The sequence below is a fragment of the Rhipicephalus microplus genome, chromosome 8 (assembly GCF_043290135.1).
Source record: "Rhipicephalus microplus isolate Deutch F79 chromosome 8, USDA_Rmic, whole genome shotgun sequence".
NCBI lineage: Eukaryota > Metazoa > Arthropoda > Arachnida > Ixodida > Ixodidae > Rhipicephalus > Rhipicephalus microplus.
In genome coordinates, this window is record NC_134707.1 from 51,156,680 (window position 1) to 51,299,085 (window position 142,406).

General features: G+C 45.5%; 5 protein-coding genes across 12 annotated transcripts; all 5 read right to left on the reverse strand.

The window, feature by feature from the left end:
* Positions 1-1,555: 1,555 nt before the first annotated feature.
* Positions 1,556-35,999, reverse strand: LOC119164465 (uncharacterized). Of its 2 annotated transcripts, XM_037416658.2 has the most exons (8): positions 35,540-35,997; positions 33,518-33,628; positions 30,466-30,573; positions 28,682-28,786; positions 22,159-22,230; positions 19,552-19,647; positions 19,292-19,466; positions 1,556-10,922 (listed from the first exon to the last, which is right to left on the reverse strand). In XM_037416658.2, exons 1-8 carry the CDS (start codon positions 35,628-35,630, stop codon positions 10,349-10,351), a joined length of 1,332 nt encoding a protein of 443 aa, XP_037272555.2. In that variant the 5' UTR covers positions 35,631-35,997; the 3' UTR covers positions 1,556-10,348. The 2 variants fall into 2 exon arrangements, with proteins under 2 accessions (XP_037272555.2, XP_075727900.1); XM_075871785.1 differs by lacking the exon at positions 22,159-22,230 and having other exon boundaries at positions 35,540-35,999.
* Positions 36,000-39,485: 3,486 nt separating this feature from the next.
* LOC119164466 (uncharacterized) lies at positions 39,486-68,047 on the reverse strand. Of its 3 annotated transcripts, XR_012885602.1 has the most exons (7): positions 67,368-68,047; positions 57,936-58,157; positions 56,562-57,066; positions 49,149-49,292; positions 47,507-47,671; positions 43,307-43,411; positions 39,486-41,885 (listed from the first exon to the last, which is right to left on the reverse strand). XR_012885602.1 is itself a non-coding variant. In XM_075871787.1 (6 exons), the coding sequence occupies exons 2-5, from the start codon at positions 58,149-58,151 to the stop codon at positions 43,314-43,316; spliced, it is 963 nt and encodes a 320-aa protein (XP_075727902.1). In that variant the 5' UTR covers positions 58,152-58,157; positions 67,368-67,674; the 3' UTR covers positions 39,486-41,874; positions 43,307-43,313. The 3 variants fall into 3 exon arrangements, 2 of the variants coding, with proteins under 2 accessions (XP_075727902.1, XP_075727901.1); XM_075871787.1 differs by lacking the exon at positions 47,507-47,671 and having other exon boundaries at positions 39,486-41,874; positions 67,368-67,674; XM_075871786.1 differs by lacking the exon at positions 47,507-47,671 and having other exon boundaries at positions 67,368-67,670.
* A 14,424-nt stretch (positions 68,048-82,471) lies between these two features.
* LOC119164467 (uncharacterized) lies at positions 82,472-95,014 on the reverse strand. Of its 3 annotated transcripts, XM_075871788.1 has the most exons (8): positions 94,281-95,014; positions 90,666-90,773; positions 90,389-90,406; positions 90,108-90,215; positions 89,500-89,607; positions 86,824-86,966; positions 86,075-86,179; positions 82,472-82,984 (listed from the first exon to the last, which is right to left on the reverse strand). In XM_075871788.1, the coding sequence occupies exons 1-7, from the start codon at positions 94,924-94,926 to the stop codon at positions 86,159-86,161; spliced, it is 1,152 nt and encodes a 383-aa protein (XP_075727903.1). In that variant the 5' UTR covers positions 94,927-95,014; the 3' UTR covers positions 82,472-82,984; positions 86,075-86,158. The 3 variants fall into 3 exon arrangements, with proteins under 3 accessions (XP_075727903.1, XP_075727904.1, XP_075727905.1); XM_075871789.1 differs by lacking the exon at positions 90,389-90,406 and having other exon boundaries at positions 94,281-95,010; XM_075871790.1 differs by lacking the exon at positions 86,824-86,966 and having other exon boundaries at positions 94,281-95,009.
* Positions 95,015-99,843: 4,829 nt separating this feature from the next.
* On the reverse strand, positions 99,844-109,476 carry LOC142769018 (uncharacterized). Its single transcript, XM_075871796.1, has 5 exons — positions 108,470-109,476; positions 105,170-105,280; positions 104,687-104,794; positions 103,155-103,259; positions 99,844-100,331 (listed from the first exon to the last, which is right to left on the reverse strand). Exons 1-5 carry the CDS (start codon positions 108,942-108,944, stop codon positions 100,306-100,308), a joined length of 825 nt encoding a protein of 274 aa, XP_075727911.1. The 5' UTR covers positions 108,945-109,476; the 3' UTR covers positions 99,844-100,305.
* Positions 109,477-118,740: 9,264 nt separating this feature from the next.
* On the reverse strand, positions 118,741-139,829 carry LOC119164468 (zinc finger Y-chromosomal protein). Of its 3 annotated transcripts, XR_012885603.1 has the most exons (7): positions 139,397-139,829; positions 137,065-137,114; positions 132,696-132,786; positions 131,016-131,157; positions 124,543-124,602; positions 119,684-120,306; positions 118,741-119,300 (listed from the first exon to the last, which is right to left on the reverse strand). XR_012885603.1 is itself a non-coding variant. In XM_075871795.1 (6 exons), the coding sequence occupies exons 1-6, from the start codon at positions 139,446-139,448 to the stop codon at positions 119,811-119,813; spliced, it is 891 nt and encodes a 296-aa protein (XP_075727910.1). In that variant the 5' UTR covers positions 139,449-139,828; the 3' UTR covers positions 118,741-119,810. The 3 variants fall into 3 exon arrangements, 2 of the variants coding, with proteins under 2 accessions (XP_075727910.1, XP_037272560.2); XM_075871795.1 differs by having other exon boundaries at positions 118,741-120,306; positions 139,397-139,828; XM_037416663.2 differs by lacking the exon at positions 124,543-124,602 and having other exon boundaries at positions 118,741-120,306; positions 139,397-139,575.
* Positions 139,830-142,406: the final 2,577 nt, after the last annotated feature.

The following is a 142,406-nucleotide window of genomic DNA, read 5'->3' on the forward strand; positions in this document are numbered from 1 at the left end:
AATGGCTTAACATACATTTTTTACTTTCAAAGGCTTGCCTTCCATAATTGCAAAATGTCAGATGGCCTGCCCCGACGTCACTGAAAGCACCGTGTTGGAGCACCAACATGTGTGGACGTTAAGTTTCTGACCTCACATTAATGTTATCGAAACATCACATGCAGATTATTTCATTATTCACGCACAGAGACATTCCTGACACGTCCTTTTCACGTGGATGCAACTTGTTTGTCAACAAAGCTGCCATGTTAACTCCCACTTCTCTTCAGAAGCTGCGTCCATGACGTCATGTGCAAGCCATCTATACAGTTGAACATATACAGTAAGTGTCAAGGTGAGTTCACTTACCAACGTGCTTGCCAAGGCTCACTGCATGACATCATGAATGCACAACGAGAAAGAATACAAGGAAAGCGCTTGACCTCCATGGTTGCAGCATTACTTGGGAATAGAGAGGACAGTCAAGACAAGGTTGTCGCTCTCATTCGCCCAGGGTACACCCACCAAGTCCTGTGTTTTCGCCATTCTAGTAAGACCTCAGGTCACCAATCAAATTGCCCAATCCAAAAAACTTAAAATAGATTACCATTGTTTAGCTAAAAGATGGACATCAACGATTAATTGTTTGAGGAGACAGTCTGCACTAGAATGTCGCTCTTACTCTCCCAGGATGCACTCCCCCCATCACGTTTTCACACCATTCTATCAGGACACCAGCTTACCAATCAAATAGCCCAATTGGAAAGACAATAGATTAACCATTGAATAACTGAAAAGTATACATCAACAATGATTAATTGTCTGAAGGTACAGTCAACACTCAAAAGTCACTCTTATTTGTCCAGGGTGCATTCACCATGTCATGTGTTTGCATCATTCTAATAGAACTTCGATATAGCTTTAGTAGGACTTCAGATTACCAATAGATCAAATGGACTAATTGAAAAGATTTAATTAACCATGCCATGGTATAATTGAAAGGTGTAGGTCAATACCGAATAATTGTTTTGCAGGTCACTTTTCACCAATGAATCGTTCGTTGATGTCATCATCCCCACAGCTGACGCTGCATCCCTCCCACAGCGCACACAACCTGGTGCTTTTTGCCGAGGATGTATTCTATAGATCCCCATTGGTCATCGTCAAACTTCAACATATTTCTAAATTCTGTAATGGCAACATATTGAGCCAGACAGGCAGCTTATAGAAGTTTCATAGGCCAATAAGAGTTGACAAGATAGCGAATGCAACGTGTCCAAAGCAGCACTCCTCGACTGGAATGAAACAAGCAGAGTTGTCATGAAGAGCGACCCAAGCACGACACATGATTATTCTCGCGGGACGACAAAGATACAGCCCAAATGACGCAATTTCATTTTCAGCACGAGATGGCAGATAAGGGGAGATCAAAACGTGAAGACATCGACGCACTTCCAGCTTCTACAACATTGTGCGTTTACTGCAGACACAATGCACGCCATTCAAGATCAGAATTCGTTGCTCCAAGAAGGCAGTGTTATATTAAGGAAAAACTCACAAAACAACACAAAGAACATCGATGTCGATGATCACTTCTTTAATATGTGTTCGGACCTTGAGTAAATGTAGACACCAATTCATCTTGTTCAGAATATGACAAGCAGTTACTGGCCTTGCGAAGTGGACATCAACAATATAGCGGAATTCGTACAATGCTGCTGAAAGAAATTCTTCACAGTAAAGAAGTAAAGTTTTGTATGAGATAGTATGACGTGTCTCACGATTTTGTACAAGAGAAGAGGAAAGGGGACTAACTTTCAAAAGGATTAACTAAATGAAGATGATGGCAGAAATAATAACAACTCTGAGACATTCCTCTACTTCTGCTTCTGGAATTGGGCTGTGTACATCACCAATCTCAGAGGCACACAACAGTATCGTCCCAATCATGGTACTTAATGCATTGCTGGAACTTCAGGCTTGGAGTTAATGCATAGGCTTCCCATAGACATACTAATCGGGATTTTTCACTCCATATCACAAGACAAGGAAGCTTCCAAGTCTATAATGCAAAATAATAAAGTGAACCTTAACATGTTGAAGTCAGTTTGCAACTAAATCGGTTGACCCTGAATATTCCCAATATATATACATGTTAGGTTGCCGACAACAATCAAAGTGGTAGACAAAGAACTACTGTCTTCAAGTCTGTCTGACTTTTACTACCTAAAGCATTGGCAGATTGGACATCATTTGCACAGCACTGGTGTTTGGAGTCATGCCAAGCATTTGCCTGGTGTAGTAACACAGCCAGTTATATCGGCGTGCGCGGGCGCGACCATTGTTACAGGTAACACGGCACACGTGGCCGCGCTCCTCGGATCACGAAGCGGGCGCCGCGCAAAGTATTATGGCACAATCGCAATCAGTGCTGCAAGCGGAGTTAGCTGCACATTGTTTCCTGCAGTTACTCCCTCTAGGCCGCCCCCGCTCAGGTAAAACCACATGTGCAGTGTGAATTTCGCAGCTCACGGCAAAGTGGGAGCTGCCAAACCTAAGCCAATTACGTACAGCTAACGCCACCTCGTACACTTGTTGCGCTTGCGCCGCAATACTACATGTGGCGCCCGTTGTGGCACTCCGCTAAGCACGGCTACACGCTCCGCGTTACCTGTAACAGTGGCCGCACCTTTACTTTAATGCTCTACACCCAATAGATGCTTAGAAAGAGCAAGACATGCTGCCCTCCTGCTACGTGTCCGGTTTCTGCCACCGTTTCATTACAGTAGCCTCACTTCTGCCTCTCACGCAAAAAACCTAAGCTGCTGCTTAAAAATTGCAGGACCCTGCAGTTTCGCCTTCGAGAGTTGAATGTGATAGCGATATCGTCTCGCAAGTGTGTACTTTAACCACCTATTTCATATTTTTAATTGTATGATGTTACTAAAGGAGTTTAAAAATCGTGGATTACTACAACGTAATCAATAAAGTTCAAAGTGGCTTGTGTCAGTGAAGCTTTCACAAACAGCTGCATTTTGTGTAATGGGTAAAATGCTTTAAACTGCACGCAACAATGTGCGTGAAATGTTTTCAAACATGCCATGCCCAACCAACATGGTCTCAAAGGGACACTAAAGAGGAATAATGCCTTGGTTTAGATTGACAAACTGCCTTTCGACAACTCTTACGCCACGCCACATTTTTCACTGTCGTAATGCAACGTTCCTTTCCTCAAGTTTTGTTATTACCCCGCTACACTACGTTCAACGCAAACCACGCCTACTATGTTCGAGAAGCTTCGAGGCTATATTGGATCGTTTTGTTAAGATTATGCCCACTTCGTGAACAAAGCAGATTATTCGTGAACCTATGTTGCCGCTAGCGATCACGCTAGAATATTCGATGGAAAAGGTAAAAATGCCGACACGCTTCGCCGCTTGTCAGCTGATCGATGGCCGACGCTCTGCTCCCCCCTACCAGTGCAGTGTCTTGCTGTAATCCAACTTTCCTTTTACGTGGCCACAAGTTCGGTCCGAATAAACAGTTTATTTTTTACCTGCAGTCTGCTCCCTTCATCCACGTCCCGACCCCATGACATCTGGTGGAAGTGCTTCCCGTCCATGTATGAACGCCCCCCTCCAGTCGCGAGCCAAGCGCCAACCGTGGACCAAACATCCCCACCGACCTCGACCTGCGAGCAAGCCACCGGCAACAAGGGCTACCTCCAAAGTACAGGGCTCTACCCGATAACCGTCACAAGCCGATAACCGTCACAAGCCCATGGGCTGTCATAGTTGATGCAGTAGAGGACTACTGCATCAACTGTGACAGCCAATGTACCAACGCCCGCCATGGTCGGAATGCACCCATCTTCCATGGATCTTCATTTGAAGAACCGGAGACCTGGCTCAAGATGTACGACCGAGTAGCACCCTCGAACCAGTGGGACCCGAACGAAAAGCTGCGCTGCGTCCACTTCTGCCTGAAAGATGTGGAGAGGACCTGGTTCGAGAATTGGGAGTGTGCACTTCGCTCCTGGGATCTCTGTCGCGGCGCATTCTTGGAAAATTTCAAGAGCGTCGCCCGCAAAGAAAGCAGTGTGAATTGTTTGACAGCTGCTGCTTTGCTGGAGGCTCGCGTACAGCTGCCAAACAAAAATGTTACCGTCTTCACGGAAGAGATGACAAATCTGTTTCTGTACGCCGGTCATGCCATGACTGAGGACAAGCAGCTCCGTTTCCACAAGCGGAATTTGAAGCAAGAGTTGTTTGCGGGACTTGTTCGCAACCCGCCCAAGACTGTTGACGAATTCCTCACCGAGGCCACAATAGAGAAGGCGCTTCAGATCGCACAAGGCAGTGTGACTTTTGCTCTTCAACAGCCAACTACGGCGAAGCTCATGCCCTCAGCACGGACCACCTGCATGAGACGAAGAAGGAGCTGCGGAGCCTGTTGCCTTCATTGCAGCCCCAAGTGTATTGGATTGCAGACACTGTTCACAAAAAGGTTTGTTGGCAATCGCTTGGAGTTTCCGAAGCTCCGCAGCCTCAGCCGCAAGTGACGAGTTACGCTGCTTCAACACAATGCTACGCTTCCTCTTCACGACCACGTCAAGAGGCAGCGCCATCCCAGTTCCGCCGCCAGCCACCGCTGCCGTCGATGCCACACCGTCCAACCGCCAGCCAGCGCATTGCTGTGAAGAAAACAGACGTGTGGCGTGCCCCTGACGACCGACCTCTCTGCTACCACTGCGGAGAAGCAGGCCGCACCTACCGTCGCTGCCAGTGCCGTCAGATGGGACTGCGTGATTTCACTGTAGATGTGCCGCGTCCACAGCGGAGGGAAAGACCCCGCGACATCGCCAACTACCTCGCAGCAGCGCAGTGGACACTCCGAGGAACTTCCCGTTCGCCGTCACCCGGCCGCTATATGTTTCACCGCCAGCCATACACTGACCCAACCCGGAGCCGGTCTTCTAGCCTTTATCCGGGAAACTAAAGGCAGCAACCGCTGGAATACAGTTGCTGTGCGACGAACTACCAATGATTTGCCGACGACGACGAGGCGACGGTACTCTCCGAACACCACGCGAACCAAGCAAAGCCCTGACGATGAAACCCCATGTACTGATGATGACCTAACGACGCAACATGGAAGCAGCGGACAAAGACGACGAAGCCGTGACCCGACGCCACGACCTAACTGCAACGCAAGACGATGAACTGGCGACCTCGATCTTCTTATCGACGACCACAGTGTAACAGCTCTCGTCGACACCGGAGCTGACTATTTGGACATCAGTGGAGAATTCACTACGAAGTTAAAGAAAGTCAAGCACGCCTGGAAAGGCCCTGAATTAAGAACAGCTGGAGGCCACTTAGTAACACTGGAGGGAATCTGCACTGCGAGAGTCTGCATTAACAACCGGATTTACCCCGCAAGCTTCGTAGTACTACACCGGTGCTCGAGAGATGTGATCTTTGGTATGGACTTCTTAGGCCTTCATGGTACAGTCATCGATCTGAGATCCAAGTCCATAACGCTATCAACAGGACAAGCCCTACCGCCGCACACGCCACCCTGGAAGCAGGCCTTGAATGTACTGGAAGATCAGATCACCTTTCCCCCTCGATCCAGCATCAACATTTGCGTTGGCTCTCATAAATAAGCATGCATACAAGGCGTCGTTGAAAGTGACCAGCAGCCGTTGATCAACTGCGATATTTTCGCCGCAAGAGGAATAGCCGAGCTGAGAGGGGGGAAAGCAATGGTGATGCTCACGAACTTCAGCAACGAGTACAAACACGTGAGCAAAGGCACGACAGTTGCCTATTCTGAAGAAATTGTCGAAGCCAGCAACGCTGTTGCCCTCGCTGAGTCTACTGAACCTGCTTTGACGAATCAAGGTCTCCATGGGACTTTCGATGTCAATCTGACTCTTCCGATGCATAAGCAAAAATGGCTAAAAAACCTGCTCCAGCAACACGAGGACTGCTTTTTATCATCGTCGAAAATTCGGCAGACACCAGTAGTTAAACATCGCATCCTAACAGAGGAGAGCACCAGACTACTCTGTCAAAGCTCGTACAGAGTTTCCACGCGAGAGCAGGAAGCAATAAAAAAACAAGTCGATGAAATGCTAAGCGACAACATCATACAACCTTCCAAGAGTCCGTGGGCGTCACCTGTGGTGCTGGTGAAAAAGAAGGACGGCACTCTACGCTTCTGCGTCAATTATCGTAGCCTGAACAAAATCACGAAGGAGGATGATCCTCTCCCACGGATAGACGACACTTGATCGACTCCACAATGCGAGGTATTTTTCGTCAATGGACCTCAAGACCGGTTATCGGCAAATTGAAGTTGACGAGAGAGACCAAGAAAAGACGGCCTTTATAATACTATACGGCCTCTTCGAATTCAAGGTGATGCCGTTTGGTCGTTGCTCGGCCCCTGCAACTTTCCAACGCGTTATGGATACCGTACTTGCTGGACTGAAGTGGCAGACTTGCCTCGTGTACTTGGACAATGTCGTCGTGTTTTCGTCAAGCTTCAGCAAGCATCTCCGGCACCTTGAAGCTGTACTTCAAGCAATAAAGACCTCCAGACTCGCCCTCAAGCCAGAGAAGTGCTGTTTCGCGTACGAGGAACTCATGTTCTTGGGCCATGTGATAAGCAAGTGCGGTGTACGGCCCCACCCGCAGAAGCGCCATCACTGCATTCCCTCCACCCACCAACAAGAAAGCCGTCCGTCGATTTCTCGGCCTCTACGCCTATTACAGGCGCGTCATCGAGAACTTAGCCCAGATCGCTGAGCCACTCACTAACTACTAGGTCCATTGTGAAATTCAAGTGGGAAACCCCGCAGCAGGAAGCATTTAAAGAACTAAAACGACGCCTGCAGACGCCTCCCTTGCTTACGCACTTCGACGAATTCGCCAAAACAGAAATACATACCGATGCAAGCAGTGTAGGACTCTGAGCCATTCCTGTGCAGAGGACTGACGGACAGAAAACGGTCGTCAGTTATGCTAGCCGGTCGCTATCAAAGGGGAGGCCAACTATTCTACCACAAAAAAGGAGTGCCTTGAACTTATCTGGGCTACCTCAAAATTTCACTCTTATCTTTATGGCAGGCCCTTCAAAGTAGTAAGCGACCACCACGCCTTGTGTTGGCTGGCAAACTTGAAAAACCGTTCGTGTCTCGCAAGATGGAGCCTGAGACTGCAAGAATTCGACATTTTCGTCGTTCAAAAAGTCCGGAAGAAAGTACTCTGACGCCGACTGCCTGTCTCGTGCCCCCGTCGGCACACCACCGCAGGATGACCGAGATGATGACTGCTTTTTAGGAACCGTAAGTGCTGACGACTTCGCTGAACAGCAACGAGTCGATCCGGAACTCAGGGGCCTTATGGAGTACCTCGAGTGCAGTGCTACCGTTGTCCCAAAGGTATTCAAGTGAGCAGCGACGTCGTTTATCATACGAAACTGTGTTCTAAAAAAAAAAAAAAAACTTCCCGGCGCGTCGAGCCAAGTACCTTCTCGTCGTGCCTTTCGCATTGTGACCAGAAGTACTCCAAGCCCTGCAAGACGCTCCCACAAGCGGACACCTGGGTGTTTCCCGCACGCTCGCCACAATACAGGAAAAGTATTACTGGTCTCGACTTGCTGCCGACGTTGCTCGTTACATGAAGACTTGCCGAGATTGTCAGCGACGAAGACACCACCAATTAGGCCAGCTGGACTTCTACATTCCATCGAGCCATCACGCCCACCATTCCAGCAAATTGGCATGGACCTACTAGGGTCATTTCCTGCCTCGACTTCAGGAAACAAATGGATCATTGTCACTACCGACTACCTCACAGGCTATGCCAAGACAGGGGCCCTGCTTAGGGGCAGTGCATCTGAGGTAGCCAAGTTCTTTTTTGAAAACATTGTTCCACGTCACAGCGCGCTGGAGGCCCTTATCACCGACAGAGCTACGGACTTTATGGCAGACCTAACGCAGCCAATTCCGAGGTACAGACAGACAAATCATCGCCGCACCACCACCTACCATCCACAGACCAATGGCCTCACTGAGCGGCTAAACAAGACCATTGCCAACATGCTGGCCATGTACGCCGACGTTGAACACAAAACGTGAGACGCCATCCTTCCGTACGTGAACTTCGCATACGATACTGCACTACAAGAGATGACGCAGATGCCGCCATACAAGTTGGTCAGTGGAAGAAACCAGACAACGATGCTCGACGCCATGCTGCCAAACGTCGCTGATAAAAAAAAACTCGACGTCACCGTCTACCTTCAGCTCGCGGAAGAAGCTCGTCAACTCACCCGCCTGCGCATCCAAGAATCAGCAGGCGGCCGACAGCCGCCACTACAATCTTCGACGAAGCTTCGTGGAGTACCAGCACGGTGACCCTGTCTGGGTATGGACGCCGATACGCTGACGAGGACTGAGTGAAAAACTTCTGCTACGGTACTTCGGATCGTACACAGTAGTTCGACGTCTCGGCCCACTTGACTACAAGGTTGTTCCTGATGGCATTACAAGCTCTCAACGGCGTCGTGCTCGACCTGAAGTCATCCATGTCGTGCGCCTCAAGCCATTACATGCGCAAACTTGAGAACTGTAATTTGTTGCTGTTGTGTGAGTTTATTGTTTTTATTATCATACATTCGTCTTTTGTTAAAGCATCGGGACGATGACTTTTTCAGAGTGGGGCAATGCCCATTCCTTTCATCAGGCTTTGTTATCACCCCCTTACACTACGTTCAGTGCAAACCGCGCCTACGATGTTCAAGAGGCTTCGAGGCTGTAGTGGATCGTTTTGTCAAGATTATGCTCATTTCATGAACAATACAGATTATTCGAGAACCTATGTCGCCACTAGCGATAACGCTAGAATATTCGATGGAAAGAGTAAAAATGCCGACACTCTTCGCTGCTTGTCAGTTGATCAATGGCTGATGCTCTGCTCGCTGCTACCAGTGCAGTGTGTCTCGCTGTAACCTAACTTTCCTTTTACGTGGCCACGAGTTCGGTCCAAATAAACATTATATTATTCGACCTGCAGTCTGCTCCCTTCACCCACGTCACGACCCCGTGACAATAAGTTCATTAGTAGCGGTGAAAATCAAAGTTAAGGCTTCATTCATAAATTTTGCGCCGAGACCTTCACATGTGACATAAGAAATTTCAAGATGTATTAGCAGTATTTTCGTAGCACTGACTCGATGAAATTTTTTTTAACCTTCGTATGCTAAGTCTATGACACCCACAAATTACAATCTACTTCATTTTTATTGATTGCAGGCTACAGTAGACTCTCCTTAAACATAACCCAAAGGGACCAGAGAAATATGTTCTATTTAACAGGAGTTCCATTTACCGAGAGATGAACATGGGTGCAGAATACAACTACAAAGCCCATAATATCAGAGATAGTTGCTCTATTTAACAGATTTCCGTTTACTGAGTCTACTGTATGTAGGACCTAGTAGACGCCTTTAAAATTTCTTGAGTCACGGTGTTTGATGCGGGAATCTCAACATAGCGTTGCCACTTACATTTTTTCTTTTGTGTGCCTTCTAGCTTAGTAAATGTCAAATTGCGGTAATAGTGGTGTTTTCGGGGTTGAGATATCGTATTTCACTAATATGCAAAAAATCGTTTTGCTCTTTAGTGTCCCTTTGAAAGAACACGTGTGGTAACTTTTAGTAATGTGTGGACAGCTTTAAACCACACAACTGATATGATAATCACATGTTCTGACGGCCAATGGCAATCTACGCTTGTACCACACAATATTACTACAAAAGTACATGCATTGGGAAGAGCACACATGTTAGTAAAGCATGAAAGATATTTTCACTGCATTTCCAAGCAAAAGAAGTTGTTATTCCTGCATTTCCAAGCAAAGGTGCGGCTGTGTAGTAGAACACCTACTGGACACGCAAACAACCTAGGTTTGATTCTCACTCAAGCTCGGAAATTTTCAATATGTATTTTATTTGCATCTTTCCTAATTTTTCTGTCATTGACAAGATGCTGAATTGTCCCTTACAACGAACGATGCCGACAACTTTGCCTCCAGTGAAATGTTTGCGAAACGAGCTCTCAAACCCTATCGCGTTAAAATTTCGGGCACACTTTTAGCAAAAAATTTTAAAAAGACCAAGCAGGATGAGTACGCCGAGTATGAAACTTCTCTGACACCACTTCGCCTGACAGCTGTCGGCAACCAAATTTGGAGCTATTAGTCACTAGTTTGGTGTTTTACAAGACAAGCACACTATCACATTCTCATGCACACTCTCTCTGCCACTACTCCCACTTCCTTTTTCAGGGAGAACAACGTCAAGGTTTGCTTAGCGTATGCAAGATGTCTGAGTGTGGCGTTTCCACAACACCAGCGACACCAAGAATGTTCGATGACGCACCTTCATACAACGCGGAGGAGCGATCTCCCCGACCTTCATTCAAAGCACCGTAGCGCGGCACATCCTCCAACGGGTTCCCCACCGGCGTTGTGTAAATGTCTCCACCGGAATCCGGGTGCTTCCGCCGCAAATGAGTCTTGGCGTTGTCTAGCCGCGAGAACGTCCTGCCACACACCGAACAGACGTGCGGCTTCTCCGCTTCGTGCGAAAGCATGTGCCGGCCGAGCACGGCACGCCGCACAAAGCCGCGGCCGCATTGCGGGCACACGTGAGACTTTTCCGCGTTGCCGTGCACGTTGTTCCGGTGGTAGTCGAGGTGCGAGAGAAGCACGAACCGCTTGCCGCACTCCATGCACTCATGCGGCCTCTCGCCACTGTGGCTCTTGAGGTGCACGTGAAGCTGAGAACGCTGGACAAACCCTTTGTGGCACAGGTGGCACACGAACGGCTTCACGCCGTTGTGAGTGCGCTCGTGCGCGTCCACGTCGTGCCTGCATATAGAGTCGTTCGACTGATGCACGAACCGTCGCTCAGACTGCCGTTGAAGTTCACCACAAGAAAGTCACATTTGACACAAACATAGAAACGCCACGTCCAACATTTGTTAAAGGGCCAGCAAACATCTACAAGGTCCAAAACTTATTGTGAAAAAATGACTATGCATTTGTACGGCGTGCATGTGCCACTGCGAGGATTAATTAATATGTGGGGTTTAACGTCCCACAACCGCCATATGATTATGAGAGACGCCGTAGTGGAGGGCTCCCGAAATTTCAACCACCTGTTGTTCTTCGACGTGCACCCAAATCTGAGCACACGGGCCTACAACATTTCCGCCTCCATCGGAAATGCAGCCGCCGCAGCCGGGACTCGATCCCGCGACCTGCGGGTCAGCAGCCGAGTACCTTAGCCACTAGACCACCGTGGCGGGGTGCCCCCTGGCATGAAACACTACGGTGTTACTTACATAGCAGTGACAATTTGCACTTTTTCTCTTTTTTAGTATCTGACCTCGACGAATAATTAGATTTCACTAGAAAGACCCCGTAATGCTTTTATGTGGGACCCTTTGATTTGGATGCAGTCAAGAGCACAGTAAATTAACACGGCACTGATATTGCCATTGTGATACTAAAACATCATCAAAATTCAGATGACGATAAAAGAGACAATAACAACTCAGGCATTTTCACTGCGAAAGATGTGGAGAGTGAACGATGGTTGGCTAGTCGAAGCCCTTATTCCGGCAAAATTACTTCTCACGTACCTTATTTTATCGACATGACCAGGGAACTCGGTTATCTAGAGCGTAACTGCACATGGGATGATCACCTAATAAATATCAATACTCCATAAAATAGTAAAATTATGAGTCAGCTTAGTAGAGCTATACGATTTAACAACAATATTTAGCCTAGTTTTCCCCCATACAAGTGTCCTGAAAGAAGGATTGCTTGAATGCCTCTATATTTCTCCAATCGAGGTATTTAGCACTGAGACGAAACAAACTATAAAATAAAAAAAGTGATATTCCCACAGACGAATCGATACCTCCTTACAGTTATCGATCTGGCAAATGCAGCAGTTGCCACGCGTTTTCTCGTAAATTGGAAAAAAAACTAATGCAGGAACAGAAAAAAAAACTTTCCTACAGTTCAGACAGAAGATGCTGGCAATAATTCTTGCTCGTACGCAAAAAAAAAAAAAATATGCGCAAGCTCCGATCCCATGCGCTCTGCTATCACCCGAGGTTTCCTCAGCTACCGGGATCCGCGCCCCTCTTGCGGTAGACGGGCGTGCGAGGCGATACTCGTTCATTTTGCTGGGAAGCATGGTTTCATAACTAGGAGCAACTCAGGCACAAAGACGAAGTTGAGAGAAGAGTGGAAAAGACTCGAGGACGCGTACTGTAGAGTGAAGGCCAAGGCGCATGACTCCAGCTGTGATAGGTGCGCAAGCTGGCATTGTCGACGTGGACTGGGTAGAAGGTCGCATTGCCAGCAAGCACACTGGCAACAGGAGCGTCAGGACAGAGACTCTGCAACTTGTGACGCGGGCATCCAGAGAAGCAAACAGAGACCTCTCCCTGCTTCGAAGAAGGCTCCTCGGAATGCAGCAACCGCGCCCAGCAACCGCTAACTTTCCTAGCACAAAGCCCCTTTAAAGCAAGTTGGTGGAAACAGACCCCGAGAAGCGACGTCACCGTTTAGCACCGGATATCACCTTCAAGCGATAGGCCCAACCACTGAGACATGACCACATCGCCGACATTAGGCGACGACGTCGACAGCGGCTGAAGCGCCGACGTTCGCACAAAGCATCGAGATCCTTGACAGGTACTCAACACGACCAATCACCAGGTTCGTGTCAAGATCATCCGAGAAGACAAGTAACATATAACTTAACTATGACGATAGACATGCCCGACGTTGACAAGAACGTTTAGTTTTTTTAGTGCGGCTGGCGTATAAGCTTAGAGGCGCTTAGTTAGAATTTGAAGTTACTAATATTGGGTTTGAAATGTTGTATATGAAAGGTGTGACTTGTGTGTCTGCTTATTAAATGGGTTTTCTTCCTAAATGAGTCATGTCTCAGTCCGTCACACGCAAAAGCAGCCCGTAGTCCGTGACGATTGAGGAAACCTGGCAGGATCCAATCCGACCCAGTCATTCATTATCGGTTGTTGCGGTGATGAATTGAGACAAAATATTAACAGTTGTATGAGAGCAAAACTCAATAAAGAGGAGGATGTAAGGTTTATTGACGAGGAAAGATAATATAAACGGGAAAAGTGTCAGTTAATGAGGAAGGAGCACAATGCCAAACTTGAGGCGAAACGCGCAGAAGTGCAAGAAATCTATGCGAGAGAAAAGCAGGCACTAGAGCGGCAACTGCGATCGGCACAAGCCACAGGTAAACCGAAAGAAGAAACGCACACAGAGGAGTTATCAACAGAAATTATTATGTGTGGTGTTCCCTGTTGTGCTTCAGTTGAGCGTAAGGTTAGCGAGCAGGAGTTTAATACAGCTCGAAAGGTCATGTGACCGATGAGTTGCAGGAAAAAGGATCAGATGTTGCATGCAGTTGCACTAAGCCAATGGTTAAAGTAGAGGACGTGAATACAGTAGAACAGCGCATGGCGGAAGCGAATGCAAGCGACAGAGGTAGTACAAGTCGGAATAAAACAAAATGAGATGCATCATCTGTGTCAAGCGTTTCAGACCATTGGGCGTGAGTAGATGTAGGAGGAAACTAAAAAAGTCGCAGAACGTGAAAAAACACAGACTGAACAGTGTTGTCTAAAACTCAGGAGTGCTTTTATAGAAAAAGAAAGACCAGTGGAATGTGTTTGAACTAGGTCGGTGATTGAGTTAATAGGAAGCTGAATTCCATACACAACGAGTTAGTCAACATTTTGAACAGTGAGCGCTGATTTCTTCTGCTAAATAAAATTTAGAATCTAGGAAAAAGTGCTACGGACGATAATATAGTGGACTTGCCGAATAGTCCAGTTTTGGATGAGATGCTGGCGAAAGTGCTTTTTGATGACCGGTGTAATGTCAAAGTAATTTTAATGGGAACACTTGAAGTGCGAATGCAAGTACAAGACCAGGAGAGAGAAGTAAGCAGTTTTTTTAGAAAAAACTCGTGGAAGAGGAGGCAAGTGTTATGAGTAGGAGCCCCTCGAAGACAAAGACAACGACAAAGTTCAGAGAAGATTAGAAAAGGCGCGGCACATACACCGTACATTGAAGCCCGAGGCACGTGACCAAAGCTGCGATCAACCCGAGAGACGAGACAAGCTGGTATTGTCTGCGCGAACTTGGTAAAAGAAGGTTGCATCGCCAGGAAGCACTTGGGGGACGGGAGCGCCGGAACAGAGACTCAGGAACATATGACGAGGGCGTCCAGAAAAGTAGACGGAGAGCTTGACCTGCTTAGAGGAAGGCTGCTTCAGATGCAGCAGCCGCGCACAGAAACTGCCGAAGTTCCTAGCTGAAGCCCTCTTTGAAGCAAGTCGACAAAGAATGTTCCCAGGTGGCCACGTCAAGGTGCAGCACCGGGTGTCGCCTTCGAACACTACGCCCAATCACCGAGATATCACCATGTCAGTGACATCAGGCGACGATGACGACGGGCGACCACCTCGGCAGCGGCAGGAACGGCAACGCTCAGTTCCTGCCGCTGCCGTGCTTTTATAGAAAAAGAAAGACCAGTGGAATGTGTTTGAACTAGGTCGGTGATTGACTTAATAGGAAGCTGAATTCCGTACACAACGAGTTAGTCAACATTTTGAACGGTGAGCGCTGAACTCTTGTGCCAGTTAAAATTTAGAATCTAGGAAAGAGTGCTACGGACGATAATATAGTGGACTTGCCGAATAGTGCAGTTTTGGATAAGATGCTGGCGAAAGTACTTTTTGATGACCAGTGTAAAGTGAAAGTAAGTTTAATGGGAACGCTTGAAGTGCGAATGCAAGTTCAAGACCAAGAGAGAGAGAGGTAAGCAGTTTTCTTAGAAAAAACTCTTAGAAGAGGGGGCAAGTGTCATAAGTAGGAGCCCCAAAGACGACGACAAAGTTCAAAGAAGATTCGATAAGGCGTGGCCATATACACCATACATTGAGGCCAGAGGAGCGCCACCCAAGCTGCGATCAGTGCAAAAGACGCGACAAGCTGGTATTCTTTACGCAGACTAGGTAGAAAAAGTTTGCACCGCCAGCAAGCGCACTGGCAGCAGGAACGTCGGAACAGAAACTCCGGAATTTATGACATGAGCGTCCCGAAAAGTACACAGGGACCTCGTCCTGCTTTGAGGGAGGCTGCTTGGGATACAGCAGCCGCACACAGCAACCGCCAAAGTTCCTAGCTGAAGCCCTCTTCGAAGCAAGTCGGCAAAGACGGTTCCTGGGTGGCCATGTCAAGGTGCAGCACTGGGTGTCACCTTCGGCTGCTACGCCCAACCACCGAGACATCGCCATGTCACCGACATTAGGCGACGACAACGACGAGCGACCAAGCGGCAGGAACCGCAATCTTCGTAGCGAATGTCGAGATCCCCGAGAAGTACCAGGCACGACCAATCAAGACATTGGTGTCAAGACTATTAGAGCTGACAAGTAAGATCGGACCGAATCTTGAGCGGAACTCTGACAATAGAGATGCCCGACATCGACTGGAATGGTTTAATTTATAGTGCTTTTGACGTGTAAGCTAAGTGGGGCTTAGATTGAATTTGAAGTTGTTATTATTATTATTGGTATATATAGAGAGTGTGTCGAGTTTGTGAGCTTAATAAATGGGTTTTGTTGCTGAACGAGACACGACTCAGTCCATTCCCCGCAGAAGGAGCGCGTAGTCCGTGACAATTCGCGAGCCTGCCAAAACATTGTCACGGACTAAAGGCTCCTTTTGTGGGCGATGGACTAAGACATGACTCATTTAGTAACAATCGTTTATTAAGCACAAACACGACACACCCTATATTTACAAAGATACAAACCCACTGCTAATAACTTCAAATTGAAACTAAGCCCCACCAAGCTTTTGCGCCAACCCCACTACAAACCAAACCGCTCTAGTCAACTTCGATCAGCTCTGTTCTCATGGTTCCGCTCAAGATTCGGTCAACTTTAAGTTATTAATATTTGTATATATAGAAGTTGTGTTCTGTGTGTGTGAGAAAATAAATGGGTTTTGTTGCTAAACGAGACATCTCTCAGTCGATCACCAACACGAGAAGCCTGTAGTCCGAGACAATTCGCGAGCCTGCCAGAAAATTGTCACAAACTACGGGCTACTTTAGCGGGCGATGGACTGAGAGAAGACTCATTTAATAACAAAACCCATTTAATAAGCACACGCACAACGACACACCTTCCATATACAAAGATAAAAACCCAATACTAAAATTCGAATTGAAACTAAGCCCCACCAAGCTTTTGCGCCAACCACACTATAAACCAAACCGCTATAGTAACTTCGAGCATCTCTATAGTCATAGTTCCGCTCAAGATTTGGCGAGTTAGAATTAATATTGGTACATATAGAGGGTGTGTTCTGTGTGTGAGAAAATAAATGGGTTTTGTTGCTAAACGGCACATGTCTCAGTCCATCACCTGCAGGAGGAGCCTGTAGTCTGTGACAATTCGCGAGCCTGCCAGAAAATTGTCACAAACTACGGGCTGCTTTTGCGGGCGATGGACTGAGAGATGACTCATTTAGTAACAAAACCCATTTAATAAGCACACACACAACAACACACCCTCTATATACAAAGATACAAACCCAATACTAATAACTTGAAATTCAAACTAAGCTCCACTAAGCTTTTACACCAACCGCACTATAAACCAAACCGTTGTAGTAACTTCGAGCATCTCTATAGTCATAGTTCCGCTCAAGATTTGGTGAATTTGAATTAATATTGGTACATATAGAGGGTGTGTTCTGTGTGTGAGAAAATAAATGGGTTTTGTTGCTAAACGGCACATGTCTCAGTCCATCACCTGCAGGAGGAGCCTGTAGTCTGTGACAATTCGCGAACCTGCCAGAAGATTGTCACAAACTACGGGCTACTTTAGCGGGCGATGGACTGAGAGAAGACTCATTTAGTAACAAAACCTATTGAATAAGCACACACACGACACACCCTCTATATACAAAGATACAAACCCAATACTAATAACTTGAAATTCAAACTAAGCCCCACTAAGTTTTTGCACCAACCACACTATATACCAAAGCGTTCCTGCCAGAAAATTGTCACAAACTACGGGCTACTTTAGCGGGCGATAGGCTGAGAGAAGACTCGTTTAGTAACGAAACCCATTTAATAAGCACACACAACGACACACCCTCCATATACAAAGATAAAAACCCAATACTAAACTTTGAATTGAAACTAAGCCCCACCAAGCTTTTGCGCCAACCACACTATAAACCAAAGCGTTCTAGTCAACTTCAGGCATCTCTATCGTCATAGTTCCACTCAAGATTCGGTGAGTTTGAATTAATATTGGTACATATAGAGGGTGTGTTTTGCGTGTGAGAAAATAAATGGGTTTTGTTGCTAAACGAGACATGGCTCAGTCCATCGCCCGCAGAAGGAGACCATATTCCATGATGATTCGCGAGCCTGCCAGAAAATTGTCACATACTACGGGCTGCGTTTGTGGGCGATGGACTGAGACATGACTCATTTAGTAACAAAACCCATTTAGTAAGCACAAACACAACAACACACCCTCTATATGCAAAGATACAAACCCAATACTAATTACTCCAAGTTCAAACTAATCCCCACCAAGCTTACGCGCCAACCGCACTATAAACCAAACCGTTGTGAGTGAATTTCGGGCATCTCTATCGTCATAGTTCCGCTCAAGATTCAGTCCGATCTTGCTTGTCATTTCTAATGATCTTGACGTCAATGTCGTGATTGGTCATGTGCGGTACTTCTCAGGGATTATACAGTCTCTAGGAACGTCGACATTCCTGCCGACCTGGTCCCCGTCGTCGTTGTCTCCTAATGTCGGTGTCTCGGTGGTTGGGTCTAGTGGCCAAAGGGAATACCCGGTGCTGCACGCTGATGTGGACAGCCGGCGACAGTCTTTGTCAGCTTGCTTCAAAGGGGGCTTGAGCTAAATCGTGAGCACCTAGTGCATGCATTTTCTTGCCTGATCCAAATGCTCAAACTTGGCGAGGGGCTCGTAATGTGTTCACAGACAGACGAGAAATTGACCCTGTGTGATTAGACCCACTTAATATGGGGCTAAAGGCCCTTATTGGTTATAACCTATTAGGGATCAGGCTATTTACTCTTCTGCAGCTTCTGCAGTCTTCCTCTGCCATGCCGAAATGAAAGATACCCAGGAGCATGTTTTTTGACGCTGGACAGTCAAGTCACCGTGTTGGACAATAAAACGAGAGACCACGTTCTGCAAACCCTGCAGGAAAAAAATTCATGGCTATGCTAAACCATTGGTTCTTTTCTAGCACCATAAACTGAATCATTTATTTTTGCTTTCCTGTAGTAGACAAAGATCCGGCACGTATTTTCTCGAAGTTGAGAACTTTGGAAACATTTACTGTGCCTATATTTACAACTTTCGGGGCCAAAGCTGTGCCTTGCCTGTCTAATTTAGGCACCTAAACCCGATCTTTAGTGCCTATAAATCCGGCCTCTAGTATCGACCATGCTCGCTCCAGTAACGCAGCACGACATCAGCAATTATATCTTTCGTGTGAAGCCAACGATTTAGCAAGACTTAAGTCAGAGTGGCGCAGTAAGTGACGAAGCATGGTTCGAGACACTACCAAGATAAGCAAATATGCGGCATGTACAAACGCACAGTCAAAGCCGTACCACCGCAGAGGCCACGGCACCATGTCGGAAAACAGAGGACCGATGGACGAAGTTTGTGCCGTGCGAAGTTGCCCATGAGCAAGATTGTGTTAATTCGTGGACGAAGAGGACTGGCGAGGAGTGTGGAAATTGCTTCTTCACGGCGTCTGTGCAGTGCCCAGCACTGCATTACTCCCAAAATGTGATCGTCGTGGCCTACTGTACGAATTTGCAAGCTTGTGTGTGAGATGTAAATAAGAAAGTCGGAAGCCCGTTTACTGGCCCTTAAAATGGGAGTCTGTTACACCTTGACAACAAGGAGACAATCTCTCACTCAGTTCTAATTTGCTACAATATCGAACAGCTCGTAAAACTATATCTACGGCATGCCTCGTCCTTCATTAAGCATGACAATTTATCATACCTGCGTTAGTTATACCAAGGTCAGAACATGTGTACAAAAAAAATTCCCGCAGGTCTACCTTACTCAACTAAATAACTTCTTACAGCTTACCTTCTATTACTAGAGTATGGACACAGAGCGCACTGGTGCCTGCCTTGGGGTCTCGCCGTGTGCGTCGACAGCCTGTGCCTGTTTAGGTGCTCTACGGACGCAAAGCAATCACCACACATCTCGCAACAGAAGACTGGCACAGGCACTGAAGCGCTCTTGGCTTTATCTTTAGCCTCTGGAATGCAAAGAACATCTTGGTTCTTTTCGTGCCTCACAGCTAAGTTCTCACGAGTAAAAATATAAATGGAATCGCAACGCACTGTTCACGATAGATGGATCCCACCAGCAACGCAGGGACCCCGAAGAATTTGGTTCGGGCGCGTTACCCGGGAGTGGTCCCGTCACGGGCACGTTACCTGTAAAAGGTAGTGGTGTTGCAATTTAGTGAGACGGCAAATGAGATAATTTCACATGTACTTCATATGAATGTGTAACGGTTGTCGAGTCTTGAAGGGCCACTCACCAGGCCCCATAACAAATTTTAGTTATACCGCGGAAGTTGTTGTGTGTCCGATGAGGAGCATTATGCCACAAAAATTTTTTCGATCGGTTCATTACGAGCCGAGAAAACTGGTTTTCTCAAGCGACGTGAAAGGAAGATGCGAGCAGGCGAGCTCGAAACCCTTGCCGCTCCCCCGCGTAACCTTCACAAGCCAAATCTCTTTCCTACCCCCCCCCCCCCCCCCCCGGCATTTGACCAAGAGGTCACGTGCGTATGACGTGCCCGAACAAGCCCTACCCCCAATCACGCGAACGGCATAGTTTTGTTTACCAGCGTTTTTTTTGTGCTCTACTGCCTGCTTCTGTGGGATGGTTCGGAAACACTGGCTGAAGCGCGGTAGAATAGATGAGCGCAATGAGTGCTAGAACGGATAGGACCATTAATTTCTTCTCCACGACTAGGCGTCTGCTCGATCCACTAACTGTGCGGACACGAATACATGCAAAACGCAGGCGCATTCACCTTGCATCTCGGAGTTCAAGGCGGAAAATGGAAAATATGCGCACATTCCCTTATTGCATCTGATCATTTATCTCAAGTTTTATCCATCTATTCAAGCAACAAATTACATAAACTACACATGTCGTGTGAAATAATTTTCGCCGTGTCGCGTGCTACTGTTGGCAATGTCAGAGCACAGTCGTCTACATAGCGGACCAGCGTCACAGCACTGCGCGAATTCATACGTGCATGTCATGCCCTCATTTTCTGGGCGCACGCCTGCGAAAAAAAGGGGGAGCAGCGTTCATCTTGAAATTTGACTCATTTTCGCGGCTCGTCGCGTTGCAAATTTTTGCAGACGTCACCATAAACGCACCATCTACGCATTGTGCTTGTCAGCTCAAAATTGTTAAGCCCGGTGAGTGGCCCTTTAATTATGTACGTGTAAGCGATCACTTGTAGCCTTGAAAAAACATAGTTGAAGGGAGCTTGTTACTTTTTCGTTGTTCGTATTTTAGTTTTCCCTTTATATTAACATAGGAGGTCCCGCCTGCAGTCTGTTACCTTGGGACCTCCTCCTGCATAATTACTTGCCATGTATTACATTTCTGATGCCAATAAAGAAAGATAAATTGTTTAATTGCTTGACTGATTGATTGATTGTCCGCCTTTCCTCAATGGCCAATCGGTGCATACTGAAAGCAACATTCTAGTGATATATCCAAAGTTCTTTGTCTCATAATACGGCCACAACCAGCTTATACCCACATGCGCAAGGCATGTCCGGGCAACTAGCGCATGCAGAGATGATGGCAGACAACACAACTCGTGGCATATGTGGCTGTTGGTTGCTTATATAGACAACAAGCTAACTTCAATGTCGCGAGGTGCTCCATAATGTGTGAAATGGTGCGACATACTTTAAATATGTTCAAAGCGATGCAGTTAAAGCTCAATCCGATAAAGCTCGATTTACAAATTTCTCTATCTAAAAACAGAATCTCAATTCCCCTGCCGGTGATCGAGGGGTTGAATCAACCCAAATTAACATAGCTACTATGACAAGAAACCAAATTTAACAAAGTTCTGTGAGGAATAATTGTGTGCAAAATTCAGGAATTTTTTTTCTAAACTTGACACAAAGGCATTTTTTTTTCTTTAGCACGCACTATAACCCTATCTTTTTGAAATACATAGCCACACTAGTAACGGCTTATTTTGTCGAAGCTGCACGCCGCGCCTGAGCACAAACGAATGGGCTGGACAGTCTGTAGCGCTTTTACGTACCAAATGGCAATAAGGGCCGCAGTGGCTTGTTGTCCCTAAATGCAACCACACAAATGCTGATGTTGCTTTCGTTATCAATGGCTTGTGCAACACATGCAGCGATCGCCTCCCTGCAACTTTTGTACTCTGTTTGCTCGTGCAGCCACTGCCTTTTTTCTTCTCATCTTAACATACCGGCAGCCTGTCATATCTGCAAGTGACCCAATACATATTCTGTCTCTGAAATCTGGACATGGGGAGCTCCACGCCAAAACCTGCTTTTGGAAGCTTTTCATATGTGTAGACATGTGTTATTGGTAAAGAAAGTGCCATGGTAGCGTAATAGTGTCGATACATCACAATTTAGATTACTAAGGATCGAAATTTCTCGTTTTAACTAAACGATTCAGGTGCACTCATCATGTTAAATCGAGTTTAACTTGAAAAGTCACTGATATCTTCCAGATGACAGATGTGTGTCTACACATCTGTCTCAAGTTATTGCGCCTTCAGAATTTGCCCCCACTACGGAAACACAGCATATTAACATATTAACTGCTTTACTTACAATGTGCCTATGGACAAATTCTGGGACCTGTACAGATGGATTTATAGGTGTAAACAGCAAACGCAGTGACACAAAATAAACACAACGCACTGTTCGTCCCAGATGAATCCCACCAACAGTTCACGAACCCGGAAGAATTGGGTCCAGTCGTGGCAACGTTGCCTGTAAAAAAAAGAAGCAGGAACAGGATCAGCCTGCCGACGAAAGTAACTGAATCGAGTTGAATGCCGGGGCGACGCTTTACCGATAACATGTGAGATGGAGTTGCAAGAGTCAGTATGAGGGGGCGGTTGAATTGTTGACAGGGAGTGGGCACAAGTAATGACATCATCAAATCACCTCAGTGGATTAGCGATGCATTCGAAGTTCCCTGGTAATACATTCGAAGACCACACTATGATTATGAAGCATGCCGCAACGGAAAGCTCCGAACAAATTTTGACCACCAACAGTTCTCCGAACACGCACCCAAACCAAAGCCCAAATGTGTAAGATCCAAAGCAATTTATGGCAGAGTTCATAGCGGTGTGCAGCGTGACCACCCTTACCGCGCATGCGCAACAGTTAGCCCAAGCACTGCCAAAACACGCTCATGCCCTGGCACTTTCCGGCCCATGTAAGGGGCTGGGTAAGGTGACGTGGCCTCTCCCCCTTACACTCTCGCAGCAATCATGTGATGGGGTCAGGAAACGAGACTAGAGATGCGCGATAAACGCACCTACTCCGGCATGGTATGATTTAAACAAGAGTTCAAGATTAGTAACAGCGACAGAAACTACAGTGAATTCATGGTGTGCTTTACTTGAAAGAACAAGTTAACATCGGGCAAAGTGCCCATGATGAATGAAACTTTCGGTCGACCAATGCGCTACTTCATATGCTACTCATTGTTGCCTTTACTAGAGAGATGACGTAATTTTACACCAAAACTTTCACGAGATCACTACAACAGAATATTTGGTGCCATGATTGCCCACCGTCGCCACTGTTTGTAACCACTGTCACACAAAATGATAAAAATATATCGAGAATCGAGTCCCATTCAAACTCGGCTCCACTGAGTGACTGGTAAGAATCCTACCGAAGATGGAAGTGGTGCAGAAAACTTATTTAAAAAAAAAAACAGCATATCTAAATCTAAGGAGTGAATTATGATAAGCGGGGCGAAGCATTCGTCTGTCCGTCCCTCTCTCATCTGTCCATCTGTCTGTCTGTGGATATGCTGTGCTCGGTATGCCGGAAGGATGGATTGCTTTTGACCACAAGAAGCTTTGCTCCTAAAAAGACCCTATACAGGTGTCACATACAGCAAGAAACTGCACAAACAGATGCGGCATAGCGTGGCAGATGAGTAATACAGTAAAAGCTCGTAATTCGAATTTCACGGGACCGGAAAAACTGTCCAAATTAACCGAATTAACGAATGAACAGGGAAAACAACATTTAAAATCAAGTTGCAGAAGCATACCTTTATTTGTTGAAATATTTTGAAATTGTCGTCTGCGTTTTCGCGTAGATTCCAACTGTTTCAAATGGCCAACAGCACGCAAGCTGTCGGGAGTGTTCGGGCAAGCGTCCTCTAATATTAACAGCACCTCCGAGACTTCCCGTGAGGTGCGATGAGGTCGCGGCTGTATCTCCTCGCATGATTCTTCGTCGGAATCGTGGTCTTCATGGGCGCCCGTAACATCATTAATAATCTCTTGATCGGTCAGGAGACCACTCGTGGCGACACCATGATCAATCGCGATGTAGTCCTGAAAGGTCACATCTGTGGGAAGGACAGCATCGAAAGCCGGGCAGTCATCGTCGGTGGACTCGGCTGACACTTCCTCGATGCTATCGTCAGCTACTGCTGCATGCTCGGGCCTTACAAAACCGCTGTGCCGAAAACAGTTGGCGATGACTTGCGGCGGAGTGTTTTTCCACAGTGGGCGATGATGTGCACTGCGCCGAGTAAGTCCACTTGATATAACTTTCCAGCTTCTGAGCATAGGATCATTCGCTCTAGCAGGTGCTTGCAGTACTTCGACTTCACGTAGTAAATGATACCCTGGTCATCGGCTGAAGAGCAGATGTAGTGTTGGGAGGCAAAAAAACTACTTTGATGCTCTTCAGTTCGACTGTACAGTTATGGGCACTGCAGTTGTCAACAACCATAATTATCTTGCGGTCCTTCGACGTGAAGTGCCGGTCTAACTGCTGCAGCCAGCCGCGAAAAATGTTCGGTGTCATCCATGCCTTCCTGTTCGCTGTGTACTCGACAGGAAGGCTTTTGACGTTCTTAAAACAATGTGGCTTAAGCGCCTACCCGACGACATGTAGTGGCAAGCGCTCCGTGCCAGTCATATTGGCGGCACGAAGCACAGTTATCCTTTGCTTGCACTTCTTGCCACCAATGCACGCGTCCCCTTTGAAAGTCACCGTCTTGTCGGGCAGAGCTCTGAAAAATAGAGCAGTTTCATCTGCATTGAACACGTCACGTGGTTCATATCCGGCGATGTGCTCCAGCAGCTTCACATTTCTCCACTCGGTGGTCACGCTTTCGTCAACACTGGCCTTTTCGGCGCACACACTCCTGAAGACAAGTTCGTGTCTCTCTTGAAACCTCGCAAACCACCCTTCTGACGCTTTGAACGATTCAATGTTCATCACTGCAGCGTACTTCTTACCTTGCGCCATGATGAGAGGTCCGCTCAAAGGCAGATGCGCGTTGCGACAGTCAGTAATCCACCGGAGCAAAGCTTCTTTGAGGTGGGTATGAGCTGCGGTTCGCAACCACTTTCTAGAGGCGTGAAACTTCTCACTTTCAAAGGCTTGTCGAATCTGTTGTTCATTTTTCACGTACGTTCGCAATGTGCTCCGCTTCACGTTGTACTTGGTCATAACCTGCTGTCGCGATTCGCTGTTCTTCAGTGCTTCCAAAATTTCCACTTTAGTCGCCAAGTTCTTCGCGTCGTAGTTCTGCCGCTTTTTTGGCGTTGCCATCACTGTAGCGCACAATGATGGTGGCATGCAAATACGCTCACAATGGAAGAAAAAGAGAACTACGCAAGAAAGAGATGGTTCCGACACGACAACACAAGGGAAAATGGCGTTGGAGGCGCTGAGTGGAGAAGAAAAAAGACGCCGACGTTTGGTGACGCTGCGATCGCCCCCACTCGATGATGATGGCGATGCCACTCAGGTTTCGGTTTCACTCCAGTGGTGCCAGCGCTGCTTTATCACACTTTTGTGTAGCAGCAGCGGTCAGCATTTGTCCGAATTAAGCGGTGCGGAGCCGAGTTCCGACAAAATAACGAAGGTTTGTTCCCATAGATTAACATGCACTTTGGCCGGGACCAATAGAGCCGTCCGAATCATCCGAATTTCTGAATTAACGGGTGTCGAATTAACGAGCTTTTACTGTATCACACAATGCAAGCTGTGTCACAAGCATCCAGCCCCCACTTCCGTGGCCTTGAGACATTCAATGCAAGCCTGTAGCCCGATTGTTGATACGGAAGCATTCTAGCCCCTTTACAATTCTTGTGCCTTCTCCAAACTTGGCCATAAAACCGTGGACGTTGTGGGAATCGAGAGCGCCCTCCTACCTGGCGCCTCGTTCCCAGCTGCCGCCCGCGCACCGACAGCGTAGCCCGGGCGCGCATAAGCACCGGCATCCGCCAAGATGGCTGCCAGGGCGCCTCTTGGTCTGGGCCAGTCAACCGTCGGCTTCTTCCCGCGCTGGCAATTCCGGGCACGCTACGCTGGTGCGCTGCGCGGGCCTACGTCACAATGCAGCGCCATTTCCCATTGGGCACGCGTGACATCCTCCTCTCCTACGAGCTGTGTTGCGCCCGACGATTCGCTCGTCGCGGTAGATGCTCTCAGGCCTCCACGAGAGGTTGACGCGCTGCTTAGCAGGCGGCTTCTCGTTCGAGCGTTCGACTTTGGCCCTTGTGCAGGAGTCGTAGCGCCCTAGGCAAGCGTACTTGCTTGGTCTTGCGGAGTTCCCTATACGGCCTGCAAGCCCCTGAGTGTCGCACTGTGCTGCATCTTGGGTTAATAAACCCGTTGTTATCCTGCCACGTGCGTGGTTTCTGCGCCGTGCCGGAGAAAACGACGAACCCAGCCGCAATGTCTTCGCACGCAGCGGCAGTGGAGGACGTCGCATCCTTACACGGTTGCGCATAGTAGGTAAGCCTTGTGCAAACCTATCTCCACGTGTCTGCACCCGTGGCAGCAGTTGGGATGCGAGTGTGTTTCTGGCAAGAGGAGGAGAACCTCACACATGACAGGCTAACAAACCTTTAGAACTGCATGCACTACCCTTTTTTTTTTATGCGTCATGCAAATAAGTTCATGTTGCCCCGGTAACCGCTGTTTTACTAGTCGTTTTGTGATCGATTTGATACAGTTTACTGAAAAATTTATGGTCGCAGTTGTACAAATGACGAGATTAGTAAGGAATCTAGAATCCCGCGGCAAATCGGGGGAGCTGGAAGGTATGCAAAAGGAATCGGAAGTGAAGTTCAAAACACAAAATGACCCTGCACATATGACAAGGCAAAGATAACATGATATCGTCCACACTTTGAATAAACGACAAAATAAAACACATGACAGTGAACGTATGACACGCACACATGACAAGAATAACCTCAAAATAAATGGCACGACATGAATAACTTGCCGGTGATACCAAATAGTTGAGTTGAATAAACTTTCCCACCGGATTAAAAAAAAATAGTTATCCCTGTGATGATAAAATTGAATGAAGAGGCCAAAGGTGCAGCCTCACCGGTGACCTCCGCCGCTCCTGCACTCCCTCACCAGAGAAGGATTGGCCACCCTAGCTGGTGCAGTATCTGGCCACTACCTACCACATAGATACGCCAATTAACCCTTGGCCCTCAGACCTCAGCGCCTGCAAAGCAACTGACCATGACAGTGGTCAGATCTGCGACGCAGCAGAGGGTGCTAAGAATCCCTGGGCCACCATTAGAAGCTCAACTTGGCAACGTTCAACGCTAGAACCTTATCTAGTGAAGCAAGTCTACCTGTGCTATTCGAGGTGCTAGAGGGTGTTAAATGGAATGTAATAGGGCTCAGTGAGGTTAGAAGTACAGATGAGGCATATACAGTGCTATAGAATGGGCACATTTTTTGCTATCGTGGCTTTGCTGACAGACGAGAAGTGGAGGTGGGGTTCCTTACCCACAGAAATATAGCTGGTAACATAGTAGAAGACCATAGCATAAATGAAAGGGTGGCAGGCATTGTAACTAATATACAAGCTATTCATGAAGGTAATTGCTAAAAGAAATTAAGACAACAATAGAATTCAATCAACCAAAGGAACAAGCAGGATTTCGAACAGGCTACTCAATAATTGACCACATTCATACTATCAATCAGGTGATGAATAAATGCTCAGAATACACCCAATCCCTATACATAGGTTTCATATGTTACAAGAAGGCATTTAATTCAGTAGAGATATCAGGAGTCATTCAGACACTGCCGAATCAGAGCGCCGACATGGCATATATAAACATCCTGGAGAAAATCTACAGCGGATCAACTACCACCATAATGCTCCATAAAGAAAGCGATAGAATACCAATCAAGAAGGATGTAAGACAAGGGTACAGAATCTCCCCAATGCTATTTACCACATGCTTACAGGAGGCCTGGAATGGGAAGAGTTAGTGATACAAGTTACTAGAGATTACCTTAGTAACCTGCGCTTCGCAGATGACATTGCATTGCTGAGCAACTTCGGGGACGAATTGCAATTCATGATAACTGAATTGGACAAGGACAGCAGAAAGGTAGGTCTTAATATTAATCTGCAGAAAACGAAAGTAATGTACAAAAACCTCAGAAGAGAGCAGCACTTCGAGATAGGTAGCAGTGCACTTGAATAAGTAAAGAAGTATGTGAACTTAGAAACAAGTAGTAACCGCAGAGGTGAACAACGAGATTGAAGTGACTAGAATTAGAATAGGGCGGAGCTCTTTCGGCAAGCATTTTCAAATCATGATTGGTTGATTGTCACTATCCCTCAAGATATAACTGCTGCATCTTACTGGTACTTGCCAGCGGAGCAGAAACCTGGAGGCTTACAAAGAGGGTTCAACTTAAGTTGAGGACAACGCAGCGAGCAATGGAAAGGAAAATCATAGGTGTAACCATAAGAGACTAGAAGAGAGCAGAATGGGTCAGGGAAGAAATTTGGGTTAACGATACCATAGTTGAAATCAAGAAGAAGAAGTGGACATGGGCCGGGCATGTAGCGCGTAGGCAGGACAGCTACGGGTAATTAATGGTAACTGACTGGATTCCAAGAGAAAGCAAGTGGGTGAATGGGAGACCAAAGGTTAGGTGTGCAAAGATTAGAAAGTTTGCAGGTATAAAGTGGCAGCCGCAACACAGGATTGAGTTCACTGGCTGAACATGGAAGAGGCGTTTGTCCTGCAGTGGGTGTAGTCAGGCTGATGATTAATAAACTTTATTTGCCCAACGGTTGTGCCTGAGGCTAGCCTGCCAGGAATCCACCCCATACCAGAGAGCATGCGACATAATTTCGCTACGATGCTTGAGCAACTCATATCGAATAGGTACTTACCGGGATGGCCAAACAGTGGAGGGCCATAGGGGCCTTCGGTTCTAATGCCAGGCTCCTCCATCTCACTCTTGGGAGAGTAGGGTTCCACATTACTGTCACTCGAATCTGCATGTACAAATCAAGCAAACATGTAGACATAAAGAGATATGTTACTGGAGCAGTTGGCGTGTGACAAAAAAAAAATGTGGGCACCTTGCAGTGGTGGTACAAGAATGGACTAACCTAGAGGTAAGCATTAGACAGAAGCGTAGCCAACCGAGCCAACCTTGGTTAACCTCTCTGCTGTTCCTATTTCTCTCTCTCTCTCTCTCTGTGCGGTTGAGATGGTAAACTAAGAAAAACCTTTGCATTGACTAACTACTACAAAGTGTTTATCACCGAAATGCACCAAGTGTCTGTGTCTGTCTAGACAGCCGTCGATGCTACTGTGATACGCTGTTGCTCACAAAAGCATGCCTTTTTTTTTATTAGCTCACGACGTTATAAAATGAAGCTGTGCTATACAAAGAAATTTCATCTTGTCCTTCTTGGCAAGGATACAAAGCGTTCTGCTTGAAGTATGCTGCCATCTTTGGTTACGAATTGAAACATACTTTGTCGCAAGGCTTCCTCAACAAAAGTCACTATTGACAAAACACAACTCCGGAATAGCTGGCCCTCCTTCATTTCTAGATATTATTATCCATACAAATTCACTCTTATTCTATGTGTTCTCAGTGAAAATTTGTCACAGAATTCCTTGTGAGCAAGCAACGGTTAGCACGCAGCCAGTTTACTGTACAATTTTAATGTCTACAGGGCCAATAAAAATAGAACATAAAGGCTGGCTAAAAGCCTACTGACTATTGTCTTGCAAACACACGTTTTCATGCAGCATAACACTTTAAATGTCAAGCAATGATACTCTCTGACCCACCAAAAAATCTCATGTCCCGATTATCTTAGCTAACGAGCTTTCATGCTTCTTTGGGCGCCACATAGAAAGTAGCATTGACAGATTTTTTCCCTTAGTGCAAATTCATATGCAGGGGTCTATAAAAGTAGAAGAATATCATTATCATGACCAATTTTCACTGTCTTTCTCCAAACATTTTTTTTAGCATCTGCCCCTTTTTTTTTTCTTTCTCACAGCTTGCATTGTGACTTCAGCTTAATTCAGCCCTCCCAAACTTGGTGTCTACTGTTAGTGACAACACATTGCAACAATTTGTTCCAATCACCCGAAGCTTTTTATCAATGAACCATTCTTTTCATAACAACATTTTCTGAAAAGAAGCACCGTGTCAGCTGAAAGGTATTACATATGTAAATCTTCCATCATAGTAGTGTGATGGGCGACATTTCCACACTAGGTGCTGATTGATTGATTGATTGATATGTGGGGTTTAACGTCCCAAAACCAACATATGATTATGAGAGACACCGTAGTGGAGGGCTCCGAGAAATTTTGACCCCCTGGAATACTTGAGCGTGCACCCAAATCTGAGCACACGGGGCCCACAGCAATTTCTCCTCCATAGAAAATGCAGCCGCCGCAGCTGGGATTCGATCCCGCGACCTGCGGGTCAGCAGCCGAGTACCTTAGCCACTAGACCACCGCGGCGGGGCCACGCTAGGTGCTTCTGATATGATATGAACAGATATAATTCAGCAGTTAATGAGCCTCAGAGAATGCATGCGGTCTGCAACACAATTCCAGCAATCAACAGAACGACATTCATAAAGACAAAGAGCTCTCCAAAATAGACAAATTTCAGGCAACACAAATGAGCGACCCTACTCACCAATGTGGGTCGGGAAATAGCCGTCTGTGCAATCCACTGCACAGACGATTTCTTCAGGCTCGCGCTTTGGCAACAAGAGGCCAATCTCATCGTTAACTGGGGTAGGGCCTGCAAAAAAGGAGAAATTTGCAGTTTCGCAGCATCAGCAGTGAAATCCTCGCTTTCGTGCGCATGAGAGTAGTTTCTTTGGATGCCGGCTGGTATAAACTCTCAGACTACAGTAAAAACCCGAGCAAGCACTCCCCTCACACTTTCGGGAAATTCCAAATATGCGGCCCCTTCTCCCCTCCCGTCGTTTGCACTGTTTCTTCCATCGTTTTTATTTGCCCAACAAAAGCTAATAGAAACACTGAATGCATGCCTATTCAACAAAGTAATTCGCACAATCCTTCCCTATAGGGATTTACGCTACGCACACACTATCACGGAGATAGGTGTGCAGCAGCACAGGTTCCCACACTTGCTTTACGTGATGCACTTTGGATCAGGCATTGTACCGGGTATATATGCAAGGTATTTCAATTAAATTTCGACAGCTTCTTTGCGGACACAAGGATTAACCCAGAAAGCACAGATTATGGCGGAGAATGGGGTGTCCAACGCAGCACCACCCAGGAATTTCGTACATCAACTCTGAAACAACTCATACAGCTAATACTCCTGCCACACTGGACAGTTTAATGTCATTGGGATGGAGTGACATTCGCACCTAATGACATTACACAGCTGCTAAACAGTGATCTATAATGTCATTAGAATCTAACAACTTAAGCAATCCAATGATTTCAATTGTGTAAGTCATTCAAGAATGCTTAAGTTATCCGAGTGAATTAGAGAAACGCATTCACCGTTGCAGTGGCACTGATTGTATACTCGCCACTTCCAAAACTGCTTAAATGGTGGCACACGGTACAGTACTCTACGGTATGGTCACAACGAACTTGAAGTGTAAGAGTGGGTGCTCTTCCACAGCACCGGAACTGTCACAGCAGCAAAGGTCGACGTGCGCGCGTGGTTAATAAAAAACCGGCTTTGCTATGGCGCTCACTTTTCGGGAGATTCGATGTGGCATTCGAACAATTGAGAAACTAGGTCGAATTTCAAGAGCCTCCTGGACAATTTGGGAGAATTGGCAGGTATGTGTATGTGTGCACATATATATATAAAAGGTGCAAAAAAAATCTGAAGAACAAAATTCCAAGGCACCCTGATGCATCGTCATTTGCACACGTCACTGCCACTGCGTACGTTGTGTGCGCATACCCTTCAGAGGATATAAAAAGCCTCGCTCCCAATAAACGTTGTTCACTGTTGTACACTCGTGTCTGTACGCTTCACACCCCACTGGAGATGTGAACCAGCGATGCCTCGTTACTCAGCGTGCTGCGTTAACCAACTAGGCTGTGTCGCTCATGCTATCCATATCACTAACGGCGAGCTATATATGTACATGATTAACAACAGGTTTACTTTCAATGGACCTAAAAGAAGCATTCTTGAACAAAACTCGTATGTCTCGCATATAGTTATGCACTTACACATTAACTGCCGGTTTCATGGCCAATCCCCGGCTGCTTCCAGCATCGACGCCCACACTGCAATGTCTAGGACAATCCAAGGTGGACGTTTCAGTCAAGTGCATTAGAACTGTACTTTTTGCTACCGTCACCGGTATTATTGATGTCGACTGACGCCAAGGAAAGATATGCCTGAGAAATGGCGGCAAAAATTCTGCATGTATTTCGGCCTTTTTGACGCCACCACGTGTTGTACGAACACCTGCGGAACAGCTCCAACTGAATGCAAGTCATACTGGAGCAAGGCGGACTCTCATACCTGCCCATACACAGGAAGAACGTGCTGCTGCGCGTGCAAGAAATGCTGCAGCTCAACACACATTCGACAGTGTTCACTACATTTGGTTCCTAACTATCCCAATCTTCCTGCGTATAACAGTGTGATGTGTTGCTATCGCATTCATTGCTTAGGTCTTGTGCCGAAACTGGGACCTTTTTTTTAAGGCATCTAACATTTTAACGAAGACAGGAGTACAGAAGGCTGTCATAAAATGTCGTTACTCTCCACTTCAGTGGCATTTGGCCACCGGCGCTGTCATGATGTAAACAAGCAGACGGCTCTGTGCCTGTGTATGCCAGTATCTGCAGTGATGGCATCAGCTGCACGAGCGCAATGAGCACAGGCGGAGACGGTTGCTTTCATAAGGCTATGACAGTTCCGCTGCAAGCTATTTGTTTACATAGACGCATTCAAGACCGTGTTTTAAAGTGAACAAACGCGGAACGCTGTGGGTTTTCAAGTGTGCAGTTGCACCACAAACTATACCTCTTGTGCATGTTACTTCTTTTTTTTTATCCTCACGCCACACATGTCAACGTGCTTGTGTTCATTTAATCGGCTGTGGCCACTCGTTAAACAGATAATCTTGGTTTATGGTGGCCATATATTCTGCGATATACAATTTCTACACGCAACTATTTAGCCAAAAAACTTCCCGCATGTTTTTAAAAATGAATAGCTTCACTTTTCTGTCACTATACATGTACCTACCTCAACTGTCCGGCCATTTTTTTTTCTGAACTATCAACATCGATACCATGAAAGAATTACATTACTTTTTCGTGCGTAGCAACACCACGGATCAAATGGCATTCGTTGCTCTGAATGACATTTGAACAAAATGACATTGATATGTGGGGTTTGAAGTCGCAAAACCACCATATGATCATGAGACGCCGTAGTGGAGGCTCCGGAAATTTCGACCGCCTGGGGTTCTTTAACATGCACCCAAATCTGAGCGCACGAGCCCACAACATTTCCGCCTCCATCGGAAATGCAGCCTATATTCGATGCTGCGACCTGCGGTTCAGCAGCCGAATACCGTAGCCACTAGACCACCACGGTAGGGCAACCTAATGACATTAGCAACTCCAGTGTGACAGGGGTATAAGTATAGTACTGAAATGTGATGACACTATGACAGAAGAGGCATGTTTATTCAATTTACAACAGCTTGAATGCAGCAGGGACTTACAGGAGGATTCCGGAGGTGAAGCAACATTAAAGCTGTCGACTTCACAGATGACCTCTTCACTCTGGATCTCTTGTGTGCGAGCTCCATCGTTGTCATCCCTTCGGTCAGCCTCTGCAAAAAAAAAAAAGAAAATTTTCAGACGACTTATATGTACCAAAAAGATCTGAGAGCGGCTAGAGCTGGAACGCCTTTCCCAGAGAGGAAAACACCGATGTTTTTCGAAAGAGAGAGCAAATTGTGGTGAACTATCACTTCCTTTCCTACCCTTCCTGAAAAGGTCTACCAGAGCCAGCAATCGAAGCCACGACTTTGAACGCAGCAATGCAACACCATATCCAGACATATCTACACACAAGTAATCTAACTCGAACTCACCCCCCCCCCCCCCAACATTTCCAGATGGCACCACCAAGTGACTGCATAACGAGAATGGATGTGAGCATAGTCATGTTCCATTAAAGGGCCAGTAAACAAGCTCGAAGTCCAAAAATTGTTACAAAGAGAAGGATGCGCACTTTTGCTTTGTGAACATGCTGCCGCAAGGATTCTGTGAATACGTGCTATATTAAAGAAGTTACAGGGGCAAGGACATCGGTTTTACCTAGTTTCAAATTTTTGCGTGGCCTCGCTCACTTCACCCTCTCAGGGAGGAGGGAGGAGAAGGCATAGCCTGTCGCCGTGACTGGTTTAGACTAATGGACGAGCTGCGTGCTACGTCAAGCCACCGATCGGCGCCACTGCACGCGAAAGGAAGATTGGTCAAGTGTAGGAAAAGAATGTTTTATGTCGCGTGAGCAAGCAGTCATGTACTCCACACCACTCTTACGCAGCAAGTACTATGTCGGACAAACAGGCAGGTGCCTCAATGTCCGTCTCGGAGAGCACTAGCAGAAACTGTCAGCAGGCGCCTGCAGTCATTTAGCGATGCACTGCCGAGACTGTGGCCACTCTCCCCCATTTTGAGAGTAGCACTGTTTTCGCCAGTTATGGCGAGCAAATCCTTCGGAAAATTTTAAGAGGCTGCAGAAATTCAGAGGGTGAATGACAAATGTGTCAGCAGGCCGATGTATACCGCACAGTAGGGACCGCAAGCGACAAGCAAACAAGGACAGGACAGACTATCAGCTGCAAGCTTATTTGTCACGTACCACATACATGTGACAAACAGGGAAAAAAATTAAAAAGCTGGCCCTCCCTCTCTGTCTCAAATAAGCTACCTACAGCGCATGCCTTTTTTTAATGGTATGTTACCCCGCGTTTTATATATTTCTTGTAACTTTTCAACGTTCTGGATTATGTTCATCTTGTGTGGTTGCATTCGCTTCTGTGGCTTCAAAGTTGGGTGTTTGCCGGTTAGTTTTAGGATCTACTGTCCTGTTCACTTCTTTCGTAGACCGACGCGAACAGCGGTAAAAGCATGAGTGTCTCGCACCTCCGTCATTGCCAGCCACGACAGCCGATCCTATGCACATTAACCAGACTCGCCTCATACCCCGCGAAACATCGCACGAGCACCACCATGTGGAACTGGTTTAATCATGCACTCGGCTTCGCACGAACCGCGTTTGCCACCTCGCATTTTTCGAGCGAAGCCGACAGATAGAACATCGACGTCAATAAACAAAGCACAACTTCAACACTTCCTCGGTGAAATATCAGTCTTGCAGTGCTTACAAGCACAACGGACTTAGCAAACACGAGCACAAAGATTACTATGACGGTCCGCGTGTATGCACTGGTGGGAGGCGACTCTAAAGCCAGGCGTCGTTAGCGCCGACAAAAAGCTCAAACAGCACCAGCTTTCGTTATTGCATATCACCTGCCTGAACGCGCCCCTAGGCGAGCGTATTATCCTTTGCAAAGAAAGCTAGTTAAACAGCGACCACAAGAACGCTACGACGGCGGCGGCACACGGCTTCACGTAGCACGCGTCCACACTAATTACCGAGAGCGGGCAAGTCCGCGTGACAAGTTATTACTGTGAGACATGCAAAGTCGGTCACACGGCAGAAAACAACTTACCGCCAGCGTCATTTCTTTTCTCGCTACCTCTGTCATGTTCTGCTTCGTCCATGAGCATCGATAAAAGCATAATAATCAAAGGCGCTGCCATAACTGATGTTTACGACGACTGGCTGCCGAGAAATGAAGTTTCGGTTCCGGTTTCCGCCGCGTTGTTTTTGTTTTGATGCAGGATTTTGTGGGAAGGTTTGACTACTATGGTATCCTTGCCTTTGTTGAACATGTGGGCCTGAACATATGGGCTTGAACGCGCGCGTATGTCCCGAACTCTTAGGGGCGGTCCAGCGGTTATGGTAGTGTAGTTGGGGTGCTTGAATGCCGAGGTCGCGGGATCGCATACGGGCTGCGGTGGCCGCTTTTCGGAAAAGGCCCGAGGCCAGAGGGCCGTGTATTTACGTCTTAACAGAGAGCTACAAGTTGGGCTAGTTGAACCATTACGAAATGCACGTTAACGAACACCGGATGATCAAATTGGAGCCCTTCTATAGTATATAATTATCATAATTTTGCGACGTAAACACCAACAAGTTTGTTTGTTTTCGTTTCAACAAGCCACTTACCTACGGAGGAGAAACCTGGAGGCTTACATAGAGGATTTAGCTTGAATTGACGCAGCGAGCGGTGGAAAGGAAAATGATAGGCGTAACCTTAAGAGACAAGAAGAGAGCAGTGTGGGTCAGAAAACAAACCGGGGCTAAGGATATTATAGTTGAAATCAAGAAGAAGAAATGGACATGGGCCGGGCACGTAGCCATGCCCTGCATGGGCAGTGGGGGCGAGGGCCCCTGCATGGGAGAGGCCTTCGCCCTGCAGTGGGCGTAGTCACGCTGATGATGATGATGTCATCAGGCAAAACAACCGCTTGGTTATGTTTCGTCAGCCGCGGACACCAAGCGTAACATTCCTCGGAACTTTCTCCCGAGGGGCTCACAATACATGCACACTCGGCTCCCACCCAGTGAAGATTACATATCATTATGAAAAAAAAAAAAGGAGGAGGAATAAATGAGGAAGGACAGGGAGGTTCTTCCTCATTTATTCCTCCTCCTCCTTTTTTTTCCCTGTGAGTAGCATAGGCTAGAGCGAACTAGCTCAGGCCGACTTCTCAGCCGTCTAATAAATTTTCACTCTCTCCCCCTAAAATGTAGATCCCACTTATTGAAAAGTTTGCAGAATATTCCCACTAAAAAATTAATTGGTGATGCTCAAGCTTTAACGAGGCAATTTGACAATGATGTTATCAGATCACTTGCAGAAAATTATTTCGAATAAAGATAGGGCGAACAAAAGTAAAGGTATCTTTAACTTTGCAACGCAGTTGAAGATACCACTGTATCAATCCAGTTTCTGGCTACATTACCTGTGCACCAAATGGTGACAACAAATACTAATAACCATTAGGTACCGCACTCGCAAGTTGAATAAAAATTATGGGCTCCACTCTAATGCCATTTATTTCTCCACACTTAATGGCTAATATATATGGTGCAGTACCTATATTAAGCAGAGTGAGCAATATATGATAAGAACAAAATATAACCATGCAGAAGGAATAATTAAGTATTATAACAGCCAACACTAAAATGCCCTTATGGCTTGCACAATGATGAAAATTAGCATAATTCCTCATACCTTGTGTGTGGAACTTTAGAGACATGCTCTGCCTTGTGCAACGAATACTTTTACAAATTCGAAGACTTGATTTTCTTTCAAAATCAAACTGCAAGTGAATTGTGTTTTGCCGATGGGGACTAGATTGAATGCGTAAACGGTTATATGCATTTTTTTTTAGAGTACAGCAAACCACAAGGTAACATTAAGCATATAGTGTAGGTTAATGCGATTAGTATTACTATATACTGTCTTCACACAACTTCTTGCCATTGTCTTGAATTGACGGCAGTATAAACAAAAAAATGGCTTAAAACTTAAAGAACACTTGACTTTCGCCAACCCTGCCGCAAAGAAAGGAGCTTTTGTTGCGTAACATTGACCCTTTCAAAGTATTCTTGCACATCTACTCATTGCACAGTTGCAAAGCACCCACTACGCTACGGTTCTTTTTTTTGCTAATTACTACTCATCCAGACGGAGCCCCGCGCACTTGCGCAGCTGCACGCTTTTTGCTGGGGTGGGCAGCTTAAAGCCTCCCACTTTTTGCACAGTTCACTTGTTTCGACGCCTGGTGCAATTCTAGGATTCTGCCACGCAATATTACATGCGCTATGAAGGCTTCTTCCTCCTTGATTTTGATAACTCTAACCTCGTTGTAACAAAGTTGCATATTACATGAAAATTAAGTTATGTATATCCAAAAATTCATTATAAAGATATATACCTAACAATATATTTACTGCAAGACTGTTTTTTATTTCCTTCGTTATAACTGATGCTTCATTATATCTGGGTTAATTTTTATATCAAGGTTTAAAGCAGTTTCAAGCAATGACAAAAACACCATACAGGCTCATGATTATAATTTCGAACCAAAACTTTCTATTGAAAATTTATTTGCATCTTTCTCGATATCTCAGTTATGGACAAGATAATTTTTTGCTCAAAAAATAATGACAGCGACATTTCTGCAAAATCAGTTTCTTAACACTGCCACATTGAACAGTACAACACAGAGCGGAAATTCGAAGAACACTCCGAGTAGCCGAGCAGTTGCTAGAAGCACCACCGCCCGTAATTTTCATTCCGCGTCGTCTTTTTCACACCTTTCATGTCACAAGTTGCCATTCACTGGAAACGCGTCATCCTGCAGTTTCTACAGTGGCATCTTTCTGGTGCCTCTTCGTGTTACCGAGTGAAAGCTCGGTCGCCTAACTTTCCATTGCGCTGTGTTGGCAGCATTGCAAACAAACACATAAACAAGACGCATCATGTTGACAAGATATGATTACACAGAAGGGTTCCTCGCTCGGATGAGAAATTTCTCTTGTTTCTTGCAAAATCTGTCTTTTTTTTTTTTTACACGACATCGACATATCGCCACACACACTGCTTCTTCTATTTTCATGCAAATGCCCGTTAAACGTGTAACCACTGTCTAGCACACGCTGCACTGAAATGTCAAGCATTCGCATTTATTTATTTATTTATTTATTTATTTATTTATTTATTTATTTATTTATTTATACAATACTGCAGACCCTCTTTGGGTCCAAGCAGGAGGGCAAGTACATGAATATATATATATATATATATATATATATATATATATATATATATATATATATATATATATATATATATATATATATATATATATATATATATATATATATATATATATGCATGAACAGCAATCACAAAAAAATGAAAGGAGAAAGTCACGACTAAGTAAGATGTACACTGAAGAAATACGAAAAACATAATCAATGAAAACAACGTCAGAAAGAAATAACAGAAGTAAGAACACATTGCATGCGCATAAACATTTGCCTATACCCCCGCAAGACACTTGAAATACAAAAAAAAAGAATTGAAATACAAAAAAAGGAACACTAAAAATAAGAAATGAAAGATTAATCAACATGACAATGGCAAAACATCAAGTAGACATATGTTCAATGGAATCTGTGCTTATTAGTTGTGATAAATGTAGATTATTCCAATCGTTTATAGAGCGCAGAAAGAAAGAATATTTGAAAAGCTTAGTTCTGGTCTTATATGGTGTTAAAGAAAATTCGTGACGATGCCGTGTTCGACATGCTGCAAGTGGTGTCACATACGCGTGTGGGTTCAGAGAGAAAGAGTTGTTTTTCAGTTCGTAGAGAAATTTTAGCCTGTGTATTTTCCTTCGAAGCTGAAGTGTCTGGATATTATGTTGTTTCATTAGGCTAGTGGGAGAGTCAGTTATTCTATATTTAGAAAAAATGAACCTAACTGCTCTGCGTTGAATCATCTCTAGAGTGTTTATGTTAGTTTTTGTGTAGGGATCCCATACGATGCTTGCATATTCTAGTTTCGGGCGAATGAGTGAAGTGTAGGCTAGCATTTTAGTATAATGAGGAGTGTGGTTTAGTTTGTGCCTGAGGATACACAGTTTTTTGAAGGAGGAGTTACATATGTTGGAAATGTGGTTATTCCAACTTAGGTCACTAGTTATGATGATTCCAAATTACTTTGGTGAGCGGTGTAGATCCTAGGTTATAAGCAAACAACATCATATTCATTTTTTTTTGTTATAGACATGTAGACTGTTTTTTCCTTGTTCAATTCCATACCCCATCGCCCGCACCACGACAAGATGTTTTGAAGGCTAGAATTAAGCATTAATTAATCATTAAGAGAACAAACTTTGTTAAACCCTATACAATCGTCTGCGAATAGCCTAATTTGAATAGGGGGAAAAATTTCGTTAACGATGTCATTTATATATATTAGAAATAGTAAAGGTCCCAAAACACTACCCTACGTTAGTTGTTCTGATAAGTTCAAGCGCACAATAAAACCAGTGCTTTTCATTCTTGAACGAATGCGACCACCAATAATGAGTCTGGAATTATTGATGAGGCACCTATAAATGCCAATGCCCCTTTGCCCTGACCAGCCTATTCACGGCCAACACTGTGATCACTGTTATCAGTGTACAGAGCGTATCGCTTGTACTTTCGCTTTTTGTTTCCTGGGCTTAGCCAAAGTTCACCCAATAAAGTTTCCTGTCTATCAGCTCAAGTGCCGTTTTCTTCACCGTCATGACCACATGAAAACATCAAAGCGACAACGGCATTGATTCATTCAGCCCTTGAATTGCTTTGGTGGGTGAAAGGTTATACCCATGTCACATGGGTGCACAATTGGCCTTCCGGCTAATAGTGTATTGACTCATTGATCATACGCAAACTGCCACAGGGGACGTTTCAAAGGCCATTGAGTCAATAGTCTTGGAGCACCACACAACTCTGCCAAACTTCAATAGCCATTGAGCAAAGAAAGCAGTAACTGTAAAAGTGTCCTCGCATTAACAATGTGCTTGTGCTTACGACCAGAAAAAGGAAGCTAACCAGGATTCTTTGAAATAAGTACATGCGAGCATTGTAAACTATTTAACAAAGTATTTTCGCCAATTTAAATGTGCAAACTGCATATTATTCTTGACAACAGCAATGTGCTCGACTTCATCATAGCATCCTTCCATGTATCGTGTTGTATTGCCAGAAGTGCAGCACGCCCCACGGCAAACTGACGGAAAGGCCTAGCAACAGGAGGGCGTTGTGAGACGACATGAAACAGAACATTCGGCGAGACTAGAGTGTGTCCTCAGTTTACTGCATGAAGTTTTTAAGGAGAGGAAAAAGGGGTGTTGGGCCAGCGTGACACAAGTCACGTGACTTAGGTCGCCACGTCATTTCAGTTACAAAATTAAAAAGCAGACACCCGCTAAGACGGGACTCCATCCTGCAGTACTGATCGGAAGCACAACATGCTTATACAATGGCGTGACACCAGAGGTCGCATGACACAACATACCGCTCACCACAGTTTCGCAGCTCTAAAGCTTAAGAACTAAATATGTGTTCATGCCAAATGAACAGTTCATTGTAATGTTTAAACAAAAACAGACATGTTTTAAAGTAGATTTACCTTTCAGTGACACGAATACGAAAACGCAGACCCTCAGAACTCTTGCGAAAAATACCTGAACCATTCAACATCTCAACCATTCAAGATCTGATCGGTCATGCCATGTAGCAGTGTGACACCTCCATTGTGTCGATCGAGTATATAAGGAATTTCAACGGCCATTGACTGAATAGCCTTTCAGAAGTGCCCATGTAACACAGGTATTACTCGAAGACTGAAGACGCAACTACCTCATTTTTCTTGTAAAAAGCAAACACACACCATTTATTGTAAAAAAATAAATAAATAAAAAATAAATAAAAAATAAAAAAGGGCGAGTACCCGCACTGCTAACCGCACTACTGACCTTTTGCGGTGCGAGCAGCAGTGCAGGTACTTGCCCGCAGGTACCGCACACCAGTGCATCTTGACACGGCTGAGATCGGTGAAGTGGTCAATGCACCAGATTCACTGGAACGGCCGCTTGCCCCTGTGGCTTCAGAGATGCGATTTCTAGTTGAAAGACAGGCCACAGTCGGGGCAAGCGTACAGCGCCCCCAATAGCAGATTCCAGTGGCACTTCATGCTCTGACTAGATTTGGAAGCACCGGTCGCATCATGCCACACTCGGGCAGTTTCACTGGGGAGTGCACGTGTTTGTGCATCTCATCTCATGGTATTGGTCACTGCTGACGTGTCCACCACATATGCCACAGCCCCCACAATGGTCCCTGTGGGTCACTTCATACGGCGCTAGACTAGCCCTGCACACAATCTCGAAGAGATATGAAAAAATTTGTTAGAACATGAATTTGTAAAAGAATTGGTCAAGACACAATCAATGAAATCAACAGACAATTAGAAGAAACAGAGAATGGCAACGTCATTTGTTGTTTAGTAACTGTTGAGTTATATGATATTGATTATAACATTATTGACCGATTATGAACAAGGGTGAGCAGGTGGCGTAACGAGTATGAATCCAACACTTGGTTGCTTTCTTTCTGAGCCAGAGGAGCCAGAGTCAAGCACGAATCTACCATCTTGCAATCTGATATTGTGCAGTAAAATAATTTGACAGGTGCCACTTTCAAGACAGTTTAAGCAAGAGTCGGGACAGCACAATTGACAAGCTGTAGATAATGTGAGTGACAATGCGAGTGTTCAATGAATGATGAAATGTGGATTGCATAACAGCACACAAATGACATGTAAAGATGACATGAATTACATGCAAGTAGCATAAAATGAATGCCATGCCACTGCCAAATATATAAAAAAAACAGTTCCTGGTGCCATTAGAGAGATGCTGAAGGCACAAATGAAATTTCATGTCATAGTGAAAGGTAAATGCTCGAGAATGTCTAAAACAGTGGTTCTCAAATGGCAGTCCGCGGACCCTAAGGGGTCCACGATGCCATTTCTATGATTCGTGAAACCCTCACCCACATTTTCCTTTAAGCAGTACCGTGCCACGCATTGATGAACTGTCCAAAATAAAGTGATGTAGCGTGTTTGTTTGATGTTTTTGGAAGCAATAAAAGGCACCTGTTTCACGCTTCAGTTGTGTTAATTTATCTACGTACGCCCTATTCCCTCCCCTCCGCTGCAAGGGGTCCCCCATCACTTCCACCAGTCCATGACTGAGAACCACTGGTCTAAAACATCAGTATTATGCACAACGGTGCTTTCATGATCGAGAAATTAGGGAAAATGTAGAGCACGATTTGCACCACCAATGGGACATCCTGGTACGTTATCCCAATGATGCAGTAGGGCCTCAGTACAATTTATCAAAAGTTCTCAAACTAACCATGATGAAAAAAAACATGTCAGCATTTTACAAGAGCTAGATTAAAGTGTAACTTCCACATTCCAGTTTGCTTCACGGCAAAAAAAAGGGCTTGACGTCAACCTCGAGAATGCTGCAGTTGGTCAAAAAAAGCCACTCGAATGCTGCATCACAAGCCTTATTGGAGGTGGGTGGTTTGAGACATGCTGACGGTATGCGAACCACTAAAACAAGACTTTCTTTTGCACTATAGATTTCCCTAGCCCGAGACAAGCATTACCATGTTTTTGGAACACTTTTGCAACAACCCTTGATGACTTAATGCCTTTAGTGTCCTTTAATCGATCCCAGAAGACACATGACATATATGATCCCTCCATGGCATGGATAAAACAACTACTTACAAGGTGACTAAAGCAGTGAAGGGACGTTGGGGCCCTCGACTGTAATGCCACACTCCTCCTCTATACTTTGAGGAGAGCAGAGTTCCACATCACCAGTCTCCGAATCTGCACCATGAAATACAACAAAAATGCAGGCGCCTGAAGAGATCATATCACTGGAACAGTTTTGCATATAGCTGAGAACAAGCATTCTAATGCACAGCCGTCCACTGCAAATGCACATACACAGATTCAATGGTCCCACTTATGCATGCATGTACAGTCGAGCCCGCTTGTAATGAACCTGAGCCTGACATGACATCTGTTCGCTGTATCCCAAAGTTCGTTTTAAATACAGCTTTTAAAACGTTGCGAGTCAAAACACAAAATTTTTGGTCCAAAAAAGTCTGTGATAAGACTATGATAAGACTATGAAAAAAGTCTGTGATAAGAGCAGAAGCGATAAGGCTGGTTTCGACTTTATTTCAAACAGCAGCGTGCTCTTTGCCGAGGCCCATGGCATAAGCTGTATGAGGCACTGGCTCCAAAGTTTCATCGTTCTCGCAATCCGATATCTCCAAATCGCTCTTGCCGCGTACTTCATTCACAATGCCCTAATCTATGCGCGGTTCCGCTGTGTCAGTACCATCATCGGCTTTAATCAGATGTCTCACCCGCCCTCCCATGTCGGAGTCGACGACGCACTGCCACAAATCGCCGCCGCAGTGGTCCTGTTCGGAAGCTTCAGTCTCGGCATCGGGCCCGACGTCGATAAAGTCGGCCTCGCAAAAGCACTTTTGCGCGCATGTAGCTGTCACCGCCGACCACGAAATATTCATTATCTCCACAGATGAATACCGGGAAGCCCGAAGCGGCAAGTTGGCTGCCGGGTTGTCAACAGCTATGAGCAAGCACTCCGCAACACGGCACACAATGCGTGGATGCCAAGCGGTCGCACTTTCGACGTCTTGTTGAACAGCAGGAAGAAGCATGCAAGGCCTCCCGTGCGTCATCCTGACCACACACGCACACCAAAAGTGAGCAAGATGCGCATACGCGACCACTAGCCAGAACGCGTGGTACAGCTCTGGGTCCGTTTCTAGTCACAAAACGAAACTTCTAAATTCAAGTCATGGCATTGCAGAGCGGTGGAGACGGACAAAGGAGTTTCAATCAAGAGAAGAGAGCCGATCTGCGAGAGATGAGCAAGCAGTTGCGATAGAGTGAAGAGAGGAGAGGATACGGCGGGAAGGCAACCTTGAAAACCAAAACACGCAGGAAAGAGGCAGATCGGGTAGCTTACTTGAAAGGTCCGTGAAACGCGCAACTCGCACGTAGAAAAACTTGAAAGTGTGCCTGCGTGCGCAGAGGTCACAGCACGCCCGCCTGGAATGGCACGTGCGGCGGCGTTCAAAGAATCGTTCTGTCGCACCGGCAGGTGTGCTGGCCTCACCGACTTCGATATTTCGCAATTCGTTCTGCACAAATTAACAGCCATTTTTACACTTTCGTGCACATGCAGGGGCCCGCTGAGCCAAGTGGGAAGTAAGTGAGAACAGGTCCTAAACACCAAAGGAATCGCGAATCATCAGTGACTGTGGGGCAGCATCTACACGTGCGCAAGAGCGATACGATAAGACACGACGTTGACGATCGGATACAGTCGGTGGCCAGCAATGTTGGCAAGTGGTCTGGTCACTCAAGGCCGGCGACCCCAATGACAGTACCAGCGATCAAAAACAAGAGAGATGGCTGACCGGTCTTCGAAAGATCAGTAGCAGTGTGAAGACATCTGCCCCTCATCTGGCGATGCGGGGCGCTCAGAGTAGGGGGGGGGGGGGGGTATAAAGGACGGAGGGGGACGTAACGAAAAATGGTCGGGGAGAGCGACAACTAAAGGGGCGCGAAAGCAGGGCCGGCGTTTTAAGTTCGTTTTAAGTGGGGCCGCTATACGTGGGCTCGACTGTACACCCATATCCTCATAATAACAAACTTGCATCTTACACGAAAATAAGTTCAATATATCGAAAAAGTTTTTATAAAGGTATATTCCTAACCCAATATCTATTGTAATATTATTTTTCATCTACCTCGTTATAACCAATATTTCGTTATATCCGGGTTTCACTATATCGAGGTTCGGGTGAATTCTGATTGTAGTTGTTTGCTGCTGTGGTACAATAGCTCCAGCGACTCGAGGAATAAACGTAAGCCACCGCTTGGAAATCAAGCACACGTTTGAGAAGAAATGAAAAAAAATTAGTGCTACTTTCACGAACTTGGGCAAGACTAGGTCAGACCAAAGCAGGTGGACAGCGAGCTGGTTCTGGCTTATCTACGCTTTTACCATCTCGCCTCTCTTTTTCCCACCTCCTCCTATACTATAAATGGCTATGCTTGTTCTCTTTTGTCTGTTTCTTTCCATGGGCGTCAGCAGGGCACTTGCTCCCCTCAAGCCACAACAGCACTTTCCCTTACCCAAGCTAGACCAACGCTCTCCCTCTCTCTAAGCTGCAATTCAACAATGGTTTGCAACCTCTAAGAGAAAATCCTGCGGACGACCATGTCTACTTCCATTTCACTCTTTCTCTGTCTTTCTATTTTATGCTTTATCCTCTACCCTCCTCCTTTCCCTTGCATCTCTCTTCACCCTCAATTTTCTATTTCATCTTTTTGAGATACTATACAAAGCTGGGCTCTCCTAGTGTGCCTGGACAGTCCAATAGTTAAAACACCAGCCTTGAATCGTGGGTTTGAATCTCGCCACACCAAGCACTTCCCTCATTGTTTCTCTTTCTTCGTACTTGTTCTGACACCCATCAGCGTTATTGCATCTCCTGCCACACAAAACGACACACTTCTTCTGGGAGCGAAGCAGGAGAGTACAAAGAGAGTACTTTTAAAGTACAAAGAGAGTACTTTAACGTGCACCCAAATCTGAGTACACGGGCCTACAACATTTCCGCCTCCATCGGAAATGCAGCCGCCACAGCCGGGATTTGCTCCTGCGACCTGCGGGTCAGCAGCCGAGTACCTTAGCCACTAGACCACCGTGGCGGGGCAAGTCAAAATTTAAGGGTTGGTCTGTCTTTGTTAGACACAGTATTGATCACAACTAACAGACAATGATGGCAAGAAAGCTATGGGGGATGTCATTAGAAGTAAATGTAATGTAAATCTGAAGAAAGGAAAGTGGACGAAGGGGCAACTTTTTGCTGGCAGGGGCCAAACCTGCAACCTTAAGTTAATACGCCCAATGCTCTACCAGCTGAGTTACAGGGGCGATTGCGGTCGCGGCAAGCAGCCACAACAGCAAATGTGAAACGCTTTTTTTGTCTGCCTGTTGGCGTCCTACAGCACGTGATCTTAACATGATCTGGCAGCAGACCAATGGAGTTACACTTTTGCAGCCATGGCTACTTGTGGCACAGATTAACACTCCCAGGTTTAAATGTACAGTGAAATCGCATAAAGTGGACGGAGGGATGACCACCCCGGTAGCTCAAGTTGGTAGAGCATCGGACGCATTATTCGAAAGTCGCAAGTTCGGTCCCCGCCCGCAGCAAGTTATCGCTTCATCTAATTTTCTATCTTCACGTTTCCATCATAATTACAACTAGTAACATCCCCTATACATTTTCTCGGCATATATGTCTGTGCCCTGTCACTAAAGGGGCACCAACACGAAATTTTTCACTCATTTTTTTTTTTTTTTTTTTTTGTGAATGTCAAATAGTAGGTCAAGCACCCAAGAGCATAGAAAACATACCGGTAAGCGTGAGTGCACCCTGAAAAATTTATCACAGCATGCTTTTAAAGGCTACTTTCTGTTCCTACTGTACCGTGACGTCACGACATGGTATGAGCAGCGCCACCAGGCGGTAGTATGTGTACGCGCAAGTTTTCGTGACCTATCCTCGTCAGCACGTCGCTCCTTCGATCGTCTGCTTAGTCTGTTGGGCGCAGCATGTGCGGCAACTGTCGGGGCAGGGACGTTCAACGTTTGGATGGTGCTGGACGCATGGTGCAAAGTTCGGATGCGATTTACCGTATGGCTGCTCGTGCCAACAGCTGTACCCGTGCAGAAGTGTGACAAGAGGCGCCACTGGTGGGCGCCCCGATCGCCCTGGTATTTGTAGATATCACAGTTGCCGGTGGTACAAAAAATATTGGATAAACTGTTTATGATTGAATGAATGAATTAATTAATTAATAACTCACGATTGAATCAAGTGGTGCTTGAAGTGTACTATTTCTGCAAGGCAACGTCCATTTCCGAATCACCACCAAGATATCGAGCCATAATCGCAGGCCATAATCGCAGTCGCACCGACGGTCTCGGCGAACCGGCCCACTTCATTTCCATCTTTGCTCTTCCCACGGAGGCTGTTGAGAAAACCTTTTGCATGTGTAAAAGTGTCATACATATAAATCTACAAGTTTTTAGCATGTTGGCGAAGAGAAGCACTCAACAATGAGCTCACGTTGGAAACCGAGTGGCGCTATTGAGAACGTCAGCCTTGCTAGGCCTACCTACGCTCAGAGTCGAGAATGAATGTGGGCTGTGGCAATGTTTGTCCCTCGCGAAGGCATAGCTTTGTTGGCGATGTTATTAAACAACGAAGCATGGCTGTGTGCGATTGTTTCTTTTGCACTTAATAAAGAGGATATGATGTGGATAAGTCGAGAAGCTGAGGTGCCGTATGTGGGCGGAGACTGAGCACTGATGGCTCGTTCTTCCCGTGTGTCATGAATCGTCGTACGCCGCGTGCGCAGTTGCATGCCTAATCGCACCATGTGTCGAGTGCTTTTTAAGGCTCAGGTTTTTCATTGACAATCCAAAGTCGGTCAGCAACTGCACGTTGTGCGTGTACGCGTCCGGAGCGAACAGGGTAAACTCCGCTTGGTCGGCGTCGTCCAGTCTTTGCCTCGGCCACGGTGCATGAGGTAGGCCCACGCTTGCCTCAGCACTGGATCGCACTGGAATCTGTGGAACTTGCACCTGTTGTCCCCCGTTTCTCTGGCACAAGCCAAATCACAGCGCCAAATATTGGCACCATGACCACTGATTTGAAATCAAATGATTCCTTCGCCCTCTGATAAGCATGTCTATTGTATTTGTGTGCACGTACACTATATTCAAGACTCCACTAGCTCGCTTCACAGGTACGCTGGATAACAGTGACAGCACGGGGCGAGCAGACGATCGAGAAGGCGTAGCGAAAGTGCCATTTTTGTGTTTTGGTGCTTGACCTCATCACAACTTGCCAGACTGCTGCATGAAGTCACCAGGATTAGTACTGTAGCCTGATGTCAAGTTAGTGTAATGTTGGTAGGTGTGGCGTAAGAAATTTGACTTAAATATAAAAATAATGTATCTTATCGGCATTTGCTGAGCGTCACACTTGTTCAGAGCTGTCTCTGTATGCAGGAGATTAGTATAGCAGACTAAACTCGCCTCCAAAGAAAATGTGCCAGTACCCCTTTGATATAGTTTGCAAACTGAATGTTTCCCCAACATCGCTATAATAGATGTTGATAAACATGTGCAGTTTAACGTCCCAAAAACACCATGTGATTATGAGAAATGCCGTAGTGGAGGGCTCCGGAAAGGTTATTTGAAAATATTAGTCCTAGTCATCTTGCGAAAAGCCTGCTTAAATCTGTCACCATAATTCATGACATTTTCACACCCACCAGGACCTAATCACAGGTTCAGGCCGATCGCCAGTCCTTTAATGAATATCAACTTTACATATCATCACTTGGCCTCTAAGGATGTCCATGAAGAAAGAAGCGGCGGTCCAAAATAGGCATATTTCAGGCAGCACAAGAGGAATGAAAATCAAACCCAGAAACTCACCAGTGTGAGTCAGTAAATAGGCGTCCAAGATATTGACCGCAACTACTATCTCTTCAGGCTCGCACATCGGCACCAGGAGGGCAATGTCGTCGCGAATTGCCGCAGGACCTACAAGAGTGGGCTCATTGGCGAGGTTCAGGCCATCTGCAAAGAGGTTCTCGCTTTCGCATGAGTGAGGACAGTTTCTGACATTCTATCTGGCATCAACTCATGGAGGACTATGCACAAACTATGACCAAGACAGAAATATGATACGCATGCGTGAATTTAGGGAGAAAATGTGCTAAATGCCTTCCTTTGAGCCTTCATCTGTTGCACATTGAATAGGGAAAAGCGTGCGACTTACATACAACGGGAACATGTGCATATTCGCTCATTTTAAAATGTTCTGACCCCAAATGTCTTTAACAGGAGTACCTCATGAGGACGTGAAAGCAACAGATAAATGTGCCAACAAATGACCCCCATTGGCTATTTCAATATTGTCCGACAGACACGTAGCGGGTACTTTGCTACCGCGTAAAGTGGTGAAATATGGTGCTGCAGGTGCCCTATAGGAGACAAGGGCCAATTTCAATCACCAACTTCCTGTCATGGCACGGTCAAGGCGTCCAACGAAAAGTACAGCTTTGCAAGGAAATAAAAAATCGATGTGAGGGAGGCCTGATAATGCTATCATGTTTCGCTTTTAAAGGGACACCAAAGGCAGATGATAAGCAGATGTGGATTGTCAAAATAGCACTCCGCAAACCTCAAACTGCTCGTTTCGTGCCAAGGAAGTGCTTAATTTGAAATAAAATTGCCTTTTGGAAACCCTCATATTGTTGACGTGATTGAAAGTGCCCGCCTCCTTGCACGGCCTTCTTACACAGCCACGCTCGTACTCGAAAGACCTGGTTGAAGCGCACCAAAAAGACACAGACAGTAGAGGCTGACAGGGACGGCGCTTACCAAGGACAGGCCGACAAGTAAGCGCTGTCCTTGTCAGCCTCTTCTGTCCATGTTTCAGCTGAAAAACGTGCCTGGAGTGTCACACAGCCGCTAAGGCCATAGTACCCCCACAATTGCATTCACTTCGACAAGAAAGGGAGATTGTGCTATGGAGCTTAACTGCGGTAGAATGCTAGTTTGTTACGATTCTGGGGCATGGGCGATACCTCCAGGTCACATCACAACTGATAATAATTAATGATGCTAGCAATAATAACCGGCTACCTTAGAGCTTTTATAATTCAACATCATGATCACCGTACTAACATATACTCATTAAAGCATAAACTTTATATACAATCATTTGGCTATCAGGGGTCCATTCTAAAAGTTGCAAGTATGTTCATGTGTGGACTGCCTTCACATCCTTGGCTTCTTCTGTTGTTACTCTAAAGCCAACTAGCCCACTGATGAGGAAGCAATTAGCAGCGCAAGATTAGTCACTCACAAAATATCAATAACCCAACAGTCATTCTGAGTGGTGTCTTGGTTTCTTGAATAATGTTGTAGTACACATGTACAAACTTTCCCGATTTGATTGATATGTAGGGTTTAACGTCCCAAAACCACCATCGGGTTATGAGAGACGCCGTAGTGGAGGACTCCGGAAATTTCAACCACCTAGGGTTCTTCAACGTGCATCCAAATCTGAGCACATCGGCCTACAGCAATCCTACCTCCATTGAAAATGCAGCCGCCACAGCCGGGATTTGATCCCGCGACCTGTGGTTCTGCAGCCAAGTACCTTAGCCACTAGGCCCCCGCGGCGAGGCAAACACAAACTTTGACGTCTCCGAGTACTTTTACGATAAGGTGTAGGAGAAGATGAGATGTTATTTTTCTGTACTATGCAGCTCAACTGCACAGACCCCAGAAGCCTTGCCAAGCTCCTTTCAGCTCTTTCTTCTGATGCTCTTCAGGTGGACAATAAAGAGGTTCATCAATTGGTTGGCTCAATGCATGATAAAAAGGAATCCAGAGGTCAATAGCGATTGGACACAACAAGGTAAGGCATTCTAGTGCTATTTTATTGCAGCTATTTGGATGATTATTATGATTAATTGTAGTCGGATCCTCTCGCGTCACCAGGATCATTTCGCAAGTATCCCACTTATGAAGCACGTCGTATGATACACTTTGCTTAATTTCTAGAGAAGTAAAGCACTTTTGTTAATATTGCCCTTTTAGACATTGTAATACACTGAGATTTCACTCTGACAAATTGTCATTTGCCTTTACTGTCCCTGTAAGAAAAACTGAAGTTCTATCACAGAACAGTCACCCCCCCCCCCACCCCAGGGTCTTTCCAATCCCCTCCCACTGAGGTGCTCAGAGTCCGAGGACAATGTTTAGGGAACAAAGGTCAGCTATATGGATGTGTCTACACATGTGAATGAATGCCAGTGCGTGACTGTCAGCAATAATGCATCAATGCTACAGCGGTGTATAGTGAAGTCACCATCTATATGCGTGTATTTTACTAAACATCCGAAGCCTAGTGCCCAAGAGACGGGTTGTGCTCATACTTAGATGATAGTGATGCAGACTGTTAATTCTCCCGAAGACCTGGCTTTATCCTGAATTATCTAACGAAGAGCTGTTACCAGATAAAGACAACTATAGAATATATCGATGTGAACGTGTCGACAGAAGAGGAGGTAGCGTGTAATTAGCGGTAAGAAAACAGTCTCATCATTTCATCTTGATACAAACCCTTCCATAGAGATAACTTGGACTGTATGCATTATATGTCATGCCAAAATACTTATAGGATCATGTTATCGCCCACCGGATTTGCATTTCTCCTTTCCTGAGGTTCTGCGTGATAACATAGAGCGAGCTACAAAACTGTGCTCAGCTGATATAATATATCTTTTTGGTGATTTCCGAGTACCTGCTAATGGATTGGTCTACTATGTCCACCACATGTTGCATCTCATCAAATTTTTTTAGAAGAAACTCTCAACTACTACAACTTGTCACAAGTTGTTCAGGAATTCGCCCGCGGTACCAACATACTGGACCTCGTTCTCACTAATGCACCTCAAACTACCAGAGCGATTTCACGCGTAGAAGGATTTAGTGACCACAAGCTCATTCATTTCCAGATCAATTGACCTGTAATGTTTACAGGTGCAGTGACTAAAACTATCTGTGATTATAACCGTGGTGACAATAAAAACTTTAACACCGACTTAGAATTATTTTATCACGAGCATTTTCTGCCGTCATTTGCCTCGCAGACCATAAACACCAACTGGATTCTTTTTCAAGAAAATATATTGGAGCTAGTTGACCAATACATACCTCTAGTCTCTATATCCAACGATAAGACTAACCCTTGGTTTACAAAGCAGCTTCGAACATTAAGAAATAAAAAGAAACGTTCGTATACTACAGCATAACGCCATGTTTCTGCTTTCTACTGGGAAAAATACAGGGCGTGCTCGCAAGAATACTATATAGCTCAAGGCACAGCAAAGAAGAAATATTATTCGCAGGATTTGCCCTCGCTTATCAAAAACAATCCTAAAAAATTCTGGCAGATAATCTCTCCTCCCAATAAATCTTCTCATTGCGTTACATCAAACTCCGCTTTCTGATTAAGCTTCCACGATTGCCTTCAATGAATATTTCGCCTCAGTTCTTACAAAGAGGATTGTTCCAGTGTGCCATTTATCCCTGATCAGCCCTTCCCTTTTATGACTCCCATAAACATCACTGCAGAAGGTATTGTGAACCTCATCGGGAATTAAAGTCCCTACTCCATCAGGCATTGATAACATCAACTCTAAAATACTAAAGAACACTGGTATTTCCAGTAGCTTTCTGTTTCTTATCTTTAACCAGTCTTTGTCATCTGGTGAACTGCCTACCTAAGGACTGGAAAATTGGCAAGGTAATCCCCGTTTTCAAGTCCGGTGACAGGCACTCGCCCCACAACTATCGACCCATTTCACTAACATGCATATCTTGCAAACTACTTGAACATATTACAGCTTTTCATATCTATGATCACCTTGAATCGAATAACTTTTTTTTTTCTCTAATCAGCATGGCTTCAAGAAAGGCTACTCATGCAACACTCAGTTGTTCAAGTTCACCACTGACCTTCACTTTAATAGGAACAGAAATGATCAAATGGATTGCCTCTTTCTCAATTTCACCAAAGCTTTTGATACTGTCCCTCATTGTCATTTAATCTCTAACTTGCCTTCTATCTGCATTGACTCATTAATGCTTTTCTGGATAAGCAATTTCTGGTCATCCTGTCAGCAATTTACAGTGGTTAACGGCACTTCATGTAACATTTGCGATGTCACGCCTAGTGTTCCCCAAGGTAGTGCGCTGGGTCCATTACTATTTTTCATATACATTACTGACTTGCCCTATTACCTTTCATCCTCAGTTAGGTTGTTCGCAGATGATTGCATCATCTACTGCATTATTCAATCTATTGACGATCATTCCGCTCTCCAAGATGACCTTAATCTAACCTACAGGCGGCGCAAAGCCTGGCAGATGTCCTTTAACGCCTCTAAATGCAAGTTAATCTCGTTCACTAGAAAGCGTAGTAACTCATCTTTTTTCTATACTATAAATAATACCGTTGTTTCAGCCACACAATCATATAAATATCTTGGTGTTCACCTTTTATCAGAGCCCTGCCGCGGTGGTCTAGTGGCTAAGGTACTCGGCTGCTGACCTGCAGGTCGCAAGTTCAAATCCCGGCTGCGGCGGCTGCATTTCCGATGGAGGCAGAAATGTAGACCCGTGTGCTCAGATTTGGGTGCACGTTAAAGAACCCCAGGTGGTCGAAATTTTCGGAGCCCTCCACTATGGCATTTCTCATATTCATATGGTGGTTTTGAAACGTTAAACCCCACATATCAATCAATGAATCAAAACCTTTCATCAGACTTATCTTGGAACAGGCACATAACTGCTGTCTCTTCAAAAGCCTCCCAGTCTCTTGGATATCTGCGCAGAAACTTGCGCAGCGCTCCTTCTAACGTACGTGCATCATCATATCTAACTTATGTTCATCTACAATTAGAGTATGCATCATCCACATGGTCACTGCATCAAGATTACCTAGTCCGTACGATGGAAGCCATTCAGAATAGGGCAGCGAGATTCATAGTAGGTAACTACGACTATCAATTAAGCATCACCCTAATATAACAAGACCTTGACTTAATGTCATTGAATCAACGCTGCCTAATCGCTGTTTTATGTTTATCTCATCGGTACATTTACAGTAACAAATGCCACTGTTTGTCACTTCATGTCCCCTTGTGTGCATCTTGACCCATTCACAATGCACACAGTTTCATGCGCATCCATGGTCACACACTGGCATTTAACTTATCCCCATAACCTCGAGCCATAGCCCATTGGGACAGGCTTTTATATCACATCGTATCCATTTCCAACCATGAATCTTTTCGTGATAACCTAATTTTGTTGCATTTTTATATTGTATAACTTTATTGACCTTGCTGTTTTCACTTGTTTGCTTTTTTTTCCTTTAATTTTTTTACTTTTGTCTATATTGGTTTGTAATGTATTTACTGATGCCCCCTTACTCAATGCCCTTTAATGGGCCTGTAAAGCATTTTGAATAAATAAATAAGTAAGCATTACAAGAGTATGAATCAGAATCTGGACGAGTGCCAAGTATTCGTAAAAAATGCAGCAAAAATACCTGCTTATTCTGGTGACCTAAGTAAAGGAGGAAAACAATCAAGCACTGAGTTTGCACTCGTGTTAGAAATTTATTGGCCTTCAATTGACCATTTGACTCTTTCGTTACTGTATAAAAATTGATTACAAAACAAATGATGCACTTCAATTAATAAAGACGTAGGAAGGCATGCAGGTAGTGAAAGTGGCGTGTGGTGAAACCCTAGAACGACACTGCACAGGGCCATAGTCTTGACGAAAACAATGTGTGTGTATGGGGAGGGGGGTGGAGACTTCTGGAAACGTGGTTCATTCGCTACGACACAACAGCATCCCATGGCCGCCTACCGAATGTTTTCAAGACATGTGTGACTAATAAACTGATTGACCTCCACTTATTTTTATTTTTCTGCTAGCATCTACTGAGGATACCACCTACATAGGAGGGGAAACGTCAATCACTTTGTTAATAATTGTTGTGTCAACTCGAAGTAGAGCTTTCACAATCAGTTACAAACCCGTTTTAAATGCTTCAGGCTTTCAGCAGTTTCATGCTTCTGTTTCCTAGCCACCTGTCAAATGCGACTTGCTGGAAGTCTCAGACAGAGGAATGCTCCACCGGCATACCAAGAAAAGGGATATAAGCTCAAGTGACAAAAAAAGATAGATATATATATATTCCCATTCCCCTCCCCCCGACCCCCCCCCCCCAAATGCCGGGGGGGGGGGGGGGGGGCACTTGAACTTGGCAAGGTATTCAGTGGCAACATTATTGATTTATGACATGTAGTTTTACGAATAAACATACCCTCCAGACACACTTTGCTTCAAACCAGCCAGACAGGTCTTTGTTGAATATGTTTACCTTTAGACATGTAGCACACAAGTGAACTCCGAACTCAAGTCTTCTGCAAGGAAGACATTCCTCTTAGCAACCTGTTCTTTTAAACTGTGAAGGGAGCCGTCAAAAGTCAAAAGGTGGAGGGGATATTGTAAAGAAGAAAGTTCAAAGAAATGAAAATCATGCAACGTCGGCCTTCAACGAGGGTGGCTGTTGGATGGTTTTCTACAAAAATAGAAGTAACTGTATTTTTCCTTACAGTTACTCAATCAAAAAGTAACAGTTTTATAGTTACTCTAAATTAAAGTAACTAGTTACAGTTAGAAGTAACTAAAAAAGGTAACTAGTTACCGGTAATGCATTACTAGCAACTAGTTGCTGCCCAAGACTGCACTAGATGCTTTTGCTACCTCATAGTAGTCGAGCTAAGCAGATCACCATGCGGTGAAAGCTGGCAGGCTAAATACTGCCTAATACCTACAGAAATGTGCACTTGCACAGTAAAATATACATAATCTTGCAGTACTGACAAGCACAGTGCCTTTTACAAATATGTGCAAACTAATTATGACTACAACCGTGCATGCACTGGAAGAGGAGACTTTATTCACTGGCGGTTACAAAAAAAATGTGGGCAGCTGGAACTAGTGACCCAAGACTAGAGAAAAAATTGAAAGGCACTTGCTAACGACTCCGTTCGGGAGATGCTCTGTTAGAATGCCATGGCTCTGTTGTGGGGCCTTGCCAAGATCATTGGCTGACCACAAGCGACCACACACTGAACCCACAGCTCTAAACGGGTTCTGCACAAAATGCTTCTGCGAGTAGCTTGTGGCAGCCGCGTGCGCTACTCAGTGCTTAGTGCTGTTTAGAAGTGTTGCTGGCACTACACGTACTCAGTGTGTTGGCGCAGTCGCTGCTGGGCGTCAGTAGCGGCGACAGCCCCTTTCTTTTTGGATCCTTGACCCTGGCGCTTGGTAACGCATCCGCCACCTGCTGCTGTCTTCTTTCCAGTTCCCTGGCCATGGTGCTCAACAACTTGGCCACTCGCCGCTTCCGCCTTCTTTCTGCCTCCTTGGCCTTAGTGTTCGGTGATGCGGCCGCTCGCTGCTGCCGTATTTTTTCCGCTCGCCTGGCCTTGGTGGTCGGTGACGCGGCCGCTCGCTCTCGTCGCTTTCGTTCCGCCTCCCTGGCCTTGGCAGCTGGTGACGCTGCCGCTCGTTCTCGCCGCTTCCGTTCCGCATCCCTGGCCTTGGCACCCGGTGACATGTTAGCCCGCCACTTGCGCATTCGCTCCCTGTGCTTCTGGCGCTTGATAAGAAGAGAATCCTCGTTCTTGGGGCGATTCTCCGAACCGCTTGCCTTAGAATCACGAGCACGCAACGTGGGAGCCATGGCACCCTGGAAGATTTTGTATATATAGATTGGTTCAGTAGAGTAAGTCCTAAAGGTAATTTGAACTCTCTGCATAAAATGTGCGATTTATTCCAACAGTTCAAAGCTGCAAGTCACTGCAAATCACAGTGGCTCAGCCAAATGCATTTTCAACCACCCCCTTTTAGTACGACGACATCTGGAAGCGCGACGTCACACAGGCTGGTGATCTGATGAGATGTGCAATGTACATCTCTCATCTCATATAATGTTTTTGGTTAAAAATTAGTCACAAATAAAGCAAACTCAATTACAATTTCCAACTAAACCTTAGGCGCAGCGAACATCATTACCGCGTGTGCACACAGCCACATGTGATATCGCGGCATCATCTAGTAAACCAACCTGCAAACGCTCCTTCCCATGCACAATAAATTACACAGATAGCCATTCTATCTTTTGTAAAAGCATTCAAAACAATCACAAAGGAATATCTGCACATTGTCAATTAAAAATAAAGATAGAGAAAAAGTGCTCAAGATCACGAGGCGTGCATAACGTATTTACTTCCTCCATGCCATCCCTCCCTGCTTCGCTTCCAGAGCTTTCAGAGGGATGAGAGAAAGGAGAATGCAATTGTAATGTGCAAAAAATCTTCGTAACTCCACTCATAATGAACAAACACTAAAAAAAAGTTGCAGCGATAGATTTGTGAGCCAATAAGCTCCTTTGATGAATACTTTCCATGGCTACTTGGTAAAGTGTTGCAGGGCCCACTCAAGGTAATGTGATGGCAACAATGCCAGCATTTCAAGATGCCAGCGTTTCTGTGGTTAGTGTTCTTGCGGCCCAGATTTCCCTCTAGAATCAGACGAACAAGCAGCCCAGTGACTGACCTTCGCATCCCTGGCCTTGGCACCCTGTGACGCTGCCGCTCGCTCTCGCCGCTTCCGTTCCGCATCCCTGGCCTTGGCACCCGGTGACATGTTAGCCCGCCGCTTGCGCATTCGCTCCCTCTGCTTCTGGCGCTTGATAAGAAGAGAATCCTCGTTCTTGGGGCGATTCTCCGAACCGCTTGCCTTAGAATCACGAGCACGCAACGTGGGAGCCATGGCACCCTGAAGTAATGTTGAAGATTTTGTATAAATAGATTGGTCCAGTAGAGCAAGTCCTAAAGGTAATTTAAACTCTCTGCATAAAATGTGCGATTTATTCCAACAGTTCAAAGCTGCAAGTCACTGCAAATCACAGTGGCTCAGCCAAATGCATTTTCAACCACCCCCTTTTTGTACCACGACATCTGGAAGCGCAGTGTCACACAGGCTGGTGATCTGATGAGATGTGCAATGTACATCTCTCATCTCATATAATGTTTTTTGGTTAAAAATTAGTCACAAATAAAGCAAACACAATTGCAATTTACAACTAGACCTCAGGCGCAGCGAACGTCGTTACCGCGTGTGCACACAGCCACATGTGATATTGCGGCATCACCTAGTAAACCAACCTGCAAACGCTCCTTTTCATGCACAATAAATTACACAGATAGCCATTCTATCTTTTGTAAAAGCATTCAAAATAATCACAAAGGAATATCTGTACATTGTCAATTAAAAATAAAGAGAGAGAAAAAGTGCTTAAGATCACGAGGCGTGCATAACGTATTTACTTCCTCCATGCCATCCCTCCCTGCTTCAATTCCAGAGCTTTCAGAGGGATGAGAGAAAGGAGAATGCAATTGTAATGTGCAACAAATCTTTGTAACTCCACTCATAATGAACGTACTCTAAAAAATTTGCAGCGATGGATTTGTTAGCCAATAAGCTCCTTTGATGAATACTTTCCATGGCTACTTGGTAAAGTGTTGCAGGGCCCACTCAAGGTAATGTGATGCCAACAATGCCAGCGTTTCTGTGGTTAGTGTTCTTGCGGCCCAGATTTCCCTCTAGAATCAGACGAGCAAGCAGCCCAGTGACTGACCCTACAGTGGCTACTGCGCTGGCTTCAGCTTAGCGGAAATAGACGACACGACCTCACGCAAGCGTCCTTTCACGTGACGCATAGCCCCCTGAAGGCAGAGTTTAGCCCTGAGCGCTCAAAGAAAAAGCTGCGGATGGAAGATGGAGTGGAGGAGGAGAATAGCTATCAGTTATATATAGCTCCGTTAACAGAAGGTTACTCGATCTGAATCATGGCAATATGTTCCAGTAATGGTCTTTGCAAAAAGGAAATGTCAAAACACAGTTTTGGAAATTCTTTAACTCAACTGCTACAATGAGACATCTGACGAAGGAGTGCTGATGCGCTTGCTGCTGTCATCACCTGACTGCTGAGAGAGTGTAAGGGGAAGAGGCCACACTGGACACCGTTCGAGAGCACAAACAGTCGGATGCCGCGATTGTTTGGTCCGGATAAAACGTCTGGCACGTCGCTAACGCTAGAAGGAGCATGTTCGTTGTTAGTAAATGTTGAATTCCAATGGCAGAGTCGGAGCAAGTTTTCTGCTCCTTTTGGGGAAAGTGTGTTCCAATGGCAGCCCCACCGAAATCGGCGGAATGGACGGGAACTCGACGTGACGTAGTCCCGTGACAATGACAGGTCAGGGTGTTTGACCCCTAATACGTTCGCCCGCTTGGTCGTGTGTTTTGGCAGTAATGGTGGACGACATAGCCGACTGGGCAAATCAATTCATCGCAGAAAGACCGCCAACAACCGCGTATAAAAAATTTGACAGCGGAATTAGCGGGATGGAATACCACACGTAAGACATTCTGGACAACTAAAGGACTTCCGCTTCTACCTTGCTAACCATACTTACTCTAGCAGCGTCGATAGTGTTCGAATCGCAGATTTGGAGGAATTGCTCTAGGTCAGAGTTCAGTGCTCGCTCGCAGAGTCTGTCGGCTGCTTCTACTCCGCCATTGGAATTCAATAAAAGATTGACTCTTCTTGGCACCTCACGACTGTTCAGATGCTCCTATCCTTGATCAGCACGAAGCCTTCCCGATAGCCTTCGTTTGGGCGACGTTCGAACCGTACGCCTGTCTGAGTGCCCTGGCTGGATAGAATAATTATGAGTATGAGCCAATGAGGCCCCTGCCGTTGCAAGCCAAGGCATCTGTTCCTTTCTACGTTACAGTCTCGCCTCATAACGCATGCAACAGACAGTCTCGCCTCATAACGCATACAGGACAGTCTTGCTCGGACCCTTTCACCTAGTCCAGAGACTCAGCCCCTCGTCATGACTCCGGTGCACCGATTCAGTCGGCGCCTACTAGGCCTAAGTCCGGAGTCCGCACCTGTTCCACCTCTTACCAGCATGGCAGCTCCTAACACATCTATGGTTACCCTTCCATCGTAGACCACTCTTCCGTCGCAGGTTACTCTTGAATACCCTTGCGTTCCTGAAGTTTTTCGTGGGCAAGAGTACAAGAATGTCGAGGACTGGCTCGAACAGTTCGAACGGGTCGCTGTATCTAACCACTGGAACGAACAGCACAAACTTGGCCATGCATATTTCGCCCTGGAAGATAGCGCTCGCACGTGGAATAGCGAGGCTACTTTCCAATCTTGGGAAGATTTTTGTCGAAAGCTCCTCGCCACATTTTTTAACTCGGACCGACGGGATCGCGCACATCAACTGATTGAGGCTCGCATGCAAAAACCCAACGAAACAGCCCCATGTGCGCAGAGGGTATGATCTGTCTGTTTCGACGAGCTGACCCTGACATGCCCGAGGCGAAGAAGGTGCGTCACCTAATGTCCCTAGGGTGTTAAAGAACCAGTGTTTGCGGGCCTCGTACGAAATCCACCTACAACAGTAGATGAATTTATAAGAGAGAAGACTGCCATCGAGCGCGCACTGCAACAACGATACCGACACTTTGACCGCCTGCCAAACCACAAGGCAGTAGGCGCTGCAGCTCAGAACACTGCCATCTGCGTAAGTTCTTTGCGACAAATGATTAGGGAAATACTGCGCGAGGAACTTCGGGCCCTCTGCGTTCCTCCTACCCAACCACCCGTCGCATCTGCTGCCGAAATCGTCCGCCAGGAGTTGAGGCAAGCCGTTACACCCCCCGCACCAAGTCCTGCGCCACATGACCCGGCCAAAATAGACGCCGTAGCGCAACTTTCTGCACCACATGACAAAAAGGCTTTGAGACGCTTCTTAGGGTTGTGCGCCTATTACTGGCGATTTATCGAGGCCTTTTCATCTATTGCGGTGCCATTGACACGACTCGCACATGAGGACGCCCACTTCTTTTGGGGTGAAGAGGAGCAAATGGCATTCAATCAACTACGACAACACCTGCAAACACCTCCAGTCCTTGCGCACTTCAACTAGGACGCCCCTACAGTACTTCACACTGACGCCAGCAATGTAGGTTTGGGTGCCGTTCTAGTGCAGTGGCAAGACAGCTGTGAAAGAGCAATAGCCTACACCAGCAGAAATCTCTCTCGCACGGAGGAGAACTACTCGACCACCGAGAAGGAGTGTCTCGCCGTGGTGTGAGCAGTCGTCAAATTTCGTACGTATTTGTACAACCGCTCCTTCAAGGTTGTTAGCGACCATCATTCTTTGTGCTGGCTCACCAACCTTACAGATCCATCTGGCCGTTTGGCGCGCTGGAGCCTAAGGCTTCAAGAGTTCAACATGACCATCGTCTATAAATCTGGGAAGAGGCACACCGACTGTCTCTCACGGCCGCCAGTGGAAACGGTGGCTCCTGATGACGAAAACATTGACGCGGCATTCTTGGGAGTTGTCAGCACGGCCACTATTGCACGAGAGCAGCGCAGTGACCCTGAGCTGTTACCACTCATTGAATATATAGAAAGACGACGTAAAGACGTGCCGCGGTTATTTGCTAGAGGACTGCCATCCTTTTGCTTGCGAAACGATGTTCTCTATAAGAAAAACTTCTCGCCAACCGGTAACCCGCACTTGCTCATCGTGCATGCCTCTCTTCGAAAAGAAATTATGGAAGAGTGCCATGATGAAGCAACTTCTGGCCATCTAGGCAACACCCGAACATTGTGGCGACTACGATGCAAGTACTACTGGCCAAAGTTACCTGCTGCTGTTAACCATAATGTGCGAACTTGCACCGACTGCCAAAGACGCAAAGCACCTCCCAGCAAGCCAGCCGGTCTTTTACATCCAGTCGAAGCACCAGAAAAGCCGTTCACCCAGATCGGAATAGATTTCCTGGGTCCCTTTCCAACTTCCACAACAGGGAACAGATGGATTATTGTGGCCACCAATTACCTTTCCCGTTATGCAGAGACTAAAGCTATGCAGCGCGGCACAGCAGCAGAAGCTGCTCAGTACTTCATCGAAAGCATCGTCTTTCGGCATGGCGCTCCGACAGTAGTGATGGCAGACGGAGGACCTGCCTTCACCGCAGAGCTTTTGGAGTCGGTTTTCAGACTCAGCGGTACAGCTCACAGGAAAACAACTGCATACCATCTGCAGACAAACGGACTGACGGAGTGCCTCAATAGGACCCTAACAGACATGATCAGCATGTACATTGACACGGAACATAAAAACTGGGATCAGATATTGCCGTACGTGACCTTTGCCTATAACACCGCTCGACCAGAAACCACTGGAATGACACCGTTCGGTCTGATCTATGGTAGCGAAGTCACAACAACGTTGCACGCCATGTTGCCGCATTAGTGTGACGACATCCATGTAGAGAGCGAAGAATTCACTCAGCGCACCGAAGAAGCCAGACAGCTCACACGCGTGCGCATCTGTCATCAGCAGCATCAAGATGTACAACACTATGACACCAGACACAAGTTTATTAGCTACACACCAGGCGACAAAGTCTGGGTCTGGATTTCGATACGTCGACGTAGACTGTCTGAAAAACTGCTAAGACAGTACTTTGGTCCATACAGCATCACGTGACGCTTGAACGACGTGAACTGCGAAATTGTTTTCGACCCTCATTGCAGTTCTAGGTGCCAAAAGCATTTACCCTAGGTCGTGCATAAGAAACCGTATTTATCTAGTTAATTAGCTCCCGGTTACCGTTTTGGTATGACCACTTCATACACCTGGTAGAGCACCTAAGGTGCGCATCGGGACGATGCCTCTTTCGGAGGTAGGCAAATGTCACGTGCTTGCTCAAGAAAGACGATGGCAGTTGTGCATGTGCCATAAAGGACTACGAAATGGATGAAAAAGAAGAGCTCGCTTGCAGGTTCTAATTAAAAGATCAACCTTTCTACGCGGGATAAGCTCATCAACATTAGCCCTAACTTTTTCGTGTGGCCAGTTTATAATTTCATCGTGGGAAACGTCTGATAATGGGATGAGTAGCGATCACGTACCGATTACCTATGAAATAATGCTACCACAACTCACCTCTGGTATGCGCAAACAACGGTTCACCAACTATAAAATTTATAAAACTGTTTTAAATCCACCCTCTCGTCATTAAGAGGACGTGTAGGACAGCAACGAGCTGCTTCAGTAGTAGCTTGTATAAGTGACTCTGTTGTGCCGGCAGAGTTTTTTGTTAAGTATCTGTTAAATACGGCAGCACGGCGTCAAATTCAGCTTGGTGGAATGAAGATTGTACGCTTGCATATAGGTGACATAAAGCTGTTTGGAAACGTTTATGCCACAATTATACTCAAAAAAATTGGGTTGACTATAAATTCCACGTAGCACTGTCTAAAGCGCACAGTTGCTATAGCTAAAGATAAACACAAACTTGACTTACATTCGCGTTTATCAAAACCTGATAAATAATCTGCCCTGTACAGGTTTCTACGAAATAAAAATCGACGCAGGTACCATCATATTCGCATTCAGTAGTGCTGTCTCCTAAAGAGACAACTGATTTGTTAGAGGGCATCGCGAAAGGACTTGAAGCGCGTTTCTCTTCGTCATACTTGAGACCTATGACATTCAAAAGCTCTACCTCGGACTTTCGGGAAGTCACTATGGCGGAACTGGCAGATGCTATACTAACTGTAAATCAAGCAGCTCCCAGTCCAGATCAGATTACAAACTCTATGATTAAACTGATATTTAATCCCCATCCGGATGAGCTTTTGAATATTGTTAACTGCTCTTTACAGCACACATGGATTCCAAGCGCATGAAAAATTACTGAAGTTGTGTTGCTGCGAAAAAATCAAAGCCTCGGATATGTCCTGGATAACATTCGGCCAATTTCGCTTACTTCAAACTTAGCTAAAATAATTGAAAACATTTTTCATAGAAGGCTCAGTGAATTCATCGCTCGTCAGGACATCCTTTCACCAAAGCAAGTAAGATTTAGACAGGGGTGCTCTGTATGGTCGGCTCATGATTTGGAAAGAGGAATTCGCCTTGCAAAAGTATTTGGTGAGCTTTCTGCATTAGTCACATGAGATATTGCAAAAGCCTACGATAGTGTGGAACACGGTACATTAATTTCAAGATTAGTGGACTGTGAGGTGCCCAAGTACATTATATCTTGGGTTCAGGAGTTTTTCTTTGAGAGACAATTCTTTTGTCGCCACGAGGGAATTACTTCTGCCTCATATAAGCAAACAAGAGGTGTTCCGCAAGGATCAGTTCTGTCAGCTCTTTTATTTAATATCTTATTATCATTCGTTCCCATTCATAAAAATGTTCCTCTTTACGTCTACGCCGATGATATTGCTTTTTTTTCTTGTCATACCGAGATATCAATAGTTTGTATCAAATCTTACAGTCATATCTGAGTGAGCTTGAGGTATGGCTTGGCGGGCTGTCTTTTTCACTTAATGTTAGCAAATGTGCTCTGCTTGTATTCCCTCTATCCATTCCCGTATTTCTTTCACTGCATTATCGAAATCATCCGATTCCACAAGTAACAGCACTAAAATATTTTGGCATTGTGTACGTGGGCAATTTAAATTAGCAGCAACAAATAGAATCAAACACCCATAAAGCAGAAAGCGCCCTAGGATTGCTATGCCGGTTTTGCCATAAGAATTCAGGGATGTGCAGGGATACGTTGCTTATGATATATAAACTTTACGTACACCCAATTCTGGAGTTTGGTTGCGTTCTGTTTTCCGGAAGTGCCGAGTACAAATTAAGACCCCTGACCCCTTATATTGCTAGAAAGGCAAGCTCTGCAGCTGTATCTCGGGCTATCTAAGTGTGTAACGAATAGCGTGCTTTATTTAAAAGCTCAGATCATTCCACTTGATGCTAGATTTCGACAACTTACTGTGCAAACATTTTTACAACTCTACGATGTGCCCCTCTTCTGTTCACAGTTTTCATCAAATATCTAGTTTCTTTCTTTAAGCGCCCGTGGTGTCGTTATCAAAGACTTCAAGTCATTTTCGTAGAGTCCCTGTTATTAAATCTTCGTTTCCCTCCAGCATTTAATACCCCAAAGCCTATGCTCGGTGCCAGTTGACTTAATTTTCGATGACATTTTTCCGAAAAATGTCAAGTTACTTCCAAAGCATGTTCTGGAGGGCCTCCTTCAAGACCATCTCAGTCATTTTCCCAATTACAAAGTAATTTCGGCGGATGCAACGCAAAATTTTCAGAAGGCTGGAGTAGGTATTTTTTCTCATCAGCTTAATTGGTGTTTTTTGCTCAGATTGCCTAACTTCACACCAATTTATCTCACAGAATTCCTAGCTATGACATTGGCTCTTCGAAAGCTAAATCATCAGCAATCAAAAGCTATTATTATTTCGGATGCTTTGTCTGTATGTACACATCTAACGTCCGCAAAGCAGTCTCCTCTTCTCAAGATATTTGGGTCTCTTGTACCGCATAGCCTATCAGAAGTTCGATTTATTTGGGTCCCCGGGCATGCTGTAATTGTACTAAATGAAATTGCTGATTCGCTCGCTTCGGCATGTTTAAATTTCCCGGTGATGCTAGTAGCTCCACAGTTTCCTTTTATTACTGCCAAACGATTCAAACACCTGTTAATCTTAAAAATCAACGAAACATCGCTCTACAATGTGAAGAATTTCGGTACTTGCAATTCACATGGAACAACGCAAAATGCCTTTTCTGTCAATGTGAGGTGACCCTCACAAGCTTTTGCTGTAGAGTCTCCACAAATCAGGATTTTCATTAACGTAAGTGCAGTTTGCAACGAAACGGAAACAATAGATCACTTTCTTCTCACATGCCGCCACTTCGCCTCACTGCGCCGAATAATTCTTGAGAGACCGATTGGTATGCTTGGATTGCCAGTTAATACATCCACCCTATTATCGTTTGGAGCCAGTCAGTTGGGTGCGGGCCGCAGTACTATTCTGTCAGCACTACATAAATTCATTCAGGCAACTGGAAGGATACGCTGCTAGTGGTACTGCCAGATATATCCAATTCTTTGTCCACCTTCTTCATTCTTGTTAATTTGTTTAATATATTCTGGTTTATCGAATTCTTCTGCACTTTTTCACATTTTTTTTTTCAACGGAAAATTATTATTGTTATCTAATTTCTCTCTTTTTTTTTAGCAAGGGTTGTACAAAAATTATCTCTTATAAGGTACAGTGTGGCCTATCCCCCTTGTGGGTATGAGCCAAGACCTTCTAGGCAACAAGACAAGACCCGCTTCTGGTGTCTCAATCTCTGCGACAAGACCTCTGTTTTGACGTCGTGACAATATAATAATGGGGTTTTTGCATCCCAAAACCACGATATGATTATGACAGACGCCGTAGTGGAGGGCGTCGAAAATTTGGACCATCTGGCGTTCTCAAACGCGCACTGGCATCGCTCAATACACGGTACCATTTCGCTTCCATCGAAATGCGACGCCACGGCTGGAATCGAACCCGCGACCTACGGACCAGAGCCAAGCTGATTCACGGAGGCGGGTCATCGCACATGCAGAGCTGGACCATGTGGTTTAACATTTGCCACCCAGAAGTGGCCGAAATAAAGATCACCGCGTGGCGAAAGCCGGCAAATAGAACTTCGCCACTGACAAAACGACCACAACTTTGGCTTTTTTTCCTCGGGAAAAAATATCACTCTTGTCGCGCTCACGAGCACAACGGCGTTCGCAAACGCGCGCAGATTGCGTTCACGAACGTAAACCAGTCTTTGCCGGTGTCGACGAAGACCTCTCGTGTTACAGGCCGCATCAGCTTTCGCTATTCATATCACCTCAGCGTGCACCATTGCACTATCCCTTGCGAAATAGGCTAGACAAAGAGCAACCACAAGAACGTTGTGACAGCGGTTGCAAGCGGCTTTACATAGCAAGCCCGCGCACGAACAACCACTACTGAGAGCCGCGGGCGAGAGCTCACCAGAAAGCAATTGTCAGTGAGACACAACTTACCGCCAATACTTGTTATTTCGCTACCTCTGTCGCGTACTGCTTTGTCCGTGACAATGGAGGCTCCATGTAACACAAACAACGCTGTCAGAATCGCGTGTTCGGCGGGTTTTTGAAACATTTGCCGCGAAATGTATGGGACAGGTTGTCAGATCATCTAAGCGCGCTTCCGGTGTCGTTTCATTCCAAGCAAAATGGCTTCTGCCTGCCGCGTCGCTCGCTTTCCCTGACAGCGGCTGTTCATCTTAGTTCTACAGAAATCTGTAAGGTGTCGCTCGTTGCCTTACCATTTTTTTTTTTTTTTGACGGCAGCGGAAACGCGGGCGTCTGTCAGCATGCCATTGGACGCGAGTTACACCCACGAGTGTTGAAGATTGGGCGAGTTGGTTCATCGTACTTGAACTGGTATAGCGCATTACGGGGAAGAAGAAACGGCCGAGCAGACCGACACAAGAGGACAGAGCGCTAACTTCCAACTGAGCTTTATTGTCAAATTGCATCAAATAAGTAGACCGGCGCAAGCATACAAAACCACCCTAACGCAACGACAAGATAACACACAACACCACACCGTCACATATCACACATTCATAGGCGGATACTCTGATTAAGGAAGGCCACTTCATGTTCAGATAAACCCAAAGAAGGGGCGCTAATACACGTGCTGCCAGCTCTTGCTATACAATGCGCTTCTATAATTTCCCGAGTTAATTGCGACGGGTGCTTTTTTATAACTTCACACTGGTCAAACATGGGGGTACATTCACAATCACGACAGTGAATTCCAATGTGGCCCTGGATTGCTTTGTGAGCATTATAATGGTGCTCTTTCAGCCTTTCATTAAGGCATCGCCCCGTTTGGCCAAAATACCACATACCACATGAGAATGGAATCGCGTAAACAACCCCCACTACACACGGCACAAACCGAGTTTTGTGCTTAGTTGCGCAACCAGTGGTGTGTGATTTGAGAGGGTTGACAGCTTTGCAAAGCCGCTGTAACTTATCCGGCGCTGAAAACACCACTTTGACGCTGCATTTCTCCCCTATCTTTTTTAGCCGGTGGGAAATGTCATGCACGTAGGGTAAAACTACGGGTCTTTTTCGGTCGTTAGATTCCGGCTGGGCCTCGGAGTTGCATCCTTTCTTTATCTGTTTTAATAGCTTTTCAGCTATAGATGCCAGTAGGATAGCTGGGTACCCAGCACTCAAAAGCCTTTCAACTTGAGCAGCAAAGCTGCGATGCATGACATGATGACACGATTTCCTAAGAGGATTGATGAGAGAAAGATTTGTGATGCTGCGCTTAACTAACTTGGAATGGGAAGAGTCATAGGGTAAAAGGGGTTTTCCATTTCTAGGTTCAAATAGCCAGCACACATGGTCAGGTGAAAGAATTAAATTCAAATCTAAAAAGCGTAAGCTATTGTCAACTGGCAACTCATGAGTCAATAAAAGCGGTTTAAAACATTCCTTAAAAGTCATTACAATATCGTCGGTTAGGTGCTGGCAAGCAGCGTCGCTGCAGTCAATGAAAATTAAAAAGTCGTCTACGTAACGACATATTTTGGTGACAAAGTTTTGGTCCAGCATGCTCATCAGCAAGCGGTCATGATAAGCAAGGTATATGTCACTAAGGATTGGGGCGAGGCATGACCCGATGCAGACACCACTATTCTGTATTTACGATCATTAAAAGATACAAACGTCGACTTGATGTAAAAGGACAGAAGCTCTAAGAGGTTACTGTTATGGACACCCGTGAGATTCTGGAAGGCTACACCACCAAATGAGTCAATGGCATTGTCAACACACTGTAACAACTTCTCATGCGGCAAAGAGTAATACAAATCTTTTATATCGACCGAAAAAGCTTTTAAGCCCCTGCCGTTATGTTCCAGAAAGTTGACCAAAATGTCCGAATTCCTAATTAAAAAGGGGTCATCGATGGTGAGCAAATTGAGTTTTTCTTGCAAAAATAATGCCACAGTTTTTTGCCATGTTCCTCTCTCTGTCACAATTACCCGCAGAGGGCAATCGACCTTGTGTGTTTTGGCCGTGAAGAACACATCAAGGCTAAGCTTTTTGCACTTATCCACTGCTTTGGCAAGTTTTTCGAAACCCAAGGTGGCACACAGCTTTTTTGCCTGTGATTTAACTTTGCTGAGGGAAGTGTCATCCTCAGCTCTAAAGACGGAGTGAACAGCTGTGGTCGCTTTCTCAATAAATAAAAGGTTCGGTAGAACGACAAAACCTCCTTCTTTGTCAGAAGGTACCAGAGCAAGTGAATTGTCTTTTAAGTGTCCCACGACTTTCTTAAATGGCAGTTTTTTGGTCGAAGGCACGAAACGCGAAACCACATCAACGCCATCGGCAACACACCTGTCCCTTTCACCCTCAGGAATCTGTCGAGCCACTTGCCTGACGTAGGTGAGCAGATCGTACGGCGAATTGGCTGGTTCCGTGGCGAACTTCGGTCCGCGGCACAACACGCGTCGAACCGCTTCAGGGAGCACAACACCACCCAGAGTGTGTACAGGGTTGCTCATTGCTGTCACCTTCTTGGGGGTCATGGCACGAAGGTGGAAGAGCATATGCTGCCACAGGTACTCCGCTTTTCGGTCAATTGAAGCAGACACTTCTCGCCACTTCATTTTCGCCTTGAAGATACCTTCAGCTGTCTGGAGTTTGAGGCGTAAAGCATCCTTGTAGAAGCGAGCCTGGCGCAACCACTCGGCGCGAAGAATCTTAATCAGAGTATCCGCCTATGAATGTGTGATATGTGATGGTGTGATGTTGTGTGTTATCTTGTCGTTGCGTTAGGGTGGTTTTGTATGCTTGCGCCGGTCTACTTATTTGATGCAATTTGACAATAAAGCTCAGTTGGAAGTTAGCGCTCTGTCCTCTTGTGTCGGTCTGCTCGGCCGTTTCTTCTTCCCCGTAATGCGCTATACCAGTTCAAGTGCGAGTTACACCACTGGAGGTGCGAGCGCTGCAATCGCTGTGACGTGCAGTGCAGTGTTGGATCACGTGATCTTGCCTTGCTCTCGCCAAGGAAAGCTGGCGGTTGGATGCGGCATTTTTGAAAGCGACTGCGCAATGTTTGCACTTTTGAAGAGCGTTGTTCAGCTATGGTGGCTAGAATTGGGAGGTGACGCCAGCGCCCGCATATTCGCCGAGCGCGCGCGATCCTCGTTTTCAAGCGCCGCCGCGACGGCCACCACGGCGCTCCTGTCGGTATAGTGATGCGGGCGAAGCGCGCGCTCCGCGCTCTCTCGTCGACTCGCCGCTGGGTTCGCTGGTTCGCCTCTGGAAGCGTGTCTGGGTGTGTGCAGTTTTCCGCGTTGATGTCTCGCTTATGGCAAAATGTATTTAGTTGCTGACATGACAGTGTGAGTGCCGACCTTAGGATGAACTCCAGCACTACGAAAGCGAGGCAACGCCACTGCTTTGCTCCTGGCTGCACGAGCGGCTATGTGTCATCGAGGGAGCAAGGTCAGCGTGCTTCTCTTTTCTCTGTTCCCAAAGACCCTGCCCTCTTCGAAGCCCGGCAACGAGCCGTACCCCGTGCCGACAAGTCGTTGGACGTGAAGTCGGCGCTATGTGAGCTTCATTTCGACGAGCAGTTTATTGAGCGTTTTTACACGCATGTGATAAACGGCGAAACTGTTCAGATTCCCCGAGGGAAACCGGTGCTGAAATCTGACGCGGTGCCAACCATATTCCCAAATGTTCCTGCGTATCTTTCAAAGAAAGTGCCGAAGAAAAGGACGTCAAGAACATCCACTTGCGGCCTACCATCGAAAATTCGGCGTCAGGAACCAAGCACGTCTGCTTGCGAGGAGACAGCTGGCTCGTACAGCACAGAAAGCGACAGTAACCAAATACCTGTTCCGAATGTGCCCGCAATTCCCGACGTCCGCAAGTGTGGTCTTCCCAGCGCTTACTGGGCTCGACATCTAATTGCTGGAGCCGACAACGCCACGGTGTTTACAGTTTGCGCACTAGATGGTGACAAGTTGACTATTGACAAGTATGTGCTAATGACATCAGATGAAAACAAACTTCAAGCGACAGCTTTTGTGCAAGCCACAAAAATAAAGACCCTTGACATTACCGACATCGAAATGGCAGAAGAGTTGCTTCGCGACGTCGACTCCATGATACCATGCAGAGGGTTTGGTAAAACTGGTGAATTTGGAGTGAATTTAAAGTACAAGGAGAAGACTTTTGATGGCAGAACCTTCAGCCCATCTTGCCGTGGGGTTGCTCCAACGCCAGAAAAAGCCTGCCCACAATGCAAGCACCTCAGAAGACTACTCCTGAATCGTGAGTCCTACAGGCGAAGAAAAGGCAAAAATGTGGCCCAGTCCCAAAAGCTTTCATACAGGCTTAAGCTGCGAACAGCGCAAGCGAAAAGGAGTCGCCTGAGTGTCCTGCAGGCTAAATCACTCATCAAACAAATGAAAGAAAAGAATGCACGGAATGATTCTACAGCATTTGAAGAAGCGGTGAAGGCCCTACCCATTAAGCAGCAGCAACAAGTCAAGGCGTGCTTTGCTGCGGCTAAAAGAAAATCCACGAAAGGGATGAAGTATGAAAGTGAATGGGCTCTAGAGTGCCTTATTATGTCCATGAAAAGCCCACGCCTCTATGAGCATATACGCAAAAACAACATCATGGCGTTGCCTTCTCGAACATCACTACGTCGATATCTCAAGCGTTACAGGAGTGGATTCGGCCTGAGCGAAAAAGTGTTTGCTGCTGTGGCGGAAAAAACAAAATCTATGGACTTGTTCCAGCGCCATGGTGGGCTGTTAATTGATGAGATTAAGCTATCTGAACACTTGAGCTTGGGAACCGATGGCACCATCGAAGGTTTTGTGGACCTTGGGAAGTTCACACCAGAGAGTGAGCGCTCCGTAGCATGTGACCATGGCCTTGTAGTATTGTTCGTGCCTTTTACAGGCACGTGGCACCAGATTATTGGTGTGTTCGCATCACGCAGCAATGTGAAGTCCGAGACGTTAGGCAAAATAATCCTCGAAGCAGTAGTCATGAGCGAAAACGCCGGTCTGCACGTAGACTTTATCACCACTGATGGAGCTGCGTGGAACAGAAGCATGTGGCACTCATTCGGCATACACGGCAGGAAAGAAAACACAGTATGTAGAAGGCAGCACCCTACAGACCCAGAACGTTTTCTGCACTTCATCTCGGACTTCCCACACCTTCTTAAATGTGTGAGGAACACCTTTGTTCGAACGGGCGTGAAACTGCCAGAAGGCCATGCCAGTGTTGACCCTATTGACTGTGCCCGGAAGCTTGATGAACAGCATGACACGACTCTCAAAGCCATGCCTCATATTAGCAAATCGGTTGTGCATCCCAATGGCTTTGAGAAAATGAGGGTAAATTATGCAGTGCGGCTTTACAGTGATGAAGTCCTCAGAGGCCTTTTCTTGTACAATGCAACCATCGAAGAAAAGCATGGGAGCACAGCGGCGACAGTCAGCTTTGTGGAAAGAATGAGAAGGCTCATTGAGGCCATGACTTCAAGGTGCAGTTCGGGTGCACTTAAGCCTGGAGGGATGCACGAGAAGTGCATTCAAAACTTCTTGACTTACCTGGACGATTGGGAAACAGCTGCTGGCTCCGGAGGTTTCCTAAGCCGCAGTACAGCCGAGGGGCTTCGTGTTACCTTATCAAGCACGCTACACCTTCTCCGCTACCTGACGATGAAGTTGAACTTCAGCTATATGATGACATGCCGCTTGAGTCAGGACCCCCTGGAGAGGCTGTTTGGAATCGTCCGACAAATGTCTGGATGCAATGATCATCCGACTGCCTCCCAGTTCCTAATCTCGGTCAACACTTTGAGCTTCCAGAATTTGGCAAAACCACCGAAAGGAAGCAATGTGTCCTCAGGACTGCTGAGAAGTCTGGTGGGAGCTGACAACGGAAAGGACCTCACTCCTCGGAGGAAATTAGACGAGCTTCTTGACGTAGGAAACCTTGCCGAAGCACATGAAGTGCTCAATGAATACGGCCACGGCACCGAGCATGCAAACATGGTCGTGCAAAGCAGCGATGCCAGACTCATATTCTACATGGCTGGATATGTGGCAAGAAAAAGCGTTGCAAGCACCAAATGTGCAGAGTGCAGCCAGCAGCTCCTACAAGGCGAGAACGATCCATCTCCAGCTGCAGCATCCCTCACGGCTGCTGTTGACCGAGGAGGCCTGCTGTACCCATCAGTCAAGCTCAATGAACTCGTGACCACTCTCGAGAACACTTTTACCCACTGCTTCAGTGTTACAGAAGTCAAACCTGACAGCATCATGGACTTGGTTTCCTTCTTGCAGTTAAGAAAGCTTACACTTGTTGGCTGCCCTGACCACAGTATGTCCCTCACAAACAAAATTATCAAGTTTTATGTTCTTACTAGGCTCCACTTTCATGTGAAAGCCCAGAACAGCAAACGAAACGCTAAGCAGGAAAGAATGAAATTGCTGAAGCTTAGACGCGTGCTCTGAGTTTGATATTGTAACTTTAAGCTCTATTGATTTTTTTTTTTTTGCCGAGTGGAAAGTGATTGTATGCCTCTTATTACTTAGTGCCAAGCGATGCGCTGTCTGTGTGCAATGTTTCAATGTTTTTAACTACTCCCGAGCGTATGTAAATGTGCGTATTTTTTCATTTTATTTTACCCTGTATTCCATGGTGTGCAATAGATCTTCCTAATAATATGATGTGCAATAAATATTTGTTTTATTTTCCTCGCCCAGAACTTTGGTAATATTTTTTTTTAAAAAAAACGCCGTCGCCTTGCTCTCCAAAACACTGCAGGGATATGCGAACGAAAGCTTTAATTTGCGCAGATTCAACGTCACAGAAGTCTTGCAGCGGCAGCCAATTTCTTTTAATGCTTGAAATGGCGTTCTATCAGCCATCGTCACAGTGAGTTATCTGAATCGCCAATTTATCTGAATCATGCTTCAGCAACAGCATCTTTGAAAGGTCCGCGCGCTCAAGGCGCGCGCGCGTAACTAGCATCACCATTTCGCCGACAGCGCCACCGCCGCGCTGCTCGAAACGAAGGAGCGGCTCCGAGCTCCCGTTGGCGTCACCTCCCAATTCTAGCCACCATAGTTCAGCTCTCACTCCACGTGTGCGGACTTCTGAAGACTGCACGATCCGGAATGTTGTATCAGTTATCGGCGGCGTGCATGGTGCGCTACGTACGCGATGCCACGGCCGCTGGCAATGCTCTTTCTTTGCAGTGGTTATTTCAGACCCATAGGGTTAAAATTAGCACCGATTACGAATGTTTACATAAAAGCAGAATGTTTTAGTTTCCGCAGCACGGGAGCCTCGTTCACAATGAAAAATTAATGTGCAAACAGTTCGATTATTTAAGTACATTTTATATTACGACATAAGTACGTACATGTGGGGAAAGTTGCCATCATTACATTTAAGAATGTGCGCCGTCGTTCAAATTGTTAGAGATTCAAGACGAAGCCCAGAAATCCAGTTCTTTCGCATAAATTTTCGTGAATTTTACCCCTTTTTGGCAGTTGCTTCTTTGTGTTCGGGCAGCGCGTTCAACGAAACCTTTCTTACATAATACATGTGCCGCTCGTCTATGCTAAAGCCACCTTCTCTTGCCAAGGTAACTTTTACGGCAGTTGGCGCCACCCTCCTCCCCAGGTGTCCGTCCCCACGTGTGTACCCTAAGGTCCCTAGATGAAACAACTAGGGATTTTAGTGTACCCGACCACACGGGTTTCTGCCCGCCTGTAGCGTAGCGCACACCAAGACGGTAGTTACTGTAGTACAGTGTACTACTCTTCTAGTACACTCTAACTTTAGTACGCGCTCCCTGTTCCGCATACCTCCGCCATTATGTTCAACCGCATTGCAGTGAATCCACTGGTCGCGCGCGCAGGAGATAAACACGGCGCGATTGCACGCTTATATATTGCTATGGGTTCTAACGAATGGCGTCTACGAACAAAACGACGCAGTGAACAGCGGTTTTGCAGAGGTGGATAGATTCCACCATCGCAACTTTCAGATGCTTGCTACGATCGAGGTGGTAAAAAGTTCGCTTTTCTGCGCAATGATTTGCAACGAAAACTGGTGCGATTACTTTCAGCATGCACATAAACTTTTCTTTCTTGGCCGGAAGGCAACAAATAGTGGTCTTGAAGGGCGTTCACGCACGTATGGTCCACAATTAGAGTGCACTTTGGTCGCCAATGCCAGCTGATCAGCAGCCGTCGAGAAAATATCACTGACTGTCATTAACCATCATTCACAACTGCTGCACTGTTCGAAAAAGTGGCGCGAAAAATGAGCTTCAAACTCGTTTCGAATGTCCACGTAAGCTGCGCCTTTTGTACCGAACACATTCTTATGATCGAGGCAAAAACCCGTCTTTTGGCGACAACATGCATACTATTAATACTCATATTGCATCATATAACAGACTGAATATCAACTAAAGCATGCCTAACTTCATTAAAATGATGCCAAAAGAATTAATAAAACTAAGAATGTAAATTAAAGCAAATGAACAATATGATGATTAAGAAAACACATGCCAGCTTAGTGCATAATGTAAAGCAAACTTAATGCAAGGCGAATCAAGTGTCAAATAAACAAACCGAGAACGTAACTAACATCACAGCTATTTTTTTCATGGGAATGCATGCTGGCTGTCGCCATCATCTAAACGTGCAATGTGCGACCCTGTCAATTGAAATTTTTAATTCATGCTGCGGAACAGACAGAGACACAAGAGCTTTTCAATGAAACTGTATTTGTACAATGCTATAAACAGTATAAATGGCCAATAGCTTCCGGCAGTAGTGAAAAATGCTTGCTCTTAGAGGGCAGTATTCTAAGCAATTGGATAGGCCAACTACTAAGAGTACAACAGGCCATTTTTACTGCAAGAACATTAGGGCATAATGTTTGCTATGAAATTGTCGACACACTGCTAAAAGTAATGTGATAATGCAGTTTTACATACCCCTTCAATCAACTCAAAAAGCAACCAAAAGTTAAAGACACCATCAGGCCAACTAAAGTTATAAAACAGTCCTTGGGCACCAAGCTTTGTGGTGTGCTAAAGCGAAGCAAACGTAAATTTACACCGTTCATAGTATATACAGTCAACTCTCAACCAGAGGAAACAGCACTCACTTAATCATGGTACATATCCAGCAATCGATTGCACAAAACATTTTGATTCGACTGCCAAATAGATTTGGTACTCAAAGGTCACAGATAGCATTGATAAAGCTCTAGTTCAGTTTTCTTTAAAAGGAGAGCAACCTCAAATGACTGAATCACTGAAAACATGCATTCAGATGCACATTTCTCATCTTGACGCTTCTTTGCCATAAGGTGGGCATTTTGCTGTTTCAAGGCAAAGCGAAGCCTACAGAGGAAGAAGTGCCCTATAGCCTTCAGAGACATTATGGCATGACGGGAATTTACCTAATGCACCGCTCTCTTTTTGAGCAGTCTTCTTAAGGCTCTGCAACGTGCATTTATAGTCCAGCAGACGAGTCTCACTTATCCGGAAAAGTTGCTCACAAAAATGAAGGAGCTCGACGACGCTGTCTGAAGGGACCTTTGAGAGATTTCTCTCTTGCCTTACGTGGCACCTAAATGCTACAAGTTCCGGAACTTGCTTTGTATCATCAATGATACTGCTCTGACAGAGACTGCAGAGCGTGTATTTGTGCCTTAAAGCATATGCCACATACCCCGCAAAGTATTCTAGACTCTCCTCCTCTTCCGGGCAAAGTTCAAAGGCCCCGTCAAAGCTCGTTTCTATGACATCATCAACAAGATGCCTTGCTTCAGCTCCATCAGCTTCTACAAATGCTGGCATGAATGCAGTTAGTGAAACCTGATATTTAGCTGATGTCAAGACGTGAAAATTTTACAGCAGGAAACAAGAAGAGTTTCCAAAAACCAAGCACGAGAAAAGAGCAAATGTGTGACAATGTAACTACCAATCCTAAGGCTAAAAAATATAATGTGATGAAAAAAAAATTTAGAAAGATTAACAATCAGTTAAAAAATGAATGCATTGAAGTTGGTGACCATTAATGGGTAGCTGCAACATTATATGTGGTTAGTGAAGACTAATATTCACTTTATTATTCGTTTTTGTTCAGTGAATTACTAGTCATGAGAGCAAAATCATGTGCAAATCCTAAACAAGTAATTACAATGAATGGGCTCTTCTATCAATACCAATCCCAGAAAGTAGCATAATTTTTCTTCATTCTGTATTGTTATCCTTGGTGTTCACAGCGTTCCATGCATTCGGATAACTTATAATTTGTACTAACACAAATTCTCTACCGGGTTGATAATCTCTACACACACTGTGCTATACAGAGCTCTATCACGGTTGTGGTGCATTCCTCTGTTAGAGGGCCTGTTCATGATGCTGCACTCCATATATGCTACTTAACCAAGAAAACCATATAAGTAATCATAGTAGAGTGATGGTGTAAAAGATAACTGCATGCATGCCATCAGTTTCTGCAGTCAGGCGAGCCTGCAGGTTCCCCACAACTTCTCTTTTCCCATATTCATCGGCGAAAAGAAGTGGCTGTGCTGTGAGCATCCACCGCGGCAAACGATACTCAGGACTGCATCGGGCTTTAGACGTCTCCTGCTACGCAGGCAAGGCGCCCCCAAATTGATTTTGCGTGAAGTGGTCCTGTACAAAAGCAGTTCCGCGCGAATCTCGCGTATATAGGGATAATATACGTGGTACAAGTTGCTTAACGTATAATTAATGCGAACTTACCTCGCATATACTGGTTCCTTTTGGAGCCGGCCGATCGTGGCCCATGCGGAGGAGCCACTTCTGTCGGCGACGCACGTCTGTCCGGCCGCATGGTACGGCGTAAAACGCTTTCTCATTTCCTGTGCGGTTCGTGCAGTTAGGTGCACTACACCCAGTCATTGTTGCGCACACTCTACTTTTGTACAGCTCCTTGAGGAATGAAGCCGATATACCGATAAACAAAGCGCACGCAGCTGGAATGCTTGACAACCGCTAATGGCAGTCACAATGGGACCGAGAGAAACTCGCGGGCGCCGCGCCCTCGTGCACGTTAAATTAGATTTGTCGCGTGAATTTGAACATTCGACGTCATTTCGCACCACATGACAGCGCCCGCCAAACGGTGGCGCGAGAAAGGTATGCGCAACTCCCTTCTACCCCCCTCCCCCCAAATCTTTACTCGTGGTGTGGCGCACAAAATAACAATCAAAATAACAATATCTGCTCGCCCAACCCCAATTTTAATCAAGGTGGTGCCCCCTCCAAAAAATGCCCCCACCTCCCTGAAGTGAATTGTGAGGATCGAAATACGAATGCATTGCGTAGCATCCGTAACGGCGTTTCGCACGTGAGAACCCAGCGATAGAAGAATTTTTTTTTTTTCCTTACACTGCGCAGCCATTAGTGCTGTTCGCAGCACGTGTCAATTTTCTGTCGCGTTTCCAGCTCTGGTACCTAGCATACACGATTAAACAAATGTGTTTCAAACGTATTGCATTGAGACGATGGCAATCATCACTTTCAAGTCACAGAGGTGGGGGTCTCCGGTTGCTAGGGGCGAGGATACAGCTGCCGAAGCGTGACATGGTAGGGGCTCCGGTTGCTAGGTACGTGCGCGCCCCCAGCTGTTGCTATGGGAGAGGGTGGTGGACGGATCCCAACGAACGCCTGACATAGCCCGACTAAAAAAGTGCATTCGCAATAACAAAAATTCTGCCTACGCCCCTGCCATCCACGACTTCAGCTAACAAGGTTCCTTGCTTAAATTACGTCTGCAGAATGGGCCCATACGCCGTCAGTTCTTCTCAACATTCTTTTGATCTGCAGGCGAAAACGCAGTCTCCTTCGAAAACTGATTAACTTTCCAACAGCCACCGTGAAATGTCACACAGCTTGTGAATGAAGCTGCAAAAAAGGGGACAGTGGCACATTTAATGAAACATGAAATTGCCCTTTAAGTCATGGTATGCAAAAATCTCGCAGCATGCCCATTCTAGGGTGCAAAATAATACGGCTGGCTGACTTGCAGCACATTTGCTATTTTAATCTAGCCCGATTGGGATTGCACTTTTTGATCACAATTTACCCCCTTGTAGTGCTGTGAAACTGAGTCAATCATATTTTCATCATGTACGCGTGTGGCTCGACAGCGATCGAATGTTCACTGAGTGACAACCGTGGAAAATTGGCATAACAAATAATAGAATCATGCCGCAGAGAAACTATACCTCGTGTGAAATTTTACCTGGTTAACACTGTGAATAAGGTACGGGCGTGCGTGTGACTCTAATGCTTGCTCGCAATCATAACAAAAAGGTTGCGACTTTAATAATGCTGTGTTGCTTCCCTCTAAGCGGGGAATCCACTTCCATTGTGGTTCGTAGGGCTGTGTGAAAAAAAAAAATGAAGATTTGCACATGCTTCAATGGTCGTATCAACGAACGCCCGTCTTTAGATGCTAATGTACAACTATTGAATGAAGAAGCGTGGTTGCACACATTTCTTTCAGCAAAATAAGTTTCCTTGCCGTAAGCACGCATTAATACCCATACGATTCGACACAGAATGAGTCGTTAACTTGTACAAAAGCAGATTGCTCGACCCCTGTAGTTTGTCAGGCATTATGAGAAGCGTAAAACTTATCTGCAGCGGTTATTTCAGACTTTGTACAGTCAGGGAGAAGCTGCACCAGTATTTTACTGATTTTTGTTGCGTTAAGTACCACAAGAATAATAATTAGAAAGTAGACACAAAAGCGGCTGCACGCGGAAGGGTGGCGGAGCAATTTAACCATGTACGTCAGTGACGTCACAGCGATCCCGCCGCAAGGTGGTGCCATGGTATGTTCTTGCTCTAATCTCACTTAGTTCTCGCGCCCCATAGAATTTCATACAATATCATTGTATGAAACTCCATGTCCCGTCCAATATAGTGCTGCTAGCACCTGAGACGGTAACAAGTGTGATGGCAATTTCAGAGAAAGCATCACGTGACCTCTGTTGCAGTTGTTTGCAGCATGCGGCCCTTGCCTTTTCGCAATAGAGTGCCTGGCGGACATCCAGGCACTCTATTCCATAGAGACAGAGTTTCATACTAAGCGCGGAGAAAAACGAAGAGGAAGAGGGTGTGGAACCGGGTTAACGGACCACGTGGCAGGCATCCAGTAAAGGAGACATTGGTTTCATTTTGCGTTCCTTGTTATCCACTGCTGCGTTGGTAGACCCTAGTGCTGGCACGTACGCCGTAGAAATTACGTCCAGCTGCCAGAGATGCAGCCATAATTGATCGTTGTGACTGGCTGCCAAGAAATGCAGTTACGGTTCCAGTTTCTTTTATTGTTTGGAGCTTTGGCAAAGGACTTTCAAGGGAAAGCAGGCCAGAATCTTCGATGAGACGTGTATGATGGCCGACCAGCCTTAAATCAAAATGCAGACGCCGTGATCGCCGCTATCTATATACCAAGTGCATTGCTTCTACTTTCTCTTTTCGTTTCAACCGACGCATAAATGATCGGCTGGGGCAGCCAACTTACTAAAATGCCCTGTCCTCAGCCACTTGGCTGACCAGAGCAAAAATTGTGGTTGTCAGTGAATTCTTGATAAATGTGTGGTCATGGGGCACTATAACGAGTAGTGCGAACACGACATCAGCAAAAACTTGCACATCCAACAGCATGTCGTTAAGTGTATCCTCGATTTCACTTCAAAGCTGTGAAATTTAATATTTGGAGTCTACCATAGGTCAGCGAACACACTTATGAGTCAACTCACTTGGAACTCACTCAGATCTAGCAGCTAGTCTGAGACCGGGTGAGGAATATTTTGGCGAGTTTGAGTCTGAGTGAGGTCAGTTGAAGAAAATTTTCATGAGTGCGAGTCAGGGCGAGTCCGGCTGAATAAAATTTCCAGGCTCAGTCCGAGCTAGTCCAAAGCACAAGATATAGCCCGAGCGAGTTCCACTTCTTTTGCTGATATATGCGATTCTGATGTGACAGTTTCCTGATAACGTTTGGCCTCTATCACGTGTTCATGCATTTCATCTTACGCTTGCGTGGTTCTGCACAAACACCTGTTTCCAATATATTGCAGTTGTTTTGCTATAAACTTTGGTTGTTAGTTCAGTGCCATCCTTTTCCCGACTGGTCTTTAGCCCTGACTTTTATTCGTCGTCTCCCATGCAGCACCAACCAGCCCACTCAAGCTCTATGTCCCGGGCGCAAGTTTTCCTATTAAGGAGTTTCCTTTTTAATTGCCCACGTGCCGTATTTTTCAACGACACCCACTGGTGTCTAGAAAACTATACCTGTGAAACGCAGGCATTCAGAAGGCCATCCAACAAATGGTCAAATGACTCAAGGAATAAAAACGAGCCACTACAAAGGACGTTTCGAAGGCCATTGAGTCCACGGAGCATGCCACAACTCTATCGAAACTTGGACACACATTGAGCAAGGAAAGCAAAAACAGCGCAAACGTGCCCTCTCGTTCACAGTGTGCTCATACTGACAACTAGGAAAAAGAAACTAACAAGCATTCTTTAAAATCAGTATGTGTAAGCTAAGAAAGTATTTTTGCCGCTTTAACTATGTGAACTGCATATTACTCTCAACAACAGTAACCTGCTTGTCTCTATCGTGCCATCCTGCTGTGTACTGCTCACCGTAATATTGCTGCTCAGCAACTTCCAAACTAAATACATATGCTTTGATAACTATGTACAGATAATTTATTGCAATTTTTAAACATAAGCAACACATAATTTTCTGTTTTAAATTAGATTTAAGTTCCAGTGGATCGAATACGAAAACACAGATCCGTAGTTCCCCACAATATTTGCAAGAAATGCCTGAACTACTTGACGGCCGTTCAAAACTGCCATGTAGCAGCACGACAGTACTATCGAGTCAATACAGTTGTGGTGTTTCAATGGCCGTTGACTGAATAGCCTTTCAAAAGTACCTGTGATATGCAGGTATTACTCAAGCACCGAAGACACAACTACTTCGTTTCACTTCTAAAAAGAAAACATATATCATTTATTGTAAGAGTTAAATAAAGTAAGTGCCATCACTACTGTCCTTGCTGTAGTGCACCACTACTGTCCGTTCCATCACTACTGTCCTTGTCGCAGCGCAGTCAGTAGTGCGGGTACTGCTCGTCTGTATCATGTCCTCATGCTTTTCGGCACTGCCGAGCTCGGTGAAGTGCTCGTTGCACAGGCAGGGCTGGAATTGCTGCTTGCCCATGCATTCCGGAGGTGCATTTTCTGTTTGAAAGCCCAGCCACAGCTGAAGCAAGTGTGCAGCCTGATGAGCCCCGATTCCGGTGGCACTTTCATGTTACTGAGGAGATTTTGCAGCACTTGTAGCACACGTCACACTCGTATAGTTCTGCTATGGTGTGCGCCTTGCTTGTGGAGATAGAGATTTTCGTTATGGCTGAAGCACGTTTGGCATATGTCGCGAACCGCGCACCGGTCCCAGTGGATCATTTCGTGCCCTGCGAGACTAGCCCTGCGTCTGTGGAGAAAAACGAATGAATTTGTTAGCACGAGTTTGAAAACCGATTTGTTTGATACAACCAGTGAAACCAACAGACAGTTCACCCAAGGAAAGAATGGAGACATCGTTTGTTGTTTTTTAGCAGTAGTGCATTGATTATAACATCGATTAAGACCTTACTAAGTGATTATGGCAGTAAATCCACCTCTCATCCAAACGGGGCCACTTTCAAGACCGCTCGAGCACGAAATGACCCAGCGAGAACGACAAGGTGTACATAATGTGACACCGTGCAAGCGGTGAATGAACGATAAATGTGGATTTCATAACAGTGCACAAATGACACATACAGATGATATAAATTACACAATATGAGTAGCATAACACGAATGCCATGCTACTGCCAAATGATATCAGAAACAGTTTCTGGTGCCGTTAGAAGGATGCTAAAGGCAAATAAAGTCATGTCAGAGTGAAAGGTTAATGCTCGAGAATGTCAGTATTTTGTACAAAAGCACTTTAGTAATATAAAAATTAAGGTACAAAAACTAGGTGACCCTCAAGTTTCATCTTTGAAAGAGCCCTGAAACACTTCTTTAAGTAACCATGAAATGTATTCACTGGGAAAGGTGATTGCCTCACGAATTCAATGCCGCAATAATTTTAAGCAATCGTCCAGTGCGAGTACAGTTACAAAGTTTTGTCACATGCTGCAATTGCATTCTCTTTTCTCTCGTCCCAACGAAAGCACTGGAAGCTAAGCAGGAAGAGATAGCAGGGGCGAAGAAACTGTGTCTTGTGCGCCCCGTGACTTTGAACGCTTTTTTTCATTTTCTTTTCTTCGAATGCACGAGTTCATCAGTGTGATCGTGCACGCACGCGTGAACAACTCGCGTCCTTTTGCAGTCATTTCTGTAACGACTGAGCGCACCATGTTCAAATCACTCAATGACTGATACATATATGGTTTTCTATGATTTATTTTTGTGCATCTTCCGTCATTTGTCGAGAGAAGAGGAGACAATATTTAGCTGACTTTGATAATTTATTGTGAATTCCAGGCCATGTTGCACTATAATATTTAGCTCGCTTGTTCTTGGGAACCTCTACTACCGATCAGCACCGTTTTCTGACCATGCACAAAAATTGTTTTAGGGCCCTTTTAGAGTTAAGCTAGCTAGCTATATCTTGTCCCTAGTGCGTGTTGTGTTCAAAATGGCTTGTGTAAGTGAAGCTTTCGCATACGACTGCATTCTGTGCAGTGGGTAGCACGCTTTAAACCATTGGCCGTTGTGAGGGTGAACTCTTTTCAAACTTGCTATACACCCACTACGTAGCCTTAAGGGCAAAGGCGCAGTACTTTGTGTGCCTTTTGTAGTGGGTGGCTCGCTTTAAGTCATGAATGCATGACAATCACATCTTCTGACGCCCTCTGGCAATGAGCGCTATGCATTAGTACTGCAATATTCAATGATGTATTGTGAAGCGTGTATGCAGGAAGCGTGGGTATGTAAAGCATGAAAGTTACTTTCCCTGCATTTCCAAGCAAAGGAAATAGTTTTCACTGAGTTCACAAGCAGACCTTTGGCCGTGTGGTAGAAAATCCGGTTACCACGCAAACGAAACGAGTTCATTCACGGCTTGGACCCAAAAAAACCCGGATTCCATCCCTACTCTGACCCAGAATTTTTTATTCGTTTATTTTATTTGCGTTGTTCTTGATTTTACGGTCACCCATAAGATTAATTTTCACTCACAACCAATGACACCGACGCCAGGGTTTCTGTGAAACGAGCTCTTTAAGGGTATCGCGTTAATATGGGGCACAAATTGTGCCAGCAGTGGGTCATTCTGATACATTATGCTGATGATATCGTATGCCCTCAGTACAAGTAATCACAAGTACTCAAGCTACCTATGATAAAAAGAACATCTCAGCATATTAGGATGGGATAAATTACAAAATACAATTCCAGTTTGACTCCTGGAGAAAAGTACTTAATGTTAACCTTGAGAGTGAACGAGCTAATCTAAAAATTTGTTTCCCTGAGCTGTGCTAGCTATGCTCCACTGCACCGACAATCGGGTAAATGCTACCTTCACAAGTCAATTATAGTATCTGGACATCTTGAATCATGCAAACGGTACACAGACCACCATAACACGACTTTTTTCACATTAGACATTTCTTTGGCATAAGACAAGCATAAACTAGATTTCTTGGAAGCTACTGCAACAGAACATGTTGACTTAATAGAGTAGACTCTCAGCAAACGGAAACCTATTCAAATGGAACTGCTGCGTAAATGAAATAAGTGAATCTGATATGATTGGTTTCGTACGTAAGCTGTCCACCCCTGTTCATCTCTCAGTAAACTGAACAAATATTTGCCGCCAAGATTTTCAACCAGATCAAAAGATTGGGTCCTGAAATCGATAGAGACAACCTTCATTCCTGGCGGGAACTACAAGAAATTAGTGAATTTGTTGTAGTTGAATTTCTTGTGATAGCCAAACAAACTGCCGCGTCTGGTGGCCACACCACAAACTAGAAGAAGTGACATTTAATGACGTCACAAACACCCGATGTGGTCAAGCCAACAATCCCAGTCGTTCGCCCACGGATCCTGACTAGCTCATCTCCCCCTACGGTTGCCAGAACCGATATGTACTGCACCAATAGTAGACAATGCTCCCTGCTGGGATAAAACATCATTTTTGTGGAAGGGGAAGAGTGGGACGAAAGGAGAAGTAGAGAAAAGGAAGTGTAGGAAGAGGAATATGCGCACCTTGCATGCACCTCAGCCATTGTGACGTCACGGCTGGCATTCTCGTGCAGCCCCCGTGCACTGAGAATCTACCAAAAATACAATCAACTGCTCGAAAATACAGGAAATCAACCCTGTTCATCAGAACAGTCCCATATTTTATGTAGAATTACGAAGTTTCGCCAGATTTTCCAACTTTTGTTCAGTATCCCTTTAAATATATGACATTTTCCTAGTCTCTTCAGGTTACGTTAAATGAGAGTTCCTTTAACAACCCTAGAAAACATATTTCATCACTTTGCTATGATGCCTTAGTGGCTTGGATCGAACAGGTACTTACAAGAAAGGCCAAGCGGGGAAGGGCCATTAGAGCCTTCGGTTTTAATACCAAGCTCCTCCATTTTTCTCTAGGGAAAGCAGGGCACTACATTACCGTCACTTGCATCTGCACCAAGAAATACAGCAAATTTGCACACCCTTAAAGAGATCATGTCACCGGAGCAGTTTGCATATGGCCGAAAACAAGCAGATTCTCATGCATGGCAGTCCACCACAAACACACATACTATGAGCTTCATCCATTTACCAAGCTCCGGACCACTCGCTGGCGGCCTGTGTACGCCTCGGCTCATAGGCTGCTACATCACATGCATGTGATCCAAATGTCCCAATCCATACCGAGCGGCCTCGGGCCGTCTGCATATTTGATGCTGTCAGCGTCCGCTGTGGCGTCTGCTCTAGTCTTCTCCATCGATGGCAGTAACACAGGCCACAACGCCGACCCTATTTCAACTTCAGCAGTAGTTAGGTGATCAATCATACCTATTTCTGTCATGATTCAACTTGTAGTAAGTGAACTACTCGAGCACCCTTGCATCGTTGACCCGTGTGGTCATTCTACTGGTGTTTCTTCTGGCGAGTATCGTATGTGTTTGCCTGACTTTCAGGAATACACAAGCGCTCAATGTGGCTCAGAACACCAACGACAAGAGCTACATGGGCAAGCAATGCAGAACCAATAAATGTGTGAGAAGCAGACAGAAAAGCGAAGAGAGAGCAGGAACGCATCAGAAATTTCCCGTGTCTTACTTCAGCCGCACAGCCATGCGTACCGCGTTGTCGTCTGCCAACTGCCCAAAAGAAATCTCCTGGACAGTCCCGCGGCGCCCGCAGGCCGCCAGGCACGCGATGAATGAACATGCGTTCGAGCGGTCCTAGACTAGTGGGCGCAGCTTCCAGTTGGTCCCCGAGAAAAAAGAATGTGGCACCGGTGTCTGAAGTCGTATGCGATGTGTAAATCAAAGAAGCTCTATGACGCATCCATCCTACTCATATGTATTCTGATTGTAGCCCTCTGCTGCTGCAGTAAAATAGCTCAAGCATCTTGCAAATGAAGTGTAAGCTGCTGCTTAGAACATCAGACACATGTTTGTTGACATAAAAGAAATCAGCACAACCTTTATTAAGCTGCACAAGACAGCCCACCCGGTGGTCACCTAGCTGGTCCTGGCTTTGCTTGGTTATTAACTCCTCACCCTTCTTTTTCAAAACACTTGCAATACGCTCATACATTGATACAACAAACCCAGATATAGTGTATTATTGGTTATTATAATGTAAATTAAGGACAGTCTAGCAATAGATATAGTATGTCAAGTGGTTGCAGCTAAAACTGACTAGCCCAGATGCAAACTATTCTAACAGTGTGTTAAAAATAAACCTTTATAATGAATTTTCGGATATAACAAACTTCATTTCGCGTAAGATGTAACTTTGTTATAATGCGGTTCGAGTGAGTTATACTCTACGTGGCTGTAGTTGCTATTTTATTTTTTGTCTCTATTTCCGTTTCTATTTTTTTTCTCTATTTCTTGCTGTTTCTAGCTTGCTCTCTCTTTGTTCTCTTTTTCTTCTCTCTCTCTCTCTCTATTGATATTACATTGAAGCTGTTATGGTTGAGGTTTGCCGTACATAGAAGATGGAAAATTAACACAATCATCAACCGGCACATGTTAACCGCTACCATGCCTTTGTACAGATCCTTAACAAGAGCAGCCACAATGGCCCTTAATCGGTGTTTGCTGCCCACGCGTTCGCAATCATTGATTCTTGGTGGACCACTGTGTGCGAATCGAGAGACTTTCCGACGTTCCACGGCTAATACGCGCTACGAGAGTTTTACAGCAGAGCCATTGTGGTCCATGTCATAAATGGAAAGGACCTGTAAAAGAGATATAGCTACAGTGAAAAAGAAGAAAGTAAAAAAAGATGGAAGGCAACAGAGAAGCTCAATGATAGAGAGAGAGAAAAGAAGAGAGAAAGAAAGACATAAAAGATAGGAAGAGAAAACCAGAAAGTGAGAGAGGCAGACAAATAATGAAAAAATAAAGAAAGCATAGTACAGCAAGGGGTGGAAAAGAGACCGGTGAGAGGGCAAAAGCATAGTCAAGTCATAACAAGCTGGGTGCCCGCTAGCTCTGCTGCGATCCAGCCTAGCACGATTCAATGCAAGCCGCGCCAATTTTTCTCTCTTCCTCTTTCTTTTAATGTCCTTCTCTTTTTCTTCAACTATCTCTCTTTTTTTCCCCGCTTTATTCCCTAGCCTCTTCCTCAAGCTTTATGCTCATTCTCATGCTCAATTCCCTTTCCCACCCCCTTGCTATAGTTACACTATACAAGGCAGCACTATGCTCTGATGGATAGTCGAGTGGTTACAACGCTAACATTCAAACAGTGGATACAACAATTTTTCAATCTTCTCACCAAGAATATTTTTTTCACCGCAAATTTCTCTATTCTTTTTATTTATTTCTCTCTCGGTACTCGTTTTTTTCTCCAATCGGCATTATTGCAACCCTCACCACACAAACTGGCGCATGTGTTCTGCGAGGGAAACAGAGGAGGATGAAGAAGGCGCGTCCAGATTCATAGTAATGAACCGGGACGCGCTTTCCATCTATGACACCCGACAAGCCTCAACCATAACAGTGCTGCAGTAAAGGTCGACCACCAGTAACGCCATCACACAGACGTATAGCCACAGTCCATCTGAGAGCAGCTGGGGTTTCGCACCACCTGCCACATGTGGTGCTTCCATATTCCAGCCAGATCTTCGTCACTCTGATCCTCTCAATAAGCCATCATTTACCGGTTTCACAACTCACAACGGCATAAAAGCAAGACCGTCTAAATAAGCTTTCGACACAAGGTTATTATTGTTTCAATAAAGTGACATCTGAAGGGTGCCAGTTCTGCCATGCAGTAAACAGTACCAAACCACTGACAAGATCGGGAGCCATGATGCAAAGTCATAGTGGCAGGCACAGCAACACCTAAAGGCAAATGTGCTAAAGCCAGTGAGGCAATGTATTTAACAGCAGCCAGCCATGAAATGTCATTTTCCACATTTCGGTGCTAATACCTTTTCTGGACCTTTACACAGATAGTTTTACTCTACAACACAAATTCATACTGCAGAAGTCCATGTGAATAAAAAATTATTATTGCGACTCATTTGCACTGTCTTTAGATTTTAAGATATACAGCCTACTCAGATCGTGAGAAGGATGCTTAAATGTGTTGCAATATTTCCCAGTTTTTTCATCCATACCAGAATATACTCACACATTGTGGACAGTTTTCTTCAATGAATATCAACTTTATAAATGATAATTAAAATTTTAAGGACTTTGATAAAGAAAGAATTTATTGTTTAAAATAGATAAGGGCAACACGAACGACCGACAATCAGACCAAGCAACTCACCAGCACGGGTCGGAAGATAGCCGTCCAAGCAATCAACCGCGCAATCGATTTCTTCAGGCTCGCGCTTTGGCACCAAAAGAGCAATCTCGCTGTTAACTGATGCATGACCTACAACAAAGAACACATTTGAAAGATTCACAGCATCTACAATTAAAATATTGCTCCTGCATGAGTGAGGATATATTGTTAGATTGAATCAGGCAAAGTATTTAACAGCAGCAAGCAACACAATGTCATTTTCCACATTTCGGTGCTAACACCTTTACTGTACCTCCACACAGATAGTTTTACTCTACAACACAAATTCTTACTGCAGAAGTCCACGTAAATAAAAGTTATTACTGGGAATACTTTTCACTGTCTTAAGATTTAAAGATATAGAACCTACTCAGATCGTTAGAAGGATGCTTGAATGTGTTCCTATATTTTCCAGTGTTTTCATCTATACCAGGATTTAATCTCACATTCAGGCCAGCTTTCTTTAACGAATATCCACTTTATAAATCATAACCGTGATTTTCAGGGCATTCGTAAAGAAAGAATTTACAGTTACAAATAGACGAATTTCAGCCAACACAAACGGGCGGTAGTCAAACCGAGCAACTCACCGGCACGGGTCGGGAGATAGCCGTCCAAGCAATCAACCGCGCAATCGATTTCTTCGGGCTCGCGCTTTGGCACCAAAAGCGCAATCTCGCTGTTCATTGATGCAGAACCTACAACAAAGGACGCATTTGAAAGATTCACAGCATCTGCAGTGAAGTTATTGCTTCTGCATTAGTGAGGATAGTTTCTTACATTGAACCTGGCATAAACTCATGGACTATGCAAAAATCACCACCGAGATAGAAATATATTATACATTTGCAAATTTGATGAGAAAACGTACCCACTGCCTTTGATGAGCCTTCGTTGAACACATATTGGGAATCAGGCATGGCATGTGACATAAGAATGAAGAGTACATGTACACATTTACACATTTCAAAATTTTCTAACCTCGAAGGGCTGTCACAGGAGTAGCACATTTGATAATTTGAGAAGAATATGAATGTGACAGTACTGCCCATACACTTAAAGTATAGAAATAAAGCGCCAAGACTCTCTCGGGACAGCTGATGTGCACTGAATCAATTTTTAGCAGATCGAAGAGAGCAGAAACTTACAGGATTCAGATGGCAAATCCGTGTTAAATGTGTCCATCCCACAAATGACCTCCTCACTCCCATGCTCTTGTGCACAAGTTCTATTGTTGTCGTCACTTCTGTCTGCATCTGGAAACGAACAGACAAAAGTCCCAGATAACTTCCATGCACCTGAGGTACCTGACACAAGGTGTAGCAGAAACTGGAAGGCCTTTTTCATAGAGAGACACATTAATGTTTCTTGAAAGAAAGAGCAGATTGTAATAAACTATCACTTGCTTTTCTACTCTTTCAAGAAAGGTTCACCACTGCTCGGAATAAAAACCACTACGTTGAATTCAGCAGCGCAATGCCATGCCCGGGCACATCCACATATACTCAAACCTCATTATAAGAAAGTTTCATATCACATGAAAATAAGTTTGTTGTATCCAAAAATTAGTTGCAAAAGGGTATGCCCAGCACTGTAGTGCAGGAATATTCATTTACTTTGCTATAACCAGCATTTCACAGCATCCACAATTAAATAGTGGATGCTGTGAAATACTGGTTATAGCACCACCAAATGTTTAAATATAACCAGTATTTCACTATATTTGGACTCGCTGAAGTACGAGAGTAACAGCAATCCCACTTATGCCCTTGTCAGAATGTGCGAGGTGAAGCACCACTGACTACTGATAGCAGCAGATGCGAGCACAGGCGTGCGCGGCGTTCTCCTCTAAGGGGGGAGGGAGGTGAAGCCTTTTGCCACAGTGCCCTCCACTGAGGCCCTTAGGATCAGAATTCCTTGCGAAGACATGGGGACCAAATGTCACTTGTATGGATGTGTCTGCTAAAACAGTGAAGGTTGCGCATGCTAGAGGAAAAGAAGAACGAGGAGCGACGCGGGGTTTTTCTGGGTGCTGTGCCGGAATAAGCGGCAGTGTCAAGATTCTCCGCTCTTCATCTACAGGCGTAGTTGTCCTTTAAACGTGGTTATTTACGATAGAAGTCTTCGAATTTTACATTGGTGCTGAAACCCGAGACCCGACCAGGGACCTCTAGATGTGCGTGTGCATGAGTGCCAATGGGTGACGGTTAACAATCGTGCATCGAAAGGGCTATGAACTCAAGTGAATATCGCCGAGTGTGGGTCAGAACCTGGGCGAGCGCCGACTAGTGGGTGCACAAAACTATTTGTCAAGCATGGAGCTAGAGTGTACTGGTAAGTGAATATCTCATTATTATGTTGATATAAGTAAATAAAAAAAGGAAACAGTCAACTGAATTTGCATTTCTATCAAAATTTTAATGACAGTTATTTACTAATGTATTATTAACAAGTGTTTATGAAGAATAGGCACTTGCAAGACCAAGTTTTTCAACTTCATTTATACTTAGTGACAACTTCCTGTGACAGCGCAGCACGGAACCGAAGCACGCACTTTCTCACTACGCTTCTGTATGTAGCCCACAAATGCTAACTTTTCTAGACTATGTAACATTAGGAAAACATTAAAGGAAGAGAGATCCCTATTATGTTGAAGATTATTGGCATTGAAAGAAAGTGTGTCCCACAAAAGGATTTCTGTTTTCTGCTGTATCTAGTTTTCTGGGTTACTGGTGCGGATTTTACATTCTCCTGTCTCTGAAAACAACCATGGCATCATTCAGTCATAGCAGCTGAATGTGAAAGCTTCTAAGGCAATGAGCGTGTCTTCGTCAAGTGATCTGTGTTAATTATACAGACAGAAAGGAAGACTGCAGTGCGTTATAACATATTTTGTTGCCTGCATACAATCACCGAGAAGCAAGTTGTGTGCGAGTCATATCACCAGTACAAGTGCGTTATTCATCGTAATAACCACCTTGAATATTTGTAACAACTGCCTGTTACCTGCCAGTCTTCAGAAAAACCAGCGGCTCGTAAGCACAAGTGTGACTAGAAAATGTACATAACAGAAACGGCCCATTTTATTAACGGCAGTGCTTACGTGGTTGGCATTTTAGTTGCCTACTATAGCCGATACACACTGAAAGGCGTCTACTGTAGCACTCTGCCCGTTTGCACTTACAGTGGGAGATACTTTCGGTGCTTTGCCGTGAGAGGGATTGACAATTATAAAAAATTACCAGTGCAGAACTTCACCAGGGCAGAGAACTCGTTCATGTCTATTATGCGGCTGACAGCATGCTTTTCCCTACGCAAAATGAATGCTCTTGACCATGGCAAATAAGGAGTGTGTTTCCACTGTATGCCATGGCAAATGTGCCACGGCTCCCTTCAATGGGTCTTGGCCACAATTTTTACTGTCTGTTGATGCTTTCGCATAGCCAGAAAAAATAATGTGAGCATCTCCAGAAAGTTATTGAGTCTCAATAAGTAGCAAAACGATGATACCGACCCTGTGTGCAAAATATTTAGGAAATAGTTTGTTGCCTTGCTGTAGGATTTCCAATTGGGAATTCCCAGCTTGACCAATGCCTTTCTTCTTTTCTAAAACAAAACCAACCACTTCACTTACACTGCTTCCTGTATTTCTTTGCAATGTGGAACATGTTATTGCTTTACAAAAAAAGAAAGTGAACATTACTAGTTAAAATTCAATCTAATGAAACCTGATTTTACGAAGTTCTTGATCTAAAAGATTTCCACTCACCCGCAAATACCGATAGGTTCAATGTTGCCCACAACCATATTTAGCAAATTACTTCGGTAATTAAAAATAAATGCACTTTAGCAAACTTTTTATTGAATTAACTGAATGAAAGTGCTGCAATTGAGTGAGTGAGAAAACGCTATCATGCTAAAACATTTACCTACCCTAAGTGCCCTTGTAATGGCACTAGCTTTACATTGATAAGGCTGTGTATTGCATCTACGTACGAGACAAAGGATGTGTTGGTCGGTAGCACTTATGCATACCGAACGGCGCTAGAGCCGGCAGTAGCTCTTTTCTTTATTCCATGGTCTATGCAACCTACAACACTGATCACCTCACATCTTTCTCGCTCAGCCAGCACCCATAATCATTGCATTTGTTTTGCATGTTACGACACATTGGTTACCTGTCATACCTTCAAGTGACCACCCACATGGCCTGCATCGCCAGGACATGGTCCCTATGTCAAGGCCATTCATAAAGACTTTTACGATGGTGAGGCACGGGTTGCCATTATAGAAGATGCCGTGGTAGCTTTCTGGTGTCGCTACATTACAACTTCGGGTTTGGAAAGACATAAAAATCACTTCTTCAATTCAACAAACCAATTTCAGTGCAGTCATCACTTTGTTAAATTCAGCTTCTAGTGTATAATGCGCTCATTATAAATGCAGACATGAATCACTGGCAGGTCCTTATTACTGAATGCGATTCGCAGAAGCGCTCAGCAGTGATTCCAGGTGTTTGATCATTCACTGCTGCATCCGTAAGTATATAAAGACTGATCTTTCATAACACTACTTCACAACCTCACGAGCCGTAGGTGCATGTTGGTTGCACTTGCGAAACCTAAACCGATAAAGCCCGCGAGCGGATTTCTCGGCGTAGGAACTCATGTGCAATAGCTTCGCCCCTTTGGCTGTACAGCAGTGCTGCCACAGAAAGCTGATGACAGTTTTGATTGATACAGACAAGCCATTTAACTGCTTGCCTTGGAGTAGCGATTCGCGGCAAGTCTCGCAGAAGTTCGTTCCAGTGAGGCCCACGAGAAGGGCTGGAAAAGATTCACGCGGAAGTTGCGCGGCATTTCGACGCTTTCCGCGGTCGAGTGCAGAGCTCAAGGTCGACAGGTTGGCGTCGGACCCCAATCGGCCGCAGACGTGGCAGCCGTGGCCACTATCACTGCTCAGCGATTTGCGCCGACCATTCGCTTCACACCTCCTGACCTGACGCAGATAACTCTCCACGACTCGCAGACCGGGGTCGTTCAGCCGACGTTCGCGCTTAGCTCGCGCTTCCCGAGCCCGATACTCAGAGCGTTCCGCTCGAAGGCGTCTCATGTGGGCGGCCTGCCTGGCTCGGTAACCGGGGTCGTTCAGCCGACTTTCGCGCTTGGCTAGCGCCTCCCGAGCACGGTACTCGGAGCGTTCCGCTCGAAGGCGTCTCATGTAGGCGGCCCGCTTGGCGCGATATTCCGGGTCTTCGGTAGCTTTCCGACGTTTTTGTTTCCTGTCGGCAGCGTTACGTCTCTCGCGCAGTTCTTCGTCTGACAAGTTGAGCCTCGACCTGGCCATGTCCAGGGAGAGCGGAAGTAGAGCCTCTGCGGAGTTCTGTTGCTTTAGTTTAGCAGGGTCCATCTACGACTACGAACCGAAACAACCAAAGTAACCGTAGTAAAGTGTTCTAGAAATTATTCTAGAAATTATTCTAGAACACTATAACCGTAGCAAGCACCGCCCGCATTGTTGCCAGGTCGGACAAAACGGCGCCAGTGGTTCCGCCAAAAAGAGAGAAACTGTAGGCCATGGAGGAAGCCGTTTGGCTTGCGTTGGGAAAACTTCCTTCCTCCGTTCTGTAGCCCAAATCCAAACGCAACCAAAGACAAAATATTATAATAAAAAGTTATTAATAATAAATAAAGCATTTTTGCATTAGTGGTGCTGAGCTTGAATGAAGCTAAGCAGCCTTCTATGCACTTCCTTCCTCCGTGCTTCTGTGTTTCTCTTCACACTTTCTATTTGTTGTTTTCTGTCTTTATTTTTTGTCATTTATTTCTATATCCTAATTAATGATGATTCCTTCATCACCAGTAGATCTTGATGATGACACTATACGTCGATGATCTCTTTGCCTTTTTCGACCATTTATTGTACCTTTCTCTCGCTCGCTTTTTTTTCCCCCTAAACCTTTATTTCTGCCTTTTCTTATCTCTACATGTCTATAATGCACTATAGATCGGCTGCTGTCCCGCAGGTCGTGGGTTCAATTCTGTCCGCGGCAGTCGCATTACGGTGAAGGCAAAGTGGTAGTGGCACGTGCAGTGTGCGATATGTTAACAAAATTTCCCGAGCCCTCCACGGCGTCTCTCCTAATCGTATCGTGGTTTTGGGATAGTGTTTTCAGATATAATTATTTTCTTCAACCTTTGGCGGTCGGAAACACCACAAACCGCCGCTAGGGAATCTCGGGGCGCGACTGCACCTTTTTCTATCCTATTTATTCCCAGACAACACTCGATGTCCTGAGGTCGTCCTCATATGGTACAATCGTCCTCGCACAGTTCTCATTGACCTTAGTACTTACCGAAGACGACACAAGCTGGTTTGCCTCGGAAACGTCTTTTCGAGTGCTTTCTGAGGACAACAATTGGTCCGGAAAATGTCCTGTTAAGGATCTTTTGGGGATGACAAAAGCATTGCACTGAGCACTTAGACATAATTCCTGAAGACTCTTGCGCACCAAGTCGATGCATTTCATACGTGATAACTTTCTCCACATGTTTGTTTCTTACAGTCATAAAGTTATTGTTTATTTTCGCCTCGTTTTTTTTTTTGCAGAAAATTTTCAAATTATGCGTCGCGCTTAATGAGACACACGTAATCAATTGACTTAGGTATAGAACCTGGCATTGCGACATGTCCATTTGAAACAGTGTGTTCTTAAATGTCACAGCCCTAAATTAGTCATTATACGTCGCTGTAGCGCGTAGTAACAAACTAGCAGCTGGCAACCAGTGACTATGCGGCATCATTCTAGATAGTAAAGTAGCCAAGTCATTCCAAGCCAACTAACTGTCAAAATGGCAGCAGCGGTTTTGTCAGGGAAAGTGCAGTGAACTAGTGAAGGTTCGTGTCCTTTGTTGTTTGTGTGCATGGTTAAAAGTGAGATATGTGTGAGAGTGTAAGTCGTAGGTGATGACGGTAAATAAATTATCGTGTCGATGGGCGCACTGGGCTGCTCAACGTTCAGACTGATCATAGATGCATTGTCACCAGCCGACCGCGGCGAGGTTTGGTTCGAAGCAGCCTGGAACAACAGCCAATCGCGATCGATTGGGCTTCGAAGCAGCCTGGTCCCAACGTGAAAGGATCGACTTCTGCATCTGACACATGGCCCGACCTCGGGCAAGTCAAGTCAACGCCCGTGTCGAGTGTACTGATAGGCTGTCATGCGGAGCCTCCAGCACTAGTGAGTGCATTGGGCGCGATACACGTGGTGATGAGGACACTGTGTCAAACTTTCGAAGATGATCACAAACGTAGTTGATTAAGCTGTGTTGACTGCCTTGATACTGCTTTTCTTTTTTCAGACTATACGCGTACTCGAATGCCTGACAAAGCTGTCTATTGTGAGTAATTACTGTTAAATAAATAAATTTCAGTTGACAAGCTTTGTTTGTTCTACTTTAATAGTCCAGCACTGTCACCTTTCTGTTGATTGATACAGTATATATACTCGAGACCTCGCAGGTGTTTTTCTTTTGATGTATGAAAATGTCATGAAAAGAAGTAAATCCTAAGTAGTATCACTGCCCACAGTACCGAACCGGCCACGCTATCGTTGTTCTGAAAAGATGCTGAAAAAGTCCTGAATTGTTGTTTTGAGGATGTGCTGAGGTTGTTGTGTATGGTCAAGGGGACGGGATTAGTGCCTTTCTAGTACCATAAGAGGACATTCTGGGGGCATCATATTGTCCTCACGGAGGCATACTGAGGATGTCCTGAGGTTGTGTGTGTTGTATGGGTTCATACTGTAAGCCTTAACAGGCACTTACAGGAGTGGCTCCAAAAGGATACAGTTTGGTTGCTACATATGCACACATCCACCGAAGAACAAAATAATCGTAACAAAAGGTAATAAAAACCAAAACAAGAAAGGATAACTACACAGACGACTAGATAAGACTACATATTGCAAAGAAAAGCGAAAAAACACAGCTGAGACTAACAGGAGAGAACGCACAAAACTGCGGATGGCATAGAATCAAAGAAGTATATTCCGCAAACAGTTGCGCCGTTATGTATTCAATGCTTTATTTCCCTAGACACGCGAAGCGATCAGCTGCAACGACCTGCTTTGTGTGCACTCTGCAGCCACTCTACTGAACGTATTCCAGTGCACTCTGCAGCATGTTGTCGTACGAACTGTGGCGAAGCAGCCAGCTGTCTGTACATGTAGCCTGGGACATGTCAAAGCGAAGGAGGCCGAAGACGGATTCTCATTGTTTCACTCCGAGTTGCCACAGCGGCTACATAGGCGCTCCGAAGGCTTCATTGTTTGGAGCTCCCATAAATAATTCTTAAATATTGCCACATTATAATGGGCAGAAACCAGTAACTTGAGGTCGGCCGAACGTCAAGCTGGTCCGCTCACTGGCAAAACAAAGGCATAATCTTCTTTCGCACCTATGCTCCGTCTTTGCTATTGCAGCACATTCAATTTCGCCAGAAACATTACCACGTAATACATGTTTGTGGCAATATGTTTGTTCTCGTGAAGTCAGCTGTTAATGCATGGTTAATGCGTGGTTCGGGTTAATAGGGGCGAGAGATATAGAGATGAATCTAGGGCTGAATTGTTTGTGTAAAGTTGTTTAAGAAATTCTAGTCCCCGGTTATTCCAGTCTAGTTTATTCCGGAACAAATGAGACCACCAATACTAAGGCAAGAATCATGGATGAGACGCGTATGACGGCCTACGTGCCTTAGACGTCGTGATCGCCGCTATCTACGTATATACAGGGCGCATCATTTCTACTTTCTCTTTTCGTTTCAGCCGATGCATAAATGATCAGCTGAGGCTTACTCACTGACTTACTGAAATGCTCTGTCCTCAGCCACTTGGCTGACAATAACAGCAAGTCAATTCTTGGAAAATTTGTGGTCATGGAGCAACAACGAGTAGTGCAAACACGAGATCAGCGAAGACTTGCACATTCAACAGCATCATATTGGTGTACCCTGAATTTCACTTCAAAGCAGTCAAATTCGATACTATTCGAAGTCCACCATAGGTCAGCGAACTTATGAGTTGACTCACTTGGACTCACTCAGATGTAGCACCGAGACCAGGTGAGTCATAATTTGGGGAGTTTCAGTCTGAGTGAGTGCAGTTGAAGAAAATTTTCATAAGTGCGAGCCCAAGTGAGTTCGGCTGAAGAAAATTTCGAGGCTCAGTCCTAGCTACTTCAAAGCACAAGATTGCCAATATATGCGACTCTGATGTGACACTTTCCTGATAATGTTTGGCCTCTATCACGTGATTGTGCATTTATTCTTATGTTTTGGTGGTTCTGTGGAAACACCTGCTTCCAATATATTGCAGTTGTTTTGCAATAAACTTTGGTTGTTAGTTCAGTGCCATCCTTTTCCCGACCCGTCTTTAGCCCTGACTGTTTTATTCGTCGTCTACTATGCAGCACCAACCAGCCCACTCAAACACTATGTCCTGGGCGCAAGTTTGCCTATTAACGAGTTTTCTTTTTAATTACCCACATGTCGTCTTCTTCACCACCACCCACTGGTGTCTGAAAAATTATACCTGTGAAACACAGGCACTCAGATGGCCTTCAAACGAATGGTCAAATGACTTAATGAATAAAAACGAGCCACTACACAGGTCGTTTCGAAGGCCATTGAGTCCACAGAGCATTCCACAACTTTATCGAAACTTCGACACACATTGAGCAATGAAAGCGAAAACGGCACAAATGTGCCCTCCCGTTTAGAGTGTACTCATACTCACAACTGGGAAAAAAAAAACTAACAAGCATTCTTCAAAATCAGTATGTGTGAGCTAATAAAGTAGTTTTGCCACTTTATCTGAGTGAACAGCATGCTACTGTTTTTGAGAGTATTATGCTGTTATTACTCTCAACAACAGTAACATGCTTGTCTCTATCATGCCATTCTGCAGAGAACCGCTCACCACAGTTTCACTGCTCAACAACTTAAAAACTAAATACATATGTGTTCATAACTACGAATGGACAATTCATTGCAATTTTTAGACATATACAACAAATACGTTTGTATTTTGTAGTAGATTTAATTTCCCAGTGGCTCGAATACGAAAATACAAATCCGCGCTTCCCCACAATGTATGCGATAAACACTTGAACCACTGAACGGCCCTTCGAAGCTGCCGTGTAGCAGCATGACAACACCGTCAAGTCAATAGAACTGTGGTGTTTTAACGGCCGTTTACTGCACAGCCTTTCAAAAGTACCTGTGTCACACAGGTATTACTCGAGCACCGAAGACGCAACTACTTCGTTTCACTTGCGAAACGTAAACATATATAATTTATTGTAAAATAAATAAAATAATAAATAAGGGTGCGTACTATCACTACTTTCCTTGCCGCAGTGCAGTCCGCAGTGTGGGTACTACTGCTCGCCTGCATCGAGCGCTCATGCTTTTTGGCACTGCCGAGCTCGGTGAAGCGCCCATTGCACTGGCAGTGCTGAAATGGCCGCTTGCCCATGCGATCCGAAGGCGCATCTTCTGTTCGACAAACCCCAGCACTGCTGGGGCAAGTGTGCAGCCCGGTGATCCCCGAGTGAAGATTCCGGTGGCACTTCCATGTTGCTGAGGAGATTTTGAAACACTCGTAGCCCATGTCACACTCGTACATAATTCTGCCACGGTGTGCGCCCCGCTTGTGGAGATAGATGTTTTCATTATGGCTGTAGCACCTCCGTCATATGTCACTAGCCACACACCGGTCCCAGTGGATCATTTAATGCCCTGTGAGTCTAGCCCTGCATGTTGTGAGTGTGGAGAGAAGCAAAATAATTTGTTAGCATGAGTTTGAAAACGATTTTGTTAGACACGACCAGCAAAACAAACAGGCAGTTAACCCAAGGCAAGTGTGGAGACATCGTTTGTTATTTTTTAGCAGTAGTGCATTCATTATGATGTCAATTAAGACCTTGCTAATTATGGCAGTAAAGCCACCTCTCATCAAAACGGGGCCACATTCAAGACCGCTCGAGCACGAAATGACCCAGCGAAAGTGACAAGGTGTAGACAACATGACACCATGCGCGCAGTAAATGAATGATGAAATGTGGATTTCATGACAGTGCACAAATGACACGTACCGATGACATGAATTACACATAATGAGTAGCATAACATGAATGCCATGCCCCTGTCAAACTACATCAGAAACAGTTTCTGGTGCTATTAGAAGGATGATAAAGGCAAATGAAGTCATGTCAGAGTGAAAGGTTAATGCTCGAGAATGCCCCGCCGCGGTGGTCTAGTGGCTAAGGTACTCGGCTGCTGACCCGCAGGTCGCGGGTTCGAATCCCGGCTGCGGCGGCTGCATTTCCGATGGAGGCGGAAATGGTGTAGGCCCGTGTGCTCAGATTTGGGTGCACGTTAAAGAACCCCAGGTGGTCGAAATTTCCGGAGCCCTCCACTTCGGCGTCTCTCATAATCATATGGTGGTTTTGGGACGTTAAACCCCACATATCAATCAATCAATCATTAATGCTCGAGAATGTCTGAAACATCAATATTATTATGTACAACAGCACAACAGTTATATGAAAATTAAGGTAAAAAATGAGAGACCCTTAGGCTTGCGAGCCCTGAAACACTTGTTCAAATAACCATGAAATGTATCCTCTAGAAAAGCTTATTGCTTCGCGAATTCAACGCCGCAAACATTTTAAGAATCTGCCCAGTGCGAGTGGAGCTAGAAAGATTTGTGACATGCTGCAACTGCATTCTCCCTTATCTTCTCCGATGAAAGCGCTGGAAGCTAAGCAGGAAGGATTGGCAGGGGCAAAGAAAATATGTCCCATGTGTCTGGTGGCCTTGAGCCATTTTTTCTTCTTTTTCTTCGAATGTGCCGCTTTTCACCATGTCCATATCAGCCAATGGCTGATAGATGGTTTCCTACGATTGAGTTTTGTGCATCTTCCGTCATTTGTTGAGAGAAGAAAAAGCAATTTGTAGCTGACTTTGATCATTTATTGTGAAGCCCAGGCCGCATGCTGCGCTATAATATTCAGCTTGCGTGTTCTCGGGAACCTCTACCACCCATCGGCAGCGCTTTCTGACCACGCTCAAAAAGTGTTGCAGGGCTCCTTTAAAGGCCCACTGCAATGAAATTTTACTTGGTTGGAAACGGCCATAATTAAATACTTAGTACGTATATATACGGTAAGTTACGATAAGGACAATGAAAAATCTTGCAGTAGCATATTTAATTCATAATTGGTGCTTTAATTGCCAGCAAGCAGACGACGTGGAGCTCTAGCGGTGTGCCCAGGCAAATCGGGCAGAACCGGATACGACGATTACTACAGAACGTCGCCGCGTCGCTCCTTACGAGCAATTTTTCCTGCCGCTGAATCACTCTTTTCTACGTTAAAACCACTTTCAATGCAGCATGTCTGAAATGCGTATGTGCGTTTGGGCTGCCTTGGCACCGCCTAAAGTTCGTGCAGCATTAAAGAAACATGCTCGTGCTGCATTGAAATCGATGGCAGGCAAAGTTCCAAGTCAAGCAGGGTTTCTGAATACGGGAGTCAGACACTGCAAGCCCACCAGTGGGATGCCCGGACCAGCGTTCGATAAGAGGCATGTTCACGCAGCTTTCTTAAGTTAACATAGAAAAAACGCACAACCTAAGAGGTGCGTCCGCGATGTGCGTGCTCGAGGAGCGCGGAGCAGACGATTTTTCTGTCATTTACGTCCCTTCCGGTCAGTTGTAATGGCATCGTTTTTTTTTTAGTTTCGGTCTCAAAAACACTGTCATTTGCAAGTTCTTTTTCTAAGGAAGCGCTTGTATTTCGAAAGTGACATTTCCCAGGCAGCACTGTCTCTAGCTAAACTACCTATACATTTGATTTTTTAGGAGTGCCAAATTTTGTTGCAGTTGGACTTTAAGAGTTTCCCAGTGCGTACTTTGTTAAATATAGCTTGTGTCAGTGAAGCTTTCACATACGGCTGCATTCTGTGAAAACGGTAGCACGCTTTAAACCACTGGCAATTATGCGGGTGAACTCTTTTCGAACTTGCTATGCACCCACCACGTGGCCTTAAAGGCAAAGACGTAGTACTGTGTGTGCCTTTCGTAGTGGGTGGCTTCCTTTAAACCAAGAATGCATGCTAATCACATGTTTTAATGCCCTTTAGTAATGAGCGCTTGTACAGTGAATTAGTAATGCAACATTTCATGTTGTATTGTGAAGCATGTGTTTGGGAAGCGTGCGTATGTAAAGCACAAGAAAGTTACTTTCACTGCATTTCCAAGCGGAGGAAGTTATTTTCACTGCATTCGCAAGCAGACCTGGGGCCATGTGGTAGAACATGTGCTTGCCATGCAAACGATTCAAATTCGTTCACCGCTTGGATCCAAACGACCCGGGTTCGATTACAAGTGTCATCAGTTTTTTCCAATTTTCGTTCCGTATTTCTTTACATATAAAACATTTTCCTAGTCGTTTCAGGTTACGTTAAATGAGAGTTAGTTGTATCTGCTTTTAGGGTCCCTTTAACAACACCAGAGAGCATATGTTGTAAGTTTGCTATGACGCCTTAGTGGCTTGGATCAAACAGGTACTTACAGGGAGGACCAAGCAGGAAAGGGACGACGGAGCCTTCGGTTTTAATGCCGAGCACCTTCATTTTCCTCTCGGGAGAGCCAGGTCCTACATTACCGTCACTTGCGCCTGCACCAAGAAATGCAGCAAATGTGCAGACACTTAAAGAGATTATGTCAGTGAAACAGTTTGCATACGGCCAAAAACAAGCGGATTTTCATACACGGCAGTCCACCCCGAACACACATACAATGACAAAACCATCCCAAACGTATGTAGTATTCTGATTGTAGCCCTCTGCTGCAGTACAATCGCTCCAGCATCTTGCAGGTGAAGTGCAAGTGCTGCTTAGAACATCAGCCAGAAGTTTGTCGACATAAAAGAAATAAGCACAGCTGTTAATAAGCCGCACAAGATTGAGTCACAGCCTCCACACTTCTTCTCATGCTCAATTCCCTTTCCTATCCTCTTGCTATAATTACACTATACAAGGCTGTGCTATGCTCTGATGGTGTACCTGGATAGTCGAGCGGTAGCGTTCAAAGAGTGGGTACGAGGATTTCCATCTCTCGTCACCAAGAATATTTTTTCACCCCACATTTCTCTACTTCATCTCTTTCTTTCTCAGTGCTCCTTCTCTTGCCCATCAGCATTATTTCATCCCTCAGCAGACAAAATAGCACATGTCCTCTGCTAGGGAAGCAGGAGAGAAAGAAGAGGACGAAGAAAGCACACTGCGGATCATTGTGATGATAATTTTAAATCTATGACACGCGACAAGCCTCAACCATAACAGCGCTAAAGGTAGACCACCAGTAACGCCATCTCACAGGCGTATTGCCACAGTACGTCTTGGAACGGCTAAGGTTTCACACCACCTGCCATACGTGGTGCTGCCATCCGCCAGCCACATCCTCATCACTCTGATCCTCTCAATAAGCCATCATTTACCTGTTTCACAACATACAATGGCATAAAAACAAGACGGGCTAAATTCATTTTCGACACAAGATTGTTATTGTTTCAATAAAGTCACATCTGAAGCATGCCAGCTCTGCCATGCAGTAAACAGCACCAAACCACTCACAAGATCGGGAGCCATGATGCAAAGTCATAGTGGCAGGCACAGCAACACCTAAAGACAAATGTGCTAAAGCTTGCGAGGCAATGTATTTAACAGCAACAAGTCACGAAATTTCTTTTTACACATTTCCGTGCTAATACTTTTTCTAAACAGATACACAGATAGCTATACTCTCCAACACAAATTAATACTACGGAGGTCCACGTAAATAAAAATTATTATTGCGACTCCTTTTCACTGTCTCGAGCTTTAAGGATATAGAACCTACTCAGATCGTTAGAAGGATGCTTGAATGTGTTGCTATAATGCCCAGTCTTTTCATCTGTACCGGGATCTAAGCTCACAGTGTGGCCAGTTTTCTTTAATGAATATCAAATTTATAAATCCTAATTGTGATTTTCAGGGCATTCGTAAAGAAAGAACTTACAGTTACAAGTAGACAAATGAGCGGCAATCGAACCAAGCAACTCACCAGCACGGGTCGGGGAATAACCGTCCAAGCAACCAACTGCACTAACAATTTCTTCGGGCTCACGCTTTGGCACCAAGAGGGCAATCTCGCTGTTAATGGATGCAGAACCTACGACAACAGACAGATTCGAAAGATTCACAGCGTCTGCAATGAAATTATTGCTTTTGCACGAGTGAAGATAGTTTCTTACATTCCATCTGGCATCAACTCAAGGACTACGCATCACCATGATAGAAATATATTCATCAACTCAAGGACTATGCATCACCAAGATAAATATAGTATACATTTGCAAATTTGATGAGAAAACCTCGAAGGGCTGTCACAGGAGTAGCACATTTGACAATCTGAGAAAAATGAGAACATGAATGTGACAGTACTACCCATGCACTTAAAGTATAGAAATAAAGCGTCAAGACTCTCTCACGACAGCTGATGCACATCGATTCGATTTTCAGTGAATTGATTTGAGCAGGCACTTACAGGAGGATTCAGACTGTGAATCAGCATTAAAGGTGTCGATTCCACAGATGACCTCCTCACTTTCATGCTCTTGCGCAAGAGTTTTATTGTTGTCATCACTTCGGTCCGCTTCTGGAAAAGAAGAGACAACAGTCTCAGATGACTTGCATGTACCATAGGTACCTGACAGAAGGTGTAGCTGAAACTGGAATGCCTTTTACGTAGAGGGACACATTAATGTCTCTTGAAAGAAATAGCAAATTATAGTAAACTATCACTCGCTTTCCTACTCTTCCAAGAAAGGTTCACCACAACTGGGAATGAAAACGACGACGTTGAATTAAGCAGCGCAATGCCATGTCAAGGCTTATCCGAATACACTCAAACCTCATTATAACGAAATTGCATATTACACAAAAATGAGTTTGTTGTATCTCAAAATTCGTCATAAATGTATATGCCTAACACTGTACTGCAGAAATATTTTTTCATTTACTTTGCCATCACTACAATTTTGTTATATCCAAATTCTTTATGTTGAGATTCGAGAGTACAAGCAACCCAACCCATTTTCATGTCATAATGTGTGCAGTGAAGCGACCCCGACTTCTGATGACAGTGGATGCGAGCAACACCCCCAATATGGGGGGGTGTTGAAGTTTTTTACTACAGTGCCCCCTTGCCCCCCCCCCCCCTCGAGCCCCTATGGATCAGAATCTCTTGCAAAGACAAGCAGAATAAGTGTCACTCGCGTGGCTGTGTTTACGCATGTGCTGAGTGCCAGTGGGTAACGGTGAGCAATCATGCATCGAAACAACAATGAACGTAAGTAAGCATCACCGAGTGGAGGGCAGAACCTGGGTGAGTGCTAAATAGTGGGTGAACACAGCTATTTGTCAAACATGGAGCTAGAGTATACTGGTGGGTGAATATCTGCTTATTCTGGTGACCCAAGTAAAGAAGAAAGAAAACAATCAACTGAATTTGCAGTTGTGTTCAAAATTTAGTGACAATTAATTACTAATTTATAATTAAACATTTTTATTAAGAATACACACTTGCAAGACCACATGTTTTTCAACTTCATTTGTACCTGGCAACAACATTCTGTGGCAGCGCAGCATGGAACAGAAGCACACTTTTTTCACTACACTTCTGCATGTAGCCCACAAATGCTAACTTTTATGGACTATGCAACATAAACGAAAATATTACAGGAGGAGAGATTGCTATTATGTTCAAGGTTATTAGAATTGAAAGAGTGTCCTGTCAAGGATTTCTATTTTCGGCTGTATCAAGTTTTCTGGGTTACTGGTGTGGATTTTACATTCTCCTGTCTCTGAAAACGACGGCATCATTGAGTGATAGCAGCTGAACATGGAAGCTTCTAAGGCAATGAGTGTGTCTTCGTCAAGTGGTCTGTGTTAATTAAACAGACAGAAAGGAAGACTGCAGTGTGTTATGACATATTTTGTTGTCTGAACACAATCACCGAGAAGGAAATTGGGTGCAAGTCATATCACCAGTGCAAGTAGGTTATTCATCTTAATAATTGCCTGTGACCTGGTAGTCTTCAGCAAAACCAGCGGCCTGAAAGCACAACTGGGATTACACACGGTAGGTAAAAGAAACGACACATTTTATTAATTGCACTACTTATGCGGTTGGTATTTCAAGTTTCCTACAATTACTGATACAATCACACTGAAAGTCCCGTACTGTAACGTCGCGCCCGTTTGCACCTACAGTGAAAGGTATTTTTGATGCTTTGCGATGAGAGCGATTGACATTTATAAAAAAATTACCAGTGCAGAACTTGACCTGGGGAGCGAACTCGTTCATGTCTATTATGAGGTTGACAGCATTCTTTTCTCTGCACAAAATGAGTGCTCTTGACCATGGCAAATAAGGAGTGCGTTTCCCCTGTATGCCAAGGCAAATGTGCCATGCCTCCTCTCAATCAATCATGGCCACAATTTTTACTGTCTGTTGATGCTTTTGCGTAGCCAGAAAAAATAACCTGAGTATCTCCAGAAAGTTCTTGCATCTCAATAAGCAATAAAACAATGATACCGACCCTGTATGCAAAATATTTAGGAAATAGTTTGTTGCCTTGCTGTAGGATTTTTCATTGGGCAGTCTCAGCTTGGCCGTTGCCTTTCTTTTTTTCAAAAACAAAACCAACCACTTCACTTATGCTGCTTCCTGTGTTTCTTGGCAATGTGGAACATATTATTGCTTTCAAAAAAAAAAAAAAATTAAACATTACTACATTTAAAATTCCATCTAATGAAACCTAATTTTATGAAGTTTTTGATCTAAGAAATTTCCATTTTCCAGCACATACCCATAGGTTCTATGTCGCCCTCAACCAGATTTAGCAAATTACTTTGGTGATTAATGATAAATGCACTTTAGCAAACTGTTTGCTGAATTAACTGAATGAAAGTGCTGCAATTAAGTGAGTTAGAAAGTGCCATCATGCTAAAACATTTACATGCCCCCGTAATTGCACTAGCTTTACATTGATAAGGCTGTGTATCGCATCTACGTACGAGACAAAGGATGTGATGGTAGGTAGCGCTTTTGCATACCGCACGATGCTAGAGGCGCAGTAAGTTCTTTTCGTTATTCCATAGTTTGTGCAAATGACAGCACTGATCACCATGTATCTTTCTCGCTCAGCCAGCACCCAGAATCACTGCATTCGTTTTGTGTGTTAAGCCATAGCGGTAAACTGTCATACCTTCATGTGACCACCCACACGGCCTGCATCGCTCGAACACAGTCCCTATGTCAAGGTCGTTTATAAAGGCTTTTATGATGGCGAGGCACGGGTTGCCATTAAAGAAGATGCCGTGGTAGCTTTCTGTTGTGGCTACATTACAACTACAGGTTTCGAAAGACCTAAATATCACTCTTTCAATTAGACGAAGTCATTTCAGTGCAGTCATCGCTTTGTTAAACTGAGTTTCGAGAGTATATTGCGCTCGCTGTGAATGCGGACATGCATCACTGGCAGGTCCGCATTAGTGAAGCGATTCTCAGATGAGCTTAGCAGTGATTCTAGCTGTTTGCCCATTCACTGCTGCATCCGTAAGTATATAAAGACTGATCTTTCATAACACTACTTCACAACCTCGCGAGCCGTAGGTGCATGTTGGTTGCACTTGCGAAACCTAAGCCGATAAAGCCCGCGAGCGGATTTCTCGGCGTAGGAACTCATGTGCAATAGCTTCGCCCCTTTGGCTGTGCAGCAGTGCTGCCACAGAAAGCTGATGACAGTTTTGATTGATACAGACAAGCCATTTAACTGCTTGCCTTGGAGTAGCGAATCGCGGCAAGTCTCGCAGAAGTTCGTTCCAGTGAGCCCCACAAGAAGGGCTGGAAAAGATTCACGCGGAAGTTGCGCGGCATTTCGACGCTTTCCGCGGTCGAGCACAGCGCTCAAGGTCGACAGGTTGGCGTCGGACCCCAATCGGCCGCAGACGTGGCAGCCGTGGCCACTGTCACTGCTCAGCGATTTGCGCCGACCGTTCGCTTCACACCTCCTGACCTGACGCAGGTAACTCTCCACGACTCGCAGACCGGGGTCGTTCAGCCGACGTTCGCGCTTGGCTCGCGCTTCCCGAGCCCGGTACTCGGAGCGTTCCGCTCGAAGGCGTCTCATATAGGCAGCCTGCTTGGCGCGGTACTCCGGGTCTTCGCTTGCTTGCCGACGTTTTCGCTCCCTGTTGGCAGCGTTACGTCTCTCGCGCCGTTCCTCGTCTGACAAGTTGAGCCTCGGTCTAGCCATGTCCGGGCAAGGCGGGAGAAGAGTCTCTGGGGACTTCACTTGCTTTAGTTTAGCAGGACTACGGCGGTCTCAGAATACTGATGTATCAGTGCCCCTGAAATTTATAAACTGAAACTTCTATGAAACTCTATGCCAGGGAGTTTCTACGAACCGAAACAACCATAATGACGATGATGACGATGAAATTGTTGCCCTGCCCTTTGTAATGGGTGATCAAACGGGAAATCCGGATCTAGCACAATAAGTCTCTATTTATTGGTTTGGCGTATCTGCTGCCGGACCTGTTGCAGATAGTATAGTGTACTATAACAGAGTACACTATACAAACAGACAAGTCGGCAAGCGCCACCACAGTGTTGCCAGGTCAGTCGAAGTCATCAATGGCGTCGCCAGTTGACATAAGAGCAACTACTACAAATGGTAGTACGCAAACGTAGCCAAGGAAAAAATAATAAATAATAAGAATAATAAATAAGGAATTTTCGCACTAGCGTTGCCAAGCCTGAATAAAGTGTGGAGCTGGACGGCCTATATGTTTATCTTTTCCTTTTTAACCTGTTGCTTTCTGTCTATACTTTTTGTCACTTTCGATTTATTCCTTGACGATTGGCCATCTGATGACGATCACGAAATTATCCATCGATGATCTCCTCGTAATTCTTGATCTTTCTACGTTATCTCACTCGCTTCCTCTATTTTCTTCCAAAACTAAATTTCTGTCTCTCACCTCCTGACACACATTTCATACCACCCTCAATTCTCAGGTCGTCGATCGACCGTGCTTGGTTGCCGTCCCGAAAGTGGTGGGTTCCATCCCGGCCACGTCGGTCGCATTTGGTTGAAGGCGAAAATAGTGAGGGCCCGTGCTCTGTGCGATGTTAGAGCACATTATCTTATCTACGTTATCTCACTCGCTTCCTCTATTTTTTTTCTAAATTTCTATTTGTTTTTCGTTTTCTTTATTTCGTTCTACTATCTCACCTCCTGACACACATTTCATACCACCCTCAATTTTCAGGTCGTCGATCGACCGTGCTTGGCTGCTGTCCCAAAAGTGGAGGGTTCCATTCCGGCCACGGCGGTCGCATTTGGTTGAAGGCGAAAATAGTGAGGGCCCGTGCTCTGTGCGATGTTAGAGCACATTATCTTATCTACGTTATCTCCCTCGCTTCCTCTATTTTCTTCTAAAATTCAGTTTGTTTTTCATCTTCTACATTTCGTTCTACTACCTCACCTTCTGACACTCACATTTCATACCGCCCTCCATTCTCAGGTCGTCGATCGACGGTGCTTGGCTGCGGTCCCGAAAGTGGAGGGTTCCATCCCGGCCATGGCGCTCGCATTTGCTTGAAGGCAAAAATAGTGGGGGCCCGTGCTCTGAGCGATGTTAGAGCACATTATCTTATCTACGTTATCTCACTCTATTTTTTTTCTAAATTTCTATTTGTTTTTCGTTTTCTTTATTTCGTTCTACTATCTCACCTCCTGACACACATTTCATACCACCCTCAATTTTCAGGTCGTCGATCGACGGTGCTTGGCTGCTGTCCCGAAAGTGGAGGGTTCCATCCCGGCCACGGCGGTCGCATTTGGTTGAAGGCAAAAATAATGGGGGCCCGTGCTCTGTGTGATGTTGGAGCACATTCCGATGCTGTTGAGATTTCGGGGTGGGGGAGGGGGGTCTCGCCCCTGTGCAGCTCCTCCTATTCTGCTTTGTACAATGCATGACTGGTAATTTTTTTTTCATACACTCGTATCATGCCATACCGATTCTCACATACTATATCAAGTTAATTAAATGGCCACAAGCGTACCAAGATCGTGTCCTGTTAATGATGATGCACATGACATGCATGTGTCATTATTTTCATGTTGTGACCTGTCATTTATGTTCGTCGCACAATCACACAGATCTAAGCAACAATCTACCAGCATTAATCAATCCAGCCACTGAACTGTATTTTGGCATCTCTGGATGAGAACTGAGTTCATTAGGACACAACCACTTCGTTTCACTTGTAAAGCAAGGACATGCCATTTATTCGAAGAATAAATCTCGTGAAAACATCAGTTTTTATGTTCTATGTGTCTTTTCACATGTGGACAATGAACAAACACAGTTACTCTGGTCACGCAGCTCATGCTCAACACAGACTTCAAACAGAAGAAACGATACTGTACACATATAAACTGGCAATCTTTCTTTGAAGGATTTGCTTAAGATATGCTAATATGTTACAAGCACGGAGATGACTTTATCGGTTTGAGGTATCCACTGAAAACTTGTAGCCATCCGTTGTTAAACGACGTTCAAGTGTAAAATGCACACACATGCGAGAACAAAGTGCAGCTGGATGGGCATACTTTTGTAAGCAAGAATATATATTGCTCTATGCTCAAACCTCAATATAACAAACCCAGATATAATGAAACACTGGATATAATGAAATAAATGAAAAATAGTCTTGCAATAGATAAAGTGGTAGCAATAAACTTTTATAACAAACTTTGGATATAATGAACCTAATTCAACATAACATACAACTTTGTTATGAGGTTTGAGTGTATATGCATTTTATTCAGTTTTTTTTATTACAAGTGTTCATTCATGGAAAATCAATCACTCTTGAACCACTGATTTACGAACACAACTTGATCTCTATGCTTGAATTTTCCAAGAGCAGAGATACACATGATCATACTCTATTGGAAAGAATGCACAAGCTAGATGGCAATTAAATAGAAGTGCAAAGTAATTTAGTGTCGTAACTTTTATCACTATTCCTGTCATCACTGCTCACTGACCACAGGCCCTAAGCAGGGTGTTCACGAATCCAAGTGTGGCAATATCGGGGAACATAAGTCGAGATTTGATAACATGAAAACATGGAATGCAGTAACCGTTGCACAGTAAACTCATTTGTAATAAAATAAAATAAGCATGTCAAGACAACCTTGATAATTTGCAGAAAAGAACAGTTGCCAGAAAAAACAGATAAGCACAAGTGACTTGTGACAGGAGGAAAAAAATTTTGGATGGGATTGAAAATTTCGGCTACAGGACACGCCACGTTTCGCCAGACAATCTCAGTTTAAAAGGTTGATCGTGATATCTGCCGGCGAACAAGACAATTGGTGTCGCAATCTTCCCACTGCTGATTTCCCTCTTGTGCTAATTTTTTTTCTGCAGTAACTGCACCCGTTAAAAGCAAGTGTTATGTACATTTCCTTATCAAGTATTTACACTTTTCAGTATCACATTCTCTCACAATTTGACCTGCACGGAATTCATAGGTTTAATAAATGTGAAAATACATAACTGCTCCGATGAAGTTATGAAGGACTCTCAAAACCTTAAGTACGCATGGTACCACAAGCCGGGAAGGCACATGTTTCTTGCTTTCTGTGAAATCATTTGACCACTGGCATAGCCAGGGAGGGAGGAGTGAAGCAAAATTATGTATAATCATAGACCATGACACCTTTTCTTTCATCCAGTCTTTTAGCGCTGTTTTCAACTCAGAATTATGCACCAACGCACCCAAATGAACACCTTTACATGGTTCATGGATTCTCCATGTTAACACATTCAACTTCGGCTATAATAAACGTGCTTGGAGGAGTCTCTGTAAGGCCACGCATTTATACCAGACATTTCTTCCTGCACATAAGCACGGACAACACTGAATATAAGTACTCGTAGGAGACTGCACCAAATTCGTTTTAAAGGAGTGCTAAAATGGTTTTAGAAATTTTGACAGACTTTAGGCTACAGTATCATGGAATACTTTGTAGTGCAAAAAGGCCGCTACAGGCAGCAATTATGTGATTACCCTCTTTCTCGCCTCTTTAACCAATTGAAATGCCTAGCTGCCACTAGCGAAGGCAGCACACATGGAGTGTTAAGCTGCGCCATCTTCCCTGTGGCCTCCGCAAATAACACCGGCAGTGCACCCAGCACACTGTCGAGCAACGAAAGACGAAGCTTATGGATTGGTCAAGATCTCCTTCACCAGGAGCCACTACACTACCAGCCTTTCTTATTTCATTTTCCTGTGTGCCGACGATCTGCAAAGTCAATGAAGTATGCGGACAACGTATGTGGGAGAGATCACTTATTAGCGCGAACTCAGCAATGTAACAGTGTCTTCAGGGGCGAAGTTATGGCTGCAGACATGGGGATCCTGCCGTTTATCGGGCAGCAAGAACCTGATGCTCATTGCACCGCCGAGTCGAAGAGGCAACACCTGCCAGCTGCCTTACAAGATTTCGCAGCTTGACAGGTCATCGATCACAGGATTTGTGACACGCAACGCAGCTAGGGCAATGCACAGTGCCCCAGAAAAAAAAAAACCTCGACATAAACATTGCTGTACAGCTCCCGTTAACAAAGAGCACGCTGTAACACACACACAATGTGCATCTGCTCCGGAGGGGCAGTGACATGGACTGAGCATATCCAATCAGATTGGTCGCCGGCGCAACATATTATAGAGTGATGCTATGTTGGATCGACACAGGAAGTTGAAAATTCATTCAGCTAAGCTGCGTCGATCTGCAGCGATTTGCACCTTTCAAGTCTTGTATTAAATAAAACGAGTAATGCGGAGCGCTTAAATTGGTCTGCATGTGATTCTCCGTACTTCCTTTACAAAGTCAATGCATTGATACAAGATGGTTAACACAGCCATTTCAATAAAGGTCAAGAGCTAGAGACCCATGAACTCAATGTGAGTGCAAAGAATAGAACACCACATGGTAAAAATTGTTAGAGCCTTCCACTGCGGCAGGCATCATAATTTATTATTATTATGAATATTGATATTATTGGTATTATTATTATTATCGGCATTAAGCCTTCATAAAAAAAAAACCACCACCCCACGGGAACCCTGATGGGATGGGAAGCAGCAGCAGTGCGCACTAAGGCCCCTGTATTTTTCAAAAGTAGCGCAAACCGTTGTACAAAAAGTGGAGAATTTCCTCCCCGCCCTCTACGTCTCTCCTCACTCCGGCGCGCGTTTCTGCTACCCTATTGGACCAGGCGCGACAAGTGACCAATGAACCTTGTTGACTCCTCGGCTCCGCCGGGCAGCGACGCCATGAGTGAGCGCACTGCATCTCGCTCCCACATGTGTTGCCTTTAGCAAGGCGGCCTCGGATGCAGCGCAATGCCGACCTGCTGTGCCGTTGGCTGCTCCAGCAGCATTGCAAAAGGCGACAAGCTTTTTCATGACTTGATGCCAGCATTTGCTTTAAAGGTATGCCTTATTTCTCGCAATCCCCAAATCTTCTTATTTGTTGGCACATTTAATTTTCACTAGTTTGAAGCTGTTTTTGGTTAACACCTGCTTTTTTGTAGGTTGGGCAAATGGATCCAAAGGAACGGCATGCAACCTTGATGATAGATGAGATACAGCTGACACTTGGCCTGGCATATGACGCGTCCTCTGGAACAGTATTTGGAGCACCAACGGTACCTCTAGCCGACGGTACATTGCCTGATGGATGCCTTGCAACACATGCAATTGTGTTCATGCTTGGTGGGGTCAGCACCCGGTGGAAACAGGTTGTAGCATACCACCTCACAGGCAATTCCTTTCACGCAAAGACAATGAAGCAGATCATTGTGGACGTTATCACAGAGTGCGAAAAAAGTTGGAATCCGTTTGCATGTTGTTGTGACGGACATGGCGGGAGGCAACCAGTCTCTTTGGAAGTTGTTCGGAATTGTAGTTGGAAAGCACAGCAAGCCGAAAGTTTCATGTGCTCACCCGTGTGACTCTAGCAGAAAGCTTTTTTTTTATGCCAGATGTGCCACACTTGCTTAAAAATTTGCGTAATCACCTAACTCAAGGACAAGAGATTACACTGACAGAAGACTTTGCCAAAAAGCTAAATGTTCCCGGCCACACCGTGTCAGTCCAGCCAATTAAGCGGGTTGTAGAGGTTGATGCCAAGGCAGACCTTAAACTGGCACCCCATTTGAAGGAAGCATGCGTGCAACCAGGACATTTTGAAAAGATGAAAGTGGTATTTGCTTTCAGTTTGTTTAACAACGACACAGCGGCTGCACTGTGCATGCTTGTAGAAGCACAGGACGACGAAATTAATAACACAGATGCCTTAACCACAGCGTGGTTTGTTGAAACGGTGTTTAAATGGTTTGAATTAATGTCCTCAAGAACGACAAAGCTTGCCATCAGCCACTTCGATGAACAACGGTACAAGGAGACCGTCACGTTTTTAAAAGGCATGATTGACCTTTTTGAAAAAATCGAAATCGGAACTGATGCGAAAAAATATTGGAAGCCTATTCAAACGGGCATAGTGATGGCGACTACAACTATGTTGCATGTGCAGGAGCTGTTTTTGAATGACTTGGGGTTTGTCTATCTCTTGTTGAGCCGCTTCAGCACTGACGCTCTTGAAAACCTGTTTTCAACCTTGAGAGCAAAATATCCTGTCCCAGGGGAATTGGAATTTCGGAGCACCATGAAGATTGCCACTCTGTCTTTGTTTTTGCGACCGAGTAAGGACGGAAGTTATTCTGATGCTGATGGCTTCATGCTTGCCGGAATCAACAGTGGGAAACAACAACATGACGGAGTATATTCCGTTCACACTCCTGACGACATGCTGGATCTGGAAATTCTAGAGCAGGAGTCATTGACATACCTCGCTGGGTATGTTGTGAGGGGAGTCAAGAATGGTTTGGCCTGCCAAGAATGTCAAGCTGCACTGTCTGACAGCAGTAATGCTTGCAGGCTTCAGCAGTTAAAAAGCTTCACCAAACACAAAATGATGCTGGCTATTCCATCAGCGGCAGTGTTACAGGTTGTTGAGTTTGCAGAGGCTTACGCCAGAAAAAATGAAGTGGACCTTCTCACAAACAAAGTTAGTGTACCAGCATTGCAAAAAAAAAATAATAGCTTCTTTGTTCACAGCCAATTCTTTCCCGCCATGCCATGAACTGCCCAAGAAGATTGTACAGTTGTTTTTGCGAACAAGGATGCAGATATTAGTAAAGAAGTCCAATGCTGAAGCGCAGAGGAAGCGACTGGCTTCGAAAAAGTCGGGCAGCAGGAGTGTTTCAATGAGAGATGCCATTAAAAACGTGCACTAGTTTTGTTTATGTTTTTGCCTATTTCCTGTACACACTTAGAAATGTCACATTAGTAGACTTCGGTACCTTATGAGCATATTTGTGATCAAAAAAGAAGGTTTCTTTACAAATGTGAATGAGTTTTGTTTATGCTTTTGCCTAGTGCTTGTATATACTTAGATATGTCCAATGTATATTTTACTTCAGTGCCTTATGTGTATACCTGCGGTTAAAAACGAGGGTTCCTTTACTTAAAAGTGTGCAATGAGGGTTTCAATATTTTATGATATATTTGTGTATTGCTGCGAACCAGTGCATTTTGTGTTTTCTTTACGTCCGGGCGCCACTCTCGGTTGTCTGATCTGTGTCGAGACCGCGAGTTTTCTTGTTTTTTTTTTTTGTATGCCTTACAGGCTATCTGATTTAATGAGAGTGTTTCACCCCTTTGTCACTTGACTTGAATGTTTCAATGAGAGATACCGTTACAAATGTGCAATGGTTTTGTTTATGCTTTGCCTATTTCTTGTATACACGATGCAACGATGTGTATGTCTGTGATTGAAAAGGTTCCTCTACTTATAAGTGCGCAATGATTGTTTCAATATTTTATCGTGTATTTGTATACGTCTGCGAACGACACCTCTTGTATTGTTTGTGTTTGGCCACGCCCGGCTGTGTCACCTACGTTCAAAGCGGGTGTTTTCTTCTCTGATTCAGTGAGTGCAAAGTTTAACGAGCCGACGCAAAGCAGGGCGATGAGGCGCGCCGTAGTGGAGGGCTCCAGATTAAGTTTTTTTTCTCTTTCCTTCGCATGCTGTAGAGGCTATCTGATTTGATAGCAAAATTGTTTCACCCTGTCGTCGCTCTACTGGAATGTTTTGCAGCGTTCGTGATCATTCGATGCTTCCCGCATTTTATTTGCGCACTCAATAAAATCTACCTTCATCCCACTAAACGTTTGTGGTATTTTATAGATGAATCGTTTACACACGTCCCATTATGGAAGCAGGCATGCATGTCCCAAATTTCAGTAGGGCTCTGTTGTTCCTGTACAAACTCGAGCTCTAAGAGCACTCATATTAACTTTTGAGGGGCTGTTCCACACTTATAAACCCAAGAAAAATTACACGAAGACCAGATTTTTTTATCTTATGAAGCAGACAACAGATTAAATCGACTATGAGTACTGCAAAAGCAGATTATAAACCCAAGAAAAATTACACAAAGCCCAGATTTTTCTATCTTGTGAAGCAGGCTTCAGATTAAATCGACGATGAGTACTGCAAAAGCAGATTGCGATAGGGCGGCATTTCGTACATTTGGTTCCCCTCAAAACACGAGATGATAGCTAAGGCACTGGCCGATCGCACACTGTTGTTCTTACACAGTATTTGCGAGCACCGTTGTGCATTTACACCAAGAATTGGCGTGTTTTAAGCAAGCACTTCAACGTAAGGCCCCTAGGGGCCTTACTTCAATGCGCCGTGCGACAAAACGAAACCGTCCGGCGGCGCGCTCCGTGTGAGTCGCTCCTTCATGGCGGCTGAGAGTGGCGGGCGAGGAGGAAACGGCGCGGGGAAGGGAGTTTGCGCTACCTTTGAAAAATACAGGGGCCTTAGTGCGCACGGCATTGGCCCCGTTGAAACGGGCGTCGACGCGGAGCTGGAAAAACAGTTTGAAGCGAAACTCAGGGTAGCGTTTACCTGAGTAAAGCTTTGTTTGAAATGCAAAGACACGGGAAGCGGAACGCGCTTAAGACGATTGTGCTAGGCTTTTTTGGTTCGCGTCTCGTCGGTTTTACCCGCGCGCTGTCTGTATTCTCGAACGCAATCGGTGTTCTCTACTCGCACCTCGTTGGTATCGCGGGTCTTCCACTGCCGACACTTGCGTTCAACTACCCTGGCTCAAGCCTCATCGGTGCTGACGTCGCCATATGTGAACGCGATCGGCTTCGCTAACCCTCACAACGTCGGCGACAGCCGGGAAACGTATGCGCTCACTAGCGGAAAGCATATACGCGACGACGTCCCGCCCGTCAGCGTGATCACCCGGCAGGTAGCGGAACGCTGTCCACATTGTCGGCGCTGCAAGATTCTCGAGGCGCGCACCCGCCGGCGGACAGATGGAGGGAGGTGGCCCGAGTGAGATTATGTCCAGGTGAGAGGTGGGCTCGAGCGTTGGGAGCGGTAAAGAGGGTGAAGCGAGAAAGAGCCGACACGCAGCGAGTGCATGGCAGACGAGGGAGAGAGACGTCACTGCTAGAAGGGCGTGAGCTACTTGGTTACCGCTCCAACACCTGCGGCGAGGGGAGCGGTGCGAACGGAGGAACAGCGTTACACAGGCTAGACAGAGCTGCTTCGCATCTAAAACTTCGTAATATTTAGGAATGCTTTATATGTAGGTTTGGTAATTTTAAATGTATCTGCTCGGAAGAAATGTGCCATATTAAGTTTCAAGAGCCCGGGAGGAAGATGCTCCTTTTCCTTTCATCATCATCATCATCAGCCTGACTACGTCCACTGCAGGACGAAGGCCATTCCCATGTTCCGCCAGTCAACACGGTCCTGTGCTTGGTGCTTCAAATTTACACCCGCAAACTTCATCTGCCCACCTAACCTTCTGTCTCCCCCTAACCAGCTTGCCTTCTCTGGGAATCCAGTTAGTTACCTTTAATGACCAGCGGTTATCCTGTCTACGCGCTACATGCCCCCTTTCCTTTGCTGAAGGCTAACGTTTTACCATGCCCATACCAAGACGGCTGCTGCAGCCGTTGTCTTAATCCTCTCAAGAGTGGATACAGCATCCAAACCTCCTTGCTACAGATAACAAAATGTGGCACATTTTCAAAAACGATGTTGCCGTTCTGTGCCCATGCCACAACGTAAATTACTTACTACAAGCTAAACAGCCAGCAAGTATGGCTAGTCCTTCCTCGCGCGGTTTACCACGCACCCATATGTTCGCTCATACATCATAACTAAACATGACACATATTAACTGATGACACATTATAACTTAACAATGACTGCAGGTAGAAACACTTTTCTAAAAATGGAGAAAGGTTTCCACCTGGCTCCCTTATAGACTGAGCACTGTCTGACTGCTCATCACTGAGGCGGCAGGGATGGTGTTTTGCCGTCCATGGTCACTACGAATGTGCTGGTGGCGCCACGCCATGATGTAGATATACTTGGTTACAGCCCAAGAGAAACTTCCGCTCTGCCCACGAAAACACTGCACCTGTTCTTCACCTGCGAAAGACAGTCGTGCCATCTGGTTTCCACTTGAACCGCAAGCACTTCTCGGCTCATGTAAATAGTATGCATATTAGGAGGTAAAGGTTCCCTGTTACTATATAAGCCATTATGTCTGGCTCAGAAGCGACGTCAGAATTCCTGACGATGTCAACGAGGACATTAAAGCTTCTAACATTAAACCAGCGACACAAATGTGTCTGTACACAGAAGTGAGCTATCTGAAATACCCGAGAAGTTCCCGACGTCACGAGAATAAATAAGCACTAATTGGATGGATCCGTTATACAGGTTTTTCTGCGGAAAAGAGAGCAATGGCTGTGTGCAGAGCCTACATTTTTTTCTAGGGTTGTAACCGACTATAGCGCTGCATGAAATACCTTGGGATAGCTCTGTTGCGCTGGCTAGACCCACACTCTTGTGCTGAGAAGCGGCACACCCGAACCGTAAGGCCACCATGGCCAGCAGTCTGCACACTTGCCACCACTTTCACTTCATCCTCACAGTTCATGTAGTCTGGGTCGCGTCTTCCTTCAGTTGCCTACGGTAGCACGCGTCCGCATGCATCCTCAGCTTGTAGCCGTTGGCGAGACCCTTGTTACAGTACGGACAGTAGTGCGGGTAGACGCCTTCATGCATCATGCGCTCGTGCTTCCTGACACTGCCGATTTCGGTGAAGCGCTCGTTGCACTGGCTGCACTGGAACGGCCGCTCACCCGTGTGGGTCCGGATGTGCGACCTGAGGTGCGACTTTTGATGGAACGCCCGGCCGCAGTCAGGGCAGGTGTGCTGCCCAGCAGTCCCAGAGTGCAGGTTCCGGTGCCGCTTCATGTTTGATAGGACGTTGAAGCACTGGCCACACACATCGCACTCGTACAGTTTCGCCGAGGTGTGTACTTTCTTGTGCACCTCAAGGTTTTCTTGACTGCTGAAGCGCCGGCCGCATATGATGCAAACCACACGATTGTCCCTGTGCCTCTTTTCATGCCGTTCGAGAACAGCCCTGCATGCGAGTGTGGACAGATGTGAAACAATTTGTAAGCACGTCAGTTTGCAAAAAAAATTTGTAGAGTGCTCATGCCCATTATAAAACGAGGGTAATGTTTGGTGTAGAAAACACAATGTATTTTTTTGTTGACAATGTCTTATAAATACACATTTTCTATACTCTTACTTAAGCACACAATCACCAAAAATATTGCAAGACAGTAGCACTGTCGTGGTCTCCACGACAATGAGGCCAATAGGGCCGCACCGGCCCGACAAAACTACAATGTCAAATGAATCTTGTTAATTATAGACTTGAAATTGTGCTAAAATATCTGATAATCAGCATGTCCAACTCTTAATGAAGCAGGGGGAATCAAAACTGGACAGCTTGATTTTTGTTTCATGACCCCTTTAAGTAACGCACCATGTACCAAGGCCACCACGGACAATTAAAGCTATCCCCTTCTCACCACTACCTTGCCTCCTCCACTCTTGAGACACCTTGGCATCGCTGGCAATCGCAGTGCTCTCGTCAGCGCACTCAACAGTATGAGCGTCGCCAAGTCATGGCCTCCGAAGGTTGTGCACCTCAGGGTCACACGCAATCTCGGTGACCATATACCAATGCGCCCGACAGCACGCCATCTGGCAACAGACGAAGCCGACAGAGTGGTTGATGTCTGCTCTGAAAGGTGCCGCCACCCTACCAGCCTATCATTTCATTCTCCTGTGAGGTGACTACATGCAAAGGCATGCGAACAAGCAAAAATAATTCGACAACCATCACCGATAAGCCTGAAGTTACAGCCGCAGAAACGTGGATGGAGGCGTTCATCGGGCGAGAGCGTAAACTTTATTGCAGCGATGAGTTGAAGCTATTCCGCTCGCCAAATGCCTCACGAACATTAAACGGTGTCGCAGCTTTAGAGCTCCCCAATTGCTAAATACGAGACTTTCAAGGGGATGTTAGGGCATTTGACATTGTCGCAAGGATACTCAAGCCATACAAGACGAATATTTTTATAGGGTGCACCTATGCCCAGGAAATGACACTATCATAGCATGGTCTGGTTTGACTGATGCAAGCCACAAAACGCCGTGCGCTGTTGAGATAATATCTCGGTATGATTGTATGGTATGAGGCATACAGTGGCATGGCCAATGGATGAAAGAGCACACGGGTACGGCCCGCCGCGTGCTCCAAAACTGGCCCGGGGGGGGGGGGGGGGGGCAGTGTTTGCGAGCACCCACGGAATCGCATGCGCGGCGCGCTTGCGGTAGTTACAATTGAGCGCATGCATCTGTGTGCGACCCGCAAAATCTTTCAATACCCGTTTAGCGTGTGCCCACCAGGTAATTACCGATCTTGCTTTTACATAGCTACAACCCTTGCAAATTTTCGGCATTGTCTTGCCTGAGATGCATGGAGCCAAGCACACCGATAAAGTATTGCGGAATTAAGAATTGTGAGCACATTTTACTCAGATCTTACAAGATCACTACTAATTGATCTGGAAGAGCTACACTTTTCCTAATGCATCGAAATTCATTATGGTAAATGTGAGTATGTCACTTCAGAAAATCTTGCTTAAGATTTTGATCGTTTCGTTTAGAATAAGCAACCTCAGCAATTGAAGTTGCCACTGTTCATTTAACCCAAAATACGATGGTCTTTTTTCTTGCTCCAAACACTTCCATAGTATCCATACAATACAGTATCAGATGCAACAACCATGAAATATACTTAGCATGTGTGTGATCTCATAACAGTGGACTCGAGTCTCTGAAATTTCAGTGACTGTGACTTCAGTACTGGCATTTGAGCGAGCAGTTATGAAGTGAATAATATGAATACTTTGAGACGAAAAGAGTGATGAAAGATCGGAAAATGCGAACACAAGTGTTTGCGTCCCCGAGCTTTTGAATGTTTTTCTTGACGTTCTTAATGATAAGGCAACCTGATCAACCTTACATTCAACAGTGAACACAATCAAAACAAATTGCGTGAAAATATTTTATTTATTCTCAATTTAGGGCTGATCCTGGTATTTTTTATTTTTTTACTTCTTTACACCTTTGCGTAATAAACCAGTTGAAAATCGCTTCACAGCTAGGTAGGCGATATTTTTCAGGGAGAATATCCAAGTGAGTGCATATTGGTTGGCGACACTCACACACACACACAAAAGGTGCCCGTTCCGCAGCCGACAAGCATATATTTACGTTCACTCCACCACAACTGCTGGCTGTAAACGTTGTTGCATCCAGACACCACCTTCCCGTTTCCTCTCTTTAGTTTTTTCTAATTCCCGGCTTATCTCTAGTATTCTTCTAATGTCTGCCTTTGCACCCTTGGCACCTTTGTCATTAGTTCCGGTTATTTCCGAACGCTGCCACGTTGTGGTGTCGTGCATCTTCCGCAAGGCCATGTGGAACTGATGTTCGTTTTCGTAAAACAGCTCGAGCACCCCTTCAAGTGAAGAAGTTCAGCTGTCTGTGGTCATTTGCGGAACGGCACATAGACTCAAACTTACATCTGCAATACAGGCGGATGCAAAAAGGTGCCGAAAAGCAGATGGTAGGGAACAAGAGGCCCCTCACGGATGTTTCAGACCCCTCCTGGAAGCGGCATCACAAGCCCAGTGCGAGTCAACACTCCCGTTCATCGGACAAGCCGCAGGATCAGGGGATGGCCACCTGAAGCTGACCCTACAGTTCACACAAGTATGATGAGCACGTCCGTTCAAACTACTTTAACAGGTACGGAAACCCCCCGGCCACTCGGTACACCCTCGAAAGTCCACAGGTTCGACACCGTTTCATGGCAACGAGCTCGAAGACGTCGAGGACTGGTTGGTCGACTTCGAGCGCGTGGCTGCTTTGAACGACTGGAACGACGTGGCCAAACTACGACGTGTGTACTTCTATTTGGAGGATGGAGCACGTACCTGGTACATGAATCACAAGGAACAGATGACATCGTGGCCCGAATTCCGCCGCCGGCTGTTGGATACTTACAGAAGTGCTGATCGCCACGAACGAGCGGAGCGAGCGATCCAGGCCCGCATCCAGATGCCCAATGAAACTGTCATGACCTATGTGGAAGATATGACGTGCCTGTTCCGACAGGCTGATCAGAGTATGACAGAAGAAAAGAAGATGCGTCACCTGATGCGGGGAGTTAAGGAGCAGCTTTTCACTGGCCTTGTACGGAGCCCTCCGAACACGGTCGCCGAGTTTTTGTCCGAAGCCGTCACGATGGAAAAGATGCTTCAGCATCGATCCACCCTGTATGAGCGGCAAGTGAACACGTCCACTGCTCAAGTTCTCACGACTACTGGGAGCAACACCGAGTGTCTGCGCGACCTTATCCGCTCCATAGTACGCGAGGAGCTGCAAAAGGCTGCCACACCACCACTACCTACGGTGAGTTCCATTGCAAGCATCGTCAAGGATGAGCTGCATCATGCCCTTCGTGACCCTGTGAGTCTGAATAACGCCACACCCGCTCTGGCTGACAACCACCGTGCGACCTATGCGGAAGCCTTGAAGCGCCCAGCTTCCTCTTCCCCGCTGTTTGTTCAGGCACCTCCTACGGTTTCACTTCAGTCAGCGCCGCCTCTCCGGTACTACGAGAACACACGCACACCCCCACCCCTCGTTTACGCCAGCCCTGTGCATCTTGCAGAACAACCAGCACACTACCTTGACGACAGACGTGCTTCGCCTCGGAAATCTGATGTTTGGCGCACTCCTGATTGCCGACCTTTGTGCTTCCACTGCGGTGAAGCGGACCATTTGTACCGCCAGTGTCCATACCGGCGCCTCGGGCTGCGCGGATTTTCAGTATATTCAGCGCCTCCTCGGTATGGCCAGCGACCGCGGGACATTGAGGACTACCTGGCTCAACAGCGCATGCCACCGCCTTCTGGACGGCAGTCGCCCTCACCGTCGCCGAGGCGCTTTTCATCTTCGCCACAGCGCCATATTGGCGCATGGTCCTCCAGTACCCGCTGGGAAAACTAACGCAAGCAACCCTTAGAGGCGAGGTCGCTGGCAGTCGACGTGGTGAAGACCTCCGATCGACGCTAACAGTAAAGGGTGTAGATTCGACTGAGCGATATGTGCGGCTTTCTCTGGATATACCGGTGCTGATAGACGGCTATGCAGTAGGTGCTTTAGTTGATACCGGGGCTGACTATTCGATACTAAGCGGGAAAATGACCAGACTACTAAAGAAGGTACTCACGCCCTGGCATGGCTCTGTGATTCGAACGGCTGGTGGCCACACCGTCTCTCCGCTTGGAACCTGCACGAGTAGAGTTCGGGTCTGCGGTTATACTTTTGTAGGAAGTTTCCTTGTGCTCCGTGAATGTTCACGCGACGTTATTCTTGGTGTTGACTTCCTGCAGGAGTATGGAGCTGTCATTGATCTTCAAGAGAATCGCATCACCTTCTCAGCCGACCGAGCAATCGACAAGCAGGACGACCAACAACGTACCGACGTTCTTCGTGTTTCTGCTGAAAGTATAACGCTTCCTCCAAGAGCCAGTGTTATTGTCAACGTCACATGCTGTGGATTGCGAAATGGTGAAGCGATTGCAGAAAGTAATCATGAACACCTGCTGACTCAAGGTGTTTGTGTGGCTAGAAGTATCATACAGCTATGTGATGGCCGATCTCAACTGCTCGTTACAAATTTCAGCAACGAACACCGACACCTTTTTCGTGGCACTTCGTTAGCGTTTGCAGATGAATTAGGAACCGTTCCCATCTGCTTCTCGTTGGACGCAGTGGAGGCCGCCGATACGACTCTAAACAATATCGATATTAATTCTAACCTCACACCAGAAAACCAGACAGCACTGCGAAAACTCTTGCTTAAATTCAAGTCCTGCTTCGCTGCTTCCTCTAAGGTGCGCCAGACTTCGATCACTAGGCACAGAATCATCACTTACGACGACGCCCGCCCAGTACACCAACAGCCTTACCGTGTGTCAGTGAAGGAACGAGAAGCCATTCGTACGCAAGTTCGAGAAATGCTTGACGACGGCATCATCGAGCCTTCCAACAGTGTGTGGTCCTCTCCAGTCGTCCTAGTCAAGAAGAAAGACGGAATGCTACGTTTTTGCGTCGATTACCGGAAGCTGAACAGCGTGACTAAAAAGGACGTGTACCCGCTGCCACGCATTGACGACTCGTTAGACAGATTACGCCGCGCCCACTATTTTTCCTCTTTGGATTTAAAAAGCGGGTACTGGCAGATTGAGGTTGACGAGCGAGACCGCGAGAAAACTGCTTTTGTGACCCCTGATGGCCCGTATGAATTTCGAGTCCTTCCTTTTGGTTTGTGCTCAGCGCCCGCAACCTTCCAACGAATGATGGACACTGTGCTTACTGGTCTGAAGTGGCAAACTTGTCTCGTATACCTTGATGATGTTGTCGTTTTTTCTGAAACCTTCCAGCAACATCTTCGCCGCCTCAGGAGTGTGCTACAGGCTATTCAATCAGCAGATCTTACACTCAAACCGCAGAAGTGTCACTTTGGTTATGAAGAGCTCAAATTCCTTGGCCATGTAGTCAACGCCAAAGGAGTCCGATCCGACCCCGACAAACTTGCCGCTGTAGCCGCGTTTCCGCATCCTACAGACAAAAAGACTGTTCGGCGCTTTCTGGGCTTGTGCGCCTACTATCGACGATTTATTAGAGGGTTTTCGAAGATAGCGGAACCCTTGACTCGCCTTACACGCGACGACACACCATTTGTATGGGCTACTGAGCAACAGGCTGTTTTTGCCGAGCTACGACAGCGGATGCAATCAGCCCCTGTTCTTGCGCATTTTGACGATGATGCTGACACAGAGGTGCACACTGATGCCAGTAACATCAGCCTCGGCGCAGTGCTCGTCCAGCATCATCACGGCAAAGAACGAGTCATAGCCTATGCCAGCCGCTCACTGTCCCGTACCGAGGTGAATTACACGACCACAGAGAAAGAGTGTCTCGCAGTAGTGTGGGCGATCACCAAGTTTCGCCCGTACCTCTATGGTCGTCCATTTAAAGTGGTGACAGACCACCATGCCCTCTGCTGGTTGGTAAACATTCGTGATTCCTCTGGACGACTGGCCCGATGGAGCTTGCGTCTACAGGAATTTGATGTGACCATCGTATATAAGTCTGGATGGAAGCATGAAGACGCTGATACGCTGTCGCGTGCACCTTTAGTCAATCAAGAAGAGGACGATGACGGTTTCCTGGGCGCCCTTAGCTCATCTGACTTGAGCAGACGCCAGCGAGAGGATGAAGAGATTCGACCGCTCATCAACTATCTGGAGGGTCATAGTGCCGTTATACCTCGCCATCTATCTCGCTTCATGACAACTTTCTGCCTCCGAGATAATGTCCTGTACAAAAAAAAACGGCCGTTCTACGAGCCGCGCTTACCTCCTCGTCGTTCCGAAGGACATGCGGGACGAAGTTCTCTCCGCGAGTCATGACGAGCCCACATCTGGTCATCTAGGTTACTCGCGAATGCTCGCCAGAGTAAGTGAGGCGTACTACTGGCCCGGACTTTCGGCAAGCGTGAAGCAGAACGTTAAAAGCTGTCGTGAATGCCAGCGTCGAAAGTCGCCACCAAGCAAGCCGGCTGGATTACTTCAGCCAATTGATCCACCCCACAAGCCATTTGACCAAGTCGGCATGGACATTCTCGGCCCATTTCCTATATCGTCCGACGGCAACAAATGGGTCATTGTTGCAACTGACTATTTGACCCGCTATGCTGAGACACAGGCGATACCACGTGCCACAGCTTCTGAGGTAGCACAGTTCTTCATGTGCTACATTGTTATGCGGCACGGTGCTCTATCTACAGTGATAACCGACAGAGGAACAGCGTTCACTGCACAGCTTATTGACGAAGTTTTTCGACTAAGTAACACTAGGCATCGAACGACGACTGCTTACCATTCGCAGAGCAACGGCTTAACCGAGCGACTAAATAAGACAGTCACAAACATGATCTCCATGTACATCGACGTCCAACACAAAACATGGGATCGCATTTTGTCTTATGTGACATTCGCTTATAACACCGCCGTTCAAGAAACAACCCGATTTACACCATTTCAACTTCTCTACGGCAGCGAAGTTCAGACGATGCTGGATGCGATGCTTCCTTATGAAGACGCCGATCAATTAACAACTGACGCAGAAGAATTTGCAGAACGTGCCGAGGAAACACGCCATCTCGCCCGGCTACACATTGGTCAGCAGCAACAGGTCGATGCACGACGTTACGATATGCGTCACAATGACGTATCTTACAGTCCGGGAGACCAAGTTTGGGTTTGGACCCCTGTTCGACGCCGTGGCCCCTCCGAAAAGTTGCTCAGCAGATACTTCGGTCTGTATAAAGTATTACGCCGCGTGAGCGACGTAAACTACGTAGTGGTTCCGGACGCTACGTCGTCATGATGGGTACAACGAAAACAACCGACCTCTGACATAGTTCACGTGGTGCGCATGAAGCCTTATTTTGCGCGTTCCTAAAAGACCACTTTTCCTGTGTTTTTTGCATTTGTGCTCCGACAATTGCCTCATCATTGGTGAACTTATTGCGTCTAACATTTGATTATTGGTGCCCTTTTTCATTGTTTAAACTACTTTGTTTTGGTTTTTTCTTTGCAATAACTTTACAGCATCGGGATGATGCTCTTTTTTTTTTTTTGTTGAGGAATATTGCCACCTACTTCTAGTAGTGGGTCGTATGCCAAGGTGAAGGCTCACACCACAGAGAAGAAAGAAGTGCACGTGAGCCAACCAACGCGCTTGGTTAGAGCCCTGTTGCTGAGACGTCTAAACCTTGTCGACACCCCCTGGAGTGACGTGACAATATACTGGCAGCCGACACACCCGTTCAGAGGCTCTAGCCGTGAGATTGTGAGGAGGGTCATTTTGGAAAGAGCCACGGTAGGAAAAAAAAGCTGGCATAAACGATCTGCTAAAATCGCCTCTGTTTACTTTTCACGTCATTTGTCGTTGTTTTTTTCTGCCTGCATCTTGTGCACCCAACTTTTGGATTATGTGTCTATTGACAATAAAACTATCCATTCGGTATTTTCCTATTAGCCTATCCACGGGCACTGGCGAATCCCGATAGCACTTCGATGCGCTTGTCTTCTGGCAGTCTCCGTGATGCTGTTCTGTCATTCATTACTGTTCATTTGTTCTACTATGAAACATCGACAAATTGGCACATTTGCTCGCTGAAACGAAGGCATGTGTACTCGACTGCCCTACAGCGGCCATGGTTTTGCGATGTGTAAACATTAAAACATATACCTAAGGGCTCATTTTTCTGTGTGTTGACAATATAATCACATCTAACAAACAAAAATGCCAAGGAATGTATTGTCTGTTAGATATCATATATATATATATATATATATATATATATACTTTCCTGCCTAGTATGAACTACCAAGAAACTTGAATTCCACTTCTAATAATGTATACTTTCGCAGCCTGTTCCATAAAGCTACGAGGAGAGCGTCACCATGTTTGTAGAAACCACTTTTATCCAGCGTTTGAAGCTGAATAACAGGGCAAATATTCAAATCATGTTTCCTTTATACGTTTTATGCATATAAAAACTAAGAATGTATATTGCCAAGTGTCTTAAAAATTATTTGTCCAGCATTCTGGATGAAATAAAAAAAAACGCGAAGGTACTGAATAAACATCACAAAAATTGAAATACCTTAGTTTAACACATCTTCATAAATAGTACAATGGCTTTGTCATGCACTCAAAGCCATATAATTAAGCTACATGTATTGTAGATTTTTCTTTCAGCCTCAAAGCAAGAAGCTGGTTCTGGAAAAAAAAAAAAAAATGTCAGGCGCTGGGCACGCACACGAAAATTCAATTAAAGATGGCGCCTACGACTCTACTAAATACGCGATATGTCATCACTGCAATAAATGATATTCAAAAAACACTGATTAGAAGAACTGAGTGGGTCCCTGTTGTGAACCACTCAGCTAATTTGCGGCTGCTGCTGCCCCGAGAGAGCCGCCGCCACTCGTTTCCCCGTCCCTCCTGTCCCCGCCCCGTCCCACTGCAGCGGCCCGAACTGCAACTATGGCCGACACGCGCTCTCCCATTGAAAGCCGCTCGACGCGGCGGGCCATATTGTGCGCTTTTTTTCAGCCAGCCGCCATGGCAGTAGTAACATCTTCGCAACAGAGCCCGAAGCTACGTGGCGCTAGCGTCGATCAAATTGTTTCACGACACTTTGCCGAGCATTCCAGTTAAGATGGCCCTGCAACGCTTGAGCATGGTCAGAAGACGACGTTTATCGGTAGTTGAGGCTCCCGAGAACACACGAGCCTTGTATTATAGCGCAGCTCACGGCCTAAATTTTGCACAAAATTCTCAAGGTCAGATAAAAATCACTTTCTCTTTTCTCGACAAACGATCCTATGTACTATAACATTGCATCACAGGTCGACTATCACGCCGTTAGCCGATTTGATCCTGGTGCACTCGGGAGCTACTGGGGCCGCCACGGGAGGCCACAATATGTCAGTGTCTGCGCGTGCGATCGCTCTGAAAAGCCGGGCGTTTATTGAGTGCTCAAGTCGAAACGGGCCCGTGACGTACCCTCTTTCCCTTTTCCAACCGTCTGTGCTTAGCTTCCAGTGGTTTCGTTGGGACGAGAGAAGAGATAAAGCAATCGCAGCGTGCGACAAATCTTTCCAACTTCACCCGTACTGTATGGATGCTGAAAAATTTCGTGGCAGTCAATTTGTGAGGCAATAAGCTCCTTTATGTGAACTCATTCCATGGCTAATCAGAAAAGTGTTGTGGGATCCCTTCAAGTTTGCTGACTCTACAAGCAATACATGCTGTATATCAACAGCAGTGATCACAGTTGCCAACTATCGGTAATCTGCTAGTCCCTGAAACTTAATAGTATTAATAATAATAATAACAATAATTGTTGGGGATATAATTATGAGGGACGTCCTATTAGAAGGCTCCGGCAACTTGGACCACTTGGCATTCTTTGACACGCACGTAAATCTAGGTACATGGACCTCGAGCTCAGCAGAAATGCGGCCGCCACGACAGGTATTTGATCCCATGACCTGTGGATCAGTAGACCAACACCACAAATACTGTACCATTGTGGGGAGTAGTCCCAAAATTGCATCAGCTTTTATACGTGCCTTATCCAATATTCAAGCATTATCACTGGTGCTAGCGTTAGATCGAGAACAAACTTGGCTCTTCACGATTTGCCACATAATCACGAGAAATACTGAAATGATAGAAAAGTTTCCCAAACATTGCAGTGCTGTTTGCGTGAAGTGTCGGTCACACATTGAACAGGCCAGTCGCATGAAAACACAAAAAGTACTGCACGTGTGACATAGCGAACGATTCGATACATGCCAGTTTCAATGGCATTTCTTTCACAATATGATTTACGAGGGACACAGTAGTAGAGAGCGCTGAACATTTTGACTATCCGGTGTTCTTCAACGTGCACCATCGCATAGCACTCGGGCCTCTACTGTGTCACTCCTGTCGAAATGCAACCGCCGCGGTCGGGATCGAACTCACGACCTTCGAGTCGGAAGCAGAGTGCTCCGACCACTACACCAACGCGGCGGACTTTTTATCGCGCTATAGATAAACAGAACGGTCACTCACTTTGTGTCCGCCGTATAGCTGCAGAGGGAGCACCTGTTTTTGTGCGAGACCTTCACATGCGCTCTCAGTCGCTTGGCCGTCACAAATCTGCCGCCACAAGACGCACAGTAAAACTCCATGCCGGTGACGGTACCAGACTCACCTGCAGTAGACAACATTGGGCTACTCGAGCAACAGACCTTCCTGGCTCCACTTGGCGCTTTAGAACCAACTCAGACTAACCACCACAAAAACCCCCTACCCAGCCAGCACCAATCCCCCTCATAACATGAAAAATCCAAGTTTTATTGTAGTTAGAACAAATTACCTTTATTAAAGGTTTGTATTTGCAATTTCCAGTACATTAAATTTTTTTTACTGTCAAGGGAGTTGGCCAACACCTATAATTTTCGCCAAAGCTCCCTGCATCAATGCCATGTCGAGGAGGGTGTCAGATCAGTATTCTATAGTACCAGAAAATCTCACAATCACGCCACATTTTCCCTACACCTTAGAAAATACAATAAAGCCACTTTAAATTTAGATTCCATGTGAATGAGGCATCATATGTGAAAATGTCTAAAAATCTCAAATATTCAAGGCTGCAAAAAAAAAGGCTTTTCTATGTTGATACATCATTTACTGAGGTATATTGTAAATCCTTTCATTACACACAAGATAAAGCCTATTATGCAATTCCCCCTTTCAAAAAGCATTTCACTAGTAAGCTTTCCCCATTAACATCCAACTTTCAAAACTTCACAGGGACTGTGAAATCATCCGAAAAATTAGATCATCCGTTAAAAAAGATGCATTCTTTATGAGCCGACAAGCGGCTTCTCAGCTAGCAAAACCTTCAAATCGATATACAAACTACGCTAGCAAGGCCGAACTAAAAGCTCTCGGCACAACCACCGTGCGTTCGCATATCACACAATTAGAACAAGTTACAACCACTGCGGCTGTCTGGCTTTATTGCTACTCGAACACTACAGCAAGAGCTCACTACAGAAATGCAATTCATTTATTTCACTCTAACCAAAAATTTGTTATATCTCGATTTTTATATCTCGATTTTCTATATCGAATTCTCACTGTACCAAATCACAAGCATCACACAATGGCGCCATCATGGAATGCATAACTGACAACCACATCAACGTAGCCAGATGCACATGGACATGCAATGCCACAATGTTGTCTCTCACGCTACTGATCGATATCATTCTGGCTGGCTCATCTGGTAGAGAAACAGCCCCGGAAAGGCGTTGCTTCAATTCCCAGACCAAAAGGGATTTTTAGTCAGCTAGAAGCTTACCTTTCTGAGCAATATTAATAGATTTCCTTGTCACTTCCGCTGTAACCACGTGGTTGTCAGTTGCCATTTTCATAACCCTTCTGCTACCTCGCAAAATGCCAGAAAATTCGTTGCCAATGGCTCCATTAAATCCAGCAAACAAAATGTATGACATAATCGGGTAAAACGAGACGAGATGACACTCTCCCTGACCACTCGCACAACTCAAAACACCCCCCCCCCTCCCCCGAGTTCTACAGAAAACAATAGGAGAACCCTGCTTTAAGGCCACCTCCACAGACAGTTCTTAGGCACCAAGCGTCTGAACCTGTCTTACTTTCTCCCAATGTCATATGTACTAGACATGTGTTCCACAAGTGATCTCAGAAGAAATGAGCACTTACGTCTATCGGGCATCCTTGGAAGTAGAGCGCCGGACTCCTCGTCGACTTCCTGCGTCTGCGTTTCTTGCGTGCAGGTGCTGAGTAGATTGGCCTGTACATATAAATAAAAAATCCAGCCAGCCTTATGTCGCGAAAAGTGTGGACTGCGAAACTGTCATCCCTTTCATGAGAAATTCAGTTTAGCTCCATAAGTTTCAGCAAAGTTTTCAATAAGCATTTTTTTATTGTTTTTCTGTCCATCAGGTTAAGCCATGCGAATCCCACATGACGATAAGCTCCTTCTCAGCCGTACTGGAACGCTACGGTAGTGTACGACTTTGGCTGTGGCCCATTCCACTCGCTCGAAAACATATCACTGTTGCGGCTGCACTAATCGTAAGCAGTGTCGGCGGCACTGCTGCTGTGCATGATATGCACAGGGTCAGCCTTTGAGATATTACAGTGCCCACAGGTTTCGTGCGTGACTCCCTTTAATGACTCGTTAACGACTTACGGCAGATGGCACTTGCAGTTCATTGTACAATGTGTGGCTGCAAGCCGATGGCAGAGGAAACCACTTGTGTGTTTGGCCATCGGGACAAATGCACTAGGGACATGATCGAAGCACTTAACATTAAAAGGAAAAGGAGGTCTGATACTTGGGTTCAGCGCTGCCGGTTGTGTTAGAGCAATTATTTTTGCGGACTATTGCGCATTTTTTCACCAGCAGCTGGTTCGCTTTGGTCTTTTTTTTTGGTATTTACGAACACGTCACATTTTGTCACGATTAAGTAATTCTTTACCACGATTGCTCTGCTGAGCGCAGGCCAGGGCATGCAACGTGACTACGACGGCCATTTGATAAATGCGCGTGTGTCCTCCAATAAATGTTAAAGAGGATAGTCTTTTTCGGGGACCTTCGACACAAAATTTTTTTGTATTTCTGTCTGTACAATTGTCTGTTTGTCCGCCCTTAACGATACTCCAAACGGCATCAAACTACACCCCATACGGCCGAACCCCAACCACAGCGCCCACCAATATTGCTAAAGATATAGCGTTTATACTTGTGCGACTGTCAATTAAAAAGCAATTATTGCCCATAATTAAGGTGCCATAACAACACGTCAATAATCTGTATGAGTCTTTTTACTGGAAAGGGCATATATAACTAATTCTAAGGACCGTAGCGTTTATTACGCTGCGCTTACAATGCAACGCTTGCACGAAAAAGTAAGTGCTTTTAACGCTTTCCTCAGACGACGCGGTGGTGGCCCCTACTTCTCGCCTTGCTAGTAGACCTTGTCGCCTCAGAGACGGGTGCGCACCCCACACGCTTCGTTTTCTAAGATAACTGCCAGATAGCGCTTATGTCTCACGTGTGACGTGACTTGATGCGCTTGTTCGTCTCCGCTGCACACTTGAGGCACGTTAACGCAGCACCTCCAAAATACAATTCACCGATTTCCGTGCACAGAACATGAAATAAACGTTTTGTTCACTCTCTCCTGACACAAGACTATCGTCTTTCGACGACATTTGCAGTGTAACAAGCAGATACGGGGCCAATCGTTTAGTAACGAGTTCAGTGCTTGTGGCCCGTCTTCCTCAGTCCTCATCTGTTCTTTAGCACTGTTTTTCCATTTCAAGTATAGACCACCGACTAGCCCAACTTTCTCTTCTAGTGTCGACTCCCTTCTTTTTCTCCTCTCAAAAGGCTCCTTCTTTTCACATAGTTATGCAGTAATAAAATGCATTCATATGCTGCCCATAAATTCATGTTGTGCAAGCACGAGTTGTGTATAGACCAGTAGATTACAACACTTGTTTTTGCGCCGTGAAGGCCTGGGTGAACAGAACCTGACTGAGGTCATTTTGTTTTATTTATTCTCTCCCACTTTCAGTTACAACTCCTTCACGTGATCAATCACATGACGTCCTTTCCATTCCATCTCCCACGAAGCATGCCACTCGATTTAGCAAAGCCTAAACAACACTGTTACTGTCAAGCATGCCACCTCCTGATGACATTTTGAAATACACATAAACTCATAGGAAAATATTCATTTACAAATAGTAGTTATTCGATATAAATACCAAACCGAATAGAAAACTACTCAGTTTAATATTTGCGAATTTCATCAATTGCACAACCCTAGCGTAATAAGTCGTTTTGATTTTCCTGTGAAGCTCCCTGACGTTTTGGTGGGAGCCGGGACAACTGGTATCACCAGAAGGATGTAAAGTTCAGCGCGTAGATGTACTTTCATGATGAAACGGAACGGCGCGAAAAAAAAAAAAAAGTAGAAGCAGCGGGAGAAAAGCGGGAGAAACAGGACAAGCGCTCCTCCGTTTCGTCATACGGCACTATCAGAAAGGCTCCGACAACATGAGGCACGTCCACTAGGAAAAGGAAACTTAGGGCCAAACAACGAAACGTTCCTTTCCTCAGTGAGGAAGCCTTCATTTTTGTGAGGCCGCCTTATGTCACTCTGAAAGCTTCCTCACTGAGGAGCCCTCGGTAAAGGCTTCCTTGGCGCTTCCTCAGCTTAAGGTTGCTTTGGGGCTACCTTCGTGCGCCCTTAGGTCCGCTCCTTGCCCTGAACGAGCGCTTCGCCTCACAGCTAGCCCACGTGATGTTTTCGTTTTCGAGGCAACCCTCCCACCCCACCTCTGCGGGGAGACACGAGCGGCGAGCGTGCGTGCATGGTGCCAGGCACGACGGCGCGCAGTGTTGCTAGAATGCACCACGTTTTGCGCTCGACTACGGTGGCTTTTCACATTCAGTAATCGTAGTTGGAAGAAAGCGTACACGCGTCTCTATATTAACACTTCAATTTGGAAATGATGTGGTGACCCAACTTTTTTTTACAGAATAAACGCTTGTGAGCAAAGCTTATATTGGATAATCTCGAACGCAGGAGCACGGCAACCATTCCTCCCTCGAGAACGGGTTAAGGGAGCTTTCAGAGTACGCTTGCTTCCTCCGTCGGTACTTGGTTGTAAGGAAGCCTCACGTAAGGAAAGGACGCGGTCAAAGGAAAGGAACGTTTTGTTGTTTGGGCCTTACACCGTGACAATGAAAAAGGCGGATTCGCCAGCGATACAATCGGCATATTCCCACGACTGCCCTTTTTGCAAGACACCAGAGTCGCTGAGTCACTATGATGAGGGGGTTACTGCACTGGCCCCGTGTTAGGAGGTAACTTCAATGCGGCGAGTCGCTGCTCTGTAGGGCAAAAACGAGCACAACGCGCACTCCTGCATGGTCGTTCAAATGGGTGGAGGGAGGGACAACTTCACTGTTCGGTGAATTCAATCAAGTGGGCGATAGATATGAATACACATGGTCTAGCAAACACACTTGCATTGAAAAGAAGAAGCTCATGGACAGCAAGAAGGAAAGAGGGCTTTCCATGTAGTGTGCTGAACATAGCATGTTCTTGAAGGTGCGTGAATGGTTTGCAAGAAAGCGTGCCTCACACGGTTGACCAATATATCAGAAACTGGTTCAAGGGGCCCTGCAACGCTTTTTTCAGCGCGGTCAGAAAATGCCACCGACTGGTAGCCGGGGCTCCTAAGAGAGCGTGGCCTGGAAATAACTCTGAATCATCTAGAAATCACTAGCTTTTTCTCTCAACAAATGATGCCATAAAGTAAAAGTCCACAACCACAGGCTAAGTTGAGCACAGTGGAGCTGCATTACCACCACGGCCACCACAGGATACCGACATGATGAGCTTACATAAGTGTGAGAAAGGTTCCCCTTTTAGAGGGGGAGGGTCATTGCAGAGTCCCCTCTTCCATATTATGTGAATGCATGGGGCTGATTTTGTGCCCCCTCCTTTTAAGCGACAAAAAGATGCCCCCCGCGCACCCCCCCCCCCTCACGTGCACACACCTATGCATGCGAATGCTCGCAATCACACTTAAAATAAGCCACACATTGAAAGAAAAAATAAGTGCTCTAGGTCACGGCATGCGCTGTTGAATGAACGCATCTTCTTGCCCCCCGTTTGCATCTCCTCCTGCGCAGCTTTTCAATGCGTTTGCTGGTACAAAAGGAGAAAGAAAGCACTAGCAACATGCGACAAAACGCTAACCCTGGTCACACTAGAAGGATTCCAAAAAACTTTTGCAGCAATCTATTAGTGAGGCAATAATGAAGCCGTTCAACGATTACTAGGAAAAGTGTTGCAGGGCCACTTTGAGCGACGCTTGGCGGCACATATTTTGTGGAAAGAGAAGCCCCGGCAGAGCGATTGCTGGCCAGGTCTGGCAGGCTAAGATCGCCTGCAGCAGCACCACCACTATCACCTTTTAAACATGCCAGGACACTGTTGTCAATTGCAATGACCCAAGCGTTCAACGTACAAGATGGCCACCATACCTGGCATTCCTTAGATGAATCTCTCAGTAGCCTTGCCATAATGGTTGTTTCTGGAAAGACAGATGGTTTCATTGATATTGTGCATCACATAAATCAAAAAAAGTTTACCCTTATCATTTTGGCCACCCCCCTCCCCTATAACAAGAAGCTTTAAGGCCAACTGTAGTGATATTGTGCAATAAACACAATTGTAACGACAGCGGAGCTAATACAGCTCCTTGCTTATGCTAGTAAAACATGGCAGAATATTATTAACTTCAGGAACACATAAGCACTCTGGATACATGCAACTGCATTGTGGCAATCATGAGAGCAAGAGACAAAACAATAACATCTTTCTATCCTATTCATCCAGGCATACGTGAAGCGTAAAGTGAATAGTGCATCAAGTTAAGAGATGCAATATTCAAGGTTTTAAACACATTCATTTCCCCCTTCCAAAAAGTTCGCTGACAAACTATAGTGATAAAAGGTACCAAGGGAACAGAAACATACTAGACTTTAAACATATTGACTACCCGGACAGCATTCACCGCATGAAAAGCCAAGGCCAGCTCACTGCTATTAAACACAAGCTTGCTATAGGTTTTTTTACACACAAGCATGAATGTACCATCGCTGAAATTGGCGTCATGGACAGTGTTGGACAAAGTGGCACCATCTAGAGGCAGAGTCGAAAGAAGGCACGTGACAAAGCTTCCAGGTAACAACGCAGGTAGGCAGCAAAAGTTTAAGGATGATTCGCTCGGTGAACATAGGTGACATGCGTGCAAACAGCCAGTCGCAACTGCCAAAGGAAGCCAATGCCAACCGACCTCACATCTGTATTGTGGTGACTAGTTACAGCGACTGAGACTCATTGCTATGCATGTGATCGTCTGAAAGACATTGTTATCAATGAGGGGTCCTGTGCTAGAGAGATGACCAAAGCTGATGTAACAACTGCCAACGTTTGCAGCACCTGCTGAGGTGCGTTTCAGAAATGTCAGGCTGCGGCTTTCTAAACTTGCAATGGGCGATATATCCACCCAAGCCACTAGGCCAAGTTCAATCAAGTGTTTGTGAAACGGCTGATATCCTCCCATTACAGATGTTAGTGAAGGTTTGGTGGCTTCTCTACAATGGCAGCCATACAAAGGTCAGTAGTAATAAGTTCGTGAAAATTGATGCCACGCTCCCTGAACACTCTCAAAATAATGAGGGCGATGAGCTAGCCTTGATGACCAGAATATATTTCCAGCGGGCGTGTGAGGTGACAGTACCCATTCAATTTCATGTCACTTACTAAAACATTGCCAAGTTTGCATTTCATAAGCTGTACATTTCGACTATTTATATACGCATTTAATTCATATTAGCCATTGGTGTACTACTACAATGGCTTCCAACCAGAGACGGCACCAAGATTTCTTTTTAAAAGTGTGAGAAAGGAAGAGAAGGGGAAGGCGGGAGGGGGCACCCATGCTTCTCACACGCTTTAACGACGTTCGAACTTACAAACTGCCCTTTTCTGTACACATTACACATCCGCATTGGCATCACTGCTTAATGTGCTCGTTGACCTTGCATAAAAATTTGGCTCGGGGTCCTGTAAGGCGTACTGTCTTCAAATTAAGTAAACAAGCACTAACGGGCACACTCCAGTCCCGATCCTCCCAGTGTTCAGCCATAAGTACTCGATCGTACACCGTGCAATGTGCTCGAACAAAGCTGCACCACCTAAAATAGGTTAGCCCTGTAACCTGACGTTTTGCTGTCCCAACGCCCAAGCTCTGTCTGGAAGCGTGGCAGTTTGGGCTAGTCGGTATGACATGACGATTGTTATAGCGCGAGAACAGAACGCCGACAAAGGGACAAGAAGGACACGAGCGCTCGTTCTGTCCTATCGTCACGCCTCTTTCCGGAGTCGCGCGCTTCGGAATCTTGCAGTGAAATATTTGCGCTGCTCCGCAAATTGTGAATAATCTTGCCATGTTTACACAAAGTTTTGTTCGCTGCGGCAATTCACAAACGTTTACATGCAAATTATCGCGAACTATCAGCAATCCTGCGGTGTGCACAGCAGAAATTGACTGCCGACACTGCCGTCTCCTCTGAGGCCGACAAAGCACAACAAGGTAGGCAATTTGCCGTAAAGTTTGCGCTATTTTTCATTGTGTAGACAGAGACAATACCGACAGCAAAGACACACGAACATAAGGTCGCGTAAGCGAAGAAGCACATGACTAGGACTACGGAAGAGGAGAAAATAGCACATTGCTTCAGACAGCACAACAGGAGTGAATAAGCAGGCCGCGTGGAGCGGCTGGTGACACATAAGAGAATAAGTTACCGTAATCGTCATCTTCTTTGCCACCTCTATCTATATACTTTGTCTCATCCATGGCACTGGCTGCGGACTTTTTCTCGCTCACTGCATGAAGGAAGATAAGCTGAGGAGAGGCCCCTGCAGACAGCGTGCAGAGCGGTGAATGCGGCGGAAATCACGTGCTTTTGTAGGGAGTTGTGGGCCATAGCCTCCATTATTTTCTTTGCCTGCCGGATTATTGGTGGTCACTTAGAAAACAGCCTTCGTTGGAACTGCGGTGATGGCGCTACTTAAGTAGGGTTGTCTTCAAATGAGTTTCTACGTTTTTGGTGCTGATATGCAACAAAAATAACGTAAAAAAGTTTTGAAAAGACGTAAACTTAATTATAATTAACACTGCACAATTGAAGCCGCCATAGAAGACAGGCACTTTGCGTTCATTCAGCAAGCAGCCTGTTCTAAACAAGACATACCCCCGTATTCACAAACGCTCCTCGACTCGACTTTCACTCTTCACTTGACAGAGTTGAACATTGCGCCGCTGCTAGGCTGAAAATGACGCTTCGCTACTGAAGAATAGCAAATTATCACTGATATGCAGTGACTTGCCTTGCCTGGAGATGGTGCTCCCATCGGCTTTCTCAAGTGAAGGTGGAGCGTTGAGTGAAGGGGCCTTCTAGAATACGGGGGTTAACCTCTGAAAATAGCACATGCCAAAACTGCTCATCTCAAAGGCCAAGTATTAGGACCCTAAATTCTACGTAGGTGGTGCCGCTATAGATGACGGGCGTTTCGCGCTCATCCGGCAGGCAAGAAAAATATACGAGGCTATGTTAGGGCACGCCGGCGTCATTGCCGGTTTCTCGTGTCGTCTGCATCATCACTCGTGTCACTGCGTTGTTGATAGCCGGCTGGAGTTCTGAATGTGCATTTTTATGCAGCCGTTGCACTTCAAACATGATGCAACGTGTTTAGAAGCCTAGAGTGAACGTTGGTCTTCACGGTTGCGAGTTTAGTTTACATAGGTTGGGGTCGAAAGCGGTCGTTCTCGAAGCTCGCGACCACTTCTCCGAAAATGGTTGGCGCCGCAGCTTCGTTGTTTTCCTTCGGCACAGTGCTGTCTCGGCGAAGGCAGCCTAGAATTCTTAGACAAGAACGGCATCGTCTACGGCTCTTTTAATGCGAAAGGCGGCAGTGAGCCATTCTCGTGTACGACGGTCGCAACTATAGGAAAGCAGTTCGTGGCCCACTGTTCTAACCGGAGCTAGCAAGGCGATTTATTGTTTGAATTGTCGCATCCCGTTTACGTTATCCGCGCGCTAACCTTATCTTTGGCAGCGTATTCTCGTTCGCACGTATCGTGACGCACATCAGACAACACGCCTTTCCTTTCCCCGTGTATTCGAAGCTGCTTTAATTTGTCTGGCCATAGCCTGGTCTTGCTAAATAGCAAAGCAAATAAATAACATTTCACCGTTACATTACGTTCCGTACCCCGAACCTACCGCATCTGCAGAAGAAAACGATTACGTCGAGGCGATTATCCTACCCGATTAGCGCCGTGCTGTACCCCCACCAACGTCAACATTGCGCAATATTTATTACCTTCCATAGCCGGCAAATCGTTCCAGCTGTGGACTCCCCAAGTCACTCGGTATGAAATTTGGGGCCACAAATATTTCAGTCACTCGACTTCTGAATGTGCGTGTATGTATATATTTGAGCGAAACTGCGCAAAGTACCTGAAGCGTGTTTTTTTTTTTTTTCTGCCTTGTTCTTCTAGACATGTATTGAAATAAAAAGAATATATATCACTGAATCAGCTGGACTTGTATTTTTCTTTAAACTATACGACGAAGAAAAAGCTGCTTTCAAATATCCAATCAGATATGTGAACACTGTCTAAAAGTTGCCAAACAAAAAATAATCGACTTATTTAGTTAGCATTTCAAAATAAATTATGAAAACTCAACTTTATTTCACTGCAATGCAATCATAACAAATTGCACAGAAATATTCAAGCAGCTTCACTAACTCAACGTTACGAAGACTGACTAAACAGCAGAGCTTGTGGCAGCATCTTGCTATTTTATTGCTTTGCAGCAGTTTTGCCACTTGTCCAGCCTTCCTGTCCAAGTCGCAGAGCATATGTAACAACATACAGCTGCTCTGTATTGTGACTGAGGAAAGCATAATTTACGAAAAGACTTGCTAGACCACAAATTTTCATTGACGGTGTCACCGTTCACAGATATTGGACAAGTGTAATCCTACTAAACGCAGTGGCCAAACGAAGGATCGCAGGCACAACGCGAATGTGGGTTGTCGACGCGGTGCCAGCCGTCTTACTTTCGCTCGCTTTATGTGCCGTCCACGTAAATTTAGCAAATCGCGAACCACGCTTAGGCCATACGCACGACACCCTGCCGCAGTAACGGTGAATGAAAGCAGAAAATGCCGTCGTCGGTGTTATAATACCCTATTCTAGGAACCGTAGTCGGTACTTCAAACGACGCCTCTGATGCGCTCCTCCGCTTCTCGCGTGCTCCCAGATTTTCTTTCGTATGGCCTGCTAGCATATCTTCTTTCTCTATGCTGCTAGCCTCGTTCTTTTCCGGTAGATGTCGCAAGCTCACAGCGGAAGTTGCGCAACGTAAAAAGAGACGTCACGCACGACGTCACAGAGCCGCCAAAATTTGAATGCAATGCGACGGCTCGGCATGACGTTGAATTAATGTTACCAGGCTTAAAATATACTCCAGGCACTATCTTCTCAGAGTCGGTGGCTGGCGAGTGTCACTGCGGGGGCCAATAACCGAGCTGGTGGTTCTCACTACTGACTGAACCAAGGTCGACAGCATCGTGCCGCCCTACCAAAGGTGGAAAAAAATTATGTGAAGTGGCCTCTAAATGCAGTAGACTGGCTAACGGACTGTAGCGGCTGGTAATCTTCGCCTTGCTGTATATGCGCATACATGACTTTCATGTGAAGTCACAGCCGTTCCTCCGTGGAAGTGGAGGCCAAGCGAGGGAT

Bases quoted from the DNA above. Each gene is read 5' to 3' on its own strand.
- LOC119164466 (XM_075871787.1), bottom strand. From the start codon at position 58,151: ATGGCTCCCACGTTGCGTGCTCGTGATTCTAAGGCAAGCGGTTCGGAG. The intron at 49,293-56,561 runs GTACGTGTAGTG...ACCTCTTTGCAG, and splicing joins CGACTGCGCCAACACACTGA to ATGGCCTGAACCTCGCCAAT. The intron at 43,412-49,148 runs GTGAGTTTCTGG...TTCATGGTGCAG, and splicing joins CTATTTACTGACTCACACTG to ATTCGGAGACTGGTGATGTG.
- LOC119164465 (XM_037416658.2), bottom strand. From the start codon at position 35,630: ATGGCAGCGCCTTTGATTATTATGCTTTTATCGATGCTCATGGACGAA. The intron at 33,629-35,539 runs GTAAGTTGTTTT...TTTTTTTTGCAG, and splicing joins GAAAAGAAATGACGCTGGCG to AGGCTGACCGAAGGGATGAC. The intron at 28,787-30,465 runs GTGAGTAGGGTC...TTGTACATGCAG, and splicing joins CTATTTCCCGACCCACATTG to ATTCGAGTGACAGTAATGTG.
- LOC142769018 (XM_075871796.1), bottom strand. From the start codon at position 108,944: ATGGCTAGACCGAGGCTCAACTTGTCAGACGAGGAACGGCGCGAGAGA. The intron at 103,260-104,686 runs GTGAGTTGCTTG...TTCTTGGTGCAG, and splicing joins TTATTCCCCGACCCGTGCTG to GCGCAAGTGACGGTAATGTA. The intron at 100,332-103,154 runs GTAAGTACCTGT...CACAACATGCAG, and splicing joins TTTCCTGCTTGGTCCTCCCT to GGCTAGACTCACAGGGCATT.
- LOC119164467 (XM_075871788.1), bottom strand. From the start codon at position 94,926: ATGGACCCTGCTAAACTAAAGCAACAGAACTCCGCAGAGGCTCTACTT. The intron at 90,774-94,280 runs GCAAGCAGTTAA...GTTCGTTTCCAG, and splicing joins CCGCGAATCGCTACTCCAAG to ATGCAGACAGAAGTGACGAC. The intron at 89,608-90,107 runs GTGAGTTGCTCG...TCTTTGTTGTAG, and splicing joins CTATCTCCCGACCCGTGCCG to GTCATGCATCAGTTAACAGC.
- LOC119164468 (XM_075871795.1), bottom strand. From the start codon at position 139,448: ATGGATGAGACAAAGTATATAGATAGAGGTGGCAAAGAAGATGACGAT. The intron at 132,787-137,064 runs GTATGGTGGCCA...TTATATGTACAG, and splicing joins ATTCATCTAAGGAATGCCAG to GCCAATCTACTCAGCACCTG. The intron at 120,307-124,542 runs GTGAGTACCTTC...ACTCGCATGCAG, and splicing joins TCACAGAGCCATGCCAGGGC to GGCTGTTCTCGAACGGCATG.